General features: G+C 41.7%; 4 protein-coding genes across 6 annotated transcripts; 2 read left to right on the forward strand and 2 right to left on the reverse strand.

The window, feature by feature from the left end:
• The first annotated feature begins 4959 nt into the window (after positions 1–4959).
• On the forward strand, positions 4960–43496 carry KIAA0319 (KIAA0319 ortholog). 2 transcript variants are annotated; one of them, XM_065628779.1, is made up of 20 exons: positions 4960–5008; positions 9752–10524; positions 18838–19012; positions 21627–21731; positions 22411–22508; positions 22892–22979; positions 23522–23614; positions 24189–24321; positions 26171–26399; positions 28141–28264; positions 29680–29812; positions 30696–30844; positions 33145–33296; positions 34439–34577; positions 35778–35937; positions 37186–37328; positions 38701–38823; positions 40242–40332; positions 42436–42527; positions 43318–43496. In XM_065628779.1, exons 1-20 carry the CDS (start codon positions 4960–4962, stop codon positions 43494–43496), a joined length of 3228 nt encoding a protein of 1075 aa, XP_065484851.1. The 2 variants fall into 2 exon arrangements, with proteins under 2 accessions (XP_065484851.1, XP_065484852.1); XM_065628780.1 differs by having other exon boundaries at positions 21633–21731.
• A 27066-nt stretch (positions 43497–70562) lies between these two features.
• Positions 70563–81714, reverse strand: ALDH5A1 (aldehyde dehydrogenase 5 family member A1). The gene is made up of 10 exons (XM_065629785.1): positions 81375–81714; positions 81071–81154; positions 79332–79502; positions 78922–79038; positions 78330–78473; positions 77321–77464; positions 75671–75829; positions 74165–74334; positions 73486–73544; positions 70563–73325 (listed from the first exon to the last, which is right to left on the reverse strand). Exons 1-10 carry the CDS (start codon positions 81675–81677, stop codon positions 73120–73122), a joined length of 1557 nt encoding a protein of 518 aa, XP_065485857.1. The 5' UTR covers positions 81678–81714; the 3' UTR covers positions 70563–73119.
• A 1028-nt stretch (positions 81715–82742) lies between these two features.
• Positions 82743–106251, forward strand: GPLD1 (glycosylphosphatidylinositol specific phospholipase D1). 2 transcript variants are annotated; one of them, XM_065628720.1, is made up of 25 exons: positions 82743–82839; positions 85770–85825; positions 86778–86856; positions 89125–89222; positions 90405–90515; positions 90797–90845; positions 91342–91396; positions 92363–92470; positions 93193–93220; positions 93308–93447; positions 94391–94456; positions 94974–95097; positions 95636–95775; positions 96922–97108; positions 98112–98222; positions 99176–99250; positions 99629–99785; positions 101762–101903; positions 102582–102681; positions 102776–102869; positions 103437–103613; positions 103904–104064; positions 104332–104358; positions 104450–104500; positions 105443–106251. In XM_065628720.1, exons 1-25 carry the CDS (start codon positions 82743–82745, stop codon positions 105518–105520), a joined length of 2511 nt encoding a protein of 836 aa, XP_065484792.1. In that variant the 3' UTR covers positions 105521–106251. The 2 variants fall into 2 exon arrangements, with proteins under 2 accessions (XP_065484792.1, XP_065484793.1); XM_065628721.1 differs by having other exon boundaries at positions 94977–95097.
• A 560-nt stretch (positions 106252–106811) lies between these two features.
• On the reverse strand, positions 106812–119092 carry MRS2 (magnesium transporter MRS2). The gene is made up of 11 exons (XM_065628159.1): positions 118894–119092; positions 118505–118578; positions 117269–117305; positions 116547–116659; positions 115903–116076; positions 115053–115183; positions 114240–114356; positions 111895–112047; positions 110637–110754; positions 109705–109818; positions 106812–108651 (listed from the first exon to the last, which is right to left on the reverse strand). The coding sequence occupies exons 1-11, from the start codon at positions 119090–119092 to the stop codon at positions 108541–108543; spliced, it is 1341 nt and encodes a 446-aa protein (XP_065484231.1). The 3' UTR covers positions 106812–108540.
• Between the last annotated feature and the right edge of the window lie 2804 nt (positions 119093–121896).

The raw sequence follows: 121896 nt of genomic DNA on the forward strand, positions 1-121896 counted from the left end.
GAATGCAAGCTTTTCTGTTATGTGGAAATTAAACTATCAGTAGATGTGTAGCCACAAAAAAGCACAGGAGGTGCCAGTGTTTGCTATAACTGAGTTTCTGAACTCAGGACAAACAATGCTGCAAAAGTCTGGATCATTTGCATGGGGTCTCAGTGTTTTTCTTGATATTGCTAGAAGTAATCATGTGGACTCCTCAGTCAGCTCTTCTGAAGGATATAGAAGCAGTGACTTGTTTCATTTTAATGGCAGTGAGATAGTAAAGTTGGCCTTGCAGAGGAAAAAGGCCCATAAAATAAACAAAAATATTTTTCTCTGTTCTGACCAGTTTTAATTCTGACCATGTGATATTCTGATACCAAGCCTGATGCATTTTTCCTTAGGCTAGAGGACTGGAAGTCTCTCTTAGGCATCTGGTCCATTTGACTGCTCTGGGAATGAGGGAAGGTTACAGCAAATGCACAATATCTCAGAAACCTGGAGTTTTGGTAATAAGCTATTCTGCAAATCACAATTTTTTTGTGGCTAACAATTTTTCCAAATGTAGACAGATTTCCATAGAAACAGGGAAAAGGCTGTGTGTGAAATTATGGTTGTACTGTAATAATATCTTCCTTACCCCTCAGTCTACTGAGGTATTTGGTGTATATGTTAACAAAGTGGAAGTACTTATTAGGTTGACCATCCTATCTATGTTCTTCTCATTCTCAAAAGCAACAGAAACATTTAAAAAACTGTTGAAAGGTGAAATTTATAACAAATATATGCTCTATCTGGCTCTCTGGTTTACTTTGATGGTTCTGAAATAAAACACTAAATAAAAATAATCACTTTGAGTAGTGCATTAGAATAAATGTGCAGATGATCAGCAGGTGCAGGTGTGTGCTAGTGGGTTCAGCTCAAAAGGCTTAAAAAATTCTCTGTTTTCAACTGGAGATCACTGTCCGCATATCTGAGTGCCAGGACAGATTCACCAAGGGAAAAATCATGCTTGACCAACTTCTTAGTCGTTTCATTATGGGAGTGTGGCTTGGTAGATGAGGAGAGAACAGTGGATATTGCCTGCCTTGACTTCAGTAAGGCTTTTGACACTATTTCCCTTAACATCCTTGTAGAGAAGCTGTTGACGTACAGGCTGGATAAGCAGACACTGAGGTGGACCCAAAACTGGCTGAACGAATGGCTGTGCCCGAAGTGTGATGATCAGTGGCACGAAGTCTAGTTGGAGGCCAGTTCTAGAGATGTACCCCGGGGTCAGTCCTGGGTCCAGTCCTGTTTGATATCTTCATTAATGATCTGGGCATTGGGGCAGAGTGTACCCTCAGCACGTTTGCTGACTACACCAAACTAGGAGGAGTGGCAGATAGGCCAGAGAGTTGTGCTGCCATCCAGAGGGCCCTCAGGCTGTGACATGGGCTGACAGGAGCCTCATGAAGTTCAGCAAGTGGATGTGCCTGTGGGGAAGAAGAGCTCCACATGGACCACCCAGCTGTAAAGCAGATTGGCAGAAAAGGACCTAGGGGTCCTGGTGGACACCCAGTTGACCATGAGCCAGCACTGTGCCCTTGCTGCAAAGAAGGCTAATGGTATCTTGGGCTGCATTAGGAGGAGCATTGCTAGCAGGTCAATGGAGGTGATCCTTCCTCTCTAGTCAGCACTGATGAGGCTACACCTTGAGTACTGTGTCCAGTTCTGGGCTCCCCAGTACAGAGCAGATACAGAGCTGCAGGAGAGAGTCCATTGAAGACCACTAAGGGACTGGAACATCGCTCCTGTGAGAAAAGGCTGAGAGAGCTGGGACTGTTTAGCCTGGAGAACGCTTGGAGGAAACTCGTCAGTGTTTACAAATACCTGGAGGAAGGATGTAAAGAAGATTGAGCCAGGCGATGCCCAGTGACAGGCCAGCAGGCAACGAGCACAAACTGAAACACAGAAGGTTCTTTCTGAACATCAGGAAACACCTTCTTACTGTGAGGGTGACCAAGTACTGGCTCATGTTGCTCAGGGAGGCTGTGGAGTCTCCATCCTTGGAGATACTCAAATCTGTCTGGACATGGTCCTTGGCAGTCTGTTCCAGGTTGCCCTGCTTGAGCAGGAGTGGTTGACAAGGTGACCTCTGGTCCCTTCAAACCTCAGCCATTCAGTGGATTGATTGTTTGAGTCTGCATAGTTCATTTCAGTGTAAAATGAAACTATTCCATTTGCATCACCTTTACAATAAAATTCAAAGGTGACGCTCCACGTTGTGGGACCCTCAGGGCTGACTTAAACACTCTTCCTCTCCCATGCTGAAGTGCTCATTTCTGTTCAGTTGCTAATGATATTGTGCCTTGACACTACCCAGGGCTCAGACACCTCAGTGGCTGCATTCTAAGCAGGAGATTTGGAGTTTCTTGGCTTGAAAATGCAAGAACTTTTGGGCTTTTTGTCTGTTGCAAAACCACATCACTTTATAGTTGATGGAAGGACAGAAGAGCGATTGGGGAATGCAAGACAGTAAAAAATGGCCCTGTTGCTGAAGAGCTGTGTCATAGAAGTAGTAACTGGAATCATCTAGACAACCTGTTGGCTCTTTCCAAGATAAACCCTTACTACATTAATCCTATTCACTAGAGGAGCACAGTTACGTGTATTCTGTCAGGAATTGCTTCCTGAGAGAACATCTAACTGCAGATATCAAAATAATGTCATACTAGAAGTAGTGTAGTGTTGTTGTGTGGAGTGTTTTGGCTTTTTTGGTGACAGTTATTTCTTGTCATCAGAGATAATTTTTCTAATTGTGCAACATATGGATAAATTGGCAGACCAGCTTACTTTTCAGTGTTCTGACTGCTCTGCAGCTCCCTTAGGAAGGGGACTTTTGTTGATGTTGGATAGAATGAAGATCATAGAAGTCCAGTTATTTTAAATCTGGTGTCATGCTTTTGGAAAGCTAACGATAGTCTTTCCTGGTTTTTCAGGGAGCTTGCCGAAAGCCTTACATTTTTGTACTTGGAACTTGTTTTTAAATCTAATTTATTATTTTCCTTTTTTTTTTGCTTTAGTGATTTTTCTGTGGTCATTTTGCTTATGTCTTGAGCAGAGTTAATGTTTGTACCACAGACTCGACAAGAAGTTGTCAGAGTCCAGTATGGTCTTACTGGTTTCCTTTAGATATTCCACATGTAAAGGTTGTAAAGTTTAATATCAGATTTACTTATTTGGAGATACTTTATATGACACAGGATTTCTGATTTAGTGGAGCAGTACAACAAAACTGAAATCACAAAGCGAATGTGATAATGGCAGGTGGCAAAATACAGCAATGCCAGTATAGAGTTCAATAGCAAACCAATGTGGTTGCCTTTGCTGGTCTCCATAATAAGCTCATTGTCACAACACTGGGCATCTTCCGTCACCGAGAAGAAATGCATGGGTTGAAGCCAGCTCAAGCCTGTTGCTCTCTTCAAAATGATTTTGTTAGCTGTTCAGTTTTTATACGCTGTATTGGACTGAGCCACATATTGACTTCCCCTATGCTGGACTGGCTAGCTCAGTGAGACATTCACAGTCCTTAATGAACTGAATGAGAGAAACATTCACACCATAAGTTGATCTACTCAGCTGTTGATAGATGTTTAACAACATCTGTCACCTAAAACACAGGCCAACCCCTGGTCCTCTTCATGTTGAGATAAATAAATACGTGGCTTGCTTTGCAAAAGGTGTGATCAGGCTCATCCTACCTTATTCCCTGAGCTCCCTGGGCACATTGCTCTTGCCCATCTCCTCTGAACCTTCTGCCATTGTCGGGATTTATTCGTTGGTCACAGAAGTGCAAGTTACAGACCACGGTTCAGTTGCTGCTGTGCTTTACAGATGTGCTATCTATAAAAGATCCTTTCTGAGAGAGCAAAAGTCCAGCTGCTGAGCTGCTCGGCTTTCTACTCCAGTCAGCCTTAGCAAGAGTAGCATGTCTAAGTAACTTCCTCCTACCCTTTGCAAGGGGAAAAAAGCAAAATGGTCTTTCATCATAAAAAGTTCTGTGTGGTGAGGAACCCGGCCAGTTAGCAGCATTTCTATCATCTGTAGACATACGTAGCTGAAATATGAAAGTCATTACCTTTACCAAGTCATGTAATGAAAGTTAAAACGAATTGACTGGGATACTCTGCCTTGAAGGGTTGTTCTCAAACAAACAAACAAACAAAAAAAGGCACTGCCCATGTTTTCATGTATAGAAGTGTTTTTTGGTCAGTCATCTACTTAGAATCCTTTATGTGGGAGGAGTTGTGAATTTGGCTAAACTAACTTTTCTCCTTGCTTGAGTAATATTGCTTTGAATTATTCCTTCCTTAGGAGACCTATTTGTTGCTTAGGCTGCCTTATTTGGATAATTTAGTGTCCTTGCAAGGAATGTCTCCCTGGAAATTCTGGAGAAGTATTTGCTTGTATTACCTTGATAGCTGGGAGAGAATAGCTTGAGGACTGCCTCAAGAGCTGACTTAACTCTGCATGGTTTTTAGCATGGACATACTGTCCATGATTCCTTGGTTAGGGGTGCCTGCTAGTTTCTGTTTAAAGCCAGAGCAAAACCAGGGTCTGGATAACTGCAGACAGAGCATTTCTAGGTTTTGAGGTACAGGAGCCCATGCATGCAAGTATTTCTGGGACATTTCTGCATCTCCAGAGAATGAGATTTCCAGGTAGGTGATTTGTTCAGTGTCTTCAGCTTGCCTGATCTGCTGTCATCCATCAAGAAGTCAGGAAGTAATAAGAAAGCCTGTATTTAACTCATGTATTGGCTTTTAGTGTTGACATTCTAATTAATGCTCACATCTGACCTTTTTCTTCCTGTGCTGTCTGTTGCAGTGCTCATGGCCATAGCAGGTACTAAACAATATTAGAGGAAACCGACATTAAGACCTACAATTTCCACGCAGCTGTTTGGAAAAGCACTTGTTGCTGCCTTCCTGGTGCAGCATGGCATTTGGACGTGGTGTTCTCTGCCTGCTACTGTGGGCAGTAACAGGTAGGAGTTTACTTCTCATGTGTCTGAATAACACAGAACGAGTGAAGCAAATGCTCCCAGAATGCAGGTGTGAATGAAATATGAGTAAGGCAAGAGCTGGGAAGTCTTGTGACTCCTCAGTGTGAAAAGTTCTTGTAAGGTACAGCTTCATAACCAGCAGCTGCTTGCAATGGAGGAAGGCAGTTGTGAGTAGCTGTTTGCAGCCAATTTCAATAGGGCTGTTTCAGGGGAGATGCATGGGGCAAGAGTGGGTCATGGGAGAGTTCAAAGAGTTTTGCTTCTCTTTCTCTTGTAGGACAGCAATTTAAGAATGATGTATTGCTTTTGTTCTAAGCTACTTCTTTTTTTCCTGAAGTATCATAAGATGGTTGATTTACAAGAAGCATGAATGCATTTATTTATGTCTCTCCTCTCATTAGCTCTACAGACATATATTATCTTTGAAAGACCACAGGAAGGTCCTGTAAGTTTCTGCTTCAGCCACAGAGATAGGTAAATTATTTCCATAATCAGACAGATGAAGAATTACAGTAATTCTTAAGACTGTGTCTGTGTCATAGGGAGATTTAATCTGGTGCAGGCAGTTTTGACATGGCAGCTACAGAACAATATATGCAAATGTGGGGTTAATTTCTTTAAAAGACGGTGTTTGAATTGTGTCTGTGGAGATACTGGCAGTATCTATATTAGCAGGAATTGAGAAACTAATACTCCTGTAGTATAAATGGGATTGGCTGTTCCATGGGGGAGAGCCTTGCTGATGTGCTGAGGCTTAAACTGACTACTGAGTTTGGAAATGTTGGATGAGGGTGGGATAGGTATTAACTACAGCTGTGCTCATAGGTGGTATGAATTAGTCCTCAACATCAACCTGATGATTTCATAGTGCCAAACTTTTTGAGGGGGAGATGGAGCTGAGGTTTTTGTTGCTATAGTAAACAATTATGCCATTTGTAAAGAAATAAAATACAATACTCTCCTATGAGATATCAAGTACCTGCTGTGGGGTCCATGCCAGCATCTTTAGGAAAAAAAAAGCAGCAACTTCAAGAGAAGGCAATAATATGCAGTAAATGCTGAATTTTTGCTGTAGACAATGTCACAGTTTTATGCTTTTGATAATGCTGTTAAATGTTAGCAGGCTAGAATATCCTCCATGTGCATATAGAAACTCTTGTTTTCATTCTTCAGTTGCAATTTTGCTACACTCTCCTGATTTATCTGAGAACAAGGCCATTACACTCAGACTACTTGCTGTATTCCAAGCCTCTCCCTGTATCTTGGGTACCAGCACACAGTGTTTAGGGGCCAATACATTCTAGTATCACATTTTAGTATAAACTTTAGTATTTATTTGTTTCCATCTTAATAATTTGCAGTATTTTCCATCCAATTAATATTAACTCTAACCGAACTGGAAGATACTTGCTGATTTCCAGAGTATGTTTGCTGAAATACATCAGTGGATTGGTGGGGGCTGTGGGTGTTTGGTTTTTTTTTTTAGGGTAACCAACTTGTCTGATTAGGTCTCTGGATATATCAGTCAGTGTTGTCCTACTGTAGACATAATAAGGTACAGCTAAAAGGAAGGGGAACACACAGCTTGCAGAATTTTTAGGCTGTTGATAGCCCAGGCACCAGAGGGCTTTCAGGGCTCGTAATAAAGGGAAGGAGTAGTTCTGTTAGTAACCTGGAATGAGTACTTCTGAAACAGTAAACAGAATTGCAAGATGCTGGTTTTTTGCTGTTACTGGTTAGAATAGAACAGTGCTTTAATTTCTGAGTTTAATTAACTAAAGGAAAACAGCTGTGGTGTGACCTCAACCAGCAAGTAAGGGTTTAGCAATGTTACTATGTGGCCTTTGTGGCACACTTTCGGTACATTTTCTGTAAATAAGAGACCTCACTATCTATTACTTGAGCCCATTGCAGACTGGAGATTGGACAAGGTGAAGGGCAATATGAAATCAGAGGTCAGATTAAGTTCACTCTTTGTAGATCTTATGTATTTTCTGTCTGAAGACAATTAATGGACACACCTAGTGTTAGGGTGAAATAGCCTCCTAAATTCATCCATTCTTGCCCACCTAATGCTAGAATTTAACTCGGATGTAATTCTAACTGAAGCAAAAGATAAAACTTTGATTACTTTCATATTTGGATCATACTTACATTTAATTTAGAGTTGGCAGAGAGATAATTTTCCCATTGTACAGAAATTCTGGAGTTTAATGTTTCTTCCATTCCTTATTGAGATGAAACAGAGGCCTTCTGGCATTTAAAAATAGAGGTAGCTAAGATCTGTGGCTGTGATGCTTGCTTGGGCGATTTAGGTTTGAAGTCATGCATTATTTTAGGAATATGCTAGACTTGTTTCTCTCTGTGGCTAATGAAACACCATTAATTTTGTGGGAGCTTGACTCTGCAGTGTGATAGCTGATGTATCAACCTGAAAGTGTCAGAGTGAGATTTGAAGCTTGCTTTGATGTTGGGATGAGTGAAGAGTTAAAGTCTAGCCTGAGGTTAGAGTTTTGGATTATTCCAATTGTGTGAGTCTATCTCTGAAACAAGAGTTGTTCGTCATTCTTTTCTGAACAAATAATGAAACTTTCAAATTTGGTCACTTTCTCCTTCAGGGATGAGGTAAAGAAGGGAAGGGATGTAAACAGCCTTCAAAGGGGTTTTTTGACTCACCTTAATAGTGCTGTTCCTAAAGCATTAGTTGTAATGAGTTGTTACTGACCTAATATTGCACATTCACACAGTCATGTTTCTGGTTCACACTTTTAAAGGCCTGTTTATCATCTTTCTGTTGACTTACAGGATTAACTAAGTTGGTATGGGTTGAAAAGAACAGAAATGGTTAAAGGGGCTGTCTGATTCCTATACTTCATTTTAACTCAGAGCTCTGCTGGCCCCCTGTCCTAAGTTGTGCAGACAGCTTAAAGGAAAGACTTGCAATGACAATTCAGAGTCACTGTCAGGGTCTTATGTTCTTGGAGGTGAAAGGAAATGTAAGGAAAATATTCATATGCAATGTAAAAGAAAAAAATGCACAAATCCTGAGCATCCCCTGGGTACAGATAAAGATACGTCATGTCTGGGCTATGTTAGAACAGGGTAGTTAGTTTTAAATTCATGTTCCCTTGGATAGATTTTTCACTGAAAGTGTAAAATGGAAGAGTAAACAGCATCCCAGCTCTACGTGAAGGGGTAGCTGGAGTCAGAAAAATGGTACTTGAAGCTATTTATCCTTTTTGTCAGCTTCCTATTCAGCTATACTTATTTACAAGTCATTGATGATTTTTAAAAATTGCTTTTGTTTCATGTTTTTCCTTACCCCGTATAGCCAGCTCTGCAAAACCATCATAAAGTCTTGTCTTCTCTCTCCCTCGCTGTGTGGTGCATTTTTTTTGTTTGTTTTGGGTTTTTTGCAGTGAACCTAACCTACTTTGCAAGCTGTACGCTCGTCCCAGGCAGTATGATGCCCCACAGATATTTCAGTAGCTGTATTCAGATAATGTATTGTGAAGGAGGACACTGCAGTCCAATGTGGAAGATGTGGTGGGAACTGTAGTGCGGTGGTTGGACACGCTGCAGGTGCTGGAGAATCTCCGCATCTCCAAGGCTCTAGGTCATGGTCAGACCTAACTCCTATTGCTAGCCTATTCCTACTTCTTCATTTCATTTTTCCTGCCCGTCAGTTCAACAAATTGGAGCAGAAATCCATTAGTCAAGCTACCTTTTTATTTTTCTCCTGCCATATACTATTGTGAATAATGAGGTTTCTGCTGCCAGAACTTAATGCTGTGCACCGCAAGCAAAGTTAACTTTGTCTTCCATTACTGTGTTAACTCCACAGTGGTGACATCTTCTTTTCATTGGTTGAGTTAGCAAGTCTAGTTGAAAACCATGTTAAGAAGGTTGTCCTGGTTTTACTCAGCTGTTTTTTGAAGCATGATCAGAGTTTTCAGGTTGCATTTTGGAGAGAGGAATTCTGAAGCACAGTCATAACCAGTAAAAGAACACCTAGAGAAGATGTTAAAAATTGACTGAGATATAAGTTGATTCATACTTGATTTAAACATTTCGCACTCAGTCTTTGATGTGCTATGAAAATAATTCTGGTGTCATACTGAAAGATTACAGCTTCACTGTGAAGCAAGGAAAGATGTTCCCTAATGGAGTAAGCTCTCGGGATTTCACATGAACTAGTGGGTAAAGCAGCAAAAGTTTGAGAATTTGATCCAGCTCTTATATTAAGCCCAGCAATTATGTTGGTGTGAGGGACTCTTAATGAAGTTTAAGAGAGATGGCAAATGTTTCTCCTATGTAGATTTTTGCTGCCTTCTCCCTCAAATGAAACAATGACATGTTACAGCATCTTATTTGCGTTTTAAAACATGTTTTGCTCACTATGCTATGGGGGTAATGGAGGTACTCCATGAGTTTTTTGTGTTCCCTACTCTGTTCTTGTTTTTAAGTAGTGACTGCTCTCATCTCTGTATTTGTTTGTGTAGCAAGGGAGTAAGAGGTACTTTGAAAAATCTCTGAAGTACAAATACTACTGCAGAGGGACATGCTGAAAAAAAAGTAGTGGTGACATTAGCAAAATGAAATTATCTTATTTAAGCAGGGTACCACCTGTCTTTTTCTTGTCTCTTGTGATAAGCCATTTTTGGTCACAATAAACTGTATTATGGCTTGGTTGTGATGTTGTGCCTTATGCTGCTGGTGTTTCAGGTTCCAGATGCGAGCAGTGCAGAGAAGGCGCCACGTACTCAGGTGCAGTAATATCTCCGAACTTAGAAACCACTAAAATTATGCGAGTTCCTCATGCTATGTCAGTGTCCGACTGCATCGCAGCATGTTGTGATCTCTCTGGTTGTGACTTGTCCTGGATGTTTGAACGACACTGTTACATTGTGAACTGCCAACACAAAGAAAATTGTGAACCTAAAAAAATTGAAACTGTGAAGTCCTATCTTACTTTTGTGCTGAGGCCTTCTCAGAGGCCAGCCTCCCCGCTAGGATTTGGGCAAGTGATCCCAAGCATGGTCCACTCTGTAGGACTCCAGAATGAGCCATCCGAGGAAATGAGTAGCCTGAAGGAGCTGTCTCTGTTTGGCAAAGATCCCAGCCTTGAGGAGATACCTGAATACATTGATGATTATAAGGAGTTGGAGCAGGACCCCTTTCAGGTGAGCATCAAACATGAGCAGAAGGAGAGCATGGATTATGCTGACTGGGCCCTCATGGTGGCAGGTGAAAGCGGTGTCAACTCTTCTGTGGGTGATGATGGAGATAACCAGGAAGACTTTGCTGAAAAGAAAGGAGAGGCTGGAAAAGTGGAAGGCCTTCTGAATAAAACCAGCTCTGAATTGAACTCTGCTAGTGAACACTCCATACAAAAGTTGTCATCTCTCCCAGAGATTACACCATTCCCTGAGAAGATGTTTGAAAGTGAAACAGCTGTTCAACTTCTTTCACAACCTGATGATGCTTTGCAAAAAGAGGTATGTTTGCCCCTCAGGAAGCAGGTGGAGTATGGTGAGGCCACTTGGCAATTGTTTTATTTTTCGAATCAGATTAGGGTATTGCTTTGTAATGTAACGCTAACACTCAAATGATTTACAGTTCTGTTACAGTGTAGAGAAGGCTGAAGGAGAGAGGATTACCTTAATAGGTAGATTAATTGCTGAAGGACTTCTTTCTGTCAGATGATAGAGAGTAGAGCTTCTTTTCAGACATTGTGGGGTTTCCTTGGAAGTGTACAGATGAGTGGGCTTGGACCTCATGTAATAGTGTTACAGTATTCTTCCTTTTTGACCCTTGCTGATTCATTAGAAGTTAGCTGAGCAACACTAGTGGACCCTACCCGTAAACGTAAATTCCTCCATCAATAAAATTAAGCCTTTTTTATGGGTTTCATGTTACTAATGCATAGTGGTGTTTGAGATGTAGTGATGCTGAGTAAATATCTTTTATAATGCTCTAAAATCACATAAGAGAGGCAAGGTACATAAGGAGGGACAGCGGTGGTTTTGAGCCATGATGTACAAGAAGATGAAGTGGGTAATGTGGTTTTGTTCTCAGAATCCTTTTCTTGAGACTGTCAATAGGGGAAAAAAAAGAGTAAAATACTTAAAACCTAGTCTAGGTACTTAAGTAAGATGTACCTGTTCTCTGTTTGTGCCAACCAGTTTGATCAGTTGGGACTAAAAGAGTTCTTTTTCCTTAGGAACAGGGTGGGATCAGCTGGGAAGTTGAAACAGGCTATAAAGTCAACTTTTACTGGGTTTGACACACAACCCTGCTAGAGGGAAGAGGAAATTAAGGAATGTTAGCTGGATTGCTCTAAATTCCACTAGATTTTGTAACCAGCAACTACTTATCTCTTGCTGTAAAAATGATAATTGATTGCCATTACTGTAGGGAAGAAAAATACGTGTAAATAAGAAAGTTGCATGAAGTCTGTGACAACTGAGGTTCTTGGAGGGGATGACTGAAATGGCAAAAGTATGTTTAGAAAACAGCAAGTCTTAAGATATAATCTAACTTGGATACCGTTGCAGGCTAGAGGCGTGACATTTTCTGGGCTCCGCTTTGAGATCTTCTAGATATTCTGAGAACTGGAATTCTTGGAAGGCCTCTGGGAGTGCTGTGAGGAATATGAGTGGTTGCTGTGGCTGAGAGAAGACAACTATCAGACACTGGGCCCTTTAGAAGCTTCTCACAAGCTCCATCAGCTGTTCTTGATCAAAGGATGCTTTGGGCTTCTGCCTTAGCTCATGATCACAGAGGGTGAGGCACCCATTCAGCATGTGCTAGACAGAGGCCTAGGAGCTCCACCTAGAGATGGCAGTGAGCTAGTCAAGAGTTTATATGGGTTGGGTTTGGCAGGGTAACTGTTATGGACAACGTTAGGGTACATATGTGCTCCAGACTGCCTGGGCAGGAAGGAGTAGATGCCTTCAGTCATCTGGGAGGAGCCTCATATTCACAGCCTCTGGTCCTGATGGGGGATTTAAGCTACCACAATGCCTACTGGGAGGCCAAGAGAGCAGGGCATAAGCAATGCAGGAGGTTTCTGGACTGCATTGATAACCTCTTGACATTATCAGAGGTGATTGTGTAGCTGACAAGGAGAGGGGCTCTGCTGGACCTCACCTTTGCAGGCAAGGAGGGATTGGTCAGAAGTGAGGTGGCCTTGAGGTAGTGGAGTTCAGGTTCCTGAGAGGGTTGTGAATAAATCAAAAAACAGGGTCACAGCCATGGGCTTCAGGAGTGCAGCCTTTGGCTTGTGAGATCTGCTTGGAAGAATCCAAAAGGAAGACTGTCTTGGAGGTAGATGGGGACCATGGGAGGAGGTGTTACTTTTCAAAGATCACCTCCTCCAGGCTCAAGGTAGCCTGTGACTTTTTTGATCACGTTGGTCTTGAGTGTATTGGCATGAGTGAGAAAAGATTAGAACTTGTCTCCATGCATATCGAAGAACATTTGATAACAGATAAAGTGCTGTTGCAAGTTAAAAAGTGGGTACTGCTTCTGCAAGCAGAGTTGACAACAGAAGAGTTCTTTTAAAAATGTCTACCATGCAGACCTTGAATGAAACGAGTTTAAATTAACATTGGAGTTCAGGCAAAAGGGATGGATATTATTTTTTTTTCTATTAGTATGCAAAAAGTATGTATAAATATACATATGGAAAGTATGATACCAAAGTATACTGTCCCTGCTGATAAAATTTAAGAGCAACATTCACTCACTAGAGTTGCTGTTAATTCTAACAAAGGGCAATATCTGAGCTGTTCTTACAAAGTTAAGGAAATCCAACCACTGCTGTACTAAACTCATCTTCCATTTTTCCTTCCATTTCTTTTGTTTCCTTCTGCTAGGGGAAACTAACAGGCATCTTTTAGTTACTGCCTGGGCTGTGTGCTGGAAATTACGCCATGGAAAGAACCTGCAGTAGCTCTGTGCACCACCATGTTTGTACACTTGGGCCATGCAGTTAGACTTGAAGCTTGCCTCCATTGTGTCTTGCTGGTGGATGGAAGCCACGTTAGCACTGTGCCAAGTTTTAGCCAATTGTCAGGATCTCTGGGACTCAACTGCTTCGAACTCGTGCCTTAGGGGAGCTGTACAACTTTGAGCTCACCTAAAGTATGTGGCAAACAGACCTGAGCAAATTTGTTCCCAGGCTCTAATGGATCATGTGAATACAGCTTTATGAAAGTTGAGATTTCACATCTTGCAGTGGTAACAATATGTATGGCCAATCCTAATTTGCAAGTCTCTACTTTGATTTTGCCACCCCAGGCAGAATAGAAAGATTTTGCTTTTTTTTTCGTTCACTGCCTGTGTAGATGGGAGTTTACTGTGAAGTGAAATGGAGAGAAACCTACTTCTCACTGGGACAGAGGAGGCATTCCTGTGTGGTCTTTATATTATGCTAACACAACCATTGAAATTCCTGTGGAAGGGCTGAGGAATGAGCTTGCTTATTTCAGTGCAGAAGGAATGAGGCTCCAAAACTAGGTCAGTCTTTAGCCTCAGCTGGTAGTGATGTTGAAGAGCTGATAAGACACCTGTAGTTAGAAGGGAACCTGGCAGTTCTCTGTTAGCAGAGCTGTGGAGGGTTGATGCGATAGCATTGAAAGATGTTTGTAAAGTGTATTGTCAAATGACTCTGAAGGCTCTCAGTGTATGGAGAAGTTAAGAATCTGCAGAAGCAGAAGGTTTTGAGAAATGGCCAAAGCCTGTGCAGCCTTTATTTCCCAAGTAGGAATCCTTGGAATGTAGACATTTGTAGAGAAATTATGATGATAAGCAGTTTTGGCAGACACCTTTCTCTGGCTTTCCCCAGGTTCAGTCCAGATACATCTTCTTTCCCCTTCCTAGTCTATTCTCCACTTCTTTTCACTGCACATTATGCTTAGTCCCTTTGAGGTGACAGGGGGCACAGGAGGTTTGGGTTAGCGCATGGCAGTTTCCTTTTTGCCACTTGTTGCTTCTTTTCTGCGACTCTTCCTTCCTCCTTGTTTCCTCTGCCCCAGTGCGGTCTTCTCTGCGGGCCTCAGACCCCTGGGAGGTGGCATGAAATGCCTCCTTCCAAGAGGGTGTCTCCAGCCCTGTGCCAAATAATGTCCCCTTCCGCATGTTCCTCTCATGTCTCCCGTTGTGCATCCCCCCCACCTCCTCCTGTGTCCTCTGCCCCCAGTGGCTGTTTACCTTTCTTAACTGGTTGCAGTGTTGGCACATGGTGGCTTGTTTCCATCCATTGCCAAACTGTCTGGGACCACAGGGGTGACTTCTGCAGCCTAAACCCTGCCAGTTATGCCTAACACTGACTTCTGTCTTGGGTTCAAGTTTTTCTGGTTTGGGAACTGCACTCGTGACTCTAGTGAAAAAGATTCTACTTGTGATAAATTCAAGTGATGGGATTTCCTTCTTATGTGTCTCTTTCTTCAGCAAGCAGACATCTTAATGAAATCTCATATGGGTTGTTCAGGCATATATTTGTGTTCCCTTCTGAAAAAATGTTTCTTTGGAAACCAAATTAAGTTTTTATATTGCATGTAAAATGCCAAGATGTCTTCAAATAGTTTTCTCACTTGTATATGATCCAAACTACCTCTCAAACTGTTACCTTTTTGTATAGGTTATGAAAATGTGAAAGTCTTAAAACCAATTTTGCTAATAATTTTAATGAACTAGCCTATGTTTATTGCATCTTATGCAATAGTTTCCTATCTTCTGCTTAAATCTGCCACAGCAATTGTATAGCTCTATTCCTAGATCTGTGCTGATGCGTTCCCTTCTGCGGCTTCCAGACAAAGCTGTTTTGACAAGCAAGACAGAGCGGAGTGGCAAAAATGCAGTGCCTCCCTTCACGCTAGTCAGTGTCCTCAGGTGCTGTGTTCTTTAAGCAAGGACCTAGAGAGAGATTTTTAAACTGAGATGAACCAAGCACAGGCCTCCGGAGTCTGTGCCCCAGGAGCATCCTCAGTGTAGGGCGTTTCTGTATGTGACTTGGGAGAGAGTGTATGGGGTTTGTCAGTTAGCTGAGTAACCTGGCTTTTGTGTTTACGTCGAGTTCAAAGTGATGTTATGGACCGTCACCCTGTAGCAGCTCAATAACATTAATACATTTAGAAATCTGTACAGAGTAAATGCTGTCAGGCTGCCCAAAAGAGAAATCTGCAGGCTGTCCGTCCTTGAAGTGAGATACCTGTGCAGTATTAATTATGTTTTTAGAATTGCCAGTTAACTGCTAATCTGTTAAGCAAGGTGAGGTTTTTCAGGTCTTGGTCAGATTCCAGCTACTACTATGTTGATGATGCAATGTTTTAAGCATTTGTTCTATAGGTTAGACCTGACATGATTCTTGAGTTTGCATTTGCAGGAATAGTGATGCAGTCAAAATGCATGAAGCTCTGCCTAAGAAAGCTTGAGATGGCTGACAGAATATATGTGATGAAGAACCTTTTAATATCTGATCGGTGTGCCTTCAGAATTGATATTTAACAGTTAGAATAAAGTGGAATATCAGAGATGTTCGTATCTTATTTTGGCTTTGTTTCAGTTTTGAGGCCTGCAAATGCTGAACAGCCCTATTTAGTTAAAAATGCATTGACTTGAGCCTTAGGGGATGTATTGGACCCCTGAAAGATGTTTTGATATTTAGATTTACCTGTCAAAAATGTTTCTTTCTTTAAGTCTGCACTGCATGTCATGCAGTATGATGGTTTGCTCTTTCGCAGCTTTTCAGCTACACAATTAGTAGAGGTCATATGTGCTTGAAATCATTAGGGAGATACCTGAATGCAGAGAAGGAAGGAGAAGCAGACTGGTGAAAGAGCAGAGTTTTCACTGCTGACAGAGCTGCTCTCCATAAGGCTTTCCAGACGAAAGAGAAATGGTACTGCAGTTATGTAGTAGTCATATGTGCAGAGGGACGTGGAGGAAACCCTGCTGAAGAAGCAGTCATATAAAACACACCACTAGCAGCCCTTGAGTCACCTGAGTCTTGATCTTGTCTGTAGGAGTACCTGAAGAACGTGATTCCTTGGCGAGGGAAGGGAGATTGCCTGGAGGATGAGGATGGAGCAAGGCAACATGGTTGGGCTTGTCCTTCCCATTCACAGGGAGAAAAGAAAGCACCCAATCTGGAGACCAGAAGTGGCAAAAGATCCCCCTTGGCATGGTGGTGTTGCCTGCAGTGTAACTTTGAGCTTCTCCAGGGAATTGCATGGCTCTATTTTTTCCTTTTGGATTGTAGGGGTGTTCTTGTTTCCTGTAGGAATTCCCAAGAGATTTGCACTAAAGTCAAACCCTGAGAAGTGAAGGATGTGGGCCCTCAGAGTTGGTGTGTTTATAATATTTTGTAACAAGCAGTAGTGGTTGCAGGGGTAGGTAAAAGCAAACAAAAAAACCCACAAAGCCCATACCAACAGAGCTGCCTACCCTACTCATGCCCAGAAAGACTCTTTCTTTTCTTTCCTCTTCACTTCAGTTCCCAAGCTGGAATTTAGGTTAATCTTACTCTCTAAATCTATTTCAGTGTATCTCTTAGTAATAGTTTCTGCCTGAGAGCTCATTTTCTGATATTGCCCCGCCCCAATTATCTGCTGCCTGCTGATGTTCTTAGTTTTAGCTATCTTTTTGGCTATGACACTGCTTCAGGTGTGACAGTGCCACAGGACACCTTTTTGTCTGCAGAGTCTTGCCTAGGCTTGCTGACTGAAGAGATGTTTGGTGCAATTGCAGAAGAGAGAGTCCCATGAAAAGTACATTTGAGGGGACCTTGTCCTCATTGGTTGTATGAAGCCAGGTTGGCTGCTTCTCAGCTGATAGATTGGCAAATGACCAGGAGAGGAGGAAAGGCAGAGGGAAGCTCAGAAAAGTAGATTTCCCTCAAATTTGGAAGGCAAAGAAACACTTTGGTTTGCCAAAGTGTTATAAAGAAGATCCTCTTTTGAAGATGTGGGATCAAGTATGTAAAAGAGAGCTGTCTGGAGGAAAGGTCTTTTGTGAAAGTATGAGGCAGGCTGGGCTTGAGGCTCTCCCTATGCATGATAATGTTGTCAAGGGTGAGATTCCTGATGAAGGTCCAGGTTTGGCAATGCTGAAAGTGCTACCTTGGAGCTGTAGTCCCTGATCCTGCTGTCAACGTCCCAACTGTCCAGAGGGATGATCTTACATATTAAGCAGAGCTGGAGGTGTGGCCACAGAGGTCCTTGTGTTGTCTGTGTTATGGACTCATCTGGAGGTGCAGCTCTTGGTGTGGTTCTTGGCATCTTCATGGGGTAGGCAGCCACAGTCCCCAGCACTGCTGTCACTGTCCCAACTGCACAGGGATATTTTCTCTCTGTCCCTGTTGAGGACAGAGGTGAAGTTGCAGCTGACTTCCATGCACTCTATTCCCTTGCAGGCTGGGAAGCAACAATCCCTGGCATCGCTTTCATGTTCCCAGCTGCACAGGGAGCTCTTTCTCCTGTCCACGTCCAAAGTGGAGCTGCTCTGATTTCCTAGGGAGACAACAGACTGCAGAGTGAAAGTGGAGCTCCTGAAATATGAAGAGAAGCTGAGAGCTGGGATAGTTCAGCCGTAAGCAGAGAGGATTCAGGGGAATCATACCAATGGATATAAGTAACTATGGCAGGAGTGAGGAAGATGGAGCCAGGCCCCTTTCAGTGCTGTCCAGTGACAGGACAAGAGGCAATGGGCACAAATTGAAATACAAGGAGTTCTATTTAAACACTGAAAACCGTTTTTTTCCTTTTTCTTGTGAGGTTGGTCAAACACTGGAACAGGTTTTCCAGAGGGGTTGTGGATTCTCTGACCTTGGAGATATTCAAAACCTGAGTGGATGTGGTCCTGAGCAGCCTGCTGTGTCTGACCCTGCTTTGAGGAGAGTGCTTCGACTAGACGATTTCCAGAGGACCCTTCCCACCTCAGCCATTCTGTGATACGAGTGTGAATTTTACCAACCTTCATAGTCCTGTTCTTCAGTTAATAGATTATGTACAAATAGTAGCAGTATGTTATGTCTTCATGTGTCACACACAGTAGCCATAATTGGCAAAGTGCTTTTCTCTAAATGTTAGGTCAGAAATAAATCTTGAGAATGTAAGGAAAAACTGTTGGCCTACTTAGAGAAATGTGTCATTGGAAGGTGATGGCACCTGAAAGAAAGGTGCAACGTAATGGGCAAGGCTAACACAGTGCCAAGTTAGTCCTGCAAAACTTGTGTCCATTACTGCAGTCCTGATTTACTAACAAGGTGTGTCAGTGAGAAGAACACTTCTGCTTAGTGACTGAAGTAGGGAGAGTTAGGCCATTTTATTAGAGGTGAGGAAGTAAGAAGGCATGCCAAGTTCTGGTCTGAGCAGATGTAGTAAGAAGCAAAGATTCTGTTATGTTTGTGTGTGTGCAGCATGAAGACAATAATACTCACCACACAGACTTTCTGTTGTTTGCTTTTAAAGGTTTATGGCTCTATTTAGACCCGTTCTACTGTTCTTTGTTATTTTGAGAACTGGTAGCCTTAGTTGTATTCCAGGTGACCTCATTTTGATGACCATAATCTATGCTGTTCTGCATCTGAAACTTGGAAAATGATTAGCATTTCTTACAAAAACTGATTAGTAAAAAAAACCAACAGTCCTCCTTTGATAGATATTCTGTATATGAATAAAACCTCCTAGTAGCATAAATCAGTAGGCTCACTCTACATGCTGTTTAAAAAACAGCATGCCTCTAAATCTAAAAATGTGAAAAACGGCTCACTTATGACAACTCTCTCACCATAATTCATTTTTCAGGCTGCTACACCTTCCTCTTCTTCAGACAAACTGGATATCTCCCCAGGTGTGGCAGAGAAAACCCAGACTCCCACAGTGGCCCCAGAGAACGTCACCGAAGGTGGGACCATGCTACTTCCCACTAATACTGAGCCCATGCAGCAATTCACACCACCTGCTACTGCTGCTAAAGCAGGTAATGTTTCAATGGAGCCTGGGATCTGGGGGGTAGCTGCAGGTTGGACAGCGAGCAGGGATGGTTTTACCACTCTCAGGCTTCCAGCCTGTTGTTAGTTATGAACTTGGTCTTATCCCAATGTAATATCATCCTGCTTAAAGCCTGTAGACCTACAGTGATGCTACAAACTCAAGACCCCTTAGCCAGTTACTTCTGAGGCAAAACTATGACCACTCCAAAGATGATGAAGGGAGTGGAGCATCTCCCTTATGAGGAAAGGCTGAGGGAGCTGGATCTCTTTAGCTTGGAGAAGAGGAGACTGAGGGGTGACCTCATTAATGTTTATAAATATATAAAGAGTGAGTGTCACGAGGATGGAGCCAGACTCTTCCTGGTGACCACCAACAGTAAGACAAGGGGTGATGGGTTCAAACTGGAACACAAGAGGTTCCACTTAAACTTGAGAAGAAACTTCACAGTGAGGGTGACAGAACACTGGAACAGGCTGCCCAGGGAGGTTGTGGAGTCTCCTTCTCTGGAGACATTCAAAACCTGCCTGGACACCTTCCTGTGTAACCTCATCTGGGTGTTCCTGCTCTGGCGAGGGGATTGGACTAGATGATATTTTGAGGTCCCTTCCAATCCCCTAACATTCTGTGATTCTATGATCACTAATGGGAAAGTATAACTCTAGAAAATACAGCAAAGTATAAAGCAGACATTAACAGCCATTTCTGAATGAGTTAATTTTTCTGCTTGGTAAGAAATACCTGGAGTTTCAGAATAGTCTCTTCTAGCCATACTGTTATTCTTTTGTGACTCTTCAGAACATTGCTCCCTCCCAGAAACTCTTCAGTAGGGTTCCCACTATTTATAGTTGTCAGATATCATGCAGCAGCATAGCTGGAACCTGAGGAATGTCAGCCCTTAATAGTGGAGAAGCCTAGCCCTTGGTAGGGGAAAACATGGCCTCCGCATCCTGGGAAAAGACAAGAAAAAAAAAGTTTTGCTCTAGTTTCAGAGCTTATCAGACTTCCAGCTGCAGAGCAAAGGTTTTTATTTTGAAAAGGACATGTTTAACCACTATGTCCTCTAGCTGTCTTAAATTCTCTGGGTATGGTATGAGTATCTCCTTTCTCCTGCTTGATTTGCTGTGTCCTTGTGCACTCTCACAAAGGGCTGGAAAGGCCACAAGAAGCAGAGAAGCATGGAAGTGCTCTGTGCTCTTGATGTACTGAGGGATATGGAGAACTAAGCCCTTTGCTTCCTGGTAGAGCAAGTCTGGTTTGGGACATTCTTGGCACCCTCTGCCAAACCACAACCTGCTAGCCAGAACAGCGGTAGAAGGTAACAGGAACAGATGAACTACAAGAGATCTCTCTCCGAGGCAATGGGTCATTGGTACTGTTGAGTGTTGACTAGGCAGCTCCTCCTTCACAAGAGGACATTGAAGAGAACTCAAAAAGGAGCTTGGAAGAAGCCAAAGGAAAGGTTATGATGAATCTCACTCTAAGTACTGCTTTCTGCAAAGATTGCCTCAGGTTTGTGTGTTCTCAGCCTTACTGTCTTGGAAGTCTTGAAGACAGGCACTCCTTCTCTCTTTTGGTCAACACCCTCATCTAGCTGTTTTATTCTCATCTAATGTGGAGATCCAAGTACAAACCTCCACTCCACTGGTGTCTGCGGCAACTCCCATGAGCAATTATGGAGTCTTGGGTACATTTAAGTATCAGTGACAGAAAGTTTACTGTCAATGTGGCCTCTTCATCCATTTTTAGACCTGTAAGCTGCCACTGCTGAGTAGCCTCTTGCTCATCTATTCAGGGTTTGTAAGTTGGACATTTAGACACTAATGAATGTTGCTTTTGGAGAACCTTTGTTCTGTGGGTTCACGATGTTAGAAGGAAGACATTTAAAAACTTTGAAATAGAGGTCTATGGGAACCTTTCCTGAAGTTGTGCTTTGTTGTGTTTCTGTTGGGGACTGGATTTGTGGACTCTGGCATTTTTGGAAGAGGAGAGAGTTTGAGAACTAGAGAAGTGTTCCTGGATGGCGAATAGATTGAATGTGCAATGCAGCTACAAAATCACACCTTTGCCGTGCTATAAAGGTGAAATTTTTAAGAGGGACACTGAGCTGGACGTTGAGGCATGTAGTACTTCTTGGTGAAAGAAGGTGTGATATCAGAGTTCTGTTGTGGACTATGTTACTTCATTTAATGAGGTTTGTTCCAGTGCAGATGGCTTTTTTGTCTTCTGTAATTGAATATTTTTTAATTCCTGCACTTCCATCCAGTTACTAAGAAAAATGCATAATTCTTTATGCAGGACACTGTTACGTCTGATATACTGGAATAATCAGAATGCTTTTCTCTAAAACAGAAGTAGGGGAAATGACACTTCATATTTGGGGAAGAAGAAAAATTTTGGCTTGGTAAAAGGTGAAGGAGCCATAGTCATGATTATAATAGGATATTATTTGGTTATGTATTGAGGAATTTTTTTTCTTATCCTTGCCTATTCATTGTAGAGTGTTTGTCAAATTTTACCTAATCTGTTACAAATAATATTTGAATATACTAAATTTGTGTCCATCCGATCTGTTAAAACATAATGTACTCATTCTGTCTTAAATACAGTAAAAGAACTTATTGTGTCTGCTGGAGATAATGTACAAGTGATGCTACCCAAAAATGAGGTTGAACTGAACGTCTTTGTTGTCCCACCACCGCCTACAGGTGAGTTGAATGGCCTTGGCTTAAAAGGAGATGCACACACTGCCAACCCGTAAATGCAGGCAAGTCCTGAGTTATGTGAACATCAGTACATCAGGATAAAACCGTCTTTCTTATCTCCTACTAATACCTTTTTTGTGGTTCCAACTGCAGAGATTTCCTCCTTTGGATTTTAGACACTTTTTTTTTTTAAAGTGGCTTTTACTGTCAGAACCTGAACTCATTAGCCAGATGGTTCCACAGAAGGCCTCTAGTTTCTAGCAAAAGGTGACGTGGTCCAGGTTATAGTGTCTTGCTGTAAAGGAGAGGGGGACGGGAAGTAGTTTCTGAATGCAACATTTACCTTAAAACTACCAGCTTCCGAACTGCAGCAGGGAAGAATACATATTTACACACATAAGTAGCTATGTAAAATGCATTCACTTCATGAGAAGCTGGTGGTTGTGTAGAAGTCAATTATTTGTGAAGTCTGTTACATCCTTGCTGCTATACTAAGTTACAACTCACCGTGGAAATTCAACATGTAGTCATACTGCTTCATTTTGCAGGCTTAAACAGTCTTAGCTGTCATGATTTTCTACTGTGGCATTTTATCTGATGGATGGTGAACTTGATTTCTTTGTTTCCTGGGTTTATCTTGAAGGCAAAGCTGATTATTTTTATGCTGTGTTATTGCTCTTAGAAACAGCCTACACCTATGAGTGGAGCTTAATTAGTCACCCTGCTGACTATGGCGGTGAAATGGAGCACAGGCACAGCCAGACCTTGAAGCTCTCTCATGTAAGTGAGCTGTAAGCTCAGGCTCCTTGTGTTTCTGTGTTCTTTTCACAGGAATCCAATCTGTGGGGAAGGGTGCCTTGATTTAAGAAGTTTGACTGCCAGCGTCTCTTCGCTTGCATGTGTCACCAAATCTTTGCCAGATTAGGAGTGTCTTTTTCATAGTGCTCTAATAATTTTCTAAGATAGAGTAAAAATTCATAAGTGATTGCTTTGTATTCCCCACTTCTGGGCAGTGACTAGGGGCCTTTTGTGTATGTGTTTATAAAAGGAACTGTTGGTTTCAGATATACAGATTTTTCTCTCTTTACAAGATGATTGGCAGATTTATGCATACTGCTTTTGTATAATTTGATATGTAACACGATTTGTTCTGTTTGTTTCAGTTATCAGTGGGACTTTATGCCTTCAAAGTGGTGGTTTCTGGTGAAAATGCCTTTGGTGAAGGTTTTGTAAATGTCACAGTCAAACCAGGTAAATCAGTTGGCTGAAGTAATGAAATCAATTTCTTCAACACAAGTAGTTGTACAACACGCTCATCTAATAGTCTGTCCAGGACATTTGGTAGTCCAGTCATGCAGAGATGTGTCATATCTTGGTGTCTGTAAAGCATTTTAAGGAAGTAGAGTTAAGGATCTTGCTCACTGCATTTAGGTGCTCTCTGGTCTTGTACCCTCCTGAGGTAAGGCCCGAGATAGCATCATGCCACCTTTTATGGGTCCCCTTCTCCAGTACAGCCAGGAGCAGCAATTAGGTGCTGAACTGGCTCTAGCTGCAAGTTACAGTGTACAGGTCTGTTCTGAAGTATACCAGTTAGAAGTGGCTGCAGCAGAAAAGTGCTGCATCAGCACTGTGCTCCTCAGTAACCTTTTCTCTCCCTTGTCCAAAAAGGACAGCAGGTGCTGCAAAGCTAGATTTGAATCACTAGGAACTATTGATCTGTAGCGTTAAGATTAGTTTTGCCTGAGCTTTCACTATTTTTTTTTCCCACCGTCTCCCTTCTTTCTTTTTCACAGCAGTCAGAGTTAACCAGCTGCCAGTTGCCATTGCTTCACCCCAAGTACAAGAAGTATCTTTGCCTACAACATCTACATTCATCGATGGCAGTCGTATGTACTGGACAGTCCTGTATTTTTAATATACAGTTACAATATTATAAGTTTCTTGAATCATTATTGATTTTGTAGATTTGAGTCTAGTTATAAATTATTTTAATAAATAAAACAAGTGATAAAATGCAGCCTTCTGCTTGGGGATTGAGGTGCAGTGTGTCAGAGGCTGCTGCATCCAAACAGCAGCTACTCTTACAGCTTCTTCCTGACCTGCCCGAAGGCCTCTGTGCTAGTACAGCAGGGGCCGTGGCAGAGAGCTGTCACATAGGGTATGATGAGATGGCATAATTAGGTTCATAATTACTGAGAGCAGGCAAGTTGGAATGTGCAGAGTCTGAGACTGATTTTTATCTTTGTGTGCGTGAAGAATTTTTTTGTTTGGTTGTTTAGATAAACCATACCAAATGTAACATGGAATCTGTGTTTTAACAGCTGTGGTACATGAGCCCTGTTTGATATGCTTGAAAAGACAGTTGTAGCAAATCAGTTAGGTATCCATGCATGAAAGACTTGAGGATTAATTCTAGCAATTACTACAAGAATTTGATGTGTTTTTCTTTAATGAATGTAGAAAGTATAGATGATACGAAGATAGTGAGTTACCACTGGGAAGAAATTAAAGGTCCTTTGCGAGAGCAGAAGGCATCTGCTGACACACCTGTCTTGCACTTGTCTAACCTTGTTCCTGGAAACTACACTTTCAGGTACCTGCACAGATGCTTTCCTTTGAGGTTTTAACTGTTTCTGTGATGTCAGTTAGATGTTTGTTTCTTTGTACTCACATGTCTCTCCTAAAATGAAAAACTTCATTTTTTCTTCTGCATGCTATTACCCTTCATTTTGCACAGTGGAGAGACATAGGGAGCAGTTTTATTTAAAAGTGCTTCCAGTGATTTTGTGATACTGATGTAATGATACTTTACAGCACAAAGTTATGCAAAACAAGCTATCAGAAATTACATACCTTCCACTCCCACCAATAATAACTGTGACAGAACATTTTAATATTTTTTTAAAATTTTTTTGTCCTGACAGTGGAAGCAAAGTTCGTGGTTCTGGGTGCTTTCCTTAAAATCAGAGTTCATTTTCTGAACTTCTTAACTTAAAGCCTGGTCTGCACAGAGGCAGACTTCCCGCTGACCCGACCTGAGTTATTTGACTGACAGTGGGTAACAGCTTACCAGTCAATATACTATGTCTCAGTGTAGCATCAGCAGAATGTTGAAGCCAGTGAACATATACATTAAAAGTGATGCTTTGCATAAGGTTCACCAAAAATTGCATAGCTTCAACTTTCATTCTGTGTTCTTTACTGGAATTTTTCCCTGTTGTACAGTGGCAGAAATGAGTGTAGGATTTTTATCTGTATTAAAAAGGGCAGAGCTTACTTACAAGCTATGTTCTAAGTGTGTTCCAAACAGGAACAGGGCAGGAGCGTCAGACTCGTTTTCACTGGGGGCCACATCAGCCTCATGGTTGCCTTCAAAGGCCCGAAGGTAATTTTAGGACTGTATGAATGTAGGAGTAGTTACATTCGGGCCTCTGAAGGCAACCGCGAGGCTGATGTGGCCCCCAGTGAAAACTAGTTTGACACTCCTGCCCTAGAGAATTTTGAAATCACTTGCTATATCTGTGCACTTTTGGGGGGAGGCTGAGGCACTTGAACAATAGCAGTGTGTTCAAGCTTAGAGGAAATCAGATGGTCAACAAAATCCAGTGCTCATGTGCATGGATGTGTACCCACTATAGAAGTATATGTTCCCTAATGACAGAATTAATGAGCACTAGTTTTGTTCCCACTCAGAGAAGGCTTCAAGAGTGGTTCCCTTCCATGTGGTCAGCTGTATGCAGTTTTCAAAAGAGAGGTGAATTAGAGATGTATTTGCTTACCACACTGTGGAGGGCAGTCTTTTATCACTTTCAGGTGCTAGCAGTCTCATTTTAAGGTGATTTGTCATTGTGTTTTTGAGAAGCAATGGTTTGTTATTTTAAATGCAGTACTTTTTTAGTTTTGTGACTTGACATCTTCAGTAATCTGAGCTGATACTAAGCTCTGTTAAAATTAGTAATAGTGTGCTGCAAAGAAATAAGAAATTAGGAACTGCTGCTGTGTTGTAAGCAGAGCTTCTGAACATCCAGAGTAGTTTTGGATGTAGGTGTTAACAGGGACTGTTCTGCTATGGATGATGAATGAAATCCCTGGTTTTTACTGAGTAATGCTTTTTTTTAAAAGAATTTCTAGTTAAATCAGTTCAAAATGAAGAAGTTGCCTTTGACTGCAGTGAAGGGGTTTCATCTGGGATCCAGAATAGCTACCCTTTTTTTTTTTTTTTTCCCCTTAAAGATTGAAAGCTGTATTTGAAAACAGTTTTGAGTTTCTTTCCTATCCTAGTTGAAGGATATGTGTTTCTGAAGCACAAGTTCCTATAATCTAATCAGTGGCTCTAGTTTAGGTGGTGTTTGAAGAAATGACAGAAAAAGTTAACCTTTGAACTCAGGACTTGGCAGAAGTCCATCTTAACAGATTTCCAATATTGGTTTTCCTGTTTGTAGACTCACAGTGATTGATTCAGATGGAGCAGCCAACTCCACCATTGCATCTCTGACTGTCAACAGACCAGTGGATTACCCACCTGTTGCCAATGCAGGACCTAATCAGGCAGTCACCTTACCCCAGAACTTCATCACGCTGAATGGAAACCAGAGCAGTGATGACCATGAAATTGTCAGCTATGAGTGGTCACTCAGTCCAAAAAGCAAAGGCAAGGTTGTAGCAATGCAGGTATGTTTATTTCTTCCTTCCTGTGTAGGATTGGAAAGCTCTTTTATCTTTGCCTCAACACAAGCAAACACATACCTAAGTAACTACTCAGAAGCACTGAAATATCTAGAGTGCTGTCACTTTGTTGTTGTTCCTCTCTGATGTATTCCACTCCAATTTAATCCTTCTCATAGGTTGTGGGGTTTTTTTTCCATTCCTTGTGGCTACTTCTGATTCTTGCTGTTGTTTGTTCCCTGGTGTTTTGGAAAGACTTTGAGTTCACAATGTCTGTCTTTGGGCCCGAGAGCCTGCTCCACAAGTTTCTATCTTCTGAGATGCTGGACATTCTGAAAACTGTTTTGGGGAAAATGTGGGGATAGTCAGGGTTTTCTTGTAACACTTTCTCCTGGGGAAAGGACTCAAACAGAAACAGAATTTTCTGAGTGAAAGATAACAAGACTTTTGGGAGTGTTATGCAACCATGCTCTGTGGTGGGTTTTTTCCCTCACTAAAACGTGTTTCCTATGAAAGCTAACTGAATTTATTCTCTTATTTCCATGGCTGTTTTTTAGGCAGTTGAGGTAATTAATGTAATGAAGCTAGCTGAAACTTGGAAGCCATTTTCTGTAAGAGGCATGTTTTCTGCTACGTTGCAAACGCTTTAGGCCTTCAGAACTGGAAAGAGATCACTTCGTAGATCTCTTAACGGAAGGAGTAATACCAATACAAGCATATACTGTACAATTATGAAACTATGGAGGAGCATATAGCATAATGGATTATCTCTCTTCATTTGCCAAGATAAACATTTACCAAAGGTAGCCATGCAACCTGAACTCGTAGCTTTTAAGAGCTGTTAAATCTTAAAGCAGCCTTCCTGAAAGAAGCGAATGACTGCTTGAGATATCTAATTGATTCATAGAGTATTTAGTGTGGAAATACAGGAGCATTTTTCAGTTTTCTTTTCAAGACCCTAGTAATCTTTTTCATGTCCCTAAAGCTGAGGATGCTGGTCTCAGGTGTGTTACATGGTTAGAATGCAATGTAACAAGTACCTCTTGATAGTTAATAATTTATCAAATCCCTTAGTTCTCATTTTCATCCTTATCCAAAAAAACCCTCCAAACTAATTGCATTGGGATTTGTTATTTCACATATGAGAGATGCCGCAAATGTTCATTTTACTAGCAAAAGGACCTATAGCTTATGAGCTTATATAGATATGAACCAAGTACTGCTGGAAGAGTATACTCAATACAGAGTTGTCTCGTTTAATATTTTTTTCCTATAAACCTATCTGGCTGTGATCAAATCAAACTTGGTTTTGAGTTTAATGATTTTTATAAATATTATATTAAAGAGTGTCATGATGTTTGTTTTTAAAATATATCTAAGGAAATGGAATAAGCTGTAGTAATTTCTATCAGTGTTTAATTTCCTAATTGAGAAAGTTAATGTGTTTCGCAATTATTGTTCAGAAATAATGCAGCAATTATACCAAAATAAGAAATTAAGGTTTATTGTCTATAGATATTTCTCTGGATTGGTAGGGACAGTTGCAATAGTGAATACGTTACATCTGTCTGTGCATCAAATTTTAAGTCTCTCCTTTTCTACAAGGTGCTTAAACTGCTTGCTCAAACACTGTATGAATTAACACAAATGTTACTTTTTTTCTTCACATTTGCTCTGTAAGACCTTTCATAATCCATGAACATTCCTGTTGTATCTCATTCTCTCTGTCTTTCTAAACACTGTGTAGGGAGTGCGGACGCCGTACCTGCAGTTATCTGCAATGCGGGAAGGAGATTATACGTTTCAGCTGACTGTCACAGACTCTGCGAGGCAGCGGTCTACAGCTGAGGTCACACTGATCGTACAGCCCGGTAGGTCACCTGCAGGCATGTCTGGGTCCCTCAGGGCTGGGCCAACCTGGTGCCTGAGCACTGTCCTCAAATGCGTCATCTCCCCGCATTGCACCACTGAGCTGGCAGTCTGAATATCCGCTGTCCCTGCGTCAAGGACTCTTACAACTCCATTTTCTGTCAAAGCAAACAGTTGCAACAAGCACAGAATCGTGGAAAGTCCAGGTGATGATCCTGAGGGCTTATGCCAGCCTGATTGCATAAGGCAACCTGCACAGAGATATGTTTGAGTGTACCTCTAAAAGCTGAAATGTAGCTCTTGAGTTTAATATCCTACAAAGTCTGTTTTGCTAAGCCGTTCAGAGTATCAGTCAGTGCTTTGCTCAATTTTATTATTGTTTTGCAGTTCTCCTTCAAGGATCCTTGTGTGACTTGAATTCTCACAAGAATTGCATTGCACTTTCTAGGGAAAAGTGTCAAGCAAGGAATTTTCAAAACCTGCATCTTTCACACATTGGTTTGGACTTGGGAGCTGAGTGGTGGATGGGCCCAAATGGTCCAGGCCTTGTGAGATTTTTTTTTTTAATGCCCCCCCTCCCCTTTTTTTTTTTTTGGTAATGTGTTTGCATATTACATCCAAAGTGACCTTTTCTGCCCATACGAAGGTCTCACATTCCACCATAGGGCAATGTTTTATCTTTCTGTTGCTCGTTACACATCTTTTTGTAGATGACCCCTTCTGGGAAAACTTTACAGCAGGCAGTTACTGCAGAAATCAAGATTATGAATTGGAAGTACAGTGTGTGGTGGTGTGTTCTAGACCTGTCATAGTGTGGAACTAGAAAGATGCTATCACTGAAGTCAGGTCTAAGGTTAAATAAATATCCTGGAAAATGGTAGCATTGCCAGTTTTACCATGCCACAAAAGCAGAGGTTGCAAACAGAATCACAGGTTGTATGTTTCTGCACTAAATCTGCACAGGCTCTAAAATGGTATTAACTTAGTGGTGTTGTGCTATCCTTGAGCAGCAGAACACCTGAGCTAGTATCTTTGAGGGCAAAGAACCGTATTTGTGTGGGTGACTTTGAAAGGAATGCAGTGGTGAAACCAGGAGAATACCCACCCCACTACTCTTGTTATAAAACTTTCCATACAACGCATTGAGCATGCTGCAAAGTTTTTGGAGTGTGGCCATGCCTTCAGATAGTGACTGTGAAAAAGGGAAGTACTTGCTGTGGGATTTGGCTTGTTGCAGAGCTGGTTTCTCCTGCCTAGTATTCTCTCCTGGCTTATGCACATTGCACTTGTGATTTGTACCTTCGAGCCATTATATCCAATCTGTAATATAATATTCTATGTAAAATCTTCCCTCTGATTGACAATCCTTGCCAGTGACTACCTAGCAAATGTCATATACTAAATATTATTTTTACAGAAAATAACAGTCCTCCAATAGCAGTGGCTGGCCCTGACAAGGAATTGACTTTCCCAGTAGAAAGTACTACACTGGATGGAAGTAAAAGCCAAGATGACCAAGGCATTGTCTTCTATCATTGGGAAAATATCAGGTATCTAGAGATTTTACTAGTGTCTGGTAGAATAGGGAACAAAGTGAAAGCGATTGGGTGCCAGAGCCTCTTACGCAGTGGTGCTGGGTGGTACCCTGCTTGAGAACTGCTTTGAGGATCTTTCTGCTCAGGTGGATAAGAGTCAGGAATTTTTAAGTTCAACTTGGAAAGCTCAGACAATCTCTGCCTGTCTTGCAGTGTGTAATTTTGGGGCCTACTGTTTATCAAGTTAAGAGAAAACAGACAGGAACTTCTACATCTCCCGTTAAAAAGCGAGCAACAGGCTTGGGTTACCCTCCTGTAATGTACAAAGTTTTCCCATCAGTGCTTAGAACTGGGGTTTCTCAGTCACTTGTTTGTTCAATAATAAAGTAAATTGACAATCTGTTTAGCTTGAGCTTTCAATAGTAGGTGACTAAAGCACTCTTGAATGATGACAGAAAATGTTTTTCAAAAGCTTGTAATTGTATGTTTATGTGCAAACTAATTGATTCTTAATGAAAGGACAAGATATTAGCTCATGCAACTGTCATACTTATGGTAGAGAAAGGTTTCCTGCCACCCTGTATGTGTTGTGAGCGGCTCTTAGAGCAGCAGTGTTTGCGTGCTACCATGAAATAGTACACAAGGAGATTGTACTTTTGGGGTGTGTTTTCTACTGTTCTGATAACTGGGTATGTGATGCTTGAGTGCTTTGAATATCTTGAAAAAAAATGGATTTATGAATTATCTGGACTAAACTCATGTTTCTTATAGCTCTTTAACCATCACTTATAGCAGTGGTAGAACTACAGTATACATAAAAGAAAATGGCACGAGCAGTGCTGCGGAAAGAACAATTCGGCTGTCTGTGCAAGATTATTTTTGAGATGTTTCGTTTCAGTGGACCAAGCTCTGTACAGATGGAAAATGGTGACAAAGCAATAGCAACTGTGACTGGCCTTCAAGTTGGTACCTACCGCTTCAGGCTGACCGTGAAAGACCAACAGGGCTTAAGCAGTGCATCTGTGCTATCTATCACTGTGAAGGAAGGTAAGCAGAGTTGCTGCTTCTTAGGATATGGTGGGCAACTTGCCCGTTAATTCAGTCACTGACAGAATGTAAAGGAATTGGAACAGAAAGGGATAATGTGTTTGGTGTCATATGCCAAGGGTGTTCAAGAATAGTTACTGCTGTTTTCTAATACAGTAGTCTTGTGAGTGACTGGTAGAATTAACTCCGCTGACTGCAAGCTTTTTTAAAGTTAAATATATGCAGAATTAATTGTAACAAAAATGCCCTGAAATACTATTTTTGACCATGGTGCGTTTGCTTCATTTAAGAGCATATGTTTTTATTTTATTATCAAAGTTAAGCTTTAAGCAGAAAAGCAATTTTACTTTGAGTTTTAAGTAACATCCAAGAAGTGAGGTCTCAGAGTACACCAGTTTTCACTTAAAAACTTAACATTAAAAGGCCTGTACTTATTTTGATTTTTTTAATACAGGGGAAACAGTTGCTGTGGTGGGCTTTTTATAATTTTTTTTTTTGCTCAACATGCATGTGGCAGGAGGTGCTTTAGCATAGAACTAGTCAGATTGGAAAACACCTTCAAGATCACAGAGTCCAACCGTTAACCTAACATGGTCAAGCTCACCACTAAAACATATCTGTATACACCACATGTACACGTCTTTTAAACACCTACAGGGATGGTGACTCCACCACTTCCCTGGGCAGCCTGTTCCAAGCCTTTCCGTGAAGAAATTTTTCCTAATATCCAATCTAAACCTCCCCTGGTGCAACTTGAGGCCATTTCCTCTTGTCCTGTCACTTGCTATGTGGGAGAAGAGACTAGCGCCCTCCATGCTGCAACCTCCTTTCAGGTAGTCGCAGACAGCGATAAGGTCTCCCCTCAGCCTCCTTTTCTCCAGGCTAAACAGCCCCAGTTTAAACAGCTGCTCCTCATCAGACTTGTGCTCCAGACCCTTCACCAGGTTTGTTGCTCTTTTGACATAGGTACTGTCAGGTATTCCTGACAGATTTCATAACTTTGACTTATGTTACATCCTCAAGTTTGCAGGTGGTGATAATCCAACTGTATTTTGCTTCATGTTGTTCCTTAGGGAGTGATTTTGAGCAATCTCTGTGTACCTGTCTCCTTTTAAAGAAGGTGGCATAATAAATTTCAAATCTTGTTTGGTCCAGAGTTTGGCTTTCTGTTGCATACCTTGTTTTTTGAAGGGAGCGATGCACTCTGACTTTGCAAGTATGGTAGTATGGTACTTGTACCATTTATGAAATGATAGTAGAGTTACATAAGAATCTTAGCTGCTGACTTTCTTGAAAACAGTGCAGCCTTGTTTCTTTTTCACATGGTATCACTGCAGAACAAGTGAATCTTGGAGAAGAAGCTGGACTTAGCTTCTGCCCAAATGTGTCTCATGGTCTCATTCACGGTGTGAAGTGTAGTCACAGTGTGTACTGACTACAGTCGTAGGTTCAGTATTAATATATTAAGTGCTCCAATAGCCAAGTTTAATCAACTGGTTTATTTGGAAGAGGCAAGAAAATCATTCGTATCACAGAGAACTCTAATGCTGCTCTAGAGTTACAGGCAGTGCCCTGGAGACCTGCCCCAGAGTGAATTATTTATGTCCAACTTAATATTCAGACCGGCAAAGTATTTCACTCAGCCTCACAGCTTCCTGGAGCTCTATCTTATCAGTTGTGTCCTAAACAAAAGTCAGTGATGTCTGGTTTCTGGAAAGAGAATGTGTTCATGTTTCTGTGGTGGTTTTTAGCCATAGTCCCAATGCATGGCTTAATTTCACTGCTAGTGGTAGCAAAAAGCATTTGGGAACTGGGTTTGCTCTTAAGTTTCTTGATTACGCTTTGCCTAAAACAGACACTGTTAAGATATAAGACTTTACACAAACTTCTTTAGGTCATAAGTGATTCTCGAGATGAGAAGAGCCCAGTATGGTCATCTCCTGCTGGGCTGTGTTTCTAAGCAGGCAAAAAGTCTTTTTGCTTGACTGAGAAGATCTGATACTTAAATTATTGTGAAACTGTAAACAGAATATCCCACAATGCTTTTTGAAATAGGTATTTTTTGAGTGGTACCTCTTATTGATCTTACGGTGCAGCTCTGCTTTTGTCAGGTTGTAATAATCCTGGAGCCAAATTCTGTATACCCACTCATCCTTTCCCTGTACCTTTGACATGAGATTTTGTTGCTACTGCCTGTAGTCATCAGGCAAAGAATTGCAGTGTGGGTGTATTGGCAATGGCATGTCACAGTTCGCATGTCTTGAAAGCAAAATCTTCTCCTCCACTATTTTTATGGCTAGAAAACAACAGTCCACCCCGGGCGCATGCTGGTGGGAAGCATGTTCTAGTGCTTCCAAATAACTCTGTTACCTTGGATGGCTCAAGGTCTGCTGATGACCAGGGGATTGTGTCCTATTTGTGGATTCGGGATGGTCAAAGCCCAGCAGCTGGGGTAAGTTTCTTGAAGGTTGTAATGAGTGAAGTTTAGCTCTTGTTTATGCATGTAGCATCACTGTAGCAGGACAAGCAGGTGTGACTTAAAAGAGGCTGTGATGCATGGTGTCTGTTTGATTTGTCTCCCCTGCTCTCTCTAATGCTTTGGTTCAAGGACCTTGTGATATTTTCAGTACAGCTATAGGATATGGTGGCTAAGTAGGAAGACTGCAGCAGTGTGGACTTAGTTGGGAAAGACTTGAGACAGAAGAATGAAGTTGTGTCTCTTAAAGAGTAATTGGTGATAGTACCAAGCTAATGTGTTTGAAAGAAAAATAATCTGAAATACAGATATTCCAAAGGAGAAAGAGTCTGAGAGAGCAAGAAGTACTAATAAAGACTAAGGAATCATGCCTGGTACCAGATGAGGTGAAACTTGGAGTTTAAGATAAAAATGGTGTTTTCCACTAGAGGAATAGATACCTCGCCTGGCAGACTACGGTGAAAAGTCAGGGTCCTTAGGGCCGTGGAGTCTGCTCTCTGAATTGGGGCAGACAGCAGAAGTACCTCATGATAAACTGAAGTTTTATATGTCAGCTACTGAAACTGTGATAACAACTTCTGCTTATCTGCACAAAGTGTTGTGGACAGCTCTTTATCCTTCTGTCAGGAAGGCAGTGGCAAATCAGCAGGAACTGGGGAGAGGACAAACAGCGAAATGGTAACAAAGCTTCTAGAAGCAATTCACATGAGAAGAATCGAAGAGCTTTAGCTTAAATATAGCTGACAGAGATGGTAGTTGGAAATATGTGAACTCCAAGGAAAGGAAATAATTTGGGAGTTCAGAAAGCAGAACTAAGGATACTGGAGTAAAATTGAGAAATAATAATGTAACTGTCCCAGATTTCTCAAGTACTCATCTGCTTGAAATGTCAGCTGTTCTGTTTGGGGTTCTTATTTAGTGAAAATATCCATACTATGCAGACATCCTCATTAACTGCCACATCCAAATTTGCTTTACTCTTCTATGAACTGTAGATAGGTCACATTTGTCCCAAAAGCCAAAGCAAGAGCTCACACTGTCATACCAGATACGTGACTTGATAGTCACACGTGCAACTTTCTCTGAGCGTATCGTCATCCCTGTACCTTTTTTTACAGGATGTGATCCATGGCTCAGACCACGAGGCAGTGCTGCAGCTAACTAATCTGGTGGAAGGAACCTATACTTTTCACTTGAAAGTAACAGATGTTAAAGGAGACTCAGATATTGATACAGCAACTGTTGAAGTGCGGCCTGGTATGACAATTAAAAGGTCATCGATACGTTGTGAATACCTCATCTTTGTTCTCCTTATTTATTATTTCAACATTGACAAGATTCTCTCAAGTTAAAACACAAAGAGTTCTCTCTCCCACTTTCTTATTGTTCTCTTAATAGGCCCCAGTGTGTTAGAAGAAGACATGTTAGAATTCGTAACTACCAGTTACACCATTGCCTTACTGGAAGCATAAATAAATAAGTCATACTTCCTAGTTAGTATTTTCATTAAGTTTTGTTGCTTTTCATTCATTGTTTTTTTTTTTTCTGGTTGTTAATCAGTTTAGCCAATGGGAAGAAATGGGAGCTGAGCATTAAGTTCTAGGTGCAAATGCTGCAATTGTGTGTTTGATGGTTGAAAGTGTGTTTTTATGCTTATTTTCCATCTTTCATCCTGAAGGACAAAAACAAAGCCCAAAGAATTTCAGTGTTTTTTAAAATTATCTTTTCGTGGTTTGATATTGCTCATATGTAGACTTGTCTTCAAATGCAGGCTAAATGGCTATGTGATACAAGCATAAGTTGAGGTTTCAGGAAATGAGTCTGAAATACTGGGTCTGTCAGAGATTTCTTGTTTGTCTGGTTCCTGGGCAAGGATTTTATTTCTGTCCCTGACTTTATTGTTCAATATAGTCAGAATAATTGGCTCAGGATTCTCATTGGATATCTGTGGAGCGAGTTTTGTTTGCAAGGCACTCTAGAAGTTCAAGTATTATTTAACAGAACCCTCAGTTTGTGAAGGTAAACATATTTTATATTTCTCAAATTGACGCATCCTCATTTAGACTCACTCACACAGTCTTGCATGCTACCGTATGAGTCCATCTTTGCCTCCCTTTTCCTGGCTGGTAGCCAGTGGTAGATAACTAGCAGGGAATTTAGGAATTAGACTTACCTTGTGCTTACCTCTGACCTCAGGATGGCAGCATTTAGGGGAACAGAAGTTGCTATTCCTCACAGAAATGTATTAATGCTGAACTGAAGTACACACTGAAGTGCTTTCTTTCAACCGATAAGCTGGATTGCTATCTTAGGATGCACCAGGTTTGCTTCACAGGGAATGTGAAAATGTGGTCTAAGTACTTTTGTAAGAACACAAAAGGGTTGTACTGCATGTTATCTTCAATTGGTACTGAAGTATTTGCTGGGCTCTGAAAGAATACTATGTTTTTCTGTCAGATCCCAAAAGGAATGGTCTGGTGGAGCTGATTCTGCAGGTTGGAGTGGGACAGCTGAGTGAACAGCAGAAGGACACCCTGGTGAGACAGCTGGCTGTATTGCTAAATGTTTTGGATTCAGATATCAAAGTTCAGAAGATACAAGCCTACTCAGACATAAGGTACAAAGATATCCTGCTGTGCCAGGAAGATTTGTGGTTTTTATTGACTCTTACACAGCTCATAATTAGTTGCAAAGTAATGTTTTCTAAGACAACAAAAATGCTGTAGCTCTCAACAGTATATACTTTAAAAAGTATATTTCTTCCGTTGTGGTAGAAGATGGATGAAGTAAGCTCTCAGGAGGCTCAGAGCTGAAGCGTTTTGTTTTTAAAAAAATAATTTAAAATTATCTCTATAGTTTGGTGGTGTGTGTTTTATTCCTTTGAAGAAAGCAGGTGCTGGATGGAGTGAGACAGACAGACTTTCTCACAGTGAGGCAAGTGTTGTTTTCAAAATAAGGTTCCGGCTGTATCTGATCAAACCTGGTTTACTTCCTTTTACTTCTAAGTATTTTATAAACATTTTCCCACGTACCTGGTGATGAAAATCCTTTTTTTTTGCAGAGAAGACTACACAGTGTGGTATCTTCCTCTGAAGTAGAAATACCCCCTCTACTTGATGCAGAGAGCTGTAGATGGTTGTACATACGCAGAGAAATTTCTCAGTGTGATTGGTAGAACCTGTTGACATGAGTTATCTTTAAATTACTTCTTGTTAACTACTTGGTAATTTAAAACCCATTTAGGTGTCTAATTAGCTCTCAGGGAACCTCTTAAATTAAAAACAAATCGTTTGGAAAGTTTAGCATTTATAGTTATATTTTTAATCACAGCTTCCAATTACTGCTTTTCAGATAAAAATGTTCCCTGAAGTGCCTGATACAGGACGAGATTGATACCACCCAATTTAAAAAGAGCTGGAGAGGAAAGGAGAGGAGGGCTCACACATGAAGTCATCTGGCTCCCTTGCTCTGAGCTTTTCTTCCTCTTAAATTCAGTTTCTTCAAGTTACTCAAACTGCTTCAAGAGTGCTTTGTGGCAGGTTCTAGATGAGAGTGGGAAAAACAAATGTATACATATGTTTCTTAAAGGTGGAGTAAGGAAGACCAGGAAGGGAATTACATTGCTGTAGTCTACGCCTTTCTTCAGTGAAACTGGGAAGCCAGAGAACTGCTGGTGCTCCTGGCTCAGAGTGAAGTCCTTGGCATTTGAATGGAGTTGACTGATCCCTGATCTTAATCTGTTCCCTAGTCTTTATCAGTGGTGACATTTGCTTTCCAGAAACAAACAAAACCAAAGGCTGTAAACTGAATGCCTGACAGAAGTGATCTTTGACAGCAGTCATGACTTTAGCTGTTCTTCCTGCAGCACCGCGGTTGTGTTCTACGTGCAGAACGGGCACCCTTCCAAAGTGATCAAGGCATCCGATGTCTCGCGAACTCTACATGTGCAGCTTTTGAAAGAGAAGGCTGACTTTCTGCTTTTTAAAGTCCTGCGGGTTGACACGGCTGGTATGTTTTGAATCGTGCTAGCTCATCTTGGCACTTTGCAGGCATTTGGTGAACACAGCACCTGGAAGCAGTGCTTGAAGGCCTTGTCTCTGCCATCTGGTGTCTGATCTTGGATGTAGCTTTCCAAAAGATGGCATTGAAACAATAGTTAAAATGCTTGTTCATTTGTGGTAGACATACCAGCTACTTGTATTCTTTTAAAAGACATCACCTGTAACAGTAGGCAAAAGCACATCTTAATCTGATCTGCATCAGGAAGGCCTGTGCAATGAGGATAAAGATACCCTACTCATACCATCTTTTGGTGAAAGACTGGCAAAACTTAATATAGCCATAGTATAGAATGTTTTGTGTCTCTGGTTCCTTCAAGGCTTTTAGTGTTCAGTAGTAGGCTTGTAATGTAACTTGGTTTTGTCTGTCTGTATCAGGCAAAACGGTCAGGTGATCACTGTGTTATAACCTAGTCTTCTATTATTTGAGTGTAGACAGGCCACTGGGGTTTCTTATAATGAACTTTCTCTTTTCCCTAAAAAGATGCTTGAACTTCTAAGCCTACTTTAAACTTCACTAGTAATGTGAACCCTTTATAATACTCAGATATTACAGATATAACTTCTCCATAATTTAAAATCAGGACATAACAATCCAAATGCAAACAAAATGAGTGAGCTCTGGCAATAAAATAGTCACTGATTCTGTAGTATATTCTGTCTTTATTTACTTGTTGAAAAGGAGTGTTGTGCTATTGTAACTGTACTTCGCTTACTGACATGCATAGATGTCACTTGAAAATATGCATTAACATTTTTCTCGACATAGCAAATCTCCTACTCTGAGTTTTATGGGGAATAAATTTTTATTTTAGTATGATATAATGCATGATCTAGCAATAGCTACCTACTGTAAGTGTATGAGATATGTAAACATTCTGGCCTCAGATGCTGTAATTGAGTTCTGAAATACTGAAATACACTTTAATTTATGGGTATGATGCTTGTGTTCTGTTACCTGAGAACACGGATATTCCTCAGTTCTCAGCTACTTTAGAAGTTCTGATAAATATGTCATAAAGGAGAAGATCTGGATTCCACAACTTAACTCATCTGTATTTCTGGTTAGAATAAACCGTTCTTGACTTGCATACAATTTCAGTATTGTTATGCATAAGATATATTCTAATCTTTCTCTTCACAGCCAGCAGTCTCCTGAACTGTAAATCTGTTTAACACACAACACCAAAGGAAAGGGAGGTTTAACAAATATCAGAATGTTATGAACTAGATGCTTTACCACCAATCTAGTTTCACAGTAGAAGGATGCGTGACAAGTTGTCCATTTACACAGCTGACCCTATGTTTGGTTTTGTTCTTAGCCTGTCTTTTAAAATGCTCTGGACATGGACACTGTGACCCCATAACAAAGCGGTGCATTTGCTACCAGCTGTGGATGGAAAACTTGATTCACCGTTATCTAAATGATGGAGAGAGTAATTGTGGTGAGTCTGGGTGTTGTGGGATGTATTTCAAGAATAACTCATCATCTCGTGAGATTATTGATTATTTGCTGTCAGAATGGGGAGTGCTTAGGGGGTAGATGCTGAGGAAAGACTAGAACAATCTGTTTTTCAGCCAAGTAATATCTTTCTAAAGAAAGATATTTGAATAGCATCTTGAAATGATAATTTCTTGATAGTAGTAGCTCATATTTAAAATATTTTAAAAGTATCACTATTTTTAAAAGTGTTACTATTTGAGGGAAAAAAAGCATGAAAACTTTGTCATAGGAGAGAGATCTTTGAAATTTTTTGGGGCCAGTTGGAAGGGTTTTTGAGTAGTGTGGACATTGCAAAGCTTTTGAGTAGCATTAATCCGATTGTTGCAAAGCCAAAGAAGAGGCAGTAACTTACATTCTTTGGGTGGGTGGTTAAGGCCTCTGTGCCAGAAGTATGATCTGACCCAAGGAAAGAAAACACTAGTGTTCTGGGCTAACCTATATAGCCACCTTTAAAACCTCAGCTTTTTAGCATAATTAATTTCACTGTTTCTTTCAGGTTACCTGTTGCACCTGGGAAATGCTAGCTTAATCATGTCTATATTCTGTGGCACACCTAACATATCAGCTAAGGCTTTCAATTTCAAATATTTAATAGTTTTAGTTTAACTAAATTGGTCTTCCGCTAAAGTTGTAATAAAGCTCTACTCTGAGTACTGTGCAGTCTTGGAAACATTTGTTGAGCAATGTACTAGTCTTCAAGTAAATCTATAGAAATTTATAAGGAGCTTGCTACAAGCCATTAAGTAACCATGGCCCAGTTGCCTATTAGCGAGTGAAGAATAATTGACCAACCAAAATGGGGACGATAGGTTTTGAGCCTGAGGCTGGGACCTCCTGCAGCCCTGCCCTAGTGCTATGTTGTTCTGTAGTGTAATAACAACACTGAAATAGTGAGTATACACATGTTGGAGTTCACATTATAGCACATCTCTCTGTATCCTTCTCCTGTTTTCCTTGATTTACAAATGTAAGCGTGCAGGTAGAAGGATCTTTCTCTAACTGGCTGTTCTTTTAAAAAACTAATGAAATGCCAGACCCAGAGTATACCTATGGTTATTTCAGTTAAGGAGTGACAACTGAGGTGATAATCATGCCCTTTTGACTTTCAGTTCCCACATAGACTTGAGGTGTCTTGGGATGGTAAAAGGTATTGGAGTGGAAGAAGATTTTCAAACATGCACTTTCAGTCTGGAAGCTTAAGAATTTTTAGGGATTCTTCTGAAAATATGAAGGTGCTAAGTTTTCCTAAGTTTGTGTTGCCACTCCCCATTTCTCAGGATTGGTTATTTTAGTAGAATTGTGTTAGAAATTATCTTATTCATATTACTTTACAAAGCACTGCTCCGTTTCTTTTTGCAGAGTGGAGTATACTCTATGTGACTGTATCTGTTTTTATTTTGGTCGTGGTCATGGTAGGGCTTGCCTGGTTCTGCATCTGCTGCTGCAAAAGGTATGTGATTTGTGTTTCTTTTTGAGGGGATATATGCAAAAACTGCACACAACCGCCACATTATAGTCCAGTCCTTGGCACTAAACCGTTGAACTCTTGTCCGACATGTGAGGAGCTTCCTGTGGCTATTTCTGCGTAGTCACACTTTTGTTGAAAAAAGGAGTATCCCATTTGTGGCTCTGTGCTCTTTCTGCATTTTGAAAAACAAAGCTGATGTTGAAGTATACTTCATATTAAGAGATAATTTGTTAAAATGCTGGGAGTATACTGCATATCTTCATAGTCTTTCACTGAGTCCTCTAGGTACTTCATGCTAAGAAAAATGTGGCACACCCTGAAGGTTGCTGATGTAGGAGTATTCTAGGCCATGGAAAGGGAACTGCTCCCAACCTGGTGGCTCCCGTGGACAGGAAGGGTGGACATGTGGACTGCATCTAGCTGACAGGCAAGGAGTACTCCAGTGATCTCAGTCACATAAACTTCTTGCGTCCTCCCTCCTTAAACAGTTTTGCCTACTACTGTGTGTTGTTTCCCTCTCTGCCCTCACTCCCGTCTTTCCCAGTGAGCCGATAAAAAATTCTCTTTCAAGTGACAAGCCCCTGCAAGTTCTGTCACTAGAGCAAGTGTTTTTGCTGCTGCTCAAAAAGCACAGCAAATAGCTGGCTTTTTCAGGTGTTAGCAAAAATCAAACGCTACCAAAATCTTTCTGGATCTTCAATTTTTTCTAGGTTGTCTTTGCAGTATGTAAAGGATGCTGTTTGAAATGCATGGGAGTTGACACTGATTTCCTTTTTATGATTAAAGGAACAGTGCTGTTAGTAGAAAGGTTTAAATAGAATTGTGTCCCACTCCACCTCCCAGTGTAGGGTGGAGCCTCACAGGCATGTGTGGATTTGATGAGAAAGGGATGGTTTATGGAGTTCAGCTGTTTCTGTCCTGTGTCTTCATGTGGCTTGTGCCAGAGAGTGAGGCTGGTTGCTACAGATACATGTAGAAAAGAGGAGGGAAGTGGTGCACTATACAGAATGGCAAGAGATGCCCTTTGCCTTATGGAAAGTACAGGAAAAAGATACTCTAGTAGTCCAAGATGTGGCTGGAGTTTTGGAGGTGTTAAAGGCTTCGAGGTGCCAAATGAACTCCATTTTTAGGAAGACTGTAGAGGGGATCCAAGTGGTTGGCTGTTGCTGCAAAGTCAGCTGAGCAGTAGGTGTCTTCTCCACTGTGAAATGTGCAGTCTGGGTGGCAGAGCTTCTCCAGATGTTGCCAGAGTCAATCCTTGCCTTAACAAAGGGCATGTGCCACACACCCACGCACCCTCCAAAGTTGTGAGAAAGAGGGCCAGAAAAATGTCTGAGATGTGACAGCATCTGCTAGGAGATGTCCCCTTGGTTTCATGTGTGAATGCCCTTATTTCTACTGTGAAATCCTTTGTTCATTCCCTCTCAATCCAATACAATAAAGAGTTCTGTGTCTGTTCCTCTAGCTCTAGGATTTTCTTTCTATATTAATGAGCAGATGAGTAACTCTTGCAAATAACTGAAACTTAACGTAGAAATGATGATGTTTGAAGCATTGCAGAAGTAGATGCTGGGGAAGGATTTAAATGAAGAAAGAACAGCTGGTGATTTGTCTGCAGACCAGTAGGGCTTTGTACCTGCATATATATGAGGGACCCAGTTTCCATTTTTGTCTGGTCTTCTCTGTAAGCATAGTGAGACAAGCACAACTTAAATTCTCTGAGTTAAAATAAAATAAAATATTGGGAACTAACTAATTCTTACAGAAATTTTATTTGGAAGTGAACTTATGTCTACTTTGTGTCTAGTTACTATGTTGAAATTAAACAAACTGAACCTCCTTGGCCTAGGAAAGCAAGTCAGTCTTTCTTGCTTTCTTCATTTTTGTATATTAGAGAGAAAATAAATTATACCTTCTGTTCCAGATTGTACAGCTGCTTGATACAGGTATAAACTGGAACAACTCTTTAGAGTGGAGATAAGAAAGAACAATGAGGTTTTGTGTATTGTGGTATGTGTATGAAAAGGGAGAGGGAGCGGATTTATGTGCATGCATGGTAACTAAATGTGGTAACTTCCTTTTTAGCAGAAAGAGGACAAAGATAAGAAAGAAAACAAAATATACCATCCTAGATAACATAGATGAGCAGGAGAGAATGGAGCTACGACCTAAATATGGTAAGCACTGTCTGTTTCAGCTGGGAATTCATCCACCAAGCTTACAGTCAGTGTATTTGGATTGGCACCTGCAGTCAGGAGGTGGCCTACCCATTTGAGAATGGCAGAGGCAAGCATAGACAATTGAATGGTTGGAAAATCACTTCATTTATTTTGTGAGGCCTTGGGCTCAGCACTGCTCTAATCTGCTTGGTTAATCTTAATTTAGAACATCTAATTGTTCCACAGACTTTCTCCATGCAACCCCTCCTCCCCTATGCACACTTTCATTTGGAGCTGTTTTTATTGCTGCACAGCAGTTCCTTCCTGGCCCATAAGTGCCTTGTTAAACATCAGCTGCTACCTTCTGCTCACATATGTTTTGATTCACCTGAGTTTCAGTTTTTAGCAGGGAAATATTGCAATCCAGGTAAATAAAATCATCCTGAGAAATTGCTGTCCTAGACAGACAGACACAACATTTCTGTAGAAACCATGACCTTTCATTGCCAGTAGTGCTAATCAGATAGCTGTGTGGACAGACTAATTTCCAGGTTCAAGCTATTAAACGTATGTTAGCTATATACTAAGATAATCTGGTTTTTTTTCAAATTTAAATGCATATATTCACATTTCGGAGCCATACACTAATGGACCTGCATTGGCGGTGGTGACAGTGGTGCTTGCTATTATGCTGAATTGAAGAGAATGTTTTCCTTTATCGTGCTTATCGCAGCAGAGGAGAGGATGGTTGGTTGTTACTAAAAAGTGAAACATTTCTAATGAGCTTGTTTTGCTTTTTTATTGTCAGGTATAAAACATAGAAGTACAGAACACAACTCCAGTCTGATGGTCTCTGAGTCAGAGTTTGACAGTGATCAGGACACTATCTTCAGCAGAGAAAAGGTCGAAAGAGAGAATCCTAAAACCCTCATGAATGGATCCGTCAGAAATGGAGTTTCCTTCAGCTACAGCTCCAAAGACAGATAACTGAATGAGGGTAAACACACAGAACATGCTGGTCAAACGCATCTGAAACATGTTGGCCAACCTCTCTTTTTCCAGAACAAAAAGCTTCCTAAAATATCAACTAGTTGCAGATGAAAGCGTAAATTTCTAGCACAGTTAGGGGAAAGGAGGAGGAGGGATTAGATGGTCAGCTAATGCTTTTTGTCACTTATAGGAACAAGCAAAAAGCACATCTTATTTCTTGCATGTCCCAGGCTGAATGTTTATCTGGACTTCAGAAGGCCTTTTTTCCTCTATCAATGCTACGAAAGTAGCCAGGGCTGTTACACTACTAACAGTGGTAAGTGAGATGCATACAGATTCATGTCTGTGCTCCTAGCTCGCTCTCAGAGAAGCAGTGTGGTGGTGATGCTGACCTGAAACAGCAAAAGCAAATATAGATAAATTCCCTTACAACTATGGAGAGCTGTAAGTGACCACAGGTTCCATCCTCATCGTAAGTTTAGGTTGGGAACACAGAGCATTTTTAGTGCATTATATTTATCTCTGACTATGCTTTGTGACTTCCTTTTCTAGGGTAGTGCTCATCAGATGGAAATGTCTTTGTTTTTAAGGAAATTTACAATTAGCAGTTGCACTCAATCACCTGTAATGTGATACATCTGTGTCCTGTAGGATGCAGTGTTCCCTTTATTTACGTGGAAAGTATGGTGCCTGCAGGGAAGTCCAGCCTCAGGTTGCTTCTGTAATGATGAACATTCTTGGGGTCTCTGGTCTCTGCCACATCCAGCCAGGAAACAGTAGCAGGAAGGACTTGGTGTGATGCACCTTCAGAAGCAGTTTGAGCATCCCAAACAACTTTTTGCTTAAAGAGCTCTTTAAAGGAGCTCTGGACCTTTTAAAACTGAAGCCTCAGCTGAGTTTTCATCTGTCAGCCTCAGTGCTCAGTTAAAAAATGTGCCAGGCATTTGTGTAGTGGAATGCTGTGGCAAAATACCCTACGTGGAGCAGGAGGTTCAATGTCTACCTTTGTTGTCATGGGAACTGGTACTGAGAAAGATTTTTAGCTTCAACATTAGATTGTTTTACTTTCTCTTCTGCAGCTATTCAGTGACTAGATGTGCTGGACTGAAGAGGTCCCTTTATGTGTTTGGGAAGGGTAGGTGTGTTCAGAGTTTTGATGTTCTTGTTTGCAGTCTGGATTTCTTTACAGCGTGTTTGTTAGGCTTTAAAGCCATGCCCCTGTTATAGTATAGCCCCAGTCCCCCTCCAGCTGGCAGCTAAAACCACTTACTGCTTGCTCGCTCTTCTCCCACCCCCTGTGCGTTGGGGAGGAGGAGCAGAAAACAAAGGTAAAACTCATGGGTTGGAATAAGAATAGTTTAATGGAACAGTGAAGGAAAGAGAAACAAACCCAAAGAAACAAACTCCACAAACAAACAAAATTGTTATTGTTGCAGCAACACAGAATCACAGAATGTTAGGAATTGGAAGGGACCTCGAAAGTTCACCTAGTCCAATCCCCCCACCGGAGCAGGAACACCCAGATGAGGTTACACAGGAAGGTGTCCAGGCGGGTTTTGAATGTCTCCAGAGAAGGAGACTCCACAACCTCCCTGGGCAGCCTGTTCCAGTGCTCTGTCACCCTGAAGAAGTTTCTTCTCATATTTAAGTGGAACCTCCTGTATTCCAGTTTATACCCATTGCCCCTTGTCTTATCATTGGTTGTCACCGAGAAGAGCCTGGCTCCATCCTTGTGACACTCACTCTTTATGTATTTATAAACATTAATGAGGTCACCCCTCAGTCTCCTCCAAGCTAAAGAGCCCCAGCTCCCTCAGCCTTTCCTCATAAGGGAGATGCTCCACTCCCTTAATCATCTTGGTGGTTCTGCGCTGGACTCTCTTAAGCAGTTCTCTGTCCTTCTTGAACTGAGGAGCCCAGAACTGGACACAGTATTCCAGATGAGGTCTCACCAGGGCAGAGTAGAGGGGGATGAGAACCTCTCTTGACCTGCTAACCACCCCCCTTCTAATACACCCCAGGATGCCATTGGCAGCCTGGTGTTGTTCTTGCCCAGATGCAAGACTCTACACTTGCCCTTGTTATATTTCATTACATTTTTCCCCACCCATCTCTCCAGCCTGTCCAGGTCTTGCTCAATGGCAGCACAGCCTTCTGACTTGTTAGCCACTCCTCCCAGTTTTGTGGCATCAGCAAACTTGCTGACAGTGCACTCTATTCCCTCATCTAAGTCATTGATGAATGCATTGAATAATACTGGTCGCAGTACTGACCCTTGAGGCTCTCCACTAGATACAGGTCTCCTACTAGACTCTGCCCTATTGACCACGACTCTCTGGCTTCTTTCCTTCAGCCAGTTCACAGTCCACCTGATCATCCAGACCACACTTCCTCAGTTTAGCTGCGAGGATGCTGTGGGAGACTGTCAAATGCCCTACTGAAATCAAGATAGACCACATCCGCTGCTTTGCCATCATCTATCCAACTGGTTATGCCCTCATAAAAGGCTGTGAGCTTGGTGAAGCACGACTTCCCCTTGGTGAAGCCATATTGACTGCCCCTAATGACCCTATGTCATGGTTTGATTGCGGGAAGACAATCAAAAACTGTGGCAGATGTATTTTACTTAACTCCTTTCCCCCTTCCCCCACTTTTCTCCCTCTTCTCCTCTCCCTGTTCACTAAGGACAGGCGATTTTGAGAGGAAAGGAAAAGAAGGACAGAGAGAAGAGAGTTGGAAAATTTGAAAACGTTTTACTAATGCTACTAAATAAACATAGAGAAAAAAATAATGCAGAACAAATATTATAGAACCAGTCTTGCAATTCCCAGCAGCTACTCTGGCAGGACCCTGCAGCCAACCGGAACTAGATTCAGTCTGTCATGAGGCCTCAGCTCGCAGGGACAGCAGAAAAGAAGCAGAGATGAAGAAGCAGCAAAGCAGCAGAAGACCCAGCAGAAGAGAGCGAGAGTCCTTCTGGTCTCCGCCTTTTATATCCAGGAAGTTGTGAATGGGATGGAATACTCCAATTGGTTAATTCGTGGTCACCTGACTCAGACCACTTCCTCTCATTGCTTCCCCCAATGACCCAGGACATTCCACCCCTTATAACATACCATTCACGGCATATTTAAACCTCATTAATACAATCTAATTAATACAATCTATCAATACGATCTAATGAATTGCAACAACTATATATCTATATATGCAGGTGTAGCTCATCATTCTCTTAGTCTGTGGACCATCCTTTGGAAAAGCTCATTTAAATTCACTTATCATACATCTAGTACATCTCATGACTACTGTTTGTGGGTTAAAGACATCAACTTCAAAGAAGTTGTCAGGCGCCACTCGAAGAAACTAGCTCTGGTTGCATCACCACTGTCTTGATGTGAAAGATACTTATTAGACACTGTTAGTATGGAAATTAACATCATGCAGTTCAGTCTTGACTATTTTCACCTAAAATCAAATCCCCTTGAGGTACACATCGAACTTCTCCATCTTTAAGCATCACCCACCAGGTGCTGCCAGGTCCTTGGGCAAAACCAATCCTGTGAATGGCCTTGCCTTTGCCTGAGGTAGGAGTGACCTGAGCTGCCTTTCCTAACATAGTTTTCATGTGTACTACAGGGACTTTATCTCCTTCTACAGTGTGTAGAATTTCTGATTGTGCGGCCCGGCTCGATTAGTTGATCCTCTAGTGTTGACCAACCAAGTGGCTTTTGCTAAATGTGAATTCCAGTTTTTAAAGGTTCCACCACCCAGTGCTTTTAGTGTAGTTTTTAACAAACCATTGTACCTTTCAGTTTTCCCATATGCTGGTGCATGATACGGAATGCGATATACCCTCTCAATACCATGTTCTTTGGCCCAGTTGTCTATAAGACTATTTTTGAAATGAGTGCCATTGTCGGATTCAATTCTTTGTGGTGTACCATGTCACCAAAGGACTTGCTTTTCAAGGCCCAAGATCATATTTCGGGCTGTAGCATGGGGTACAGCATATGTTTCCAACCATCTGGTGGTTGCTTCTACCATTGTAAGTACATACCGCTTACCCTGACAAGTTTGTGGAAGTGTAATATAATCAATCTGCCAAGCCTCTCCATACGTTAACCATCGCCCCCCATACCATACAGGCTTTAGCTTTTTAGGTTGTTTGAGTTCGGCGCAAGTTTCACATTCATGAATAACCTGTGAAATAGTGTCCATAGTTAAGTCCACCCCTTGATCACGACCCCATTTATAGGTTGCATCCCTACCTTGATGCCCTGAAGCATCATGGGCCCACTTTGCTAAGAAGAGTTCACCTTTATGTTGCCAGTCCAAACCCACTTCAACTACTTGAATCTTAGCAGCTTGATCCGTTTGTTGGTTGTTTCGATGTTCCTCGGTGGCTGGACTTTTAGGCACATGAGCATCTACATGATGAACTTCCACAGTCAGGCTCTTTAGCCAAGCAGCAATGTCTTACCACAGTGTGGTGGCCCAAATGGGTTTACCTCTGCATTGCCAATTGCTTTTCTTCCATTGCTGTAGCTACCCCCACAAGGCATTTGCCACCATCCATAAGTCAGTATAGAGATAAAGTATTGGCCAGTTTTCTCGTTCAGCAGTGTCCAAGGCCAGCTGGATGGCTTTCACTTCTGCAAGTTGACTAGATTCACCCTGTCCTTCAGTGGCTTCTGTGACTCGTTGTATGGGACTCAGCAGCATTCCACCTTCGATGTTTACCTGTAAGACAGCAGGATCCATCTGTGAATAGGGCATACCACTTTTCAGTCTCTGAAAGGGTATTATATGGTGGTGCTTCTTCAGCATGTGTTACTTCCTCCTTCTCTGGGGACATCCCAAAGTCTTTTTACTTTCTAGCAAGACCATAATCACTTCTAAGATCCCTGGGCGATCGGGACTCCCAATTCGAGCTCGTTGCGTGATCAATGCAATCCATTTACTCCACGTAGCATCGGTTGCATGATGCGTAGAGGGAACCTCCTTTAAACATCCAGCTCAGCACTGGCAGTCAAGGTGCCAGGAGGAGCTGTGCTTCAGTACCAATCACTTTTGAAGCTGCTCAGACTCCCTCATAAGCTGCAAGTATTTCCTTTTCAGTGGGAGTATAGCTGGCCTCCGATCCTTTGTATCCTCGACTCCAAAAACCCAAGGGTCGACCTCAGGTTTCTCCTGGTGCCTTCTGCCAGAGACTCCAGGTAGGACCATTATCTCCGGCCACAGTGTAGAGCACATTTTTAACATCTAGTCCAGTCTGAACTGGTCCAAGGGCCACCGCATGAGTTATGCTTAATTTGTTCAAAGGCTTGTTGTTGTTCTGGTCCCCACTCAGATTGGTTCTTTTTACGAGTCACTTGATAGAGAGGGCTCACAATCTGGCTGTAGTCGGGAATATGCATTCTCCAAAAACCTACAACACCCAAGAAAGTTTGTCTCTCCTTCTGATTAGTAAGTGGAGACATAGCTGAAATTTTGTTAATCACCTCCATTGGGATCTGACGCCGACCATCTTGCCATTTTACTCCTAAAAACTGGCTCTGTTGTGCGGGTCCCTTGACCTTATTACATTTTATGGCAAAACCAGCATCCAAAACAATATGACTTATTCTTTCACCTTTCTCAAAGACTTCTTTTTCTGTGTCACCCCATATGATGATGTCATCAATATACTGCAAGTGTTCTGGAGCTTTACCTTCTTCCAGCGTGGTTTAGATCAGTCCATGGCAGATGGTAGGACTGTGTTTCCACCCCTGGGGCAAGCGATTCCATGGGTACTGGGTGCCCCTCCAGGTGAAAGCAAACTGTGGCCTGCATTCTGCTGCTAAAGGGATAGAGAAAAATGCATTAGCAATGTCAATGGTGGCATACCACTTAGCTGCCTTTGACTCCAGTTCAAATTGCAGTTCTAGCATATCAGGCACAGCAGCACTCAACGGTGGTGTAACTTCATTCAGGCCATGATAGTCTACAGTTAGTTTCCACTCATCACTAGACTTACGCACTGGCCAAATTGGGTTGTTAAAAGGTGAGCGGGTCTTCCTGATCACACCCTGGCTTTCTAGTTGACGAATCAATTTCTGAATAGGAATCAAAGAGTCATGATTAGTGTGATATTGTCGATGATGTGCCGCCGTGGTAGCAACTGGCACCTGCTGATCGTCAACCATCAGCAGTCCTACAACAGAGAGTCGTCTGAAAGACCAGGCAAATCAGACAGCTGTTCAGTTTTCTCAGTGTCCACAGATGCTATACCAAATGCCCACGTATACACTTTTGGGTCCTTAAAATACCCCCTCCTGAGGTAGTCTATGCCAAGGATGCATGGAGCATCTGGGCCAGTCACAATGGGATGCTTTTGCCAGTTTTTTCTAGTTTGGCTCATTTCAGCCTCTACAACAGTCAGTTCCTGGGATCCCCCAGTCACTCCAAAAATATTCACAGAATCACAGAATGTTAGAGATTGGAAGGGACCTCAAAAGATCATCTAGTCCAATCCCCCTGTCAGAGCAGGAACACTTAGGTGAGGTTACACAGGAAGGCGTCCAGGCGGGCTTTGAATGTCTCCAGAGAAGAAGAATCCACAACCTCCCTGGGAAGCCTGTTCCAGTGCTCCATCACCCTCACTGAGAAGAAGTTTCTTCTCAAATTTAAGTGGAACCTCTTGTGTTCCAGCTTGAACCCATTACCCCTTGTCTTACTGTTGGTTGTCACCAAGAAGAGCCTGGCTCCATCCTCGTGACACCCACCCTTTATGTATTTATAAACATTGATGAGTGTCGCGATTGAGAGACGGAGACGCAGCTTGATGCAAGCAAGATGTCCGATTTATTGAGCTAACACACATACATTTATATGTTCTAAGTTAAGTGTGTCTTAAGTTGATTGGCTAATCACTCTAGCACATGCGCAAGACTAGCAAGACTATTTAAACAAAGTTTGTTGATTAGGCGATGTTCACACGGCTATCAATCGCCACCTGTGGTCACGGGTTGTTCTTTGTCCTTGGGCGTAGGCGTTTGCTGATAACCACAAATTCCTTGTTCCTGGGCCTTGTCTGGGCACGCTGTGTTTCATGTCTATTGCAACACTCGATTTTGCAACAAGCTAGCATACAGGCCTCAGGCCCAGGCAACAGCTCTCGCTAACCCACATCTCCCCCTTTCTGTTTTAATTAAACATTTTGGCTATCCCAAGGTTGATGACCAACTAACTCAAGAACATCTTCTCTAACTAACATTTCCGTACTAGGGGTTTTCAGGGTTCCCTTCAAATCTTGCGTTGATTCCTGATTTACAACAAAAATTTTGTTTACTGAAGCGGTTATTGATTTTTGCAAACATTGTAATATACATGGAATTACTATCAACAACACACAAATCATTGGAAGGATAGAAAGCCCTTGTTTAAGCAAATCTTTCACCCACCCCGTAATACCCCAGGATGCTAGCCACCCATCGAACCCGTCCACTTCCTTTATCTTATGGAGTTGTTCTCGCAACTCTGCAATTCGCTGGTGGCTACTTCTGGAGTGGTCAGATAAATTCATACAGCACATCCCTTCAAAGTCCTGGCATCCATGTCCGTGGGCTAACAAGAGAAAATCTATAGCGGCACGATTCTGTAATACGGCATGTCTGACACTAGCAACATCCTGTGTCAATTCCCCGAGAATTTGACTAGTGAGGTTGAGTTCATTTTTGGTCCAGCATGCAAGCTGCTTAAGCGAGGTCATGGTCCTTGCCGCAGTAGCACCGGGCAAAAATGTGGAAGCCAGAACCGTCATAGTCTGGCTCCAAAACACAGGATCCGTTTGATCATTACAATTTAACTCGTGCACAGACCTTTTTGAACGCCCACGAGTCCAATTCATCAACTGGCGTAATGACGGGTGGAAAAGTGTTAGTTGCCCTAAATAGCAAGGTCCGCCATGGGGGTCTCTGGGTATTCCTGCCCATGCACGATCTCCACAGATTAAAAATATACCTGGGGGAAGCCGTTTGGCAGGGGCATCAGTACAATTTAATCGTGTATACGTGTCAAGCCCGACCTGATTTTTCAACTGTGGAAAGAGAGGAGGGTTTGGATTGACAGTGCCCCACTCTTGCATGTTGGTGTTGAATTGCTCTAGAGACCGAGGTTCAAAGCTAAACCACCCCCCTCCTGTTATGTTAGTAACATTCAAACAACCTAACAACTCTAATTCCTCAGGATCGCTTTGCATCGTATTTTTAAGGTTCAAGATTATCTGAGCTTGCCACTTTCCATCGACCTGTGCTTGCCGGAGTCCTGACTCAAACAATATTTTATTATCAAACCTCAACACAGAATCATTTCGCACAAAACCTCGAAATTGTTCTGGCCACCATGTAGGTGTCCCGATTAAGCACGTTCTAAACGGATCGCCACCTTGCGCCAGGGACAGACAAAAGTCTGTAACCCCTGTACTAATGTATGGCTTACATGGGCAGATGAGGTCACCCGTCAGTGACCCGTCCAAGCTAAAGAGCCCCAGCTCCCTCAGCCTTTCCTCATAAGGGAGATGCTCCACTCCCTTAATCGTCTTTGTGGCCCTGCGCTGGACTCTCTCCAGCAGTTCCCTATCCTTCTTGAACTGAGGGGCCCAGAACTGGACACAATATTCCAGATGAGGTCTCACCAGGGCGGAGTAGAGGGAAAGGAGAACCTCTCTCGACCTACTAACCACACCCCTTCTAATACACCCCAGGATGCCATTGGCCTTCTTGGCCACAAGGGCACAGTGCTGGCTCATGGTCATCCTGCTGTCCACCAGGACCCCCAGGTCCCTTTCCCCTACACTGCTCTCTAATAGGTCATTCCCCAACCTATACTGGAACCTGGGGTTGTTCCTGCCCAGATGCAAGACTCTACATTTTCCCTTGTTATATTTCATTAAATTTTTCCCTGCCCAACTCTCCAGCCTGTCCAGATCTCGCTGGATGGCAGCACAGCCCTCTGGCGTGTCAGCCACTCCTCCCAGCTTGGTGTCATCAGCAAACTTGCTGATAGTACACTCAATTCCCTCGTCCAAGTCGTTGATGAATATATTGAATAGTATTGGTCCCAGTACTGACGCTTGAGGCACTCCACTAGATACAGGCCTCCAACCAGACTCCACCCCCTTGACCACGACTCTCTGGCTTCTTTCCTTCAGCCAGTTTGCAGTCCACCTCACTACTCGATCATCCAGTCCACACTTCCTCAGTGTTGCCGTGAGGATGCTGTGGGAGACGGTGTCAAATGCTTTGCTGAAGTCAAGGTAGACCACATCCACTGCTATGCCATCGTCAATCCACCTTGTTACGTCTTCATAAAAGGCTATGAGGTTGGTCAAACACGACTTCCCCTTGGTGAAGCCATGTTGACTGCCCCTGATGACCCTCTTATCCTTGATATGTCTTAAGATGGCACCAAGGATAAAGTGTTCCATCACTTTCCCAGGGAGGGAGGTGAGGCTGACCGGTCTGTAGTTGCCTGGGTCCTCCTTCTTGCCCTTTTTGAAGACCGGAGTGACATTTGCTTTCCTCCAGTCCTCAGGCACCTCTCCCGTTTCCCAAGACGTGGCAAAGATGATGGAGAGCGGTCCAGCAATGACTTCAGCAATATTGATGGATTGTGTTCCTTTATAATCTGAAGGAATTACCATGCACTGAGCACCAGTGTCCACCAAAGCCTTGTACTCCTGGGGGTGTGTTGTACCAGGCCGTCATATCCGTACAGTCCAATAAACTCTGTTATCCCTTTCCTCCGCCTGACTGGAGGCAGGGCACCTCTAATCTCTGTCTTGCACAGTCTTTGAGTGTGAATTAGAGGTTCCGTCAAGAGCATCAGAATCTCTTCTGTCCTTTCTATAAACTGGAGCAGCCCTTTTCCTAGGAGTTTTCCCTTTTAACTCACGTACTTGTTCTTGAAGTTCTGAAGTAGGTCTTAGAGTATATATAAAACTTTTTCCTAAGCACGTGCTAAACATACGATAATGATTGGCTACAATGCACTGATCACGTGTCCCACCCCCATTTGCTATTGGCGACTGGCCGCTGTCCGCATGCCCGTGACGTTCCATGTGTCTGCCGGTAGAGGACGACAAGCAGCAGCCCAAGCCTAAACTGTGGTTATGTCAAGCCCTGGATTGTTCATCGCATATATGTTATGCCCTCTCTCTCCTAAAAAGTTATCCACAATTCTGCCTTTTTCTTTTGAACAATCCAGGCATGATGAACTATGTGTTCTAAACCTCTCTTAATACAACTTAGTACTATACAAAAGTGAATCACAATTAGAATCAAAATAATCAAAAGGTGCATACCTTAGCTAAACAGATAGAATCCTGCCCTGTGACATTGGCTAATGTCACCCAAACATTTGTCTTTGGCTGAGAAGGGAACCAAAATGTATTACACTTATTCAGAATCATTACTGCTATCATAATTACGCAAAGGAGATTCTGGAGCCACATGTTGCTTCTTCAATTCTGGCTTCACCGAATGATGGGGAACCCACAGTGGTCCTTATTCTGTGGAGAGACACATGTAACCTCGACCATTAAAAATTTCTGATACAGGACCTTTCCAAATACCAGTTACAGGATCACGATATCTTACTAACAACTCTGGTAAGGTATTTGTTCTTCCTAACTTAATTTGATGATGATGTATAATAATTGGAGGCTCTTCATGATCTCCTGTGAGACACAAGTAGTTTAGAGTGAACAACACCTTGCTTAACTGTGATTGACAATCTAATTCTTCACCCTTTTGCTTGGTTAAATACCCTTTTATCATCTGGTACGCTCGTTCAATGATTGCCTGTCCCGTGGGTGAATGTGGTATGCCTGTCACATGCTTGATTCCCTACTGCATTAGAAAAGATCTCAGTTTCTGACTAACATATGCAGGTCCATTATCTGTTTTGATTTGTTCTGGAACACCCATTACTGCAAAACATGCTGTTAGATGTTTACACACATGCTGCGCTTTTTCTCCTGGCAACGCTGTAGCCCAAATCATTTTTGAAAAGGTGTCCACTGTGACATGCACATACTTGAGCCTCCCGAACTCAGGAACATGCGTCACATCCATCTGCCACACTTCTAATGCCTTAAGACCTCTAGGGTTAACCCCACTGCCGATTCCTAAAGTTTGAGTTCCACATTGTGGACAAGCTTGGACAATAGTACGGGCTTCATTCCGAGTCAAAACGAATTGTTTTTGCAAACCTTTGGCATTCTGGTGAAAGTTCTCATGACTCTGTCTGGCCTGCTGGAATTTATCTGTGGGCGGCACGTACTGCACCGGGCTAACTAAATGATCGGCTTCTCTGATTTCCTTCCCCCAATCAAAGATTCCACTGATGGCTACGAATGTGAAACACACAACAAGATTCTGTTCGTTGGCCTAAAATTGATCTTAACTGAATAAACAGTTTTCCCAGCTGCAGGTTATCGGATCGTCTCAAAAGAGCATTTTCTATACGCGGTACTACCCCAGCTACATAAAGAGAATCTGTGACTACATTCAGAGGAATGTGTAACCATTTTGTTAATGCCCATACAACAGCTGTGAGCTCCAAAGTCTGAAGAGAGTCCTCTTTGGTACCTTCAATCAGGTGTTGCATCCACTGATTCTTTTCCTGCCAAACACATCCTGCTCGAAGCTGACGTTTTCCTGCATCTGTATATACTGTCAAACCTTTTACCGGTTGTCTCTGAACCTTGCTACACTCTAACCACTGATTATTCTTAAGAAACTGCCATAATTCCCTTTTGGTTGCTGTGAATGCACCAACCCAGAAAACCCTAATAACGCCTCCTGAATCGGAACGGAGTGTCTAAGCCACCATTCTAAATCTACACTAGAAATCGGTAGACTAATGTCCGGAGGTTCTTGGCCACTTATCTCCACTATTCTGGATCTCCCTTTTCTTATAAACTCTCCTATTGCCTCTGGCCTTGTCTGTATATGAAACTTTGGCTGGACTCCTAAAAACACCCATTCCAAAATCCTAAGATGGTCCGATTCACTGACTTTAGCAGTTTTGGCAGTGGCACAAGTAAGAGTATAAGAAGAAGTACAAAGAGAGGAGGGAGAATCTTCCCCACTTTTGTTTTGCCACTGACAAATGACTGCTAAAGGAGATTCTTGATTACTGATCAATAATGATACAGGCTGATTGGCAATACAACGTCTTGTCCAATTTTGCTTCAATTTTTCAAGAATATTTGACAAGGCTGTTTGATGTTGAGGTTCTAAGGTAATTGCTGCAGTTGGATCCTTGCCTTTCAATAAACTAGTAAGTGGTGCTATGTCTGTATTTGAAATACCAGCACAAGTTCTGACCCATTGGATGTCACCTAACAACTTTTGAACATCATTCAAAGTGCACAACTCTGTATGTAACTCAATTTTTTGAGGCCATATCTGAGATGCAGAGATTGTCCATCTTAAATATTTCCATGGAGCGCTTTGCTGTACTTTTTCAGGAGCAGCTACTAGGCCTTTCTTTTGAAGCTCAATGTGTAGTATGTGAACAGCTTCTTCGGTAAACTCTGTTTCCTGACAGCAAAGAATGTCATCCATACAATGATAGATAATGGGTTTTTGCCATAAGTCACGAATTGGCTGCAATGCCCACGCTACATACAATTGACATAATGTAGGTGAGTGTTTCATACCTTGTGGTAATACTACCCACTCATACCGTTTGGCTGGTTCTGCTTTGTTTACAGATGGCACAGTGAACGCAAATCGTTGAGTATCTTGAGAATGCAAAGGAATAGTAAAAAAGCAATCTTTTAGATCAACTATAAGAATATGCCAATTTTCAGGTAGCATTGCAGGAGACGGGAGACCAGGTTGCAGAGCTCCCATTGACTGCATTTGCTCATTTACCTTCTGCAAATCATGTAGTAAACGCCATTCACCACTTTTCTTAGGAATTACAAAAATAGTATTCCAAGGACTGGTTGATGGTTTTATATGCCCAGCTGCTAATTGCTCATCTACTAATTCCTTTGCTTTTTGCCGTCGCTCTTCTGTTAACAGCCACTGGTCAACCCACACTGGGTCATCTGTTAGCCAGGTCAATGGAGGGTAGGGCGACTGCTTTCCAGTGACCACTAGTGAGACATTAGAACAACACCCAATTGTCCCAATACACGTCGCCCAATTAAAGCTTCAAGACTCCCCGGCAGCGCCATAACAGACTTTTAGCGACACACACTGCCCTTCTGGAAAACGCAATGGTACTGGTTTAACACTTGTGTGGAACGATTTGACCTCCTGCTACTGATGCAGAGAGTGAGGACTTTACTGGCCACACATTAGGCCACTTTGTTTGGTTTACAATAGTAACATCTGCTCCAGTATCTAACGTAGCTGTGATGGAGACAGTGCAGTTGCCCTGAGATAGTTGTATTTTCATCATTGGTTGTTGCAACATGGTAGTGGTGAAGCATACAGCAGGTCCCGCGGAACCAAAACCTTTATCACCTCGTAGGTTCATGGGAGGATTAGGTGCTTCCGGTAACTGGTTTTCTAATGCTACTATTTGAGCAACTTTGCTTCCAGCTGGTATGAAGATAGGAGGATTTAAAGTATATATCATTGCGTAAATCACTCCAGTGTAGTCTGCATCAATGACCCCCGGTATTACGATGATACCCTTAATTCCTGCTGAAGAGCGCCCCACTAGCAGTCCTCCTGTTAGACTAGTCTAGTGAATCAATGGACCTTTGGCATTAGTTGGAACTTTCTGCACCTTGGTGTCTGACAAGGCAATGTCTATTGCTGTTTCCACATCAACTCCAAGGCTTCCCCTGGTGCTGGATTTGTGGAGCTGTAAAAAACCTGGATCTTGGTTGAAGATGGCTCTGAATTGTTGTTTGAAGTAGGCTTTTCTGTCATCGTGCGTACTCCCCTCGCACTCGTTGACCAGTTTCCCGAACGTCGACATGCTACAGTTGCATGTGTATTCGATTGACATTTTTCACACCATACTGTTTTCAAGTAATGTTGCCTGGCATGACCATCTTCCCCACATCGATAACACTTTCCTGAAAATTGTGCTCGAGGCCCCGATGATGGTTTACGGACTACTGCGATTATTGGCTGTACAACTTCCTTGACTGCTCCTTGAACTGCAGCAGCTACAGCGTTGGCTTGACGTTGCTCCTCCGCTCTTGCTACTTGGGATAGCATCTCCTTTACTGGAGGTCCTGAGGGTAATGTGGCTAAAATCTGCTTGGTTTTAGCGTTTGCATTATCAAAGGCTAAAAGACGGAACATTCGAGCCTTCATCATTTCATGCATATCTGGATTTTGCGTAATTGACTCATACAAACGATCAATAAAATTTGAATAACCTTCAGTGGTGCCTTGTCGTATTCCACTAAATGAGGGAGCATGTGCCCCTGGTAAAGCAAAAAAGGCATCTAGCACAAGTTGTGCAGCTCGTCGATGCATCGCTGCTGAAAAGGCTAGCCACGTTTCTAGCTTCCTATAAATCCCTTGTCCAGTGTACATGTCAGCTGATATTGCATACAATGGATCATTTAGTTTGCACACAATTGCGGCTTCTTGTTGGCTCTTTGGTACCACGCAGAATCCCATAACAAATATTGCGCAGGAGTTAATAGTAGTCTCATTAAATTCTGGCAGTCTTGTGGACACATTAGATCAGCAGAGAAAATCCACGTTACAATTTGTCTTGTAGCCTCTGACCGTATTCCATAGTTAGTGACTGTAGCTTTTGCTTGCTGTAAGATTTTCCAATCATGAGGCTCCCACTGGGCCCTTCCATTTTGTAGATCTTGCTGCGCTGGACAAGCTAAAGAAGTTGAAGACCAATTGCCTTCTAAGACAGCATCTCTAATTATGCCTGACCAATGGCGAGATGCAGCAGCTGATGTCGGCTGAGGGAGCTCTCTCTGTTCAGCTGTGGTCTTGGCAACAGCTCCAGATTTCCCTCGCTCTCAAAACACCACCGTTCTTGTCTTTTTAATGTCTTTTACTTCCCTATCTAGTTGTTCTAATTTTTGGACAACTACTTTTAACAATTCCTCCGTGGCTTGGGAGGGTTGTAGCATAGCAGTTGTCTCTATGGTTTGTTCGCTAGATGTTGCCATGCACTCAGCTGGTGGAGAACGAGGAAGAGCGGGGTATAATGACGTGGTTGGGTCAGGCGGAGCTGTAGGCGGAGGACGGTACTCAGCACCGCCTACATTTTGATAGTCATTGCCCTGTACTTCCGCTTTCCGATTAGTCACGCTTGGGGACTCTGCACAGTTAACTTCTGCTTTTTGCTCCCCAGCAGCAGCTCCTTCCACTAAACGTCTTATCTCAGGAGCAGATTGAAGCGGAGTCCCTGACATCCACACACCGCTGGTAAACCCCAAAACTGAGACCATCGACTTCTCTGCAATTTTAACTGTACATCGCTGCACTCAGAACTTTCTGGGGCTAGGGCTTTTGCCGCAGCCATTGCCGCTTGTTGTTCCGCTTTCGTAGCTTTTAAAGTCTCTAATATCGACCGCCACAGCGTTCTTAATGGCTTAATCTCTTTCTCTTCCTCTCCTTCAATTGTCTTTTCCCACATAGTCTCCCCCACCACTCTCCATTCCATGGGCGAGAAAAGCAAAAGAATATCCTTAAAATGTCCCCATTTTTGGGCCAAAGTAATCAATTTGATTAACTGTTTCTGCGACGACTCGACTCCTCCCTTAGAGAGTATACTCGTCAGCAGTGCCGCTGCTGCCTCAAGCTCCATGAGAGCAAGTGCGGTCTTCCCTTTTCTGTGGAAGGCAAGGAGCGACCTTGACCGGTGTCTGCCCTGGGCTATTACTGCTCTCCGGCAGCACGGTCTTCCATCCCCGACTCAGTCCCAGCCTCTCGCTGCTTACCGCAGTCTCAGCTCACGATGTCCCCAGAGTTATTCCCGGGAACCATCCTCTGCTACCAGATGTCGGAGTGGATCCTTTGGACGAGCCTCGTTGGACGGAAAGAGCCAGACTAACGACAGCGTCCCAATATGGGTTAAATCGTTCTCCTTTATTATGTGTAACAACAGAGTATATATAAAACTTTTTCCTAAGCACGCGCTAAACATACGATAATGATTGGCTACAATGCGCTGATCATGCATCCCACCCCCATTTGCTATTGGTGACCGGCCGCTGTCCACGCGCTGTGACGTTCCATGTGTCTGCCGGTAGAGGATGACAAGCGGCAGGCCAAGCCTAAACTGTGGTTATGTCAAGCCCTGGATTGTTCATCACATATACGTTATGCCCTCTCTCTCCTAAAAAGTAATCCGCATATGCAGGTGGTGCACTTTGTATTAATCTGCGCCACATAGATTGTGTACACTCCATTCTATCTGGATCTATCCCCTCTTGGCTGTTTGGCCCGAAATAGATGATCTCTCACACAGCTAATTCTCTCAGGAGCTGGATACCTCTCTCCATAGTATTCCGTTTCCTTGATGTGCATTGACAATCTTCCTTGTGAAGAAATGTTGTTTTCATAGCTGTCAGGAGTTGGGTCCAGAGGGTAGCGGAGTTGTGCTCACTTGCAATTGCCCTATCAAGCGTGGAATCCATTGATAGAGATCCCAGCTGTTTTGCTTCTCCGTCCTCCAATTCTATCGTTTCAGCCCCATTATCCCAGCATCAGAGCATCCAGGTTACAATATTCTCGCCATCATGACGACTATAGTCTTTTCGCAGATCTCTCAGCTCATCTAGAGAAAAGAACCAAGTAGTGGTAACTTCCTCCCCTGATGATGCTCCTTGGGATGAGTTTGACCTGTTGCCATGATCTGCAGCACAAGTAGCCTTTGTAGTGATTTACAACCAGCAAATGATGCTGGTATAGGCTCACCATCATCACAGGGGTTGTTATTGTTACAACAGCAACCATGCCCCGTGTTTGAGGAAGGAGGGGCCCTGTTAGCCTTTGGACAAGCGACATCATCCGCAGTCGAGGAAGAAGCTTGAGCCTGTGTAGCTGTGGTGTCCACGACTGGGGGGCAGCAGCTGCAGCTGCAGCTTCAGCTGCCCTTCGAGCTTCAACAGACTGTGCAACTCTCATTGCTCGAAAGAGACACAAACCTCTGATTTAATCTAATTTTTCTTACCACTAGTATTAATACTAGCACATTTGTCACGGCAGAGAACAGTGTTATAGTTCTATGAAAACTCCACGGATATTCAAAGCACTCAAAAACATTGGTAATCTGCTCTAACGAGAAGGCGAGAGTAGGGTTAGTCAACCTTTCTAAAGATTCGCTAGCCCATTTAGGAAACACATAGCTGGATTTTATCTCTCTCGAAGGTTTCTCGAGGTAAAGCAGAAACTAATAGAAACTCATTATCGGTTGCAATATAATAAAGTAAGCCAATGCCAAACCACACAGTACAATCATAAGCATTGTCTGGTTTTTTGTTATATAAGATTCTATTCCCAAGAAACACTCAACATAAATAGGGTATAGCCATCCACAATGTAGAAAACAGCTGATACAAATTATACCAAAGCATTTTGAAACCAGTGTAATTCACTTCTGCTTTAATACCACTAAATAATATCCTAAGCACCCAGACCCACGAGTCTTATGACGCTATGAGTCATCGCTGTGCCAAAAAAATTGAAAGGTACGTCTGACCAGTTTCAAGAGCCAAAAGATCTCCAAATTTCGCGCCACGCTTAGCCCAACACGTGGCCGTGCCGCGCAACACTGAGCACGTGTGGCTGCGCCAACACAAAGGAGTTAAAAAAAAACAGGCCAGGCGGCACCAGCCCTCCCCTTTTTAGTGCCAAAATGTTAACAAGTTCTTGAGCCCCAGTTTTGCCTGCATTCTCCACCAATTATCTGTTGTGGTTTGATTGCGGGGAGACAATCAAAAACCACGGCAGATGTATTTTTCTTAACCCTCTTCCCCCCCCTCCTCCTCCTTTTCACTAAGGACAGGCGATTTTGAGAGGAAAGGAAAAGAAGGACAGAGAGAAGAGAGTTCGGAAATTTGAAAACGTTTTACTAATGCTACTAAATAAACATAGAGAAAAAAATAATGCAGAACAAATATTATAGAACCAGTCTTGCAATTCCCAGCAGCTACTCCGGCAGGACCCTGCAGCCAACTGGAACTAGATTCAGTCTGTCATGAGGCCTCAGCTTGCAGGGATGGCAGAGGAGAAGCAGAGACGAAGAAGCGAAGCGAAGCAGCAGAAAACTTAGCAGAAGCGAGCGAGAGCCCTTCTGGTCTCCACCTTTTATATCCAGGAAGTCGTGAAGGGATTGGAATACTCCAGTTGGTCAATTCGTGGTCACCTGACTCAGACCACCTCTTCTCGTTGCTTCCCCCAATGACCCAGGACAGCCACCCAATCCGTGCAACGGTCCCACCACATGGCAGCCCTGCTGCAGCAGTGCCCCACCTCCCCAAAGTAGTAAGCGGGCTCAGACAGTGGCTCACGCTGAAAATGTCTCCCATAGCCCCGGCCACAGCTTGTACTGAAAATCCATGCCCTCCCCGCCCCGCTGCGAGGCCACACCATATTGATACTTCAGCTCTTGCCCTCCATACCACACAGGCTTTAACCGCTTGGCTTGCTTTATTGTAGCGCGTTTCACAGTCATGAGTAACCTGTGCAATAGTGTCCATGGTTGAGTCCAGCCCTCAATCCTGAGCCCATCTATATGTTGCATCCCTTGATGACTTGAGGCATCATGGGCCCACTGAGCTATAAATGATTCACCTTTGTGTTGCTAGTCCAAATCTGCCTGAGCCACTTCGATCTTGGCAGCTTGGTCCGCCTTCTGGTTGTTTTCATGTTCTTCAGGGGGACTGACTTTCAGGCTGATAGGCATTTCTGTGGCATGCTTTTACAGGCAGGGTCTCTAGCCAGGCGGCCATATCTCGCCACAGTGTGGCAGCCCAAATGGGTTTGCCTTTGTGCTGCCAGTTCTTTCTCTTCCATTGCTGTAACCAGCCACACAGGGCATTTGCCACTGTCCGTGAATCAGTATAAAGCACGAGCCATTTTTCTTCTTCAGCAATGTCCAAAGCCATCTGGATGGCTTTTATCTCTCTGCAAACTGATTGTATTCATCTTGTCCTTCAGTGGCTTCTGCGACTCATTGTGTGGGACTCCACACACCAGCTTTCCACTTCTGATGCTTTTCCACAATATGACAGGACCCATCAGTGAACAGGGCATAGCGCTTCTCATTTTCAGGTAACATTATACAGTGGGGCCTCTTCAGAGCATGTTGCCTCCTTTTTTGGCACTACTCTGAAGTCCTTACCCTCTGGCCGGTCTGTGATCACTTCTAAGATCTCTGCGTGATCAAGGTTCCCCATTTGAGCCCGCTGTGTGATCGTCGCAGCCCACTTACTCCATGTGGCATCAGTTACATGATGAGTGGAGGAGACCTTCACTTTCACCTGAACATCCAGCCCAATATTGGCAGTTGAGGTGCCAGGAGGAGCTGTGCTTCAATACCAACCACTTCTGAAGCAGCTTGAACCCCTTTGTATGCTGCCAATATCTCCTTTTCACTTGGAGTGTAGCAGGCCTTGGACCCTCTGCATCCCCAGCTACAAAACCCCAGGGGCTGACCATGAGTCTCTCCTGATCCTTTCTGCCAAAGGCTTCAGGTAGGGCCATTTTCCCCAGCTGCAGTGTAGAGCACATTTTTAACATCTTGTCCCTTCTGGACTGGCCCAAGAGCCACGGCATGGACTATCTCCCACTTAATTTTTTCAAAGGCTTGCTGCTGCTCAGGGCACCACTCGAAGTCATTCTTCTTCTGGGTCACCTGATAGAGAGGGCTCACAATCTGACTGTAGCTTGGAATGTACATTCTCAAAAAACCCACAACCCCCAGGAAAGTCTGTGTTTCCTTTTTATTAGTTGGTAGAGACATAGCTACTATTTTGTTCACCACATCCATGGGAATTTGATGATGTCTGTCCAGCCATCTACTCCTAAAAACTGGATATGTGCAGGTCTCTTGACCTTACTTTGTTTTATAGCAAAACTGGCTTGCAGAAGAATCTGGATTATCCTCTCACTTTTCTCAAAAACTTCCTCTGCTGTGTTGCCCCATACGATGATGTTGTCAATGTACTGCAAATGTTCTGGAGTTTTGCCCTGTTCCAGTGCAGTCTGGTTCAGTCCATGGCAAATAGTGGAGCTGTGTTTCAACCCCTGGGGCAGTCGATTCCAGGTGTACTGGATGCCCCTCCAGGTGAAAGCAACTGTGGTCTGCACTCTGCTGCCAAAGGAATAGAGAAAAATGCATTAGTAATGTCAGTTGTGGCATACCACTTAGCTGCCTTTGACTCCAGTTAATGTTGGAACTCTAGCACGTCCAGCACGGCAGCGCCTAACATAACTTCATTCAGGCCACAATAGTCTACTGCTAATCTCTACTCTCCATTGGGCTTCTGCACTGGCCAGATGGGACTGTTGAAGGGTAGTGAGTCTTACCTGTGTTGGGGTCTGGTCCAGGAAGCCCCAAGCTGGAGAGATTCTTTAATATTGCCCAGAGTGAGATTAAGACACAAGCGAGGTCAGATGCCGCTTAACTTGGGAACTTTATTGAACATTGGTAAAGAAGATAGTGATAGGATACAGAGAAAAAGTAGGAAAGTAGAAAACTCAGCAAGGATTAGGGATGGATTTGAGAGAGAAAGATTACCACCATGGGTCCAAGTGGCTTCTCTGGTAGGCGGAGCGGTGCATCTCAGGGAGGCAGCTTGTCCGTCACTCACAAGGTGGCCGCCGCTTACATCCCCGAGAGGTACGCACATAGGACTAGTCGGTGGTGGTGTGGTCTCCAGGTTGCACACACGTGCTGTGTGGTCGTAGGGTCTTTTTTAAGGCATTAGGTTACGTTCTGGGATGTGGTTTCCCCTGGCAACGGCACATGTTGCCCAGTCTGCACCTTTGCACATGCTCTCGTGGGCAAAGGGAAAGGCCCTAACTTCTTATAGGTCTTGAGTTCATCCTTTAAGACATTAAGGGCTTCTGTATGTTGCGGGGTCCGCTCCTGTTCTCTGTTCTTTTGATGCAAATAATATAAAGGGTGGGCAAGCACCAAGAACTCCAATATGTACCCAGCAACTGCTGCAACTCTGTCCTGCTGTCTGGAGTCTGCTCCTTCTCCATAACTGATAGGGCATCATTGGGTATCACAACTGTTCCAGCCATCCACCAAGCCCCTAGGAATTTGATTTCTTGTCCAGGACCTTGACATTTGAAAGGTGGGATGTCTAACCCATTGCGAGTTAACAGGTTCCAGATGGTTTCAGCCACTTGCCCTACCTGTTCTTTGTTACCTCCACCAACTAAGATATCATCTGTGTATTGATGCATGTGAACATCCAATGTCATCTCCATGGTATTGAGGAGTTCAGCCAAGGCATTGTGGACAACAGTAGAGGGGGAGTGTTTGTGTCTTTGCAGGAGTCGATTAAAGGTGTATTGTGTCCCTTCCCAGGTAAAGGCAAACTTGGGCTTGTTCTCTACTCTTCGGATAATCATTAAAAAATGTTTTTAACATCAAAGGCAGCCATCCAGGGGTGGGCAGCTGCCTGTATATCTGGGCGCATCTGCCATGTATGACATGTGCGCAACTGGGTTCCTACTTTTGATTCTCAAATGCAGCCAGCAACAGTCCCCAAGGCTACTGATGCTGCACTGAGCAGCATTTATCCTGTGCCCAGCCCTGCATTTATTGGAGAGCTGAGTGGGGCTTCAACAGTCATGGTGGTGGGAGAGGCTATGAAGAGCTAAAAAGGGCTAATGCAAGTGTTTTCCATGTTATTTCCCATGCCCACCAGCAAGATGTGGTATAAATGGTATGATTTGCTTTCTTCAGAAGCCAAGTTTTAACTGTATGTGTATGAGGGTTTTAGGGTATTTATTGAAACACTTTATCTCACACTCTCCCTTCTTGAGCGTGTGTATATATTTTTAAATAATTGGTTAATAAAATCAAGGTCAGCTTTTCATGTCTTTCAGTTTTTGCTCTGGATATATTAACATAATTCTGCAATGTTCACTTTAAAGCATTCCTGACGAAATAAAGGCCCACTCAAAATACTAATTTTTTTTTTCCCTTTTTAAATCAATGTGTTGGGCTTAATCCACTCTGCACAAATTCCCAAAATCTTCTAGCAGGAATTATGCTCTTGGAAATGTGCATTTAAAAACAAACAAACAAAAAAAAACCCCAACAAATGTAAGCAACTACAGCTTTATATTGGCTACGCTGCCATTAATGCTTTTGCTAAATACTGTATCCAGCATGCCTTTATGTATAAACTTATCTTTTAGGATGTCAGTGTAGTCAGCAGCATCCTTCAGTTTTATGAACTCAGTCACTTGTGTGTTTTGGTTTTATTTTACGTTTTTAAAGCTGGTGCTGAAGCCTAGGAGGTTGTTCTTTCAAGGAATTAAAATTCAGGCATCTTTTTTTTTGAAAACACTGAAGGCTGATTCTCTAGTAAAACAACTACAGGAATCATAAACCTACATTCCGCAATGGGGTAGAATTCCCAGGGCTATTCCCCCTCTCACATACACACACTGTGGGCTCAGCTCTTTGGATTGGTAGCAAGTTCATGTGCCATGAGAACATATGCATGATTTGGCTAAGGATTTGTCACTCTTAACAAATAAGAAACATTAGACCAATTTCTTACTGCATAAGGCTCTAGCAAGCAGAAGTTGCTTACTAAATTCTGTTCTCTAGATGATGCTTTGACATCTTTGTTGCTAACAGTGTTTTAGTTATGTTTTGAAAGTTGAATATAGTTTACATTTTTGAGCTGCTTCTGATTTTACTAGTTTGCTTCTTCCACCTCCTTGGAAGGAGAAGTCATTCCTCTTACATTAAGACCAGGCTTGCTCTTAATACCAGACTTGCACAGAAGTTGAAAACTATATTTCGGGGTTTTGTGAATTTGTGATATCACATTTGTGTCAGTTGGCCAAGCATGATTTTGTCAGGAATTTAAGAGAGACTATAGCAAGCTTTATATCTTGATTAAGTGTAATTTTTATTTCTACAACTGTTGCTTCCTTGCAGAATGTCAGGTCATACCTGGAATGAAAGGGTCGAAAAACTAGCTATTAAGATACAAACACGATGGCAGAATTCTGATGCTAACCTTCTGGTTTGGGTTATGATGGGTTTGAAGCAGGTTCTCAGTCTTCATGTTCACCTCCACATGCTGTTTTCCTTCATATACTGAAAGAATGCTGGCAGCTTCTTTGTGAAATAGGGCTGGGGATATTTCCAACAGTCTCATCCACACTGAAAAGCAGAGGAGGCTAGAGGTAGCTTGTCAAGTATGGCTCAGAGTCCACTGAATATAAAGAATTCCATTTGGCACTGACAAGATACTGCCTCCCTTTGAAGGCCAACAGTGTGCTGATACTTCCAGAGTCTCATAGACTTGATGTGAGTACTGGATTTTCATTTGCGTCTTGCTTTTACATTTATACATGCTGATGCATGTACAAGCAGAGATTGTCCAGCTATGTAAAAGGACTACGTTTGTTTGCATTTTAAGTAAGGAATATATTTTGGAAAAAAACTTCCTTACCGTTACTGCCTGAGGCTTTAAACAGGTTCAGTACTCAGGTTCGGTCCTCAACACAGTGTATATGCAGCACGAAATTGCCATGCTGCAACAGGTCATCAGCTTGTGTTTTTAGTTTTCTTAACAAAATTGCTACTGCAATATGAAGCAAAATTTAACATGCCAAGTTTGCTGAGATGCATATCCAAATTCTCAGCCTTTTGTATTAACTGAATAGATTGATAAGAAATTCAAGAAAAATGTGAACAGTCTAGTTGCAGAGGATTGTTTATTTGGGGAAGGGAAAAAAGTTTATTCTTGTTTCATGTGTAAGAATACATTTTCAACTATGTCCTTTTAGGTAAACAGTCTTAGCAGTTTCCTTCTGTCAGATGCATCAGATATAGGTACTGTTCAAGCATCTGTTTTGTGTTGCCAGCTGTGTTTGCTTACATGATGCTAATTTTCCTTTTCTTTCTTTGTCTCTTGTGGGCAAACAGAAGTGTGCACACATGCAAGGGACTTAACAGTGTGGGAACTTAACAGAGAGAGCATGAGTGCGTGCATATGTTCTCTATGCTGGATTTAAACTTTCCTTAGATAGTTCTGATGTTCTTGAAATAATTGAGTTCTTAGACAAATTTCCTATTCTTGTTTAAAGCCTCAAGTGAAACTAGTTTTACCCCTCAATACACTGACAATGGGCGGTAGTCAGCTGGAACTTTCGGATGGTGGTAAATTAAATTACAGCTACTTTAGTCTTATGAGCCATTTATGTGAGGTTTGAGAGACGGAAAAACGTTCATCTAGACGGGAAATGGGATAGAGGTGTATTAGTTTCTTAACATCAGCTATTGCTTATCATTGATCCCTACCTAGAGTCCTAATCCCGTATTTCTGCAGCAAAGGAGAACCCATTTCACATAACTTTTAGGTCCTGAACTCCCCAAAGCAAGGGAAAGAACCTTTAAAATAAAATTTTAAAAAGGAAGGAGAAAAGGCAAATAACTTTTTATTTTGCATAGGCTACAAATCAAGTGCAGATGAGCAGCACATCAGTAGTTTGTCTCTGTATGGAAGCACTTCTCCCTGTGGGTGGATGGGTGAGCTATTACAGAATTTGTATTAGGATCTGTTTCTAGAAAATGTTACTTATTGCAAATGATATAGTATTTTAACTGGAACCATTTCTGAGCTGAAATTACTACATTTATGTAACTACTAATAAAGTTTTGTCTTTCCTTCTAGGAACTTGTCAGGTACTCTTTTAGATATGGTATCCTGTATCCTCCACACTTGGGTCAGGCTAATAGAGATATGTTGTATTGCCATAGCTTATGTCTGTATTCAAACATAAAAGCAGTACAATATCTGAACCCTTCCTACTGACAAAAGCAAAACAGTATCTTTTTTCAGAGAAGTAATATAATTCAGTACATCAGAGAGCAGAAAAAATAATTACTGCAGTTCGCAGTAAGAGTTTCCATGTGGTACTTGTCCTTGGGTTTAATTGGCTGTGTGTAAATATTCACCAGTGCTCATGACAAGTGTGGGAATTTCACAAGTTTTGTGGCTTATTCTATAGCAAACCCAATACTTGAGTGTTTGTAAGTACAATGGCTGCTTTGCAGTAATCAAGAGATACTAGTGTGCAATATAACCCAAAATACTGCTGTTAGCTAGGAGTAGATTATGCTCCCTGTTTCCAAACTGGAAAAGAAAAATCCATGCATCAGTGTGTGTGAAGTTTGTGCTAAATCTTGATAATAAAAGGTGCTATGAGATACAAGTGTTTCTCTGTGAGGAAAAAAACCATACACCATAAAAGCTGCTTGAATTGTATTTGGATACATGATGCCAAAGTGTACGTGGTACCTCTTAAAATACTTGACTCCTACAAGGGAATACTGGCTGCTGAATGAGCTGATGAGATAGAGTGTCCTTCATTGAAGAATGGAATCTGCCCGTTATTGCACTGCACATTTCAGTAACAGCAATAGCCTCCCCACTCCCCTTGGAGGAGGCTGATGCACATCTCTATGGGCTTGTGCCACAGAAGATCATCAGTGGTGGTTCCTGAACAAGCCAGTTGTGCTAAGCAGCTTCAACATCACTGATAAAAGTGAATAAACCACCACCTTCTTGTGTCTTGGAAGGCAGGGAGTTTTGACATTGAAAGTGCTTTAAACAAGTGCTAAAATTAACTTAGAACTTCTGAACACATTACTTAAACCTTCTAAGATAACTCTAGCCTTCCATGAGCAGTAGGGCTGGAACAATGGGCATGACCAGTTACAGCGAGACAGTTACTTCAATGCCAAGTCAAAGCACAGAGCTTCTTTTACTTACAGGATCACCCAACTCCCAACATGTGCCTGATTGATCTTGAGAACAGTAAAAGCTGTTTTACTCTCTGCAGGCCACTTAAACTGCTGTTTATGTTCTGTGGCTTAATCACGAAAGCACAACTAATCATAAAAGCATAAAATGTTTCTAAAATCGCCACTGCCTGGGAAAGAGGCTGCAGAACACTAGCCTGCTTAAACATTTCCTTGATCTCAGTGACAAGACATAGTGAAGTGCAATCTGCCAGCTACAGTAAGCAAAATTAAGTACTAGATATTGATCAGGCTTCACATACTTTTTTAGTAAGACTGATCATCTGTCTTCACTGGTATTGGATCAGTGGTGTTACCAGCCTCTTCACTTATTCCAAGCACCCAAGGTAACTTTGCCAGCTTAGCATAACAATGTACAACTGTTATCTGTAGTGACTTGTCAGAAAAAGCTTATGCACTGTGATTGGAAATAATTTCTGCTTATTTAAGCTAAAAATGTTAGTATCTAGTAGAACAGGTAAAGATAGCTTAAGAGTTTATTACACACAGAGGACATGCAGTGGGGGGGCAGGGGGGGTGGGCGGTCAAACAAAGGGCAATGTAGGAAAATAAAACGGAAATTGGCCATGACTAATTTGGGTTGGAAATTAGAAGACAGTTTCTGAGGGTTCAAAACTGTATTAGCTAAGTGGAAATTAAAAAGCTTCCGAAAATCTATTTTAAATCTTAATAAATGAAGTAAAGAATTATGCAAGTAATCATATCCTGAAAGCAGGGAAAGACACTCTGATCCACAAAGCCTATATCTTGTGGTAAAGTGTTTGATTCAGCATAGAAGACTTACATACAAAATGACTGATGGCATATTACTGTGTCAGTCTCATCTATTTTATTTAGATTCAAGGGACTGTAATTGGAGTAACCCAGATCTTATACCTCATCAACATGTGGATGCAAAGAAGTGTCTTTTTTCCAGCACTAAAGCTGCCGGAACAAAAAATTCTGTGCAGATCTGAGAGACTGAACTTAATGTGGCTGCTGTCAGTTTATCAATTCAACATTGAATAAGGTATTACAATAAACCACAAAAGCCAGTGCTTTCACAGAAGTTATTTATTAACTGAAAACATTTTTTCCGTCACAGTTTTAATATCCAGAAATGGCTAAACTGTCACAAGTGTAATAAACATAAATGAGGTGTGAGAATTCAAGTATATCTTTTGTTGAAAAATCACAGCTTTTGCTATGAAGACAAGTTTAAGATTATTCTGTGCTTAACTGATGTAGACCTTACTGACACAAGGATACTATGCTGGAATCCAACCACAATCCCATCTAGACAAAGGTATTCTTAAAGTTTATTAACATAGCTTATCTTTAATTATGGTTTGTGCTTGTTATCAGGCATAGTAAAAGGTATTATTTGCTACCAAAAAAGTAAACATTTACTCATTAACAGTGCTATTCTCAGAAAAGACATCAAGATTTAAAATGCACCAATGCATCAGATCACTAACTTTGCAATTAAGAGAGCAGCAGGTTAAAGAATTTATCCTCCAACTGCACTGTCCCAAGAAGTACACCCACATTCAAGACTGCACTGTCATACCGCAGTAAATGAGATAACTTTAATTTTGGCCTTATACTGCAGTTCACAGGCAGAGATATTTTAAGTTTGTGCAGTTGTACCCATGCACCAAGTTATGACCTTCTGCCTAGTTACTCTTTCCAATAAGAAATAAACACTTACTGGCAGTCAAGGCTGGCAGACAGCTTCCTCTTCCACAACACTGTATTCCTCAAATTCGGGCAGCCTCTGCTCTCAGTAGTGTAAGCTTAGAAGTTGGCTATAAGAAGGCTAGCGTAGAAATAGGCCATTCTTTTTTTGTTCTTGGCAACAAGCACAAATGCTGCAACTGGTAACAGTTTTAAGTCCTCACTATCTTAAATGTGCATTTTTCGTGCATTGGAAATTATTGGAAGGGCAGTAAGTGTCCTTTAACCACCCTTTGCTTGGCATGATGCACACACGCTCTACTGACAGTTCATATGCTCCAGACTCACCTGGTCTCAAGTGTTACACAAATATAACCATTAAAAAATATTTAGAAATAATAAGTAGCAGTCAATGCTACCTTATGTGCGTTTTAAAAAACCTCTGTGAAACTCAGTTCTGGGTTGCTTCCCCCTCACCCCCCCACCAAGTCTTGTGTTATCTGGTACCTCCTTGCCTGACTGGATAAAATACCTTAAAATATTCCATTTCATAGGGTACATTCATTAGTGTATAGGAAGAAGAGCTCTGTTACCTTCTTTTATTTTTAATAATTGATGGGTAAAGCCCCACCAAATAAAGTTAACCAACAAAGCAAACAAAATTTATTCCCTTTAGCCTCTGCAGTGCTGATTTATTAACATTGTACATTTTTTAAAGTACTTCCTTTGACTTTCATTAAAATAATGTTTAAACAACATTGTTTATTTCATATTAAGGAAGCTTTACATCATCTTTTGAAGATGACAAAATAGTGAGGTGATATGTAGAAGTCTCACCTCTAATCACTTCTATTTAAATCTTTATTAAGTCACATGTTAGCAATGTTCAAAGGTTTTTAAACCTTCCTCCCTAATTGACACCTGTGTAACCACAAATCCAGTTCAAGACACAAAGCCCATAGGAACAGAACCATCTATCTGCTCATGGTTTTTGAAGATGGTGAGGAACGTTCCTTTAGACACTGAGCAACATTTCCATTCTACCCAAGGACAGTCACATTCTTTCATGGAAGGGAGTTTACCTATATCATCATGTCACCACTTGTGCTTCCTTCACATAGCCCTTATAGTGTCCTTTCACAATTCCGCAAGTTATTTCTGCAAGTAAGCATCCCATCTTCCTCCTGCTACTCACTAAGCCAGCAACTCCTTGTCCTGGACTCTCCTGTTCCCAGGACTGCTGGGGCTCACAAACATCAAACAAGGGCCTATTTGATCCCAGGCGTACAAGCTGTCAGGCACAAATTACAGCCCTTTGCTCAGAAGCCCAAAGCTGAACAGCTGGCAGCTCTGCAGCCAGCATTAATATGCACTGAAAAATCTGTGGCATTTGCCTGCATGGATCCCTAGCTGAAGCTAAAAGCAATTGCTCTCCTTTCTCCCACAACTAAAAAAAAAAAGACACACCTGATTCTAAAAGAAGGTCACAGCCACATTAGAAAACGTGAGTATTTACACAAAATTCTAATGGGAGACTGCCATCCCCAAAGCCTCCCGCATCCACACTGAAACCATCAGAGGCAGTAGAAAATAGTGGTCTAGTTTCCCCTTGCCATAGGTTATGATCTATTTTCATTATGCACAAGTCTCCAAGTCCTCCGAGTTACACAGGGGCAATCCAATAAGAATAAATGTGGATTCTTCCCTACTGATTACTAAAAATGATGGACATTGTGATCACATTGCTGAAAAACTGAATGTATAAATAAAGAACATGTAAAAACATATGGCAGCACAGAATACTGTAAATATCTCTACACATACAGAACAGGGTTCCTTAGAGAAGGTAGAAGTTGAATTTATACATATTTCTGGTTCAAGAAGCTTATTAAAACTACAACACTCTGTTCCAAGCTCTTAGTGTGCTTTATGAAGATTTTTATAAGCCTCCAAAGCAGACATATTTTATTTCTAAGTATTCATCGATGCCATATTTTGAACCTTCTCGCCCTAAGCCAGACTCTTTTACCCCACCAAAAGGACTCTCCACCGAGGACACTATTCCTTCATTAACACCGACCATTCCAACTTCCAGCTGTTCTGCAACTCTCCAGATCTGAGCCGGATCCTGGGAGTAGAAATATCCTGCCATGCAGACACAGAGACACAGGAATGAAAATTAAAATCAAGAAGAACAATTGCAGAAGAGTATAAAAAAGAGACTTACTGACATTGAAAATCATCATCCCATAACACTAAAGCTCATAAAACCACACAAATGCATTTGTCTGACGGAAACACATACCTGCTAAACCCACATTAGCTGCGTTAGCTATAGCAATAGCTTCTGCTTCAGTCTCAAATCTGTCAATATAAAGAGAAAAAATACAAATGAGGCCTACAGTTCATCTACTGTCTTGCTGACTGACAAGAAGCAGCCTTATCAGAAGTAAAAAAGTCAAGATACAAAACATCTAATTCAATTTGTCTTTGAAACAATGCAGGAGTTTCCACCACTTCTCTTAATTTAAACTGCAGTTAAGTAGTTAAGATTGCCTTTATCCTCCCTCAGTACTGGTAGCTAAAACATTTACTTCACATGGGTTAGCCCACTGATTTTCCACCACAAAAACTTAGGACTAGCAAATCACATGACAAACTGCAAAGTCCTGCCTCCTAATTCACACTACAAATCATGAAAATGATGGTTTTGATGCTATCTACCCTCGCTTCACCGCTGATACAATTGAAAATAAAATACTTTTCAAAAAGTTGAAGAAATGCTAAAATCAAGTTGAAAGAAACAAATAAACCACTTGCCCGAAGTATGTTTTCGCATGTGTACCCCAGTCTTATTACAAGACTTGTGTGGTCATGCAATAATATCTTATGGCAAACTGTCATTCAGATCTTATTTATTCAAAATAATCTCTCTTTGGTTTTTTGTAATTGCTATTCTTAATCTTGAAAATGGATAATCTTACTTGATAACTGGTGCTAAAGGACCAAATGTCTCCTCTTGGGTGCAAAGCATTTTTGTTGTAACGTTACTAAGTAATGTTGGCTCAAAGAAATTCTTCCCCAAGCTGTGTCGTTTCCCTCCAGTCACAATAGATGCTCCTTGAGAAACTGCGTCATTAATATGTCTCTCTACCTGAGGTATGCAAACCAAAAATTTTAAAGTCAGCGTGTAGGAATGAACAATAGTATATTTTCCACTGAAGAAACAATACTCTATTAAATAGAAGATTTAGAAGAGAGGGTTCTACTTTTCAGAAGACCATTTGCAGTATTATTTAAAATTTCTCTTGACTTTTTATTTATCTCGGTCTGCCATAATTTCAGAGGGATAAATTAGGAGTATGGACCAGTCTCATGGATATTAGAGATTCAGCTTTTTGGTTGAAATTAAATATTACATCTAACAAGAGAAAAAGTCTTTGCAGGCCTAAGAAGTACATCTGATATTGGTGATCACACAATATGAAAACAGAAGTACACGAATGTCATTTAAAGAGAAACAGACAACTTTCAAGATGATACTGGCAACAACATTTTCCACTCCCTACAATTCATCCAAAGACAAGAACATAAAGAGAAAACTAAAGTACCAGTTTCCACCTAGATTACTGTCCTTGGAAATTACAGGACGACAGTGACTTTATATAGTGCTTGCTTATTTGTATATATAGATGTATATGATACACAGACATACACTATACTTTTGTGATGCACAAACGGAAGGCATGAAGGAAAGAAATTAAAGTATTGTATCGTTTGTCTCCCAAAAACCTCCAAATATTTTCATATTCTGTTGTTTTATAAACAGAAGGAATCTGGCAGCGTTCAAGTATAATGGGATTCAAACCAAGCCTGCATATAACTGAGCCATAGTACCTTAGAAAGTATGAACCACATTATTTAATAATATTTAACCTCAGGAAGGGTGAAATATTATAGATAATGTGACTTAATGTGATTTAAAAAAAAAATCCTGGAGTCACGAATCATCCAAAACAGAAGACCCAAACCACGCATGTAAGGTTTCAAGTGATTACAACATCCAGAGCTCTGGTATTTTTAACAGCAATGTATTATTCTGCTTAGCTTTTGCAAAGAGAACCACTGTTCTTCAAAATAAGTTGTCATTCACAGTGCTTCACAATTGCAGGATCACCACACAACTCTCACAGTGTATCCAGTTTCAGTAAATGTTCTTGAGACCAGCTAGAAAGTAACCAGGAGAAATGAATGTCTCCTAAAAGAGGAATCTCTTTTTCCCTCGATGGAAATAGAGGAATGATACATTAACTGGCCACATCTGTTCGGCTATACATATACACAGACTGGGAGGACAGAACACACTTCCAGCCACACTGCAAATACAATCTAACAAACCAAATGTGAAAAAAGTGAAATATAAATCTGAAGTTACTCTAGGATCATAAAAAGGAAATTAAGATGTCAAAAATGAAATATTTTATTTATACCTTCTCCACTGCTTTTTCATTTATTAGCGGCCCTTGGGTAGTTTTTGCATCAAATCCATTTCCGACATGTAGTTCCCTTTCTATAGCTTTAGCAAACTTTTCCACAAATTTGTCATGGATTCCTTTTTGCACGAGGAAACGGTTTGTGCAAACACAGGTCTGAAAACAAACATGAAAAACAAACAGTAGTTTATATTGTATTTAATCCATCCATGAATTCATTCTGGCCTCCATGCCACAGTGTCAGGTTATTAGAGTGATCTGTCCTCTGCCTCTTCTTCATCACCCTAAGCTGTTACCTTGCTTTGCCATTTCTTTCATCACTCCTCTCACTTTAGAAATACAACATTAACAAGCTGTCAGTATATGCAAGAAATATGCCACAATGCTACATTTAAGTCACTCAACTTCGGAAAAGGTTTTCTGAGTTACGTGGATTCTGATATACGGATCAGCCAAGGTCCAGAAGCTACAAAAAATACCTTCCAATTAGACTGCAGAATCCTGGACTGAGCAGCAGAACCTCAAATCACACTCGGTGATGTGCGTTTATTTTTTTCTTACTCCTTCATTATATAAGTTTGAATTTGCTTTCTTCCTGCAATTTGTTTTTAAGTGCTTTGAATGGCCTACTTATTTGTGCTACCCCTTTGCTCTGACTGCATCCTATTTTGATTGCTATAGCCTCTCAAAAGTAACAGCTACTTTATCCTTCTATGCAGCAGCCGAGGTGCCTTTCATGTTAGATCTTGTCTGATCTGGGTCTGATCACTCAGTGGTCCTTGTCCACATTCCATTCTATTTTGATTCCTTTCTTTCTTGCCAAGATTAGTCATATGTTTTCTTCTTGTGTTATTCAAGCAACATTTTCCCAAGCAAATGACCTCCTGATCCCAATGAAAACTTGCGGCTTCTCCAAAGTTGGAGTTTGTCAACGTCAACTTCATGTTCACATCTAGAGGCAATGCTCACAAAGCTGGAACAGTCTCCACACAGCCCTGCTCAGCTGACTGTTAGGGAAAGTGATGGTCTTAAATTTTTTTTTACTCTAAGTAAAATACATTTGAAGCAATGTACACTTGAATCCTGTCTATCACTTTTTTAAAGCTACTTATTGTGGAAACATCTATCCCCGAGTGCCTTAACAGATTTCAATCCCCTTAACTCCTGCTGGGTGCTTTCAGAACACAAAAAAAGACTTGAACACACAATCTTACATACAGAAACATTTATAATGAGACTTGAAGCCTTTATTTTAAGAAATGGCTAGGCAGGTTATAAAACATAATCCTGAGACCTGAGGCAAGACGGTGCCTTTTCATAGCTCCAGTTCTCCAATAAATTTAATTCTAACAAAGTACATGACAAAATGCATTATCGCTTCTCATGCTCTTGCAAGGGGTCCTAATGAACATCTTCCTTCTCAGTGATATTATAGACTGCCATGTATGTTGTGAAAGTACATGGAATTTTACAGTGCTGTTATTCAGACTTGCTGATAACTTGCCCAGAGCCATGTGCCACTCCAGTGTCTTTCTCTTCGTAATTAAGTGTTCTATGCTTTCCTTTTTCATAAAATAGTCTATTTACAGCTTAAACTATACGTGCAGCTCTTCATTTTGCAGAAACAATGACAAAAAGGTTACTTACCTGCCCTGAGTTTCTATACTTAGAAGCAAGGGCTCCTGCAACAGCACGGTCCACATTGGCACTGTCAAACACTATAAAAGGAGCATGTCCTCCAAGCTCCATGGAAACTCGCTTCACAGTACCAGCTGCGTGTTTCAGCAATATCTGTGGGCAACAGAGGAGACGCAGAAACCTGTACCTCAACCAGATGTGAACTGTGGAACCACAGATGGAAGGCAGTGAAAAACTTAACTCTGACAGGGAATTAATTTGCATCTTTAATGCTAGACCACCTGTTTTCTCCTACGACAAAAGTGAGGACTAATTTCCTTTATTTAAATTTTAGAGATGAAATTCTGGCCAAGAAATAATGAAGAAATTTCACCCACTTTAGTTCAGGTCAGACTTTCATACACTAATACTGTCACTCGTTTGCTTGTTCTTTTTCGGTAATAAAAATCTTGACCAGTCTTACAAAATTTTTCCAAGATCTGACAGAATTTGGGATTCAGATTTGCCTTGATACCAGACTTTTTCTTCATTCTGCATACAGCTATCGCATAGAATTCTATCATCTTCTAGCCACACTCTGCAGTTTTATTGATTTCCTTAGAGATGGTGACAAGATTGCTTATTGATTATGGTGGACAGGAGAGGTTCAAAGGCCTCACTTCTCTAATACCTTCTCTCAACTGCAGAAGCCATTCCAGAATAGTACCTTTGAAACTCAGTTTCAGTGTTCTTATTAGCATGTTGTCACCTTATGATATGAAACAAGAGTATGTTGTACAGAACTGTTCACATTATAATTTAATAAAGGGCAGTTATCCAGAAGTTGCACACAAGCACCCTTCTGTGAAGTACTGAAACTAAAGTACATAGACAGTATCTCAAGAAGTACACAATTATTTGGATAATCTGGGTACAGCAGATAGAAAAGGCGGCTCTGTATAAGGGCACACACTTTCACCCTTCTTTTCCAGTATAACCATAGTAATAATCTGCAAGAATATGCTGTGCACTTATGTACCTTTCCTGTTGCTGTAGAGCCAGTGAAAGATATTTTGGCTACCAAAGGATCAGTGCACAGAACTTCTCCTACAGCTGGTGTCTGTTGTCTGGAACAAGGAACAACATTATACACTCCCGCTGGAATTCCAGCCTGGTTTGCAAGCTGCAACAAAAGAAACACAGAATTTGCATTATCAGTGCATTTTGTATGAGGAATAGTCACTTAATGTTTGTCTACTGTTTTAAAGAAAGCAGTCAATGGAAGAAGAAACCAGTAAGTCAATGGAAGCCGAAAGTGCACAGCACAACTAGTAACAGATACCATGGTGTCAAGACAGCAGCTTTGCTCAGGTTTAAGCTGTCATTCAAAGCCACCAAAGGAATGATACAAAAATGTTTTGTGTAGGTAAATGGCTGAGTTCTCCTTGAGGCTCTAGACTGTATTAGAGGTAACTTCAAAAATTCTTACTAACCCAAAACCTCTGGATCATGTCAGCCAGTTTGCCCTTCCTTCATGTACAGAGCTGGCCAAAGTTATGTTCAAAGCCCCTCTGACTCCCCGTTTACAGCTTCAGCCCACTGCTAAGGCAAAGCTTGGCATAAACACTCACCTCCCCAAGAGCTAATGCTGATAGAGGTGTGTCCTCTGCAGGTTTCACTACCACCGTACAGCCAGCTGCCAGAGCCGCACCAACCTTCCGGGTAATCATAGCGCTGGGGAAATTCCACTAGGATGAGAAAAAAAAGCACAATCAAAGTTGGGGAAATTTTGCCTCCTGTTTTTGAAGAAATAGCTGACATTTTCTGTAATTATGCAATAGCCTAAATAAATCTGCATTATGTGCTTTGTCCCAAGTGAACATTACAACGAAGCACTGCCAACCCAAGAAGCAGCGAGTACAAGGTAGAAATGAAACTCTACAGGGGTGTTTGCCAGGGCTGGAGGAGCTGTAAGGCCACAGCCCCATCCTTTGGGCTGAGCTGACAACCTTCACAATTTGAAAAACTCAGCTGTGCTTACTGGGGTTATAACGGCTGCCACTCCTACTGGCTGCTTCAGCACCAGGATTCTTCTGTCTTTCGCAGATGCTGGAATGACATCTCCGTAAACCCGGCGAGCTTCCTCCGCAAACCACTCCAGAAATGAGGCAGAATACAAGATTTCACCCTGTGCTTCTTTCAGAGGCTTCCCCTTTGATTAAATCAGATTGAAGATACACTGTAAGCAGCAGACTGGTGCAATAAAAAGAAATCCAAGTCATTTCGGAGTTTCTGTTCTTTTTGGAGTACTTTATAATCCCCTATCATGTACACTGTGATCTCCACAAAGGACTGTATGATTACAGCAGCAATAGTTGTGCGGCTTCAATATACTGTCATTGTATAGTCAACATTTTGTATGTTGTTCCTGGATTCATACCTGCCGCAGACAAGGAGGGAATAGCAAATGGAGCGTGTATTTACAAACTCTGCAGTTAGCTGCTGCTACTGTTCTGAAGAAGATGTAACTCATGGCAAAACAGTTAAAAGTTCATGCCAGGGATGTTTGTTTTGGCGAGTATTACTTTGGACTACCCCCAGGTCTGATCCCACAGACTGAACGAACATAAGCAGCTGGGATGCCACACCGGAGCTGCAAGTATCTTCCAGCATGGTTTTATCCAAAAGGATACCAGCCCGTGAGCTCCCAGGCTGCTCTGTGATGCAAACCAAAGTACACAGTGAATCCAACTTGTACATTTGCTTTAGTAGTACTGCAATTTCTTCAATGCAGTCAATGAAAATGATAAAACACAAACATTTCTGCCAGGAAGACCATGGTTTGGGCTGATGTCTGCTTTTGCACACCATGAAACACAACGTGGGTCTGATTTCCACTGGATTGTTAGGTACTATTGTCATCAAAATAATGCATTATATGTCAGAAAGACAAATGTTGGGAACATTTTCAAATGACCCACCCTGTTTCCCTGAAAATAAGGCCTACCCCGAAATTAAGCCCTAGCACAATTTTTCAGGATTTTTGAGGATGCTTGAAATATAAGCCCTACTCCAAAAATAAGCCCTAGTTACAGTTCATAAAAAAGTGAATTTAAATAGTGTCCAGGCAGCTATACAGGAAAAGAAGTGAAATTAATTGACAGTAGAATGCAGCAGGACAGACAGACCCTTCACTAAGAAGAGCAGACACCGGACAGACAACCGACAGCTGCGTTGCCAATGTGCTACAAGCAGGCTACATGGACAAGAGGTGCTCATTTATGGAAAGTGCTATTGCTAGACATGAGAAATTGGGGCCAATGGTTCTAAATGAAATAAGAGCCACAAGAAATTCACGATGGAATTCAGGGTTTGGAGAGTTATGATGATGTTCCAGAATGTGATGATGTGACTGTACGTGAATAAATGCTGATTTTTTTGTTCGAGAATCAATGTAGATTGTTGTTCATGGAAAAATAAGACATATCTGGAAAATATGCCTTATTGTCTATACGCGTCTATGTGGCCTATCACCTATATGCTTCTTTTGCAGCAAAAATTAATATAAGACCCTGTCTTATTTTCGGGGAAACAGGGTAACAGAGCGATGTGAATGCACAATGCGCATGGCAGGCTCAACTTTAAGTAACAGAAAAAGAGATGGTGGCTAACTGGTGAAACGCATACGGGGCGTTTTGACGGCTGTCGGTTTTATACCAACGTCAACATCTCCAAGAAGGCAGAACGCCAGCAGCGGGCACGCCCGCAGCGCAAACTCACGTTCTCGGCCGTCACGATCCTGGCCAGCCCGTCCTTGTTCTCCAGCATCAGCTCGAACCACCTGCGGAGCCGCCCGCTCCTCTCCTGGGGAGAGACAAGGCAGCCGTGGCCGCCGCCCGCAGGGAGGCCGCGCCGCTTGCCACCGGCCCCTCCGTGGGGGAAGCGGAGCCGCGAAAACCCCCGGGGCGGCCCCGCAGCCCGCGGGCCCTGGCCGGAGCGCACCTCCCCTTCCCGGCCGCCTCCCGCCCCAGGCGGCGTTAGGAGCCGCGCCTCGCCCGCGCCGCCATCTTCCGCCGCCGCTCACCTTGGCGGGGAGGCGGCCCCAGGCGGCGCCGGCTTCGTGTGCGGCCCGCACGGCCGCCCGCGCCTCGGCCGGCCCGCAGTCGGCCACCAGGCCCAGCTCCTCGCCGCTGGCCGGGTCCTGCACGGGGAAAGCGGCGGGGGTCTCCAGCCAGCGGCCGCCCACCAGGCCGCCCCGGCGCACCAGGGCGGCGGGCAGCGCCGAGCTACCGCGCCGCGCCGCCGCCGGACCCGGGGCCGGCGGGGGGAGAAGGAGGAGGAGGCGGCGGGCGGCAGCGGCGGCACGCCGCGGTAGCAGGCTCGCCATGGCCGCGCACCGGCGACAGGCGGCGGGGCCCCACCCAGCCCGCCCGCCCCGCGCCGGAGGAGCTGCGGAGGAGGAGCTGCGGAGGAGGAGCTGCGGAGGAGGAGCTGCGGAGGGGCCGGGCCAGGAGCGGCCGGGCCAGGAGCGGCCGCTCGGCGCTGGGCGGGTGGAGGCGTTTGTTCTGCCACTGCAGGGCGGGCGGGGCGTGTCTGTGAGGGGCTTCTGCGTCCCGTAGCCCCAGCCCCACCGAGACCCCCCCGTCCGGAGAGAGAGGGTGGGCTTGTGCGTGGTGGTTTGGCTGCAGGAGCACCGGCCCCCGGGAGGCTGAGGTCGCCCTGGGCCAGTGGCTCTCGCCACCGGCTCCCGCAGCAGCCGCGGTCGCTCTCTGGCCCGGGCGCCGTGCGAAGCCCCTGCCCGGCGCCACCGCCTCGCTGGGCCCGGCGCCACCGCCTCGCTGGGCCCGGCGCGGCGCGGCGCGGCACAGCCAGGCCAGCTCGCCGCCGTGCGTGCGGCAGGAGCGCTCGTCATTGCCCCCTGCATAGAAATCGGGCTTTCAGTCGGGATCGTAAGACCCAAACTTACATGTGCGACGTCCTATCAGCTCACCAAAGCCTACGAATTTGCACTGCTTACAACTAAGGAGCTAGTGTGTTTCTACCAATGCCACTTTGGCATTAGGCTGTATTTTTTTGGGAACTCTGGCATAGCTGTTGTAAGGCAGACACATCATAAGCCAGATGAACCGTGGGATGCTGTTCTCTGCCGTGCTTTCGTATGTTACCAGAAACCTGGCTGCTGCTGCACAGTGATGGCAGTAACACTGCCCTAGCCCAGAGATACTATAGAATTCAGGAGGGGAGAACACCTATAGGTCATTTTCTTTTTTATAAATTATTTTATTTGAGATAAAGAAAAGCATTGGTACAAGATAGCCTTTCAAATACGGCAGTCATTTACTTGCTGTGTCAGCAATATGTCTGAAAGAAAAGGCATGCTCTGTAACCTACATTTCAAAGGTCACAGTGCTACTGCTCCAGACTTCTGAAAATCACAGTTCAAGGCAGCATCATGGCTGGTTTGAAGATCGGGTCTGTTTTGCTGGTTATACTATACCATTTCTGCCAAAGATGTAGCCTGAGTGGAATTTCAACACATGTTGAAATAGGTAAGAGATGTTCAGAATGAATTTTCCTGTCTTTTGAGTTGCTTGGGAAGAGAAGTAAATTCAGATTCATCTGGAAAGCAAAGAGAGGAATAATGTTAAAGTAATAAGCATTCTGCAAAATAAAAAAAAAATGTGAATAACACATAGGATAGATGAGTAGTTTGGTTTTGAGGTTTGAAACTTTACTGGTTTTATAAGCAAAATGCTTGAATTGTTTTGGTTGCGTATTTTTCCATCTCTAAAACACAGACATTATGTAACTGGAATGTTTGTGTCTGAGAGTCTTACGCAGACAGGGTTTGGTTTGGAGGAAGAAGGTGAATACTTTACACAAATTATGGGATTGTTATATTTAAACTAGAGAACAACAGATCATTTGTGGTAGCTCTGTTTTCAAATGAACGTGTATTAATTTTGCCATACATGCATAAAATAGATAAAATGCTGTAATGTGATTGTATCTGTGACTAACATGAAAATTTTGTTGTGTGCCTCTGGTGGGTTGCTATCTGTAGCCTGAGCAGCTTAGATTTGTAGAAAATAATGGAGAGAACTGAGTGGACATCAAAGTTGGGAAATATTTCTGTTTTGAATTTCTTGTTTGCCTGTGTGTTTTGTTTTGTTTTAAAATCTGTTTTCTGTTATAGTTTTTGCAAGAACACTCATGAGTAGTGTGAGGTTATTCTGAAACATTGACTCATAATAAATTAGCAGTTTTAAGTGTTTGCTCTTGTTTCTGGTTCTAAATTTGTTGCTCAAACAGATAGTAAAACGTATGATGTTGTCTCTGTTCAGGTTTTCTCCCCAGACTTTAAGTACTGAATATATGCAACTTTGAACAAGTTAAAGGCTGGGATTATTCATGGCATTCATTTGAGGCTGAGAGTATGTTCCCTTACTGAGTGTTGTACCCTTGGTCTGCATCCTGCGACTGTTCACTTTTCCTAGTGATATGTCAAGAAATGCACAGTGATCGGTAGGAGAAGTCACACTGCCTGAGGTTAGGGGAGTGTGTCCGTCTTTGCAAGTTTGGGGCTCTGATTACTGAGTAGGAGCTTCTGAAAACTTGAAATAACAGATGTGGCAGAATAGAGTGTATTGGCAAGAAATCGACTCAGAGAAACTTACAGATCTGGCCCAAAGCAGTCATTTTTTTTTCTAATCAAGAAAGCATATTGCAGAAAACTTGCATTTATGTAATTTAAAGATCTTGGTTGACTGAGAAGTAGTGTGTACACTGAAATATGGGGTCATAGTTTACAACAAATTTTGTCCATTTGTCTGAGAATTACATTAAACTGGGGTGAGCTCTGATGCTGCTAAAATCAGTGCTTCTGTTGATTTGCAAATAAAAGTCAATGATGATAAGATACTGAAAGTTCTTGCCAAATCCAAACACTGAGTATTCCAGGAAAAAAACAAACAAACAAAAACAAACCAAAAAACCCCACAGTGCAGAAAGGAATTCCTCCAGCTCAAAGCCAGCACCGAAGTCTGTCCTGGACAGACTTCTGAAAGTACTTTTAAAATTGTGAAAAGCTCTGCCTGTTCAAAATGTTGGTCATGTTCGGTGTGCTCGGCAGGGCTGTGCTGTGTCCTACTTGCCATCGCCTCGTTGCTGGGGGCAGGTCTGAGTGGGGGGGGCTCTTCCCCGCCAGGGGCTCCCGTCAGACCCATGGGGCTCTGTGGAGCCGTGGGGATCCACCACAAAATTTGTTGTAAAGGTGAACTTGTGGGACCTGGGCCCACAGGAGTAATGAGGGAACTCAGGAGGATGTAAGACACAAAAAGCAAACTGCCAAATAGAGACTCTCTGACACTGGAGGAATGTGTGTTGTAATGGCTGAGCCTTAAAATGTCAGACTTCTATTGTTAAGTTATTCCTGTTTTGGTGCAAGATTGGTCCTTCAGATATCGTAACATTGGTATAAGGATGGTTTAGATCAGTGTGTAAAATTCAAAGTGAAAGATCATTCAAACCCACACAGTTTTGTCTAGAACTTATTCTAGAGTGGGGATTTATTTCTTTGTTTGTTGTTGTTTTGTGTGTGTGTGTGTGTGTGTGTGACATTTAAATTGTAAGGATCAGTTTTAATTCAGCATATTCTGGGTTGTCTTGGTCAGGCTTAGTTTGTAAATAGCTTCAAGTGAGGAGTAAAACTTTTTGTGGGAAGCCAAGATGATAACCCATGCATGCAGTTTCAACCAAATAATGTTAGAGGCAACGTTGGGTATTTTTAGAATAGCATTAATAGAGTATCCCTGGGATCTAACATTAATTAGAAGGAGACTTCATTAAAGAAAAGTGATGTCAGTTTGTTTCATTCTCTTCTTATGGTTGCTCAATAAATATTTTGGCAGTAAGAATGTCTGCCTATTCAGTGAATAAATAGTATTATTTACCTTGCTGACTTTAGATTTTTGTTGGGTTTTGTACATGTTAAAAATTAATCAGTGTAAAACATCCGCATTGATTCCTGAGGTACCTTTTTCAATGCTTAGGGCAACAGTGAAACTTAAATACAATTCAGGTGGGCCCTTTACAGCTAGAACTTTATGATCCGGACTCTGTATGTGCTGGGTGTGATTGCGTCAGTTCTCTCCTGTAGTTCAGTTTTGGACTTGGGGAGTTCCTTTTCCCTGTGATTTTGGCTTTGTTGATCAGCTTGCGAGCTGGGGATTAGAGAGAGAGTGATGAGACCTCGGTGCCCAGATGTGCCACAGAAACAGCATTTCCTTATTAGCTCCCTAGGTGAGAAAACAGATACTCTCACACGTACGGAATTTTTTGAGAAATCATGTTTCATGCATCTGTGCCACTTGGCTTAGGTATCACAATGTGGGTTATTCTGGTTTTGATAATGCTTCTAACCAAACATGGGCCTGGCCACAGTACCTGTAAATCAATACTTCAATATGTTGTTTTTCAGCACATAGAGCTCTGGAATTTTTCATTAAGCATGAAGGGAATGTTAATTATAGACAGGTAGGAAGCGCATTGTTGCTTAACTGTGTACACCTTTCTTCTGAATGTTTTTCTGTCTGTCTTCTTGCTTTTCTTTATTATTTCTTCTCAGTAATATGCATGTAAATATTGTGCCTAGGCTGTATTTTAACCTTTTCTGTTGAAAATCATTTGACTTCTGAATACTATTACAAATATGTAGCAATTCTAATAATGTGTATATACTCTGTGTGGTTTCTCGCATGTTTTCCCATCTTCTGAAATCATACACTCTGTGAGTAGTTGTATTAGAAGAATCAGTAGAGGACTTTTGGAAAGCAGATTTAAAAACATAAGGACAGCAAAATTACCGCAAGGTTTTGAATTTAGTCCACCACATGTCATATACCTGATTTCTGAATGGTGCAAATAGCTTTTCCTTTCATGGGCTGTATCCAGCAGAGCACTGTAAGCATGTGGACAGTTTTAGTAAACACATAAACAAAACACGTGTTTTGTGTTTAAAACATTTTAAATAGCCTTTAAGACAATATAAAGAAGACTATTCTACAAAACTTGATCTTTTATCAAAGTAGATCACTGAAGGGAAGTATTTACATTGTCTGCTGTAGACAGCTATGCTGTGATTCACAGGATGGAAGTTGGCAGCTCAGGCTTCATGTCTAGTCCAAGAGGAGGAGGGCATCTTCCAACAGTGACTTCACCAGCACCTTAGGTTATACAAATACTTTCCTAAATAGCTTTTAAAATTACAGTGTGTACTGTTTAGTTTAGTTTCACTTACAAGGATTTGGTGGCAGGGAGTGGAGAGGGGAAATGATGGGGGATGGTAACAACACTGAAATAACATTTTACCAAGATAATACTTGTATCTTGCTGGATATTTAAATTTTATCTTCAATATTGGCAGTAAACTGCGTTTTTGTGCTGTGCGATAACATTCTGGTTCCTTTTTCCCCCATCCTTTTCCTAGTTATTACTAAACCACCAAGATGCATTTCAGGCTGGGAGCATTTATCCTGATGCCTTTTATCCTCCAATCTGCAAAAGTGGTAAGAAAAGCTTTATAAGTCCAATATTGTTGCAACCGCATTTTTATGTGAAAATCCTATAGAACTTAGTAGAGTTGAAAATAGTTACATTGTAAGAAATGAAGCATTGCTCAAAATACCTTCCTGCTAAAACATCCATCATTTTTGTTAGTATTTTGAGCCTCTTTGTAGAACTTTATGAGAAAATGATACATTTGAAAATGTTTTTAGAAAGTAACTTCTGGAAAAATGTAACTAATGCGTAGGCAATTGAATAGCAGGATGCTGTTTGACTGAATTAGGTCAGATTACTGAGTACTGTATTGGGGAGAAACTGAGAGGACAAAATGATATTTTTTCTATGTCTTGGTGAAAACAATTAGCAAATAGGACAAAGCCAGCCTGTCCTCCTATCCTCCAACAATGAGCTATTAGGATGTTTAGGGTGATACGTAGTTTGTGTGAGTATATCTGACTAATTGATTGTTGATATCTTACTGAAAGTCTAAAGTATTGGAGGTGATTTATTTTAGTTGGTCATTCAGATCCATTACATTCAAAGTGTTCTCAGGATCTTTGGTTTGCCTCATCTTTTACATGTTTTTCAGCTGAGTGCCAGTGCCTCCACTTATCTCAGTATTTGTTTTTCATTCCTCAAACTGCAAAATCCTTGTTTGTCTTTCCTAGGACACTTTCACCATCTTTTCTCATCACCTACTCTAGAGATTTAAATCACACAGTGGCAGACAGACTTCTCATTGTTGCTCAGTCATAGGTTGTTGATGCTGACTGTTGTTTGTGTCAACTACAACCTCCTTGGTTCATACCCTGATAGGCAGATTGCCCCATCCGTCTTGCCTAACAGGAATCTTCTCTGTTGTTGTATCCTGGTGCTCAGTTTGCATGCAGATTGCCCCTCTGCTCTGGCATTTTAACAGTGGTTCTGTCTCCTATCACTCACCAGGTCACTGTTCCTGGTCTTCTGCCTGGCTCTGCTAACATCTTTTCACGAACTTTGGTCTCTTTTTTCTTGTTGTCAGGACTGATGCTCTCCTGGGATTTCTTCAATTCCTGGCTTAACTTGGTTATTTTGATCTACCTCTTCTTTCCCTTCCAACAGTTTTGACTTCTGCCTTGTACCAGGCCAGTGATCAGAGCCTCCCTATCTGCAGGCTCAGGTCCACATTCCTTCACTAAAGTTGGGGTCCATCTTGCCTCGTTTTATACTTGGGCAACTTGTCAGCAGTCTCCTTAGAAAAAGTTGAAGAAATAGGTACCTCTTCAGATATGAGCTGTTTTAACAGTGTGCCTCTAGGTCAGGAACAAAGCCATTCAGCCTGCCTTTCCAGGCAGGAGACAAACATAGATATAGAAGTCTACTCTGAACGTTTAATTTTGGTCTAGTAAATCCCATCCTTATGTTATCTAGTGCAACTGCACTGTAAAATGTCAAGAGGCCAGGAGGTGACTGAATCACCCACAAGGTCTGCTCTCTCAGCTTCAGCATTTAATATACCTTGGCCTTTTGCAGTTTCACAGTTCTGTGTGAACAAACGCATAGTCTTCCTCCAGATGTATTGATGGTCTGAACAATCTTATCTCCTGCCTATCTTTTTCCCCCTTAGAGAACTTAATATTGTGCTGCTTGGTCTTGTCAAGTCAGCATCAGTGTTAGATCCTACGTATTCTCTTCTGCACAAATCAAAGTAAGAGTAATAATTGATACTTCAAAGGAAAACCTAATTTCTCCTGCTTTCCTCTGCCCTTCTTCTGCTCCTACATTGACTGTATCTTGGCAAGTTTGCCATTCTGTTGAAAATGATGATGACATAGCCCTCCTCCCCCCTGTGGAAGCTGATACCTGTCCCAAAGCATGGTATTTTGAGTTGGCTGCCATGCCATCAGCTTTTCTGTGATATGATTTGATACATTTATTTAGTCAACAGCTTCTTCGTCAGCTCTCTTTATCCCCTCTACTTGGGAGGCAGTTTTTCATTGTACTGTACCTGCTCACAAGCACAGGGAAAGGGAGCAGGCACAAAATTTGCAGATGCTTCAAACCAAAATCATAGAAGATAAGTCTAGTATCTCTTTTGACAGTATAAACTATATAAAAATGTCTCATTTGGCTCTTCTTATATAAGTGGATTGCAAAATGTATTGTCTATACGATATGAAATTGAACAAAAATATATTTTTATATGAAGAAGCCCTTTTCATTTCTTTGTTTCCTTTTTTTTTCCCCAAAAAAAGAATAAATCAAATACTGATATAATTTTATTGCAATAGGAATATTCCATGATGTGTCAGAAGACACTCACTGGTCACCATTTCTCAATGCAAGTATTCACTACATCAGAAGGAATTATCCTCAGCCTTGGGAAGATGTAAGAAAATTTCATTAACTTTTGATTTTGCTTTCTACCGTTTTCTTCAGCTTCACTTGTTCATCCTTTGGGAAGTGTAGAAAAAATACACATTTTTAATTTAAAGTCTCTGCTGATATAGGAAAATTTGAACTCCTGTTTTCATCTTTACAAGACAAAAAAAGTTACAGTTTCCATATTAAGTCTACCAGTTATCTCCAATGTGGTCTGGTGCTTATGATACCTTTCATAGGTCCAGACTTTCAAACGCAATTGGTGGTCTTGCATTATTGCCAGATCTAGTTGAGTGTTTGCCACTTGAAAAGCAGACATCTTTTAGTATTCTCACTTGTGAAATCTTGGACTTAGTCTGGATTGCTCTTGTTTATGGTGTAAGAGATACACAGGAGGAGAGGAAAAAGAAATTGTCAAAGTGAGAATTATTTTAAAGGTAATATTGTTTTCCTTATGGAAGAATTTGCTGTTCTTTCTCTGCTCAGGAGAGTCATACAGGTGGAACAGAATTTGAAGAACATTCACTCTTTAGAACCTTAGCAAGTCTGCCTGCCTTTTGACTGGCTATTGGTGATATTGATCTTGTGAACTGTTAACGCTTGGGAAGTATACATTTGTCAAAAACTATGATTCAGTTACAGTTTTTTGAAAGACCTCTGGAACTTACAGTGATTCAATGCAGAAAAGTCTTTTCTGGAGAAATGAAATTTCTGTTGCTAATAGATTTAATCCAAATAACTTTTCTGTTTGTAGGAATGAATAATTTCATACCTGGGCTTTATTCAGGTATTTTACAGTACTTGCACAAGGATGTCTTTCTCTCCTCTGTGTGCCTGCACAGCACCCATGGCGGCAAAGGGGATTCACTCCTTGGAAGTGGAGGCGTTTGTCCTCAGTCCAGAAAAACACTTTAGTACACATCTAACTCGAAGTACACAAGTTGTCGTGGCATCAACCATGTAATTTTATGGTCTTGGACTGTATAAAGTGCTTAAAGCTTCTCAAGTCACAAAAAGTGACTCTAGCATCAAAGAATGAGTGGTCAACACTTTGTCATGCTAAGTTCTTGGATTTTAAGAGTTTCTCACCCATATCATTGTAAAATGCACTTTACACAAACTGCTCACCTCTTCTTAAAGATAGGAGTAAAATTACTAACGTTGCTGCAAGTGGATTGTTGTTGTGTAGGCTACGGAGAAGCTGGTGGCTTTCCTGTTTGGAATCGCCTCACATATGGTGGCAGATGTTAGCTGGCATAGCCTGGGCATCGACCAAGGATTTCTGAAGGCCATGGGAGAAGTAAGTAAGCAAGCTTGTATTATTTTATTATTGATATAACTGGATTTACTGAAATGGATAGGTTAGCTTTGGAATCTGTTGGGGAGGGATGAAAAAAGCTGGAGCCCTGTTTCGGGAAGATTTTCAGAAAGACATAATGTCACAAACTCTGTAAGAACAAAGTTGGTCAGGTTTGGGACCTGTAAACTTAGGGCTGCTTGGACAATTTGTTTCTGTAATATGTTTGTATGGAAGGATGAGTAAAATAAATGTACAGTTCTCTTGTTTTTCTCTTTCTCCAGATTGATTTTCATGGTTCATACTCAGAAGCTCACAATGTTGGTGATTTTGGTAATGTTTCTGTTTGCTGATCGTAGATTCTTCTATAGGAATAACTAGTCCCTTTCAAAACCACAGTGGGTGATTCTGGCTTACCCTGTGCAATGTAGGAGCCAAGAATGACTCATGGACACTGTATTCTCACTCTCTCCTGTTGCTTGCAAAGCCCTGCTATACCTGTCCTCCTGCTCCATGTTTTGGGAGATGTGACAGGGCGTATGGACACTTGTATTAAAGCCAAAGCACAGGCTGAAGGGTGCTAAAGTTTAAATGCAGTCACTACTGTGATTTTAAATTTTGCATTATTTTTATTCTTTGAAAGTATAAAATATGCAGCATACTTTCAGGTGAACCATTTATGTATTCTAAATGTATAGTTGGAGGATCTGCTATATAAACACAAATAACATAGCCATACATAGCTTCATCCATGCTGTTATCCATAATAGATATTTAATGGCTTTGGTTTGTTGGGCTTTGTGGGTTTTTTTCATTCTTCCAACCACAGGAGGAGATGTATTGAGTCAGTTTGAACTGGACTTCAGTTATCTGGCATCAAAATGGTAAGATAATGAGGTTACCTTCTTTAATAATTATTTCTTCTTACTCTGTATACTCACTGTGTTTTAACAAAATGCTGTCCTTCGTTATCTTTCTTTCAAAAGAAACCCCTGGGGCTATTGGAATTTTTCTGAGTTTGATGTTCCTTATATGTTTATTTACTGTTCCCTGACATGAAAAACTGGAAGGTCTGAAGAAAAAAATAGTTTTACGTATAGGAACTTAGTAAGAAAGATTAAATTATTTATCTCTGAAGGGAATTTTAAGTAATTATATATAAAATAATCAGTGAAAAAGGTTCGCTGAAATATCCTAGTGATCAGTTAAATAATTCGGTAAAATAAATCTCACTTAGATTTCTATTTAAGGTTTTGGAAGTTGAGGATGTTTATGGTTATAGATGCTGTGGAATTCAGACAGGTTTTAAAAGCATTAAAAAAAGCAGAAGTTTTAGATATACACTTTTTTTTTTCCCACAGTTTTTAACTGAAATAAAAAGCTCACATGCCTTTTGTTCTGCTGACGAAGTAGGTCATTTGAGTGGTTTTGTTTAAGTAGGCTGTAGTTCATCTAGGTGCAGAAGGCACAACTCATCATTACTAAAACTCTGGCATAGCTGTGGGAAATGTGTCTGGCTACGAGTAATTTTGGCACAGCAGAGAGCTGGAGATTAAGTGATCACCAAGCCAGGGAAACAGTGTGAGGAGCGTGGAAACTCCACCCGCAGTAGCCAGAGGGAATCATTCTACAGGTTTCTGACTTTGAACCTAAGCAAGAGCAGAGTGGCGTGCAAAGAGTACCTGCACCTGCAGGCCTGGTCTTTCTGGCATTTGTAAATCTTCATGACCTTCTGTAGTGTTTCGAAATGTAGAATATTTTAAAGCAGGCTATTGCTATTACAGAAGTTGTAATCTTTTATCAAGTGATGTGGAAAAACTCTTGTTGTAAAACCTCTTTCTTGTTTTTAGGTATATACCTGTCAAAGACTTAGCAGCTATTTATAAGGAATTTTATGGAAGAGAGATCATAACTGAAAGCACAATTACCGATTGTACTTACCTGCTGTTTCTTGAACTGTAAGTCGAATAGCTCTGTCTGGGTTGTCAAGAGTGAAACATATGCAGGAAAATGATGATAATCCTATTTAAAATGCCGTATGCATTGAGGCCAGCAATATAGACTCCCTACTAGACCTCAAAATCCTAAAACATCTAGGTTTTTTTAGTGGCTAGAATACAAATTTGGACTGCTTAATAACTGTTACATTCATTATGACACTACAGATTCAGCATCTTAACTATTTAACACATTTATGCATTTAACGTATTTGTGCCTATTTCTTTGTAAACAGCTGTATCTTCAAGTACCATTGCATTGTGGCATGTTAGCAAAATAATTATCATGTACTGAAGGAGTAGTGTACATACCTAAATAGATGGCTTACCGACACTTTATATAGATCCTTTGAAGTCCAAGAATAATTCTAAAGATACTTTTGATATCTGGCAATGTCTGCTTTTGAATATCCTGAACAGCCTAGGTCTATCCTTTGTTTCAGTTAATTACCAATAGTCACGCAGCATTTACAAACATTATGAATCCCTCCAAATAAGGGGAGCAATGAAGTTAGTATCATTCATTCTCACATTACAGCTTTTAAAAATATATTAACAGCCAACAAGGAAATGTAATGACTTGCATAGTATTTACGATACAGAAACCTTGAAAATAACTGTTTAAATAATTAAATATTATTAAATGAAGCAGATTTATTTCTGAAGATTATTTTTTTTTTCAGGCATGGAGAAAGGCTTGCTGTTGCCAAGGTTGGTTTTCTGTTTTCTTTATAAAAATGAGCATATAGCATGAAGACAGTGTAATCCATTTTACTAAGTATGTTGTTTGTCTCTTAGCTTTTTCCGACATACGCTATTAAATCTCCATTTCTGGTGGAGAAGTTTCATGAATATTTCCTTGGAGGAGTGGATGACATGGCGTTCTGGACAAACAATATTTTTGAAATGACGAGCCATATGCTAGAGAATGGAACCAGGTATAGCATGTTTCCTGCAATATGAAATGCAGTAGTCAAGTGCTGACACCCATTAAATTGTTCTTCTCAAGGCAAGTTCTTTCCTAGAAGAGGTGCTGAGCTTTAAATCTTGACTTGGACAAAGGGCTATCTTTTACCCAGGTGCACAGGATTACGTAGGCCTTGAGTTCTCATTTATTACGTGTTCACACTCCTTTCCCCAGGCTGACAGGGAAAATTGGGGGCATTCCTTAAGACATAGTCAAGGGCCTGCTTAAATGTTGTGTAGCCATGCCCTGAGGTTCTGCCTGGCTTGGCAGTCTGAGCTGTGGCTGCACCTTCTGGCTGCACCAGGCAGCAAAGATGTCCCTTCCTAGGGGAGATCAGACACTGCCTTCAGACATTTATGGTAAATAGGATTAGAAAGAGTACGTGTAAATAGTATAGGAAGCACAGGCTTGTACTCAGAATATTGTAATTTTATAGAAGTTCTAGCCTTGTACTGCTGTGTTACAAGTGTAACCTTACTGTAAATAGTTTCATAAGACTAACAGTGGCAATTAATCCATCCATTGATATGGAAAATATCACCGTAGCTATTTTGGGAAGTGATGTTTGAAAGACAATATGGCATAATCTGTTGTGTTCTTTGTTCCAGAATGGCACTTCCATTAAAAGTGCTTTAGATTAACAGAAATAGCAGGGCATGTTACTATAAGTTACAATAACTCCTTTAGAGTTATATAAAGACATGTGAGATTCATATAGAACCTAATCAAGATCATTAAAATAAACATAAAAGGGATTTCTAAGGATTATAATGATGCTCTGATTTTGAATAATCAGGGTTACTTGAGAAAACGGATGAATTCTAACAGAGGAATCAGTGAGGATAGAAGTTGTATTTTTAGTTTCACTTCTATTGCATGAAAATCTTTAAACTGTATTCTGCGTATTTCTTTAGTGGCTGCTTCCTGCCTGAGAATCCTCTGTTCATAAACTGCACAAGGGAGCACAAGGACAACTATGTGTAAGTACAGCTCTGAGGGTTCAAAGATTTGCTGATGGGAGTCCTCTGCTAATGTGGACAGTGAGCTATTGAAAATTAGAGATCTCTTGGTTTATCTTTTGGTGTGTGAATTTGAGATTCTCTTAATGTGAATAAGTAAGCTTCATAAAGGGGAACTGCACAGAGCCTAGGAGAGACTTTTACCTTCCAGCCCGAGGACAAGAATACTTACCTAGCACTTGAAGTGCTAAATCTTCACGCTTTATTTGGTTGTCGCTCTTTGTTCTGCTAACCTTGAAACTACTGATTCATGTTTACCCTTACCATAGCAAAATTCTCTCCTGATTTATGAACAGAAATATGGAACTCAGCTGTTCGGAGCACAAGTGTATATATTCCTCTAGCAAACTCCGTTTATACATGGGAGAAATGGCCACCTGATTGCATGCAATACATTTGCTTCTCCTCGCTTTATCATAAAATACTCAAGTCATTAATTCAGTTGTATTAATTTTTATTACTTCCTTCTTTATTTTAGCAGAAACAAACAATCAAAACATGAACATCAAAAGAATGCAACCTCTTTGTTTACAAAAGCACTTGAAAAGAATATAAATTATACAGAGAGAGGAGTTCACTTCGAGATACAGTCTTGGGCAACAGTAAGTGGGAAATGACAGATGTGTCAGGTAAAATTCAGCTCTGTATAAAATTGTTTTAATATCTGTCCAAAATGCTGCGTGGTGGAGCAGGGTGTCTGTATGTTAGCATTAGCTCCTGACTTCACTTCATGGAGATATCAGTGCCATTATTAAGCTATATATTTATATGTATGTTATAAATACTAAATTTTTTGGTTGTTGTATAGTGAAGTTACAATACATCTTGCAGTGCCAAAAATGACAAAATAGATTTTTAGTATTTACACATTAGTATTTACATTTTACAGAATCCTACGATCACTTTTGGGGGTTAAGAAGTCCCAACAAAGCATAGCAGTGAACAATTAGCAGTGCTCCATTTAAAGCATACAAATTTTTATCCTTTTCTAAAATGGTGCGTATGACCTGAATCAGATCCACTTAGATCAATGTGGTGATTTCTGCTGTTGGTGACTTGGATTTGAGGTACTCCATAATGTTCTAGTGTTTCAGCCTGTGTTTTGGCTGTTCTTGTGTCTCTTTATTATTTTTATTTCAGAATTCCCTCGGCTTGATAAAACGTGCTTTTACAACCTATGCCTGGAGAGTGTTAGCAGCTACACATCAGAAATCTTCTAAGCACATCTCCAAACCCACAGCTTCTTATTTTCTGACTACACCCTATGCTAGACTTGGATGGTTGGTAGTTTTTTTCCTCCCACCTCCCCCTTAATTTCTTAAAATTTTGAGTACCCACCAAAATATTAATGCTTTTTCTTTGGATACTCTTTAAAGGTGACAGTTCAAATCAATTAGTGATACAAATTCGGCTGAACAGCTTATATTGTCTGGCCAGAACAAGAAGTTAATCCATAAGACCTTCCTTTCAGATATTAGCGTAAGCCTCTTTCCGTTGGAAAGAGCAAGAGCAAAATTTCCATTTGGCTGTGAATTCTAGTCAGATAACCTCTTTCTTTGGGAGGATTGTCTTGTCATTTTTTTACATTCTCTCCTTGGTGAAGGAGCTCAGTGCTCTGTGTGTGATCAAGTTCAGAATGGAAGGAACCAAAATTAGAACCAACATCAGCTCTAGTTCTGAACCGTATAGGAACATTGTTACACCTTTTTGGTTATTGGTGGATTGATCCTTGATGGTGTTTAATGAGTGGTCTTGCAAACACTGCAAGACTAGTAGGGAGTTCAAAGATAGTTTCAGGACACACAAAGAGGCATATTCTCTCTCATTGCCAGAGAGGTTCTAGCTTGACCTGCAACAGGGAAGAGTAATAAAAGAGACCTGCATTGCTGCTCCTCTTGTGTTATTTCTTCTGACTCAAAACCCACAGATTTAATTCTTGAATTTACTTCACAATAGTGAAATTAACAGTAAATAATTATTTTCTCTCCACATTCCGTCTCTAAACTCCAACATGTCCCTGACACCTGTGGTCTCTTTGCTTATCTACTGTTAAGTCCATTGGTTAAATCAGAGGTTCAGTTAAAAAGATACTCATCTTTTGTATTCTCTTGCCACATGCAAGCAGCCCTTTTTCATGCTCCTTGCTCTAATTGCTCTCAATGCCTTGTGTCACTAAGTAAAACGCAGTTCCTACAGATCTCAGATGCATTAATGGAAGATGAATCTTCAAGGCTCTGTTTTTATTTAATTCAAGAAAGCAAGAATCAAATATATAATATGAAAAATGCTGTGTAGATTTTTTCAAAAACAGAGGTGGAAAGACAGGTCTTATTTTACCTGAAAAAAGTAAAAGTGTTTATTTTCTGCTCGTGTTGTGGTAGCCTGGAAGCTAATACTATGATTTTGTTGACTCCCTTGCTCTGCAGGGCAATGATTTCAGCTGACCTAAACCAGGATGGATATGGAGACCTGGTGGTTGGAGCACCAGGGTACAGCACGCTGGGCCGTGTTCAGATAGGACGGGTGTACGTGGTCTATGGAAACCAGTCAGGTTTGCCACCAGAGGACATGGATCTAGATGGCAAAGCTGATCAAGCACTACAGGGTTATCAGGTGAGGGGTCAAGTCAGATGTTTGTCACTTAAATGTTTTTGCCTGCAAATGTGCTAAATTTTCTCCAAGCAAATACCTCTCCTGGTAAAAGGATGTCATATGCTTTTCGAGAAAAATAACCCTTACTTAAGTCACAGGAGGAGTTAAAGCAATGATAAGCTGTAGGTTCACTTTTATTACTGTGCCAGAGAAGAGGGGCTTAAGAACATAATCTGCCCTTGAATAAAACTGAGGTAGTGTCTCTGTAAGTCACAGTATAGCACATTCAGGTCCCTGCATTTAAGAAAATACTGTGATTTTTCTCTGCCTTTTTCACCTAAGATTATTAATTCAATATAAATGTCAATTCCTCTGAAGCTACATTTTTTCATTAATTGATAACTTCTCAGAAAACCATTTCTTGCCTTTACTAAGAGTACACATTCTTTTAAAAAAAGGGAAAACTATGATTTGATATGACAGTGACTGACTTGTAACTGAAAAGCCGGATCAAATGATCTTTTTGAGTAATAAAGATGATCCTTTGTAGAAAATACCTTTATTCACAAAGAAGAGAATAGAGAGATATGAGGTACATCTCCTTTTAATCTGTTTCTCTGGTTATGAGCTGTGGAGTAACAGCCACTGTCTTCTTAAAGAGTGTTTTAGTGGTTCACAGCTGTAATGCTGTTAACAGGAAAGATCATAAGCTTAACATCAATGGTCACTAGGCTTAGAAGAGGAAATAGAGAAGCAGCACCGTATCATGTTCAGTTATTGTGTATTTTAGCACCTCCACATCCTCCAACATAACAGTTGACTCCGAGTTAGTGTATTAGTATGCTAGTTATTACTTGGGAGAACAGTGACACTAAGAAAATCTTAAGAATTTTATGGATAGGTTTTTGTCATGTCTGTTTCCAGTTCTTCCCTGTGCTATGATTGCAAATGTGCATTGGGTTTTGATGGTTTTGCCTTTTGAAAACATCTGCTATTTTCATGAGAGCAATCCCTCTTCTTTTAGCCTTCAGGAAGGTTTGGTTCTGCCTTGGCAGTTCTGGACTTCAATGAGGATGGAGTGCTAGATCTGGCCATTGGAGCACCTTCTGTGGGATCTCAGTTTCTTACTTACAAAGTAAGCCACACACATGGGTTTGCTGGGCTTTTTTCCCTCCAAACAGTACATTTTTATTGATACATATGTTTTTAAACAGTGAAATGAGAGAGAGGATTTCTGCTGTTGCAAAAGGATGATGTTGTAATTTAAACACAAAGGCTTATAACATTTGTGGGTACTTTGACTAGAGCAATGACAGTTATCTGTATTTCTCTTTCAGTGTCCTCTTTGCACATTAGTAATCCAAATCAAATTGCAACTTTGCAGCACCGATGTGCTGGAAATGTAAGGAGCCATTCATGAAATACAAGCATACCCTTTTTATTTAGGAGCAGGGGGTCTAGCATGGACATCATGGATCAGTGAGCATTGTCTTAGACCAACAGATGGTATCTAAAATGTGGTGTGAGCACAGACACACTTGCTAAAATAACCAAGTTACAGAGGTTTAATGACCTGCAGCTTACTAGATAAGCCCATGTAATGGTCTCTGAGTATTTTCAGCCCATGCAAACTGAGAGGCAAAATGTTTTAGTTTAAACTCTCCAGAATTTCAGATACTAACTTAGCTGCCTATGTAGGAATTTCAATGCTTTTATGTAGACCCACTACCTTGGAAAATTGCATGCATCTGTTGTATTGCATTAAATAATAATTAACAAAATTTGAGCCACCTGAATGTATGTATAAGGAATAAATATACAGTACACTGTCCTTGCTCCTTACCTGCAGTATGATGAAAATGTACTTCTCTGTACTTCTCTAGTTTGTAGCCTGGTTATAGCAGTACCCATTACAGTGTGGCTATTCTTAGTTTTGGGGTGGAAAATACAGTATCATGAGAAGGCTCTGGTAGGAAAAATTAATAGCCCTTGCAGAACTGTTTCACTCCTTGTGCTCTGTCTTGGATTTCATACTTGGTGCTGACATGGAGATGCTCTCATGCTGTATTTGCTTCTCCTGTTGTTTAGGGTGTGGTGTATGTCTATTTTGGCACCAAAGGAAGAGGCTTGGCATCTCAGCCAAACGTTACCATAACTTGTCAGGTATGTTGATCAGTCTGACACAAGGCTACACAAGCAGGGGGATAGATAAAGGAGAAAGGGGCTTATGGGATTAAAAATAAGAGTGTTAAAATCAAACTTCTAATTACAAGGGAATTCATACTGATGGGGATGGTGCAAGCAGGTGCTCGCCTGGGTTGGTTGTGTATGGGAAAGACAGTGCAGGGGAGGCAGCAGGGTGAACAGAAAGATGCGTAGCCCTCCAAAAAAACCCAAAGAAAACAAAATTGAAGTCAGAGAGTGAGAGGGTAATTTGATCAGAAGCAGACCAAGGTAGCTCTTTAAAAGTAAATTGCTCTGTTTGTTACAGAGTTGGTGGTTTCAGTTCCATTTCAGGCTTAAACCAACTTTTTATTGCAGTATTCCTACTGTAATCTTGGTTGGTCCCTCCTGGCAGCTGATGTTGATGGGGATGGAAATGCTGATCTGGTTGTGGGCTCTCCATACGCACCTGGTGGTGGGCAGCAGAGAGGATTTGTGGTTGCATTTTACTCTTATTTCCACAGGAGTGACCAAGGTAATATTTATTGGGTAAATTAACCCTCCCATATTTTACATGACTGTTAATTTGTTCCTAATTAGTCATAGGATAATTCAGGTTTGAAAGGATCTCAGAGGTGTCTAGTCCAGCCTCCTACTCAATAAGGGGACAGCTCTGAAGTCAGACCAGATCGCTCGGGGTTTTATCTAGTCATGTCTTAAAAACCTCCAATGACAGATATTGCACAGCCACTCTGAGCAGCTGTTCCACTTGTTGGCTGTCCTCATAGGGAAGAAAATGTCTTGTTACAGCCAGTATGAACCTCTCTTGTTTCAGCTTGTGCTTATTGTCTGTTGTCCTCCCACCGTGTATGGTGAAGTCAGAGGCACAGAAGGCATGCCAGTATCCTGAGCAGAGCCTGGCTCTGTCTCCTTGTTAACCTCCTCATAGGTACTGGCAGGCTGCTCTTAGGTCCACTCAAAACCTTCTCTCGTCCAGGCTGAAAAAGTCCTAGTCCCTCAGCCTTTGCTTACAGTGCAAATGCTCCAGCCCCCAACCATCTTGGTGACCCTCTACTAATTTTGTTCCAGTTTATCAACATCTCTCCTGTTTTGTTGGATCCCAAACTGAATAATGTGTTATAGGTGTAGTCTAGGGAGGAGTAAAGGGGAACAATCACTTCTCTCAGTCTCTTTGATGTGCTCCTGCTTATTATAGCCCAGGATGCTGTTGGCCATCTCTGCTGTTAGAGCCTCACGCTCAGCTCTCTTCCACCCAGGATCTCCAGGGCCTTTTCCACACAGCTGCTCCCCAGCCTGTATTGCTGCAAGAGCATCTCTTTTCCCAGGGCCGGGGATTTGCATTTGTCCCCTCTGAATTTTGTGAGGTTCCTGTCAGCCTGTTCCTTCAGCCTGTCTGGGTCCCTCTGAGTGGTAGCCCTACCCTCAAGTGATAGGCCCGTACCCTCCCCAATCTCCTGTCAATTGCCAATTTCATGAAAGCACATGCTATTGCCATCTCTGAATCGTTTATACTAATAAAAGTGCTTAATAGGATGAATGTAAAGGTGGACCCCTAAAAGCACTCTGCTTGTCACAGGCATTCAGAGCACAACCCACTAACCACTGCCCTGTCAGGGCGATCATCTCAAACGGCCTTTTCCCACCTGGCTGTCCACCCATCCAGACTGCAGTGTCCCAGCTTGGATACAAGAATGTTGTGGGAGACAGTGTTGAAAGCCTTGCTAAAGCAATGGATTCAACCGTGTATTGGTGATACCAGGGCAGACTCACTGATCTTCCGTGGAAATTTGTACGTGTACCTCAAAAGATGAATTTTTGTCATTCTGTGCGCTCCTTCAAGTGGCCAAAGAGGAATGCTACAAGTGAATATAGCTAATGAGTACAGGTGATGAGGATTGTTGTGAAAGACAGAGGAAAGGCCACATATGGAGCTACATCAAGTTAATAGGGTTTGGGCAGGATACACAGGTGTTCAGAGCTTTGTCAGAATAATGTAATTGAGATTTCCAATAATACTTAATTTCCGTAGCTTGTTCTACTTCATGTAAAATTAGAAACCACAAGGAAAATGGGTTTCAAAACACTGCTGACTGATGTTTTTGCAAAACCAAAACACAGAATGAATTATTTCAGTTAAAGCCAGAATTATTTGAAGCTCCCCCCACCCTTGAAGAATTACAAGTTCTGATAAACAGTTTTAATGTTATCCTGTCCCTAAGAAGGAATCATTAGTTTAGGACAGGCTTGACTGATAGCTTTCATGTACTTTGTGTAGGCTCTTACAAGGATTTACAAGTAGGCTGTGTTGAATAAAGGCTTTCACCAGCAGACTGAGCAAGCAAAGTTAGCAGCAGCTGGTGCTGTATCATGGACAGTGCAGCTTTGCTTATAGAAACTTGTTGTCATAGGATGAATCAGTGGAGGACTGATAACAGATTTTTCTATGCCAGGGTATACTGAGATTCAATTTGTATTTTTTTGGTCTGACAGGACTTCTGTCAGTACAGGATGCCAACTGGATGGTGAAGGGGGAAGAAAATTATGCTTGGTTTGGATTTTCACTTGACAGCTGCCAGCTGGAGAACAAAACATTGCTACTGATTGGTAGCCCTACCTGGAAGAGTTGTCCTGGGTGTGTTGTATATCACAGCTTGCTCTCTCCTCCATTCTGCCCTGCTTCTACAATGTTTAAGATTTGTAATAGATTAGACTTCCAGCTTTTCAAGAAGTTTCCTCTTTGTTCTGGTTAGAATATTTTTATTAAATTCATATTTGTATGCCTTCACCCTTCCTCGTATAGAGAGAGGGGTCTTTAGACCCTCCATAGCACAGGTGTCAAATTCATTTTCACCAGCGGCCACATCAGCCTCATGGTTGCCTTCAAAGGGCCGAATGTAATTTTCGGACCGTATAAATGTAGGATCTATAGAGAGGGTCTTTGTTATTTAAAGACACTTAAGAATTTCTTGTGTTTTCTTGGGGAAGAGGAGAGAGGGCACAGAAATGCTGACAGGTAAGCTCACCTAAATAATCTGATAGATAGCACTTACTTTGAGATAGCATTTTTAAAAGCAAACCAAACACAAAAATGTATTGGGTGATAAAATAGTGGATGGACAGACCAAGTATGTGCTCTAAATGTCATGTAACTAGTAAGAACAATCATAGGAATTACTAAAATAGATTTCTAGAATTTGACAGCCACTATTATTCTGAATTAAAAGGGGAAAATATTTTAAGAGGAGTAATCCTTGCTAAATATACAAAAATATGTTGTTACATACAAATACATTCTGCATTGTAATTCAAGCTGCAATTCCTTCTCATCGGATGTCGGGCAGAGTGTTGGGAAGGTGTATGGATATAACCCACCAAGCACAGAGCGCTGGTTCGCCATAACTGGAGACAAGGTAGGGCTCTTTCTATAGTATGGGTCCTCATGAATAATTTGAAGTAAAGTGACATTCTGTAGAAATGACATAGGTGTTTTTAAAAATCTAACAGGTGATGGGCAGAATGGGTTTGTCTCTGGCCAGTGGTGTGATGTCTGTGGCAGGGATCACAAGGGCAGTTTTGGTGGTGGGTGCACCTACTGCAGGTATGTCCTGAATATCAGAAACCATTTCTGCTTTGGGATATTTGTTTCTGTATGACCAGAGGACAGATACCAAGTTAAAAGCTAGAAAAGAGAACTTTAATTTGCCATGTAATTAAAAAAAAAATTAGAAATAATCACTGTAATCACCTATGAGTGCCTTACCTGTATGTCTGCTATGTTTCAACTTAATTTTTTTTCCTTCCTTAAAATTAGCTTAGCAGCATTACTACCTTGCATTATTTATGTAGCAGTGATTTATTGGAATTTAAACAACATGGTATTTTGTCCTTATTCTGGCGGTAGGCAGTAAGGAATTAGGAAAGTTAAAATGTAGAACTCTTTAACTCGAATGCGTTTTTACCCTGGAACTATTGCTAAGAGATTGTTTCTATGCTAATTAATGTCAATGCTGTATAATGTTGGATCTTGTTTCATAAACTATATTAATTTTGTCCATGGTATGTAATGCCAGGATTACCTGCTGTCAATGTATTGCAAGTATTAAACCTGAGTTCCTGTGTCTGATGCTCAGCTTCCATTACTTCTTTTTTTTTTTTTTTCCCCCAGATAGCCTGTCAAGGATTTCATTTATATCCTCAGTGCTGCACCAGGCTGGACTGGCCCTGGTGTATGACCTGACAGACAGCACCAAGCCTTCTTTGCTCAGCACATTCAGTGGGGACAGGAGGTTTTCTCGTTTTGGAGGAGATGTATTCTTAAGTGATCTGGACAATGATGGACTAGGTAAAGCTTGATGAAATTGGGTCAGGGGTGAAATGTTTCATTTTAGGCAACAGAAGACTGGTCACCTACATATTCACACAAGTGCTGAGCACAGTCTGCTTCCTCAATTGACCTGTCCCAATATTCCATCGTGCCTATCCCAGGCAACTCAGTCAGAAATTGAAACATTTTAACTGTCATCATTAATAGGAATTGTGGCATCTAGAGGTATGTAAATGCCAACTCACTTGTGTTTTGGTTTAGCATTAATTAACTTCCGATGTGTTGTGTCATTCTTGTAATATTTGCAGATGAAATGATTGTGACATCCCCACTCCGAACTAATGACGCCACCACAGTACTGTTTGGTGGGACTGCTGGCCACGTTTACATTTACAATGGGAAACAGGCGTCCTCAGGGAATGTGACAGGCCACTGCAAATCATGGACATCTCCCTGTCCTGAGGAATGGGTAAGAAAACATAAAAGTCAAGTCAGGACATGAGGTCATAATGACAGCTAATTAATTACATCCAGTACAAATATCTAGTGCGTTCTGACTTAGTTCGAGAAAACAGAAGGTTTACTTAGGTTTCTGAATCTGTGTGATTTGGCTCCTCCGGTTCGTTCTTGAATTCCTTTGCTGTTTAGGAGCCAGGGTTATTGTACTGGTCTTCTGCCCTCCTAGTGTGGTTCCCTCTACTGACTTTTTATTTTCTCTTTTTTTTTTCTTCTTCAGGCACAGTATGTTCTGATTTCTCCTGAGGTAAGTAACCAGAAAACAAACCATAGAGAGAAACGAAAAGGTCCCACTTAAAAAAACTAACAGCATTATAACAAGTAATGTTATTTTACAGGAACTATCAAGATTTGGGAGTTCTGTTATCACTGTCAAATCTGAAAGAAAGGTGAGAAAAATTGCTGTAGTCAGTTGCCTCAAAACATCTTTCTACCTCATTTGCATATACTAGTCAACACTTCATGTAGGTATCTTACTCATTTGCAGAAGTCTTAAGTGCTTTACATAGTTACGTTTTCATTTAAGTAGTCAACCTTTGAACTGATAATTAAAACCATTTTATCGGTGGATGAACTATTGAGTTGCCAAAGTTTTGGCACTTGGTAGCTGGATTGAGATTGCTTTAAAATGGCCTGAAATCTAAACTACTTAGGAACTCTGACATAACCTGTGTGAGAACTGGGGTTCTGTGTGTGAGTACTGAGAAACCCTCAGTGCTGGGCTGAGGAAGTGTGTGACTGAAAGTGTTTAAAAGGCATTTAGATGAGGTTCTTATGGACATGGCTTAGTGCTAGAGTTAGGTTATGGTTAGATTCGATGATCCTGACAGTCTCTTAAAACCGAAATGATTCTATGACTGGTCTTCAACAAATGGTGTCTGACTCCTTGCTGTTAAAACATGCAATGGAGAAACACCTGGAACTGTAAATTCTTCTAACAGGGCTAGGATGTGTAATCCAGCACCCAGAATACAGGCATCACTGACAGTTCCTGCACAAGTGCGAGGCTGTTCTCCAAGCAGTTGTGTTCCTTTGCTATGGCACCAATCCAGTCCCCACTCCAGCTTCATCTATATTGATCTTACCCCTGAGGAACAGTTTATATTGGCAAGAACCTTATTTGACAGCTTCCAGCTTCTTCCAGTCCCCCAAATTAAACAAAGTCTGTTTGCTGAATCATTAACTGCTATTCTGATGAGGTGGGTTGCTCTCGTTTCTCCTCATCACGTTTCTGTAGACACTAGTGATACGGACAAAATCTGGTTTCCATTAGAAAGGCAGCCATGCACCTGTAGTTGCATTTTGCTAACCCTTGTTCTGTATCTCTGCAGAAAGAAGTTGTAGTGGCAGCAGAGAGAAGTTCGGCAAAAGCTCGGCTTGGTGGAAGGCTTTTTGTCTACTCGCTCTGAAAGTTCATGGGAGCCTTTAAGACCATGGGCACAGCTGGTCTTATAGTGAAGAATCTCTGTAGTATCTGTGATACTTTCCATAATCCAGACAAACCAACAGAGACACATGACAGCAAACTTTTGATAGATGACACAGATAGTTAGGTAGGGTCCTAGGTAGTATTAAGGGAGGGAACGACGGTCACTGTTTTTAAGTGAAGGGGAATATAAGCATTCATGGTGGTTTGACTTACAAACCAACCAAAGCTGTGTCAGTCACGTAGAAGCGGAAATTAATTCTCTTGCAAGCAGTAGCATTGCTTAACCTAGAACAAACCTGAGGCTGAAATGAGCAGAGGCCGGATTTTGGTAGGAGTATTTGGCTGTATAAGGAATGTTCAGTGATCACCTTCTTTGCTGGTCAGATTTGAGTATTTTCTTGAGAAAACCAGGAAAGAATAGCATGTAATTTACAACTCCTTGTAAACTGTGATACAGATAGGGATTCTAAGCAATCAAAACTTGCTGTGAAAATAAGAAGCATGGAGGAGTGGCAGCTCTAAGCCAGACAGAAAGGTGGCTGCCAATCAGGACTGCCTCTGTCTCTAGCAAGTCTTGGGGACCACCACATTCAAGTTGAAGAACAGCTGGGATCTCCCAGGGAGAAAAGCACAAACAAGTCTGATTAATCTTTGGGAAGTGCTCTTGCTTTCGCACCCGTGGCTGAAACTACTCTGATACCCCTTCCTTGTGTTTTCATGTAAAATTCCATGACTATGGTAACTTAGAATTGTTAATAGCTTTTATTGTTAACAGTATTGTCTTCAACTAATTAACACTAGTTTTGTAGGATGCAGGTTTAACAGAGTGTTTATCAATTACCTATTAAACAACTTGAGCAGCAAGATGTGATGCTGTTATTACCAACATTAGCCCATAGACACATATGTGTATGTATTGTCTCTCTCTTGCCTCCTTCACAAACATACAGCATTATTTCTATTTTAAATAACACAAGTTGGTGTAATAGCACAGAATTCTAAAGGTCGTTCTCAAAGATGATACACCTTAACTTACCTTCTTAGGAATAGAGGCAGAACAGTTTTCCTTTCTAAATGAAAATTGATGAAACTATTACATTCTGTAACAATTCCATTCTGAACATACAGCCTCCATTGGCTTTGGTTTTATCCTATGTATGATCAGAGAGTAATTTTATTGCACATGAATGCATTTTGATTACTTGGATTTTAAGAAAACCATTACATGTTTGCATATGTCTTTAGAGAGAAAGGCAGTCTGGTAAAAGATGTGTCTCTCAGTGCTTTTATTGTGCTTTAAGTCAGTTATATACAGGAAAAGGAGTCAATACAATTCACAGAAGCCTCTCTGCACAAAAGACAGAGCTCGGAAAGCCTATGTTAAAGCTTCCCAAACAGCTGCACCAACAGTTCTTAGTCCTGGCGTAACTCAACTACAACTTGGTTGAAAACATCAGCATCCATATCCCTTCACGCACTGGGTTTTCCAGGGGTTTATCAGCCAAGGTATGTGAGTCAGTGTTTTTTCCACTGGATTGCTCAGGTTAGAGGTTTTTTTACATCTCTACCTGCTAAGCAAAAAGGCTGCAAAAAAAAATCGGCTAAAAAACTCAAAACCATTACAAACCCCATTGATTTTTTTCCCCTTCTCATGCCTTTTGTATCTTTAGTTGAAGTCACATACAGAGCAAGAACAACTGTTTGAAAATAATTACACACACCTGATTTTAACCAAACTAGGATCACAGACCTGCATAATTTTAATGTATGTACCTTTTTATTTTCATTTTTCACTCGTTAGTCCTGAGTAAAAGTGTTCACAGCTACAGTTATTGTCTTTCCAGCCCCTGCCAGTACAGTGATTTATCTGGTGGCACCTATGGAGCTAATCACTGTAGGCTACAGGGAGGTTAAAAAAACCCAAATGAGAGTTTGTGACCTGATTTAGAAGGATTTCATGCTCTCTCTACAGACTGAGAGAAACCAGTGGAGAACAACAACCTCAAGAGTTCAGAGGTAAGTCCTAAGAAAAAAAAATACAAATAGTGGGCATAAGAATTTTACTCCTCCTTTCAGTCCATCACAGGACAGCAAGTTTCCACACCCTTTACTAATCCAGCTACGTACTGTGGTGCACACTAGTCCATGCTTTGTCTTGTCTTCTTGGAGAAATGAGAGAAAGCAAAGCCCAGCTTAAGAGGAACCAACAACTGGTCTGTTGATTTTTACCAGCATTTGAATCAGTCCTTATGACAACAAATTGTTAAACTGCAGCTGTAACAATGCTTGTTGGAACAGCAGCAGATGGCAACCCAAGTGTACATTATCCAAAGGCTTGCTTTTCCTGTTACTAAAACTGTAAACATTTTGGGCCTAAGTTAATTGTTAAGGAACACCCAAGATGCGTAGCTACATTTCAAAGCCTGTTATTGCTCACTTAAAATAAGGGGAACTGTTATTTCTGGTTACTGCCAATTTAGAGGTGATGCTTCACAAGAGATGTTAGGTATGCTTTTTGCTTTGGAAAAAAAAAGTTTCTTAAACTTTGCTTAAAAAAAGTAATTGAAAAGGCCACATCTAGGGTGGATTTTTCTTTTGACATTTGAAGTCAGATTCCTGGCTCAGAACTATTGATGAATGCTGACTGCTGTCATCCTTTAAGCTGAAAGTACTGTTCTAAGAAAGGCCATTACGTGAAGACGTATTTGACAGAAACACTTGAACTGAGAATGCCCAAAAAAGTAAGGCCATGTACATGATATAGAAAACTAATGGAACATACACGGGGTAGAGGTGAGACTACTGTGGAAACCATGTTGCTGATTTACCTTGTGTTTTTCTCCTTGCGTGTGAGCATTAAAATCTCACCATAGGTTTTTGGCACAAAATAAATATTAAATTAGCAAGTTTAAAAATTCTTGCAGTTTTCAGTAAGGAAGAACAAATCCAAGGAAAGTGTCCAAAGTCCACCCTGTAAAAGTCTCTTCATTCCTGCTGTTCCTACTGGTTTGTTAACGTGCTTCTGCTCAGCCCAAATGTTTCTGCTTTAAGGTTGTTCTTTATCTCCACTCTTCCAGCTGCTGGTTGGGATTTTTTCAACACTGCAGGAACCTAGGGCAAGATACAAAACAGCCTGTCATTACATGAGAAGCTGCTCTGTATGCAGCAGAAGGAAATAAAGATCTGAAGCCTGTTTTTTCTCCCCTTATTTTCCGACAATGCATCTGGCTTCTCCCTCCCTAAACCCCTTCTGTACATTTCTCCAAGCCAGAGTCAGGATGTGCTGGAGTTGGTTTTGAGCAACACTTGAGGATAATCCAGTTAGTTGTAGCCATAGTCCACAATCCACAATGAACTACTTCCATATGCCTCTTAGTGGGAAAGGAGAGGAGGGAAAAAGGAGAATTTACTTAGGTCTCCCTTTCTTTTGTCACTTGCAGCAACTTAACTTTTAAGCCCAGTGATAATTCCCTGTTATTAATATTAGAGTGCAGAACAGACGCAGACAATACAGTCCCACAAGCTTTGGCAGGAAAGGGTGAACAGGGAAGAAGTCCCATACAAGATCTTGCTCATCTGAAGACAGTCTCCTTGGAAATCTTCATGTGAAGAGCTATGACAAACTCCAGATTTGCAGTCAGGACATCACAACCACGCCATCAATGTCCAGAGAGATGTTACAGCTTGTACCTGTCCTCATCGTTCTTTTATCTTTACCTTCTCTTTTACAAGACAGGGACTACAGATCCAGAGTTAGTATGTGAGTGAGAGGAGGAGGAGGGCAGCATCTGTTATGTACCCTGCTACGAACAGGCTGCTGTGGCAGCTGAGAAGGCAAACCAGGGCTGCTTCCACCGTTGGCCTTGGCTTCCCTTGGGCTGCCAGGTGAAAGCAAATACAGCGTGTCCCAAGGAACAGCCTGCAGCTTTGCTTCTGGCAACAGTGAGCAGTATCTTACTGCTCAAGTGTTATCTTTGCCAATGCTGGGCCTTCCCACCTCATTCAATCCAGCCAGGGAGAACCTTCTCCTTTGTCAAGGAGCAGACACTGAGCTGAAGTCCCTCATGCTCTGTGGCCCAACCTTCTGCAAAGGCTTATTTTCTTCTTCAGAAATGGGCTGTACATGCGGAACCTGAAGCAGAAGCCCCAGCCTGCTATACATACGTGAGGAGGTAGTGGAGGTTCTAGGTGCCGCCCAAGGAAGGAAAGCAAGCGTCGCCATATCAGACCACTTCCCAGAAACATAATCCCCGTCACCAGCCAAAATATTCTGGGGTCCTACCAACAGAACATTCCCATTAGTCACCCAATTCCCTCTTCAGAAAAGGGATTAACCAAAGATAATCTCTCACTCCCCACCAGTGTTCTCCTTTATGGGAGGAAGTGGTAAACTCTCTACCATCAACAACCAAGCCCTACCCTGGGAAAAGGGCTGTTTCATAGCAAAGCATTTTAGTTAGGAATCACCCTAGCGTATTCTGTAACTACCCCATACAGTTTTCATTCCTTCACCAGGAAGTCTGGAAATTCAACCCTTCTGTTTAATGGATTTGGAAAAGAAGGAGTCTTTGCGCTTTTTTTGTTTGGTTTGTTTGGAGTTTTTTTGTTTTGTTTTAAAGATAGCACATGCACTTGTAAATTTGTACCCCCAGTTTGTACCTGTCCCCCCAGTTTAGTTACAAACATGTGATTGACAGTATTTCCTCCGGTGTACTGGGAATGCCCTGGCTGCTTGCCAGATACCCTTGTACCTGGAAGACAAAGCTGGTCTTTTCAGAAGAATAGATGATCACTAGAGAAATCTTAATACTGCTTTATAGTCAGTCCTTATACGACAACAAATTTGTCTTCCTGTTTCTTTTCCACAGACATGACATCAAAAAAAGGCTGCAATACTGTGCAGTTACCCATATGGTAATTTGCTTACAAAAAAGGGACTACACGAATACACAAATCACTCACTGCACTCAATTATGTTCATGCACTAATATAAATCTGGAACTTTACCTACAGAAGGAATTAAGTTATACTGAATATAAAATGTACTGTAAGAGCAGGGTCCATGTTTTATGATCAACACAGCACTTGTTCCTCACCTCTTCAAGAGATGACTCCAAGTTCATACCAAATGCAACTCCTATGAGTCCAAACAGAGACAGAGAGAAAGTCCCCATAGTCAGCTGCAAGTTCAGTCTCATCATCACATTACGGTGGCTAAAGAAGGGAGAAACATCTGTAAGGGGAACCCAAAAATTGATTTGCTGCCTAAGTTTGCACATTCCATACAGCATGCACTAAAACAAAATGGTAAAAGAGAGGAACTCATGCTGGAATTAGGCAACCCAGTGACAAAATTCATGAAACAACAGCATAAAGAGGCTATCGTTTTGAAATTGCTGCATCGGGATACCTCTAAGGCACCAGGTTCTGCTTAATCATCAGCAGACTTTCCAGCATCACTCACTTCTTAGAGGTGTATATACACAGAGTAACAGTAAATTTCTACAGAGATTAGTGTTCTCTCACCACTAACTGGCTGAAATTTATATGTTTGTATTCACAAGAAACAAAAATTTACTGTTACCTTGCAAATAAATATGTTTACAAAGCAGCAGAGTCAGTAAATGCTGCAGACTACAAACTTGAGCCTTTTTTGGAGAATTCCGTATTCAAGTCTTCCCCAAAAGGATTTTTGTGGTTTCCTGATGCAGCATCCACCAATTGCTTCTAGAGGTAACTCCTCAGTAAAGAGGAGAAAGAATATTAAACACTGACCTCAGAGACAGAGTGGCATGTGCTTGCACATGCAAGCTAATTATTATTCAGTAAGAAAGCTGACTAGTAGTGAAAACCGCAGCATACAGAGAGAAAAAATAACTTGATCCAAAGTTTTTCATTTTTGTATCATTCCATAGAGTGATACAGCAACTTGTACCAAACACCTGAGTAGCCAAGTCAGACTTTTACTTAAATAAGTTTCAGTTTTGCTGAATTAAGAGTAAACTTTCCTAAGTAGAATTTTATTGTGCCCCTAAATTTGCAGACATTTCCTCTAGTGAATAGCTCCCCAGAGGCATCTTGGAAAAATTTGGTCTCTCCTACTAGTGAAAGCTGATGCCTAGGTAGAGAGATTTTTACATATATTAATTAGGGTGTCTTGCTGCTTCGCTTTGCTTTATCCAGTTCACTGATAAGAAAAGCGCAATGCAACTTCTTGTTGTGTGACTGCAAGTCCACTCAAATCCTCATGAAGATGGAATTCCCCAACTTTCCTTGCAGGCAGAGATTTGAGAAAGCCTTGGCAGCAATAAATTCTGCTCAGCTTTTGGCAGTCCAACAGATAAGGAGGCTAACCTGTCCAGGTTGATAAAGATTATGCTTTCCGAGTCGTCAATCAGTACTCTGAGTTCACGAGCTTCATTTGCAAGATCTTCTGCTTGTCTGTAATAATTCTCCAGCAGTAGCTCCATTTCCTCTGCATGGTCAATCCCAGATGTACTCTCCTCACTGTGAGCAACAATTTATATTTTTCTGGTTAGTGACATGTTGTATAGAAGTGTATTATTGATGTGTTAAGACAAGGCACACAAGCTATGGGGACGAGCCAAGAAGAGTGCTTACATTAGATCTCAAAATCCAATCTTTTAAATGAAGAACTTCCATCAACACCTTAAAATAAAAGGCATATTTTTACATCTATCAGCCAATCAGCATAGGCAGTCAATTATTTTGAATAAAGCAGTTAGCATTTTATGTGCTATAGCTATGCACAACACTTTCTTTTTCAGATATTAAAAAGTTATAGAAATTTTATATTCGTTATAAAGTTTATATTAGTATAAATGTTTATATTGTTATAAAGTTACTATAAAGTGTTGACACTTTTGAAAGGAGATGCTTAATTTCTTGGTGCCCTCAAGTGGTGGAAGCTGGTAACAGTGCAGTCAAAAACTGCAGGAATAAAACACCATAAAAACTCAACACCCAAACAATGACACAGTGAGGGGTATGTTTTAGGTGTATATTAAAATAGTTTAGTTCTAAGGTGTTTCAGCTATACACAGTAACTACTGCAAAACGTTCTGGGAGCATGAAGCAACCAAAGAGCGAGCATCAAATGGAAGATGCTGCTCTCCTAAGTGAAGTCTGAGAGACTTTCATTTTACTTCATGGTGCGACTGCTGCTGCAGTAGCCTTCTCTGGAGCACGTATGTTTCTGGTGGGTATTGGACTGTGCTCTGTGTAGATGAAAGCCCACACACCCAAGATCCACAAGAGTTTGGAAACCAGCAGGAAGATTCTTTATCATTTTTTCTTTTGTGGTATGACCTAGTTCCTCTATAGAGACTAAACTTTTTAAAGAATCTCCTCCTGACACTGCTATTGAACACACCTCTCCAAAATGTTTTTCCTAGAAAATAAGTGATGTGCCTTAAGAATCAAACCACATAAGCTCCCTGGGGACCTTTAACAGAGCCCCTGGTTTCTCTCTTATTGGGCAGAAACTTTGAGTTAGCCAGGCTAATTTTAAAGCCCTTCAAACCTTGGGGATTTTATTGCACGCATTTGAGAGGAGTTGTGGACTTGAAAGCCTTAGAGCACTATCTGCTGTACTACAGATTCAGCTCAAGGTCCTACTTGATGAGTAACTCTCTGTACACTGGCTCCTCTGTAGATATACAAAGGGACCCAACAGGCATAAGGACTTGAAAATAACTGTCATCTGACTTGCTTTCATTAATTAGCCTCCATGTGTCTTATGAATCTTTGACAGTCTGCCATCCCTTCACACAGAGATGTCCACCTGGTCTTCGTGCGCTCAGCTCACCATTCCTGCTGCAAGTGATCTCTGATCACGCATGCCTGGGTTCCTCCACACCTTCTCAGGCTTCTTGAGTTTATCAAATATCACACATCACCTGCATCACTGCTGGGGCCAAAAGAGCTGCCCACACACTGCCAGCAAAATGTGCTGTTGTGGCCAGTGTTCCATCGTGTGCCTGGTGCACAGGCTGCCTTGCTGCCTCCTGTGGTGTGGCTCCAGCACTCCACACAACCTCCTACCACCTCTCCTACCTGTCTGCAATAGTGGTATCTGGAAGAAGGGATGACTGAGGGTTTCTCCCGATGTGAGAGTGTAAGGTGACCTTGGTATCTTTCCTAGATGTTCCCTACACACTGTCTACCACAAGGCAAGAAGAAACCTGCCAGCAGCTTGTATTAAGTCCAAAGGAAAGCCGTGAGCAAAACCAGGATGAAGACCAGCTGCTGGTGCAGAAGCAGCCTGGAATTCAGAGCCCTCCTGATACTGCTCCAGTAGATGCATTAGAAATGCAAGTGACATCCCACTTGCCTCTTTTTTCTTGTGAAACTGAAGGGAATTCTCCCACAAAGTGTTAATTTGTATTAAAAAAATAATACTTTTCCTCCTCCTGCCATCCTGCTCCCACCCCAATACATACTACTTGAGCTGGCCTGCTATGTCAAGTTCTATTTGAAACTGCATAATTTGACTAGTGCTCACAGAGTCCCTCTCCAAAATGGCAAATACAGTGATTTCTGAAGTGGGAAGCATTAGGGCTCTAAAAAAAATAGTCTACTTATTTCTGCTTTTTGGCAGGGAACACCCAGTTTAGTGCTCAAGTTCTCCTTAAACAGAAAACACTTAAAAAAAAAAAATGGTTTCAAAATATACATACAATACTTGTGGATCAGTCCATTTAGATAGACAGAGCTCTTCTATTAGTTCTTCTTCATCTAAGATCTCCAGAATTGTTTCTTTGAAAACTTTAAGATCCGTTTCCAGTTCTGACAAGCTGAAGAAAGAACAGGCAAAAGGTCAAGTAATCTCCACTGGCACCAGTGCACAAAGGTAATCTCTAAATGAGTTTGCCAGCCAGCACCCTCACCAGACAGAGTGGCCACGAAGACTTCCTTGCAGGAAGCAAGCGGGAGCTGCTTCAAAAAATTCTCTACAGGCCACACACTTAACAGTGGCAGTGATCTGTCTGGGGACCAGCGAGCTACAGACACACACTAAAAGGGATTCACATGTTTCCTGGGTATATTAGTAAGTCAGACAAGAACAAGCACTCTGTGAGCAAGTAGGGAGTGCATATTTGCACTGTCATTTCAGAGGGGTTAATAGATGAAGGTAGCAATGTATTAGCACTTGTAACTTCAAAGCATAGATCCAACAGCTAACCTTGTTTTCCATTATGGGGAACATTTTCATGATGTTATTTTACTCTCTTAGGTATAATTTTGTTCTGTCAGATGCTATTTAAGAAGCTGGAACATATTTCTAACAACTCAGAGCAGATTTCCCTTTTTCTGTTTTTCCTTGTATCACTAGGCATTTCATACACCGAATTTTACATTTACAAATAGGACGCACAACCCTGCATTACAGTATCTAGGAAATTAATATTAGATACCATTTTTCTAACATTTAATTGCATGTAATTTTCTATGGTCATCTTCTAGTCTCTTCACAGCTTACTCTTATTTACCTCTTGCCATTTTGCAGGAGAATGTGTAGTTTAGTCCTATCCACAGACAAAAGCTTGGGGTCCACTAGAGCTTCCAGTGTCTCAAGGATCTGAGGCTGCAAGGTGTTCAGTCTCCCCTGCAGTTTGCTGATCTAGATAACAACATGATCCTTTATAAGAATTAAAGCAATCCCTTTAGAATGATTTGGGCAACTGACTCCTGTCTCTGAACACAGAATTCACAGTAATAGGCAGTTAACACAATCTGCTTTCCAATGCCCAAGAAATACTCGCTATAGGGATACCACTTACAAGATAAAACCAGTGCGAAATACAGCATTTTATAAAAAGTGGTTTGCTCTGAACTGAAACCCAGTGACAACCACACCAATAAGGCTGATAAAGCTAAACCACTATTTGTCTAGAAACGTCATATTAGCATTAGCAAGCATAGATATTTAAGGATAGCTGGGAACTCACTATCTGACTTCTGCCCAAGAGGACAAAAAACCTCAGCAATTCTGAGTGACTTCTATTAAAAACTAAAGAATGTCTTCAGAAAGGTAGGTACTCTGACTTGTTTTTTTGTCTGTCCAAATGATGGTGAAGCCATCACATCCTCACATAAGTTGTTCCAAAAATGAACTTTCCAATTAGCACCTTCTTGGTAAGGGAATGGAAACACATGTGCACACAAAATAATAAAAAGTATACCAACAGAAGCCAAAAGTAAACAAAGAGTTCCTACAATAAGTGTGGAATACATACAGAAACATGTATATATAAATATTAATGCAAGAAGAAAATGATACTGTCCTTTCTATGAAGCAACAACGTCCAAATCAATTTAAATAACAATGATATAGCTCACCCAGTACTGCAGGATTGCTTCTATGGCTCGGAATTCAAAGGGCAGGGAATATGTAACTAGTTGACCTTCCCCAGCCAGCTGAGACGTTAGTTCATTGAAGACCCAGTGTTCCAGATTTAAATTACGATAATCTAGTATCAGAAGAAACTCTGGTGTTATGACAGCCTTCAAGAACTGAAAAAGACAGTACATGTACAAGTCTGAAAAAAAAAATCTCTGAAGACTTCTGTCTTCTCCTAACTCTGTACTGCATTTGATAATTTAGGCTTTTATAAAGACACTCTTCAAATGTCTTTTCAGGCAGGAAAATAACAGAATCCCATGCTAACTGCCAACCAGTGTATTGCCCATGTTTCACACACCAGACTGTGCTAGTGGTGGTATCACTGAGAAGAGGCTTCTCCTAAGTCTTTACTCCTGTTGCCATGTTAGAAACGTTTCTCCTGCGCTCAACCAGGAAAATGGTCATTAATATGTTCTGGTGGTAAACCTGTACCTCTGATTGCTTGATAAAGCCTCAAAGACACATTTACTGTTGGACTGCATGTCACAGAAAGCTGGTATGAAAAGAACCATGCAAGAAAATACAACTGCAAGGATAAGAAGTGGTTTCGGTTTACACTCATCCATAGGGAAACCATTACCTCCATTCTCACAATGATTCTGTTGTTCCTAGTCGCAATGCTCATCAGGTGTTGAAATCTTAGATCTCGAGCTTGAAGACCCAATTCCTGGTACAATTCTGTTTTCTTCTTTTCTATCATAAAAATATTATTAGATGAAGACATTTAGGGGATAAGCATGTATGTTCTGAGATTACATTTTAGTCTGTTACTCAGTCCTGCAAGAGAAAAAGAAGTTGTGCTACCTTTAAAAACAGTTTTCCTCCCACTAATTCCTCAATAAAATTTATTTTTTTACAAAGTTTAGAAGACTGTATCTTGAGTTGAAAGAGAAAAATTCTAGATATAAGTGAAAAAGCTGGCCATAACAATTAATTTCATGTCACAAACCAAGTGACTTGTGCAAAAGCACACATAATCCTACAGAAAGGGAAATACAAGGCAGGGCAAGTAGCATGCTGGTCAAAAAGGGAAAAGTAAAAATCATCTTCCTGTGAGAGATGATATATGCTATTTTCAAAATATTACTTAAAAAGATACAAAACTTGTAACAATAAATATGCTATGAAGACCAACAGAAGGCAGCAAAACAGAGGATATGTTGCAACATCGCAAATAAACACAGTGAAGTATCCCAAATATAATTTTCTACCCCACGTTGATTCCTAATTGGGCTTTTCTATATTGGACAAGGAAAAAAGAAAACCAAAAAATAAACAAACAAAACTACAATGAAAACTCACCAAAATAGGTAGTATTTCCCTCTTTGTCAAGCTTCATCTAAAGGAGGGAAAAAAAACCATACTTTTTTCACAGAAGTACTATAAAACAAGAAATCAATTTCTAAAATAGTTTGCACTTGCCTAGAAGTTAAATGGAAAATACACTACGAACTCTTTATGCTCTCTCTTTACAGTTCATCCCAATTAAGAAAAATATAGCACCAAATTGCCATCTATTTCACTGTGTTTGCATATACACCAAACAAAAGCAGTGTCATCTGCATGACCACATTCCTAGGTACACCTTGGGAAGGATCAGGCTTGTTTAGGCATGAAAGGACATCGTACATTTTTTATTACAAATTTTGCTATTTCCTCTGGAGCTGAGAAATTCACAAATAAAATTTTAAAAGTAAAGGGCACCACAAATTGGGTTGTCAGGCCTTGTGCCCATGTCGAGTATTGCACTAAAATGCTATTGAGCTAGTAACTTGCATCTAAATCCTTCTCGACTTACCACTTGTCACTGAGATTATGCATTTAATGCTTCTATTTCCTAGTAAAATTATTTTATTGGAAAAACTGCAATGTCTAGTTTAATCAGAAAGTTTGCTGTTTTGCTAATAAACCATGTAGCTTAATTCCATATTACTGGCTTTAAAAATAACTTTCCAAGAATGAAACCTACCTGAGCATACATTCCAGGAGTGCTGCAACAGGTGTTACATGGCCACAAGGACCTAGCTGCATGCACTTTGTTGCAGAATGACTGCTCTTCCTTCTCAACAAGGAGGCCCTACCCTCCTGCCTATGTGCTACTGTCAATCAAGTAGTTTGCAAATGGCTTCCAGACTCACTTAAAAAAAACCAGAGAGCTTGTTTTTCCTGGAGTCCTACATTTGTTCGGAACTGCAGATACCAAAACGCAAGAATAGTATTTCTAAAAGGCATTAACAAGCCTTGACAAGCTTAATAGGAAACCTTCTGACTGCAGCACTTCTAAGAGTTGAGCTGTCTTCACAATTAAAGCAAGAGAACCTCCAGCAGATGCTTATATTAGAAAAACATCCAGATGAACTATGCATATGATAGCTGGTCTTCAAGTAGGAATACTTTAAACCAACAATTTAGAACTAAGAATGTTCTCTGAGAGATTAATCCATCTGTGCTTATGATGGCTTAAGGAAAAAAAAAATAAAAAGCACTATCATCTTTCACAAGCTGCCCTCGCTGGCGGAAATGCCTGTACTTACTTACCACTGCAAAAACAGGAGACACGCTAGCCAGGGTGGCTTGGGAGGCCTCTGTTGTGGCACGTTGATACAACTGACCTGAAGAAACACAAGACAGCTCTACTTCCAGCACATGCACTTCAATTTTGGGGTGTCCCGCTACAAGCCATCTATACAATTCCCTGGCACGGAAACTAAGGAGCCTCGATGGCTGGAAGGCCCCTACTAACTGGACAGCCGCCCAGCAGCGCTGGGACAGGAGGCCGTTAGCTCAGCGACACAGCTACAGGCGGTTTGGTTTCCCAGCCCCCCCGCGCGGTGCCCGCACTGGGAGGCCTGCGGGGCGCAGAGGGGGCCGCCAAGCGGGATAACGGCCCAGCCCCCGGCCCGGCCCGGCCCGGCCCCGCCGCTTACCCGCCCAACGCAGCCCCCGGGCGCACGGTGGCACGGCCGCCCCCGCGGGCCGGCCACGGCCTGGCGGCTGCCCCGGGGCGGCCCGCAGGCGGGACCCGCCGCTCGCCGCGCCCGCCCAGCCGCGGAGCGCGCAGCAGCAGCCCCGCGCGGCCCCGCGGCGGCGGCCCAGGGCGCGGGGGAGCATCCCGGCACACAGCATGGGCGCGCACAGCTCAGCGCGGCCCGCTGCGCCTCCCAGCGCGCAGCCGCGGCGAGGGCGGGGCGCCGGCGGCTGACGGGTTACCCCTGCGCAGCCTCGGAGGAGGAAGGCGGGTGGCGGCCCCGCTGTGACGGGCTGGCCGGGGCAGCCGGGCTGGAGTGCGGCCCCGGTCTGGGCGCCGGCAAGGGAGCGGCGGCCGCATCTGCAGTACCCAGCGTGGCCCCGCTAGCCGCCGTCACCGCGACGTGTGCGGCCCTGCAGCCGCGGAGGTGTCGCCGCAACGGCCGGGCAGCCCCGGGCCCCGCGCCCGCGTCCAGAAGCGCCCCGTGAGGCGCGTAACCCGCGCGGTGGCTGCGATCTGCCCTACCGCATTCGGCCACTTGAGGAAGATTTAGTCTTAAAATGTGAGGGTTTTCCAAGTGTAGAACAATTGTACCCCCGGTAAAGGTCTTGCAATTAAATTTCTTTGCCCGACTTGTGTATTTAAAATAGACAAGTTTGTTGTTGGAGATGTTTAATTAGTAACATACCAGGTTCCGCTATTATATGTCATTTGTAAACAGCAGCTTTAACGTGCAATAGCACAACGCAGCTAGCAGGAGTATCGTTTCTTCGGCTGGTTCTGCGGAAGCACATGGATAGGTATGAAGGCAAAGCCTGCATTCCAAGCCCTGCAGCAGAACACATGAAAATGTACTTGTAGCGCTCACTAGTGGGGAAATAAAGGAGGAAGTGGTGCTGCTGCTGCTGCTTTGTACCGCGTGGATGCCCCAACGGAAGTGCACAAATCTAAACACTGTCTTGAACATGGGTCAGAGTTTCGAAGACAAGGGGGTTGGGGCCAAATTCTGCACGTGGCTGGGCTGTAAGGTAAACGAATTTGAGGCAAGTCACCTGAGAGCAGACACTGTTCACTCCTTCCTACACCACACCACCTGTGCATTTGTGTGTGTTTGGATGTACATGCATTAACATGCATAGATGAGTGTTTGTTCAAAGCGGATTCATATGTGCAGAATTAGAGGGATGGTTTACACACATTTCACACAAAGATGACTGACTTCACAATGAAGTAATTAAATAAAACAGTTCCTCAGTAGTTCTACACAGTACGTCTGTGTAGACTGAAGCCATCAGAGGTTTTCAGTTTCAGGATAAGCATGCCTGAATTCAAATGTTGGCCCCCTTTATGCTTGATAAAAAGCTGAAATCAACTTAAATTGAGTATTTTAGCTCCAGTTTTGGTTAATCACAGTAGATGGCAGTATGTACAAGACTAATTTAATATTCTTGGCTGTCAAGAGAGACTGAAACAAAATTTGGAAATACCAGACAGCACAGAAAATACCATGGGAGAGTAGGAAACAAACATGCACATTGCTGGCAACTAACTGTAGCTTATGTTGACTCTGTATGTTTGGAATGCAAAAGCTAGGGAAGCATCTGATGAAAATCTGCCAGAAATTTACATTTAATGAATTTGCAATAATTCTCACACAGCTGACATTCTACACTCTTTGTTAAAAAGGGAAAATATACTGGGCTGGTCTATTTGTTTTCCTTTGTCCATCTGTTATTCTGGCTGCTTACACAACAGATGTGTTGGAAATACAGTGATATAACTTCACATGCAATATATACTGATCTGAATTTTGAGATGTATGACATAAAAGGCCAGTATGCCAGGAAGCATTGCTATTATATCTCATTAGAGCTGCAATATCAGTCGTCATCGTAACTGTCTGGAAGGGTAGACAATAACCAAACGCCACCTCTGTCTTTAGGGGAGAAGGCAAAGCATTGGTCTGAACTGGCAGCCAGGGATAGGTTATGAAGCACAGATATAATGTCTAATTTTATGCTATTGCTGGCAATACATAACTGGGCATCTAGAACTGACATCTATTTATTGCAGCTCGAAATACCAATGAACTGCTTGTTGCTTCTGCTATATGCATATGTCAGGTATCATGTCCGTCCTGCAGTGCCAACCTTTGGGAGCAGTTTGCCATATTTAATAAAAAAAAATCACAGGTCAAGCTTATTTGCTGTTTGCTGAAGAAGCTCATTGACACAAACGGGCATGGTGGCAATTCTCCGTTCAGCCAAAATGAGAGGATAGCTCCTGCATAGGTGTGCTTAGCCATGAAGTTGCCATCCAAAACACAAGCTATTTGTCATGTTGAATTATGTGAACAACTAGTTCCACTGCCAGCTGAATGTCTGTGCAGACACGAGGGACTGGTCTGATTGCAGCTGGGGTACATGGAAGAGAAAGAGCAGAAAATCCAAAGAAAAACACACATAAAGAGAAGGAAATAGGAGGAGTCGTCCTTATAAATCTCTACTGAAGAAAAGCTCAGAGAACTTTTTGGTAAAATTATGGTAGAAAAACAGATAGATATTTGTCTACAGAGAAATTATCTCCCAATGTATGACTAATACATTTAATCAGTCCTGTTTATGTACAAAGATGTGACCAAACCAAATACCTTTTTCTTCTCCTAAAAGAAATGCTCATAGGAATCCCATTTTATTGACATTGAGGGGGGGAAAAAAAGACAAACAAAAAAACCAGATTAACCAAAAAAACATAAGTTGGCTTCCAGACAGTAGATGACTATCTAGTCGATGATGAGTGCAGCTGAATAAGAAAAGGAAAGACCCCATGGAAAACTTAAAATATACAATGTTCATACTTAGAATAATTTATCATATGTGAATGAATCAGGACTACTCAATTGATAATCTCAGGTGCCTTGATCAAAGGTAGCTACAGTAACACACTGATAAATCTTAGCCTA

This window comes from Caloenas nicobarica, chromosome 2, assembly GCF_036013445.1.
Source record: "Caloenas nicobarica isolate bCalNic1 chromosome 2, bCalNic1.hap1, whole genome shotgun sequence".
NCBI lineage: Eukaryota > Metazoa > Chordata > Aves > Columbiformes > Columbidae > Caloenas > Caloenas nicobarica.

Excerpts from the sequence above, each read along its gene's own strand:
- KIAA0319 (XM_065628779.1), top strand. The coding sequence starts at position 4,960 with ATGGCATTTGGACGTGGTGTTCTCTGCCTGCTACTGTGGGCAGTAACA. Across the intron at positions 22,980-23,521 it reads AAATGTCACAGTCAAACCAG|CAGTCAGAGTTAACCAGCTG; the intron begins GTAAATCAGTTG and ends TCTTTTTCACAG. Across the intron at positions 40,333-42,435 it reads TGCATCTGCTGCTGCAAAAG|CAGAAAGAGGACAAAGATAA; the intron begins GTATGTGATTTG and ends CTTCCTTTTTAG.
- ALDH5A1 (XM_065629785.1), bottom strand. The coding sequence starts at position 81,677 with ATGGCGAGCCTGCTACCGCGGCGTGCCGCCGCTGCCGCCCGCCGCCTC. Across the intron at positions 79,503-81,070 it reads GGATCGTGACGGCCGAGAAC|GGGAAGCCTCTGAAAGAAGC; the intron begins GTGAGTTTGCGC and ends ATTTAATCAAAG. Across the intron at positions 74,335-75,670 it reads ATGAAAAAGCAGTGGAGAAG|GTAGAGAGACATATTAATGA; the intron begins GTATAAATAAAA and ends TGCATACCTCAG.
- GPLD1 (XM_065628720.1), top strand. The coding sequence starts at position 82,743 with ATGGCTGGTTTGAAGATCGGGTCTGTTTTGCTGGTTATACTATACCAT. Across the intron at positions 82,840-85,769 it reads TTCAACACATGTTGAAATAG|CACATAGAGCTCTGGAATTT; the intron begins GTAAGAGATGTT and ends GTTGTTTTTCAG. Across the intron at positions 98,223-99,175 it reads CTCAGTTTCTTACTTACAAA|GGTGTGGTGTATGTCTATTT; the intron begins GTAAGCCACACA and ends CCTGTTGTTTAG.
- MRS2 (XM_065628159.1), bottom strand. The coding sequence starts at position 119,092 with ATGCTGTGTGCCGGGATGCTCCCCCGCGCCCTGGGCCGCCGCCGCGGG. Across the intron at positions 109,819-110,636 it reads TGGAGTCATCTCTTGAAGAG|GACCCCAGAATATTTTGGCT; the intron begins GTGAGGAACAAG and ends TTCTGTTGGTAG. Across the intron at positions 108,652-109,704 it reads AACCTCCACTACCTCCTCAC|GTTCCTGCAGTGTTGAAAAA; the intron begins GTATGTATAGCA and ends ATCTTGCCCTAG.